Source organism: Eubalaena glacialis, chromosome 15 (genome assembly GCF_028564815.1).
Source record: "Eubalaena glacialis isolate mEubGla1 chromosome 15, mEubGla1.1.hap2.+ XY, whole genome shotgun sequence".
Classification (NCBI taxonomy): Eukaryota; Metazoa; Chordata; class Mammalia; order Artiodactyla; family Balaenidae; genus Eubalaena; species Eubalaena glacialis.
The window spans coordinates 10,819,627-10,963,805 of NC_083730.1; the positions used below are offsets into that span (position 1 = coordinate 10,819,627).

Consider the following 144,179-nt stretch of genomic DNA (forward strand, 5'->3'; position numbering starts at 1 on the left):
GTCTCTGTTGCAACTACTCAACTCTGCCCTTAGAGCATGAAAACAGCCACAGACAATTTAGACAATATGTAAACAAATGAGAATGATTGTGTTTCAATAAAACTTTTTTTGTTTATAAAAACAGAAAGCTGGGTGTATTTGGCAATTGGCTTCTTAGTTTGCAGATCCTGATGTGGAGAAAGATTGTCCTTTAATTAATATTAAAACACTACTAGTTTCCAGTGACTAATTTTCATTAATTTAAATATATGCCACTTAAACAGGATTTTTCTTTATATAGATATATGCAAAATCTTTCATAAAATGCAGAAATGTCTTAGAGGTACCATTATATTTCAGGGAACTTAAACAATAGTCAGCACATCCCGTACAGTACAGCTCAGTCTGCAAACAGCTGTTATGTTCTAAAATTCTCTCATGATCAGCTCTTGATTAAATAACACGTATTTCGCATCTCATCACATAGTCAGTGGAGGTTAACATTCCTCTCTTCCAAAGTGATTTTATTGGATTTTCTTTTTTTTTTAATTTCATTTTGTTAAGCATCTTGCTTTATGCTTAAAAATGATGTGTGCTTTATTTACATTTTCAAGAGATGGTTGGTCAGAGTCTTATTTGTCTTTATGTAACTATAACCTTGAACACAATGTCTTGCAAAAGGAAAAATGATGGATGACTGATAGGTAGACAGATGGATAGATAGATAGCTGAAGAGCCAGGGGTCAGAGGGATAATTCTACCTTTCTGGGGTTGTACTTCTGAATTCCATTATTATAAATTGTTTATGTATTAACAGTTACTAAAATACATTTTTTATAGAATGGGACTTTTGTTATTTATGTATTATTCAATGTCAATTTCCTCTATCATGGGGTTTGTGTAGTTTAACCAAACAAAATTATTCCTTAGATGCAGAGCTCCAGAGTAAGTTCTGCCCACAGAAAATAAAAAAATAACAAAACAAAACAGAAAATAAAAGAAGAAAATATAGATATATGAACAGATACATTTTAATTAGAGCAAATCAATGGCTACTGCAACTAGACTTCAAAAGGTAAATCTTCTAAGACCATACAAAATGTTGCCATATTCAATAGAATGGTTATCAATGGCTACTGCAAGTAGACTTCAAAAGGTAAATCTTCTAAGACCATACAAAATGTTACCATATTCAATAGAATGTTTCTTTACTAGGAGCCAAGTTTTCTGAGTTTAACAAAACATGATTTTGCCATTGTTTGAAATATATGGATTAACTAGTGTTTTATTGTCATTTTTATCATTATTCATTTTATTTTATCTTCTATTTATCATTGTGATATATGCTCACAATTTAAAAAAAAAAGAAAATACATTATATTGGACCATTAGAAAAGAATACCATCTAAAAGTCATTCACAGAAAATATTATTTTTATTTTCAGCTTTTTAAAAAGCTATTTTACATACATGTCTATAGTGAATACTGTTGATTGCCAACTAGATTCAACAATCTAACCTTGATTTGGTGACATTAATCTATTTACCAGGTAGTTCTTACTCCCAGGTGCAGGAATGGCTTAATGGTTCTAAGCTTTTCTCTTTGGCATAATTTGTTCAGATATGGACAAATGATTGTATTAGTCAATAAGGTAAAAGTGGAGTGTTTGGGACACTCTTGGGGAAAAAATTACTTACTCTTAAGCACCAGAGGAGAGCAAACAGACCTAGAAAACTGATTGCAGTGTGAAACCACTGGATCCAACTAACCCTAAGCCTACTTCATTTTTCTATGTATGTTCCACATTTCTCCAAGGTTTAATCCTTTTTTTAAACTTTAATTTGTATTGTTGTTTCTATGGCAGCCAAAAGAATCCTAATGGATAGTGTGACATACAGTTAATACATTTTTCAATTATTTCTATCTTAATACATTATGAGTCTTTCCAAAACCGTTCATGAATATAATTTTATTATAATACTAATATATTATTATAATAAATAATAAATAATAGTATGCTCCAGGACTGTGATGATCAGGTTGTAGACCTTAAATTCTACCATCCAGACCACAGCTGATTAGAGCCTTTATATCTAATTAAAGTCACCTTGATCATCTCTGCTGTGAGGGAGGTAGACCTAAACTTTCTGAATGAAGTTTTATCTCAAGGGATGGGTCAGAACTTGAATAACATTTGGCTTTTGTCCTCTGCCTGCTGTTAGATCTGAACTTCATTAGCTGGTCCAGTCTGCAGCTAGTCAATGGATTTACATTCCTTAATTATCTTCTTTTAAAAAAGAAACTGATGGCTCATCAGAGCATTGATGAATTGTAACATTTTAACTTAAATCTCTATTTAGATTGACTCAATTCAATCCTGGCTTGAATGCTTCTAAAACTTCATGCTCTTTTCATCAGCCTGCTGGCAGATGACATTTGTAGAATTCCCCCAGATTGCATGTGAAAGCTGACAATTGTTTACAAGAATGTTTCTGGGTAGTTATGAAACAGCGTCTGTGTCACAGGAATTGTCCACCCTCCCTTACGTTTGTTCTATGGTGTGGAGACCTCCAATAACCCGTAGTGTAATGGCTTTGGCTCTCCTGTGGATAGTGCTGTACTTAATTCTGAGACTCTCCATTCTTATACAGTCATGTTCCGTGCGCTACTTCTTTCCCCTCCCACTCCAGAAAAAGACTTTTCTCCTGATATGAAGAAAATGCACTAGAAGTAATCCCTAAGCCTATTTGATGACTAAGCTTATTTGAGCTTATTTGAGTCCCATCAGTCCAGCCAAGTCTACATTCTTGGTTTTGGCATACCTGTAGAGACTTGCTGGATTCCAGCCTATCTGTCCCCCAGGGAGGACAAGCATTTTTTCGTAATTTATATACTTTGTGCTATATTAAAATCAAATCTAGTTGGTCACTTTACATAGGTGTTTTATGACAGATCTTCCCTTAATGAAATCAAAAATTGCTGTTAATGGTATTCTACATAAAATATATAGTTTCAAACTGTACCTTCTTTAGAAAGTTTAATACTGTCTCAGTGGATTTTCTACAGTCCTGATTGTCCTTTTAGTGGTATTATAACCATCGGTGTAGAAAATGCTGATCCACACTTGTTCTCTTTTGCCTTAAGATAAGCCCTCAGGACATCTTGTGGAACCAGGCTATCAGGTTGAAAAAGTGTAATTGCAGTTCAGAGTGGATCTGGATACTGTATCAAGGCAGGAAACAATACCCCATAAAATGTCATAGTCTTACCCGAACACTAGAACATGGATGAATCTAGAGGACATTATGCAAGTGAAATGAGGCATTCACAGAAGGATATATTGCATGAGTCCACCTATACGAGGTGTCTTAATTTGTCCAATTCAGAAGCAGAGGGTAGAATGGCAGTTGATGGGGCCTGGGGGCAGGTGGAAATGGGGAGCCGTTGTTCAATGGGTATGAAGTTTCCGTTATACGAGATGAGGAAGTTCTAGAGATCTGCTGTACAATGTTGTGCTGCTAGTTTACAAGACTGTACTGTGCACTTTACAGTTTGTCAAGAGGGTAACTCTCATGTTAAGTGTTCTTACCACAGTTAAAATTAAGAAAATAGCTCGTGGGGAAAAACTTACTTAACTTATTCTTGTTTGGTTTTGCCGCATGGTACAGAGGTATCTAACATTTATTTATTTAGCAAATGGTAACAAATGAAATTTTGTTTTTATGAATTGAAAAATGGAGTAAGCATGAATCAGACGTCACGTAATCTATTTAGTTCTCACTAACGTTGGTTGTAATCTTTTTCCTACTTTCCTTCCACTGTTATGATAAAAAATACAATGAACATGTATATACTCCTGATATTGCAGGACTCAAGTATATTTCTGAAATTTGAAGCTGTCGCCTCACAATAATTGCATATGTAAACCATAAAAATATTAAATTTTATATACATCAATCATAGTGTTAGACACTGTTCACATTTTTTTAACCTCTCTCTGATTTGGTTAAAAGATGATTTTTAACTAAAAACAGCTTGAGTAAACAGTATGGAGTATAATATTATGTATTTCATAATAAATAACAATAACTATAAAAAATTCTAATTATAAATTTAATACAATAACTATATTTAGGTAATGCATAAACCAAGGAAAAGAAGAGGATTATAATTTAGACATTGCCCTCTCTTTCTGTATTTTACTTTATTCCTGAACAGAAAGACTGAATCAAGGAGCAGCCAGAAGGCATAGACTCACAGTTAAAAAGCTTTTCTCTTTGTAGTAACTTCTGTGCCCGTTTTAAATTGATCATTTGTTTCATCAGCTAATCCCCAAGTAGAGGGCATGTCCTTTCCACTTGCAGAGTTCTCTTACATAAGTTGAATTCCCTCCTTATCACCTCAAGCCAATAAGTACTTTATTTTCTTTTTGGTTGTTGTTAGGAAAAAGGGCGAAAAAAATCAGCTCATGCTTCTTGCTGGAGCTGTCTGCATTTTAATCCCAGACTATGAACGGACATCAGAGTGCCCTTATGATATTTTGCACAAAGGCTCAGTGTTCATGGCTCTACTCAGAGAACCCAAAATAGCATTCAGTAAGCAGTGACATACTGAGGGTCTTGGTACTAAAAGCACAAGCGTCTGTAACTCAGAGCAATGTGGCACATATAAGGTTTGATGAGAAGCCTGTGAAACAAAATCGGGACAAACTCTCCTACTATTCCTCATGTGTTTCATGTGAATTTTGAATTTGTTTCTGCAGAGCTTATTGAACTTGAAGATACACAGGTAAGAATGTGATAATCAGGCATGTATTGATTATATAAATTAACTTAATGAAAATAGGGCCAAAAAGTACTTGAAAAACTCTGCTAATTTGCACTTCATAAGGAAAAATTTCTAAAAATTTTAAAACTTGACATGTGCATTGAACATTCTCTAAAACAAAAATCAATTTGCCATCTCTACAATTCAGATTGAGGAAAATAAAAGTTGCTTATATCTAGAAAATTTAAAACAAGTTTCTTGGGAGGAATGTAGCATTACTGCATCTTTTTCTTTCTCCAGGATTTTGTTTCTTAAGTTTTTTTGTATTTACCTCTCTACTATCAGATGCTATGAGCAATAAAGTTATCAACCTTAAAGATATGAGAAAAATATTTATTTATAGAGTAAATATTTTTAAAATAATAAATTATTTATTTCTTAGTAAATGATATTCAGTATGGAGCTTTTCACGTATCTGAATAAAACTATATGTTTCTCTGAGGGACAATCTATTATTAAAGTTGACATATAATTATTTTATTTTCTTCCTCTTTGCCGGGTTTTTTTGGCTATCAAACTTTCTATTGACTTTCAAAATTTCTTAGAGTGAAAAAGCTTAAGTAATTAAGAATGTTACAAAAATACTACTAAAAAAAGTAAACTATTGAGCATATTATGAATACAAACACATATTAATTTGTAATATATTATATCTATTACATGTACACATATTAATTTGTAATCTATTATATCTATTACATGAAATAAGAAGGCTAATTCATCAAATATGAAATACACAAAACTATAAATTAAGCAATGCAAACTGTGAAAGGCATTTATTATTGTTTCAATTCTAATTCATTACAAATAATTTTAATTGGGTTACTAATTTTAATAAAATATTTCAAGGCAAATTTGCCAAAGGGATTTAGTAAATCAGTAACTAGAATATGAAATAACACCTGAAGAGGTTAACAACAAAGATACATAAATAGAATGGCAAATTTTTCTTTAGATTATATAAATTTATAGTTTAGCTCTATAAGTTTATTTTTTAATTAATATACCTGGAGAGAAAGCATTATTTATTTAAAATATTTGCAACTTTATATAATTATATAATATATAAAAATTTATATATTAATATATATTTATATTTTGGATGTATTTGCAATATGAAGTAATGTAATAAAATAATATACATTTATATAATATTGTTTATTTCAAATTCTAAATACTTTAAATGTCTAAATATCACTAGCATGCAAATATATATACTTATAATTTTTAATTTGAAAATATTTAAATTTCAATATAATCTGAACATTTCTGTTTACCAAATTTTGTAACCAGTAAAAATATTTCCAAAAAGGAATAAACATTACAAAATTAGAAGTCTAGAATTATTTAATCGTTTAAAATAGCCAGTTTGTGAAATCTAGAAATCATTTGACCTCTTATTCTTTGTATGTGTTTTCTACTTTACCAAACAGTGTTTAACAATGACTGAAATGAATCAGATTATTCTGTAAATTATATCTTCCTTCTACGTTTTCAATTTTTTTTTTTTTTTGGCTGCACTGCATGGCATGTGGGATCTTAGTTCCCCCACCAGGGATCGAACCCATATCCCCTGCAGTGGAAGCACAGAGTCTTAACCACCGGACCTCCAGGGAAGGACTATGGTTTCAATTTTAGTATTTTCTTTACTTGTGCCCTTTTATGCTTAAACACACACACGCTTTCACACAATTTGTAGAAGTCTTAAAGCATATATTACCTAAGTATGTTTTTTTTTTTTTTTTTGAGATACGAATGTGTATTTTTTTCTCAGTTTATGTCCCTATTCAAATTTTTTTTTTTTAAAGGAAAGCCCTTTAATTAATTTATTTATTTATTTTTTATTTTTAGCTGTGTTGGGTCTTCGTTTCTGTGCAAGGGCTTCCTCTAGTTGTGGCAAGTGGGGGCCACTCTTCATCGCGGTGCGCGGGCCTCTCACTATCGCGGCCTCTCTTGTTGGGAGCACAGGCTCCAGACGCGCGGGTTCAGTAGTTGTGGCTCACGGGCCTAGTTGCTCCGCGGCATGTGGGATCTTCCCAGACCAGGGCTCGAACCCGTGTCCCCTGCAGTAGCAGGCAGATTCTCAACCACTGCGCCACCAGGGAAGCCCCCTAAGTATATTTTTGTTTTATTTTGTTTCCCCCTTTGAAATATTTTTAAGGTACTTATCTCCAGGAAATTTTAAAAAATAATTCAATTAAATTATCATAAGTTGAAGATGTTTTAAAATGATGTGCACAAATTCCTCCCATGCATTCTTAAGAAACCTGACCCATCTTTCAGAAATATGTCATAATGTAGTACATATAATTTGATAAATAATAATCAGTAACTAAATATAAATTGGTAGTAAATTTTTTGCCAGTCATGCTCTTAACATGTACCCTTTAAATATTATGTTATATTTAAAGTGTTATAGTATAGTATTTAACATGTTATTGAGTACTAATGCAATAGGAATAAATGTATTACACAGTTTAAAAGAACATATTGATCTTTTCATATACCTTTATTTAGATTGGGATTTATTGCTACTGACCTAATATTTGAGAAAAATGCTGATGAATATGGGAAAATGGAACTTTTATATTTTGTTGTCATGATGACTTTCTTTGATAACCATGATCTTCGAATACCTGTATCTTCACTTTGGCATAACAGATGAAGGATGAAGCATAAACAAATAGGGAACTTAATAAAGCATATGAATCCTTTCTTTCTTGCCGTGCTGGTGACAGCTCACAAATTTGAGAAATGAATGAGTTACTTTTTCCATAGTGACCAGAAACATGTTTGACCCTTTTTCTAAAGACCTATACCACTAGAGAGTTTTGTTGCCACCACTCAATTAAAAGGATTCAGCTAAAATGCTCTAAAACCCACCTTTTCACAACTTACAGCAAATCAATTTCTTTTTGAAATGTTGCATGCCCTCTTGAATATTCTGATGTGATTCAGTAAGACAATTCTTGTCTCACATTAAAAACGCCTCTAGAATTAGTAAAGTAGAAATGTTTTTGTCAGAAATTTGTCGCATTAATTAGTACTCAATAAAAGACATTCAGAATCATCAAAAAATGTCTTAAAGCAAAACATAATTTTTCAGGGACTCTGCTTTGGCATATGAAGTCAAATTTGAAATGTTATTATAGAACAGTGACTTATCAACATACAATATCAGTACATTTACATTTTATCTGTTCCTTCCTTCTAAGAACTTACATGATAAATGAATTTTGTAAACTAGCAGGATAATATATTAAAGTGGGAGTAATTTTGGCACATTAGTTATGGCTAAAAATAACCTAGATAATTTTCTCTAAGTGCAAAATTTAGAAATGTCGTTCCTGTGGAAATGAGAAAATTATATATAAATCATGGGAACGGAAAATGCCACCATTTTTCTGCCTTTAAATTGGATTAAAGCTAAATTGTTTTTGAGAGTTTGCCATCTTTTATTTTTAAAAATCTCAAGTGGAGTATCTATGACCTCCTTTTATAAAAAAATTTATTTTATTGAAGTATAGTTGATTTACAATGTTGCATTAATTTCTACTGTACAGCAAAGTGATTCACTCTTTTTCATATTATTTTCCTTTATGGTTTATCACAGGATATTGAATATAGTTCTCTGTGCTATACAGTAGGACCTTGTTGTTTAGCCATTCTCTATATAATAGTTTGCATCTGCTAATCCCAAATTCCCAATCCATCCCTCCCCCACCAATCCTCCCCCTTGGCAACAAGTCTGCTCTCTATATCTTTGAGTCTGTTTCTGTTTTGTAGATAAGTTCATTTGTGTCATATTTTAGATGCCACATATAAGTGATATCATATGGTATTTGTATGACCTCCTTTGATAAAGAGATAATACCACCAAATTCAGACACAGATATAAAATATAACTAGAACACTAAAAAAGATAAAAAGAAAAAGATAGGGATGAATCTTCTGTTTGAAATTTTAATGGTATTTTTTGTCATTAAGCAAATACTTCTTGACAGTTCTTGGAGTTGCTCTTGAATTAGTAAAGCAAAATATAACTCTTTCCCCAAAGTGTTAGATGAAAAATAAAAGGGCCACACTGTAATTTTTTAATTGGATGTAAATCCCCTTCTTCTAATTTGGACTTTTGTCTTGGGGCTTTTTAAAACATCGGTTTCTCTTTGGTTATTTTCTGTCCTTAACCAATGTCTACTGACTATGCCAATTCTATAGACATATCAGAATTTGACTCCAAATTTATTGGTTAATAATAAATAAGCATATGTGTTTCTATACATGCATACACATATATACATATACACACATATGTGTGTCTATATATTTATCTATGGTCAAATTTTAAATTTACATATATACTCATTTAATAATTTTAAGCCCACACAAATTATTTGTTAAAATACTGTGCCATGTTAGAGTGTAGATTTAATAAAGTCACTTATATGAAATTTAAACTGGTTTTTTAAATTAAAGTATAGTTTCTGTGCAATATTACGTAAGTTACAGGTGTACAATATAGCGATTCACAGCTTTTAAAGGTTATACTCCATTTATAGTTATTATGAAATATTGGCTATATTCTCCATGTTGTACAATAAATCCTTAGAGCTTATTTTATGCCTAACAGTTTGTACCTTTTAATCTCCTGCCCCTATATTTTCCCTCCCCCCTTCCCTCTCCCCAGTGGTAACTACTAGTTTGTTCTCTATATCTGTGAGTCTGCTTCTTTTTTGTTAATTTCCCTAGTTGTGTATATTTTTTAGGTTTCACATATAAGTGATATCATACAGTAATTGTCTTTCTCTGCCTGACTTATTTCACTTAGCATAATGTCCTCCAAGTCCATCCATGTTGCTGCAAATTTAAATTGTTTTAAAGGTATGAAACAGTGCTGTCATTGTGTGTGTATACATGTGTGCATATATGTATATTACATATATACATAGGAATTTTTTTAAACCAACTTTTAAAACACACAGTTCTTAACTCATAAGAATAATTTTCATGAGGTATGTGACATTGTATTATAATGATACCACTAAGCTTTTGTTTTGTAGGGAAAAAAGGACAAGCAATACATGTTTAAGGCTATATGTATATAAGTTAAACATTACAAATCTTAGTAAGATATTAATTAGCTTCTTTCTACATATTACAAAACAAAATAATTATAAGGGTTGCCAGATTTTTTTAAAAATTAGGTAAGGAGTTATTTCATGTGAGAACATCATCCCTTCCCACAGAATATATGAACTCTTCCTACCCGTTGACAAGTTGGAGTGTCTCATATTCCACATAACTTAAAGTTTTAGGAAAAACAGAGACATTTATTCCCTCAATAATTCAGTCATTCAGCTTCTACATTAAGATTATACTGAATGAGGGACTTCCCTGGCAGTCCAGTGGTTAAGACTGTGCCTTCCAATGCAGGGGGTGTGGGTTCAATCCCTGGTTGGGGAGCTAAGATCCCACATGTCTTGCAGCCAAAAAACCAAAACAGAAGCAATATTGTAACAAATTCAATAAAGACTTTAAAAATGGTCCACATAAAAAAATCTTAAAAAAAAAAAGTTATATTGAATGCTTCTACATTTAGCACTAAAAGAAAGCATCTTTATCCTCCCTGGTATCAATTACAAAGGAATAAAAAATTTAAGTAAGATATCCTATCTTACTTTTTAACTCAATGTTGTGTCTCAAATGAGCTATATTCATGATGATTTTCCTTCCTTAAGTCTATGTATTTTTAACCCATCCCATCTCTTGGAGGTACATTTACTGTTTTATATATTTTAAAACATCTATTACTTATCTCGAAGGAGTGTTTGTTTTAAAATATTTTGTACTAATTCTCACTTCCTTTAAAAACATGTCCTTTGAAATGTACGTTCCATATTAGGACCCAAAATTTCTTATAATTTTAATCCAACTTTTTGTGAGTAAATATTGTAATAGTAAGCTCTTTATAAACTTTTTTTTTTCAGTTTTGAAGTTGATTTGAGTAAGTATTAACTTAACACATGGAATATTCTGAGAGATTATTTGAAGTTCCTGAATTTATTTTTTAACTCTAAAGTCATAGCGAAGCATAGAGAAACAGTGGTAATTACATTATTATTATTTACTTATGTATTATCATTCTTAATAATAAACAGAATTTATTGAGTGGTTACTTTGGTGCTTGGTTTACTTTTTTCTTTGCAGCATCTTTGCTTATTATTGCTCATTTAATTGTCCTACAAATGGGCTGTCAAACACTGTAATTTCTATCTTAAAAAATTCTTCATTAACTCTAAGCCCCCTAGGGCAGAGACATATCTGTGCTTTCCCTCTATTTGCAACTACTCTGAGAGACGCATCTACTCTTGGGACTCAATTCTTGACCTTTAGTCACTCTTCAATCCACTCTTTTCTAATTCTTGAGAATCACTTGTAAAACTTCTCTTGAGCTATTCATCAAGATGCACCAGTTTTTGTTTTTAATTAATGAATGGTATAAGAAATAAAATCTGGATACTTAGGGTGCATATTAGTGCTGGTGATAGATAAATTTTTGCTGATATTGTTATGGTCTCTTTTAGTGGCACTTTAGGAAAGATATCTATTTTTCATGCTCATTTGTTAATACCGATTTTTCTAATTAAATACAACTCACTATCAAACTCTACTTTCCTGATAGCATATAGTTTTTCTACTACAAAACTATGCACTGTCATTGTCATAATTCTGTCCAACCTCTTTAAACCTTTGACTGAGTGTAGATGTCAAAAATTACTCAACTAGCTTCAACAATTAGGTTTCCAAATTTTTTACACAATAAACAAATGCATTGCACCAGAATTTTCTAAATGTCAGTTTATTCCTGTAGGATAGAGTTTCAGGTCTGAGTTTAGTAGATTAAATGGTCTGAAATCTTTAACACTCCTGAAAGATATTTTCTAATTTCAAAATATCATTCCAATTTATTTTGCTGGTATGAGAAGCAACTAATAACAAGAAATTGTGTATTAGGAATTTAGGTTGTAAGAGATTAGTGCATATCTCTGAAAGACTTAAGAGGTAGAATTGACCATAGACGAAGCCTGAATATATATGAGAGGTAAAGTGAAGAAAACATTAAAGGGGAATTTTTATTCACCTGAGAGTTTCTGAGTGGAACCTGGTTTCATTCAGTGAAAGAAACAACATAGTGATGCTGTGGAATGGGGGATAAAAGAAAATTATTTCTGTGTGAGACATGGACATTGAAATGCCTCTTGGAAAATAGGTTTGTAGATCAGGAAAGTGATATATATGGACTATTGAGATTGCTTTGTGATGCTTCAGGATATAAATATTAATTGAAGCTGTAAAACCAGGAGATAAACATGAATCGAATGAACAAAAAATTCCTTAAGAATGGAACTCCATAATTTAAGAAATAGGACAGTAAAATGAAATAGAGATTCCTCAGACAAAAGAGAACCACAAACGTGTATGGAGTTTTGCAAACCAAAAAAGGGAGATTTTTGAAAAGGATGTGTGGTTATGGTGCAGGCAACAATGTGCCATGCCACTGTGAAGTTAATTTTAGAAAAATAAATAAAAGTATTTATTAAATTTATAGAAAGAAATAAAGGGGATCCCTTTTGACCTCAATGGATTGGTTGCATTGTACAGTAGTATTGGCAGAAAAAGCCAGACTGCATTTTTCTGTAGACTGAATGAGAGACTGTGAAGACAGTAGATGGACATTTATCCTGTAATAGTATTTCCCCTCCATTTTCTTTGAGATTTACTTGTGGATGCTGTGCCTTTTGAATTAACCCTCTAACTTCCTGATCTTTTCTATCTAAGTTTCTAGGTCTGTGCATTGTTATTCTACTTCCTAAGAGATTTTCTCAAATTTATCTTTTAACCACCCTCCACCTTTTAAAAAACTAGTCATTAAATTGGACTTCACTAGATTTTTTTTGGCAATGACTCAGGTGATTGATTTAGATATCCCCAACTATCATTACAGCTTTGTACTTGAGGATATATGTTTCTTTATTAAACAAAGTTGATAGGCAAGTAGATAGATTTCAGTTTACAAGTTCATGGAATCAACTTTTCTAAATCTATATTTAGATGTGACAATGGCACTATAAGGTGATGGTTTTAGCCTTCTGATTCTATCTCTAAAGTGTCTTAGTTCTTGTCACTATTTATAGTACGTTTCTACTTCAAAACCTGACTTTTCACATAATAGAAACTGCATACATTAGCTTTGGGTGTATAAACATGAAATCATTTGTATACAGTTTGCAGCAAACATTTCCTATTTTTTCTTGCCCTGTCTTGAAAGGAGTTCTTTCCTCTATGATTTAAACAACATTAATGTTGACAGTTACTCCTTTGATTTTTTATTCCTGTGGTAATGGGGACTTACTAGTGATTCTCTTATGCACCCTAAGGATGGATTAATTAGAGGGTTACAAAGAAATCTGTGATGTTACAAAGAGGGTTACAAAGAAATCTATTATGCCATGTTTATGGCATAATAATAACTACTTTTATTGCACATTTAATATGTTCCAGGTGCAGTTCCAGTTCTTTTTAAATGACTTATCTCAACATACATAGAAGTCAGGTACGTTATCTCATTTTGCAATTGGAGAAACTCAATCTGAGAGTATTTAAGCACCCTGATTAGTACCATGCAACTCTTGTATCTATATATGTACAAATCTTTACATTTTATACAGATTTTCCTTAATAGTTAGCATTAATTTAATATTAAATGAAGACTTAAATAAGTAATATAATTAAGAAAAAGAACCAGATGGATATTATATGGTTTATTTGATTTAATTCTTTACTTCATGTCATACCTTTATCTACTAGTATGTATTCTCAACCTTTATTATTTATAATAACCATCCATTCTAGATATAATTTGGCAACCAGAAAGTTACTACTACATGATCAGGGTTTTACGGTAAAAGTCAGTCTGAGAACCAGAGCAGTTTATTCTCTTGAAGAGAAGGGAAGCAGGATAAAGTGGGGGCTGTGGATTTGGAACATCCAACATGGCCATGTGGTGCTCCTCTACCTTGCAGAACAGTCTCCAAATAGGTGTTTATGTAACATAGGGCATACACAAGACCATCAACTGAGCTGTGGGAAAATATAAGACATTCTATTTGTATTGATGTTTTATCTCATTCTCTTGCATTTCAATTTTCAGTGTGATTTATAAAATATCTATATAGTGGTAAAAGTTGTAGAAGTAAGTGATTAGTATATAAATATACAACAAATATTGGAGTCCACCTTCAGCATTTTTTTCTGATAGGAGTATAAAATATGAAAGTTCAGAAACCACTGTTCTAAAAATAAACCTTGGCCAATATCTGCACACTTATTTCATTTCCAAAATAGCATCCATATTCCAGAATCCTGCAACCACATTGGTTAAATGTACCCACTCAGAGAGAAACAAGCTCTCTGGATTTAACTCCAATCCCACCAATTATTACATGGCTAAGCAAAGCTAGTTAACCTACCTATGTTCATTGTCTGCATTTATAAAATAGCAACGTTAAAAGAAAATATACCATAGAATTGTTGTAAGACAAATTAATTAAAGAATGGCATACTCTTTGTATAGTTATAATCATGGACTAAGCCCTCAATACTTGTTAGACAAGATGATGATGATGATGATGATGATAATGATAATGATAATGATGATGGTAGTGTCCTCAGGCTGTTTGCCTTAGAATCACCTATAGTGCTTGTTAAAAATACCTAACTGGTGAATCAGAAGCTATGGAGTGGAAAATCTACATTTATCCAGAGTAGAATAAGATGTGTAAATCATTTCCCACAAATAGAGGGATGGAACTAACCAAGTTACTGTTTACTTTATACATTTAAGGATCAAGGATTCTCTTCATGCATAGTAAAAATTTTAAAGTAGAAAAAATGTAATCAGCTCCAACATAAAATAATAACAGTATTGTCATGTGTTCAGAGTTTAAACTAATAATTATTACTACTATTGTCAAAAAGGTGTTTTTGCTGAAATGCTTTTAATATTTCACCCAGTTCCTCTGAATCTGATACTATATGATTCTGTGATACTATTTTATGAATTTTTAAATTTTGCATTGATTCTATACACACACACACACACACAGACACACACACACAAGCAAAATACAGGGTATATGACTTTAAACTTTTTTTTAATTCACTATGATTTGGGCCTTTAAAAAAATCATTTTTATATTATGCCTTTTTCAATAACAGAATCATATTTTCCACACCATTTAGCAGTGGTGCTTACTAAGTATTGCTTTTGATGGTAGAATAAATTTATAGATATTGTAGTTGTAAAGAAGATGTACTGAAAACAATTGATAATTGGAGAAAGGAACACTTTTTGGATATATTTGACTAGGCTTTATTGAGCTAATAATACAACATCAGCAAAAATTGTCAAATAGAGTACAACTGTGTCTTTATTTACAATACTATAATAAGAAGTGGCTAAAAAGATTTTCAACAAGTGAAAACCAAAATAATATCTTTATAATGGAAATTGAGGACAAAATAAATAACTGTAACAAATTCTTCGGAGAGTAGAATATATTGTTCAAAAGAAGAAAAATATTTTTTTCCTTTGTCTTGTCTTTATAGTGATATATATGTTCAATTCGACAGATACTATTTATGTGATGAAAATAATTAACTGATAATGTTTTATAATCATGCAAAACAATGTTTTAGGTGAAAAATGCCTAAAACAATAACTTTGCATGATTCTAAGATTGTGGAATTTTTGACTCAAAATATATGTTAACTGATAGTTTTGTAAAACTGCTATGATTTATTTCATGGTTCATGAAATCTTCAAAAGTGTACCTTATTCATCAATTGTTGTTTAAAATTTTTACTTTTCTAAATTTGTCTTTTAGTTTTTCTTAGCATTGAAAATCATTCTTTGTTAGTTATATACTATCTGAAAGCTCTGAATTCATTAAGATTAGATAATAAAGGAAACCTGGAATATATGTTATATTTTCTAATCAATATTTCAGTGGTTTATCTGCATGAATTACACTTTAGTTTTCACCCTGTATAAATTCCATACACACATGCAGACACACACACACACACACACACACACACACACACAGAGCTGGAGCCTGGAAATAAACACAATGTTCTATTTGTTTAGACACAATTTGTGTGTGTGTGTGCATAATGCAACTTTGATTAGTTCTAGCCATAAAAATGAAAAATCAATTAAAGCCAATGAATTGCAAAGAGAGTGTCTACTTGGGACCAATTAACAAGTCCACTCTCAAACAAGCTAAGATAGTGATCCAAATCATGAGAGTTCCTCAATTTATATAGATAAGATATTCCAATACCAAACCGGGACTGTCTAGAGAAGAAATAGTAGAATAATTTTGCATATGATATTACCTGGAAAATATCATATGCTGTATATCCTATATGTTATATATATTTTAATGTATATTCTATATACAATATTTATACTACATCATATTGTCATGTATAATATTTTATATAATACATATTTACATTACATATTGCTTTCTATATATATTGTATATATAGACATATATATACAAAGTTGTTTGTATATATTAGCAATGCAAGAATGCCTCAATATTACTGAATCTATTTATTCTGCGAATTATCAGATCAGACTAAAAGAAAGAAACCATGTGGTAATCTCAATTCATAATCTCAATTTTAAAAAGATGCATATTCATAACAAAATTTCTTTGAAAAGTAGAAATGGAAAGTAACTTATTTAGCCTACTAAGATATATACAACAAACTCGACAATATATAGCCACTTAATGTTTAAGCACTAACAGCTTTCCCATGTGAAGATGGGGAAAAAAGTGAGAATTTTGGAATTTTGTGTCTGTGTGTACGCATGCATGTTACATACTTTAAAATTATTTGTTATTTGGCATTGTTGAAATAGACGAGCCTTTGTCTGCTGCCCATTGCATCCTGTGTGGCCCTAATTTTTAAAATTTTCCTCTCCTGCACTCAACTTAAGCATGTGGTTGCAGCCTCGGGGATTGAAATTGGAAGTGGAAATCTATAGGACTGAACATACAAGTGTCCATTCATAATAATTCTACTCATTCTTCTTGAACCAAATAAGCTGAATTGAATCCATCAGTAAGGTAATCATTAGGAGGTTATGATTCAGGAGTTGGGTTAGTGCTCAGAGGAAGTGTGGTTAGAAAGGAAGAAATAGAATTATTATTACTCATACAGAATAAAAGAACAATGAAAACTAATAGGAGTTCAAAAAATATGCTAGATTCAAAAGAAGAAAAATATCATCAGTCAAAAAAGTTTAATTGTTAAATTGATGTAATCTAAATGGCAAAAGAAACTCTAAAGTATTAAGGAATGACTATCATATAAATGGTCAAAGTCATAATGGAAAAATATAAAACAAAAACCATATTGAAATATTTTTTAAAAACCTGAATAAATGATGAGATGCTTAAAAATGGAGAAAATATTCAACATGGTAAAGATAGAGACAAACTTTTCCTTAATGAATCTATAAAATCAAGAAAATTTCAACCACATATTCAGATTTTTTCATATAACTTTAATTTTAAAATGTATACAAAATGCTAAAGAACCATTTGAAGAAAAAAAAATACTAGTACTAGTAGATCTAGATAGATATAATATAGTAATACATATAAATATAATATTTAAAACAGTGTCATTAGTCTACACAGAAAAGAGAGCCTTTAACTTAGTCCATAACAAATGTGACATTATAAATTTATTAGGAAATTATGGGTTATCCAAAATAATGTTCTGAGAATTACCATTTATATGATCAAAGGTAAAGTTGATTCCTTAACTCAAATAAAACAAAAATAAAAATTTCCATGTGAATTAATGAAAAGTACTAAGTGTGAGACACAAAACAGGAAATTTTTTCAGAAACATAGAGTAGAAAATGTTTATAATGTTTGAGTAGGAAAGGATTTATTTAAAATAGCATAGAAATGACAACTGATAAGGAAAAACCTGATAATTTAGACTCTTTTAAAAATTCTAAAATTTTCTGCATGAGAAAAGGCACCATAAAGAAAGTGAAAAACATCCCTAAACTGGAAGAAATTTTAAATGTATGTGCCTAACCAGCAATTTAAAAAATTTTTTTAGCTTCTGTAAATAATGCCTAAAAATCAGTTAGAAGAAAACGAACAATTAAAAATTAGCAAAAATAAATGAGGTCGGGACTTCCCTGCATGGCGCAGTGGTTAAGAATCCACCTGCCAAAGCAGGGGACACAGGCTCAAGGCCTGGTCTGGGAAGATCCCCCATGCTGCGGAGCAACTAAGCCCTTGCGCCACAACTACTGAGCCTGCACTCTAGAGCCCGCGAGCCACAACTACTGAAGCCCGTGTGCCTAGAGCCCGTGCTCTAGAACAAGAGAAGCCACCGCAGTGAGAAGCACGCACACCACAACAAAGAGTAGCCCCCGCTCGCCGCAACTAGAGAAAGCCCACGTGCAGCAACGAAGACCCAACACAGCCGAAAATAAATTTTAAAAATAAATAAATAAATAAATAAATGAGGTCATTCACGGAGGGAAAAAAAGGACTTAATGGTAATTATTATGAAAAAAATGTTTAGTTTCACTAATTAGGGATATAGAAATTAAATTTTAAAATCATAACATTTAACTTCCTAATTCACGTGTTAACAATATTGCATGATATTTATAATTACATATCAATAATGATATTGGCAAACTAGAACACTTAGACATTACTAGCTGAAATAGACCTACACATAATTGGGAAATGCATTTGAAAATACCTGGTGAATAAAAATTTTAAATGACCTTATAATTCATAAGTTTAACTTCTTGGTGTTTTTTGTTTGGAGAAATTCACGAACATGGATGCAAGGAAACAGGTACAAAGCATTTTATTAAACACTGATGGTAAATGAATGAAGAGAAAAAAACTCACAGCTCCCTCAGTATGCAATGGATATATAATTGAGATTTCTTCATATATCAATATAATCCAAATCAGTTGAAATTAATGGACTAGGTCTACATATATCAATATAGATAGGTCTAAGTCATTGATTCAATATTCAATAGCAAAGCTCTACATAATATATTATTCATGCATATTTTTGAACGCTGAATATATTTTATTTGTAAACATCTATAGAGTAGGTTTTTTTAATCTATAGAAATAAATCTCTTCATATTCAAGATAATAGTTATCATTTTGATGGAAAGGGAGGAAGATACATGTGGTTTGAAGATTCAGGTATATCTATGATTTTTTAACTATTTAAAATAACAAAATATAATAAAAGGTTAATATTTGAAAAGTTTTATAACACTCAATGTGCTTAAGTAAAAATACTTATCAAAGTAGACTAATAAGTAATCACTGCATTTTGGATGGAATTCCAATTGTTTTTAATATGTTTCTCTGTGTGTATATTTATATATATAAAATGTTTAATTACATATAAGCACTTTAATTACATATAAACATTATATATAACATAAACAATAAATTATATACACATTGTTTTCAACAATAAAACAAAATATATACATTGTTTCTGTGTGTGTGTGTGTATAACAAATTGTTCATATTGATTGAGTGTTGGGACTTGATATAAAATATATATTTGAGAATAGTTCATGTATTTGTGCACTTGCTTTTTGAAAATTTTAGACCTGCCACTACTATTTTATGTATGTGTGAATGTAGACTTACCTTTAGATGTATATTTCTTTTGGTATATACTACTCTCAATTACCTTTCATCTTTCTAATCATACATAAAGTAAAATCAATAGTAAAGCATTTCTTTATTTACAGTAAAAATTTAACATCTACTTTTCTTTTTTCCAACTATTAAGTGCTGTTGTTTTAAATGTTAAATAACACTACAGACTAAAAACAGCTAACATAAAAATATTTTATGCTTGCCACCTCAAGTCATGGGAATGCTACCAGATTGAATGTCTATCTATCTATATTCAAGCATAACTCCAAACAAAAAAATTAATACCTTAACTAATTACCTGAGAAAGAAAAGAAATAGGTTATGCCCCTCAGAGGGGGGAAAAAAAGGATTAAAATCGGTTATTTTCCAGGAAATTCATTATCCCAGCTAACCTTAATTTTAAAAGTTGTTCATTATAACTCTGATGAAATGAAGATTTCTTTCAAGTTTTTATTTTTAGTGTCATATCCAAAACTGATTTTAGTATTTCATAGATTGTTGACATGCATGTAAAATATCCTGGTATTAAATGCTTGAGAAATATACCCAAAATTGAATGTACCCAACAAATGGGGAAATCACAAAGAAAAATAAAACTCAAGATAAAAGATTTTAACCATTTGCTTTAAAAATACTGCAGAAATGGCAGAAGAAATAATTCAGTACCTAATATTGTGGAGAAAATATCCCAGAAAAATCAGGACTGGATTGAACTAGAGAAACCAAGACTTGACATATACACAAGAAAAAGTTAACTGAATTATATAGGCTACGGAGATTTGTAGCCTATTAACCTATGCTTCATATCTTAACTTGAAAATACTTAACTTGGGCAGCTGTTTGAAATAATGTTTTTGAAATTAATATGCAAATGTACTTGTCCTTGGGCACATCATATTTCTCCCCAACTCTGACGCTATTCGACTTCTTGTATTCTTTCAGGTTAGGCATTTTTATCTCTTCTATTACTCTGACAAGTCTTTATTCCAGCTATTATCTATAGCTGGGCTTTGTGATCCCCTTTCTCTCATTAGTTTATATAAGCTCACTTTGATCTTTCTTCTTTTTTTAAGTGGAAGTTAATAATTAGTATCTCCTTGAATTACAAGGAAGATTAACAGGAAAATACATGGAGGACCTACTATGGTGTCAAGAATAAATTTGGTGATTTTATCAGGGTGCTAAGCTATGAACCAAGTTCTCAGCAACCTCATACCACAAACACTTAAGAGTCAGTGAGGATGCAGTCCCTCAGTGACTCAAGCTTGATTGAGACTCCACCATCTCATAACTACAGCATCTGGTTGCCTAAAAAAAGAAAGATAAAGACAAAAGAATTATTCACAGGTCTTTTACTGCTTCTGTTCTGAAAAAATAGGCATATAACTTTTACTTATATTTCATTAACAAAATTAATCTCATAACCCTGCCCAGTTGTAGTAGGGTTATTGGTAAACCATGATATGTCTACCACGGTGGTCGAAAGATTTTAGTTCCTTTTTTACTCTCTTATTTCATATCCCAGTCACAGTCATTTCAGCTTACTAATTATCCAGAAGTTAGAGATAGTTAAAGAAATCCTACAGAATTAAAGCTAGGCTTTTCTTAGAGCAGTGGGGTGGAAGGGAAGATACCATGATAACAATTACAGGTTTTGCTGAGTCTGGAATCACCAAATGCCCACTTGGAATCTTCGCCTGTAATTTTTGCAGGTATCTCAACCTCAGTATTTCCAAACCTACCTTTGACATCCCCTACACAGGAAATCTCTCTTGAAATCCCATTAGCCATCAAGTTTTGTCAATTCCGTTTCCATATTATTCATTGCTGCTCTTACTCATATTATCCCTTTCTGGGCACCGTAATTAATCTGAGTGCTGGGATGCAGTGGAACCTTCAAGTGGGCAATAAACTGTCACAATAGATGGGAGAAACAGAACAACCATTTCAAAGTCCTGGAATTGCAGATGCTTTTTTAGCACTGATTAGAGAATTCAAATTATTTCATTGAAAACTAACATCATATTAACTAATGTTTAAAATAAAAATAAGTACAAATGAAATATGAAGGTAGACATTGAGATGGGAAATGTAGGTGTTACAGAGTCCCCAAGATATTTCAGCTAGACCGGTTCGAGAACTTAACATTTTTCTATTGTTAATATCCTTGCTTCTGCATTTAAGTAAGTAGAGAAGGTTTTAAATAGATTCACACAAATATAGAGTACCTCTTTTTGAAATGAATGTTGAGGCAGGGTCTACAACATAAAAAAAGTAAACTTCAAGGTGCAGTCCATAACCTTCCCCCAACCACCTATGTTACTACTCTATAAAGAATTATAAAGATGCTTATGGAATAAGGGGGACTGTTAAGAGGCATTCATTTTCTTTTCTTTCACAAATAATTAGTCAAATTAAAATAGAAAAAGGAACATAATCTCTAACTACTTCCTCTGTGATAATATTACCACTCACAGCCCCAAGAGCCTCATTTTACTATCAGTTTCACACTGAGGTTTTATAAAATTTGCTTTCTTCAAACATTGAGATCCCAATATAAGAAGTTAGACATGCTTCTTTAAATTGATAAAGAGAAACATTTTATCTTATTTTTTAAGTAGTGTTTTAGAAACGATGATTTTCAGAATTTTTTTTTTTGAGCTTTGGAACTTCCTGATCATTGCAAAATGTGTCTTTTGATATATTATTTTGGCCAAGCCTACTCAATGGTTTTCTGAAGACAAAGACATTATATTAATTGCCATCTGCTTTTCTCTATGAGAAGCTGGCTTAGTTGAGCCTAGTTTCAGCCTTCCACAAGCCTTTCAGAATACATTACATTTTTATAAGTTTTCACAGATGGAATAATTATCTGTATGTAACCAAGAAGAGGTCATAGAAAAGACAGTTTCTAATTAGATTCAGTTACAAACTGTGTAAGTGCATAGATTATAATATTTTTCATCCCTTAAGTCATAATTAGTCTTCTTTGAAAACATAATTGTTTTGAGTCACACTGGGATCATTTTCAGCCTATATATGTCCATGCAATATCACATATTTCTTCAAGCATGACAATGTTTATTTGTCATAGTCACTTAGCATGCTTGGAAAAAATATAATGACATTCAAATCCTTTGAAAATACATGCAGAACACATACATTAGGGACAATGTATCCTACACTATGTTTGCAATAGTCATATATAAAATTTTTATATGTGCATGAAGTTTGCAGAAATCACAATAGCTGACTACTTCAAAGTTTAGAAATAAAGAAATCATTAGATCTTTACTACTCAGGTATAGGTAACTATTCTTATAGAGCTAGTTTAAAATACTTACATAACACATATAGCACAGGGAACTCTGCTCAATATTATGTAACAACCTAAATGGGAAAATAATTTGAAATATATATATATATGTATAACTGAATCACTTTGCTGTACACCTGAAATTATCACATTGTTAATCAACTATACTCCAATATAAAATAAAAAGTTTAAAAAAAGAATAAAATTTTAATGTCATGGAAAAAAATTTTTTTAATAAAATAAATAAATAAAATACATAGCACATACTATGTGTCAGATAATATTCTGGGTACATCAACTCATATAATCAAGATAACAACCTGAAGGGATAGGCCCCATTATCATCCTCATTTTTCATGTGACAAAACTGAGGCACCCAGAGGTTAAGCCAATTGCCCAAAGTCACACAACTATTGGTTGGTAGGGCTGGTCTAGTAATAGTCATCCTTGCCCCACAGGTGGCGCTCTTCACTCCGTCAAGCAGCCTTTAGAACATTTCATTTCAACATATTTGGGAGAATAACCTCAGTCAGGAAATAGTAAACTCTTGTTCTTCATTACGGTGCTACATAACCTTAATCTATGTAAAATAGTTATGTAATTCATTATAAAACTCTGTGTATATATGTATTAATGAAATAAATATTAAAACTAAAAAATAGAAATACATATTAATTTTACTCCATTTATAATTCCTCAATTCACAGATGATTTCTATCTGCATTTGAGGGCATAGTCTTCCAGGCTTTCTTCTCTGAATTTGTCTACACTTATTGTCAAATTAATGGAATCATTTTCTGTGTATTTAATTTCTTTCTTTCACCTAACAAAGTGTTGCAGCATATTTCTGTTTCATTAAATGACTTTACAGCACAACATTTACAGCAACATAATGGCTGAATAACATTATGTTAACATGAATTTTGAAATTTGTTTTTATTCAATTGTTTCTTTGTCAACTCTGAGAGCAATTTTGTATATCTTCTCCAAATGATATATAGGGTATTCAGTGATTTTCCAGTGTTTTAAAATTATACAATGATAGAAAAATATAGACAAATACATATGAGTTTACCTCCAGAAATAATATATTAGAATACCTTTTGAGGTGTTAGAATTAAAGCACTGTTTTATATGTCCATGTTATATATTTTCACAAGAACATTAAAAGAAAAAGATTTCAAAAAAAGAAAGTATTTTCACAGCAGTCACACAAGAAAATAAGTGTGAGAAATAGCCTATGGACATGCAATGGCTAAATTAAAATAAGATTACAAAAATAGTAAAGACATAATTAAGTTCTATACATATTAATTGCATTGGCAACATGTAGTGAGGAATATAGTCCAAAAGGAGTTTAGGCAAATCTTCAGCACAGAAGCATACCAAGATTTAGCCTTGAAATTATAAGAATAAATCATATTTTGGTAGCTTGTGGAAGGGCAATAAAAGGTAGGATACGAGACTTTTAAAAATGAGATTTTGCCAGTGTGTATTTCATCAACTGGAATCTGTCTCTTCTCATTCTAGAATATTTTGCATGGTCAGGTTCAATCTTGTCAACACATAGCACTCCAAATATGGGGCTCATTAATCCACAGCCCTCCCCACTACTCCAGAACAGAGTTCACAACAGCCAGACCAGGAATGGAATGACTCCATATTTTAGGACACTACACACATAGTGAATGGGGAAGGCTGTAAGTTCAAAGAGGGCTTAGGAGATTCTTATACAGGTGTTCTGACACTATATTGCTTCATGTGTGGCATACACTTTTAATTCCACAATAAATATTCAAAATGTAAGTCTAATGAGAGTTTATAAATGGGACAAAGAAAAGGTCTTTAACATTCTAAATCTATTAATAAAGAACTAGCACATGGTTAATTATAATTTTTGGTTCAAAAATTGTCTTTCTTCCTTCTCACATATCTGCAAGCTATATCCACTCATTTCTTGTTATATTCTTATTAGCAGTTCTGAGAAAGCCATTTAAAAGCCTTTATTTATAATGTCACTCTAAGAGACTGCCAAGTTTCCCTTGATTTTTGAGATCACAAATAGGATTAAGTTTCTATATTTATCCCATCCACATTTCCCCAGCTCCAACTTTTATCTCCCCACACACAGCCACCAAATCCATCATTCTGACTTATTCTTTCCCTTTTTTTTTTTGTGACCCCAAGAATCTTTAGAGTAAGAGGGAAAATGATGGTCCCAAAGGCGATAATAGAAAACATTTTATTATGTCTAGTTTCAAGACTGGTCCAAATGTTAAATTGCAATTTATAGATCTTTATTCAACTTCAATAACGTGAACTATCAGTGACAGATGTCATGCACGGTGTTAGATATCTCTGCATTTTCTTTCTTCCATTCAGTAAAGCACAGTGTATATTGTACACTCCATGCCCTTAAAATTAGATTTCCAGTCCTACCTCTATTTGGTACTATGCAGGTCACTTAAAATTTCTGAAGACATTTCTTCATATGTGAATGTAAAGTATTACATGAAATATACTTTTCTATACTAAAATCATGTGATTCTACTTGGATATAATATGTTGATGCTTACAGTAATGTTATTCAAATATTATTATAATTTTATTATGTAATATTGTGTTAGTATCAATGCCATTTTATTTTTATACATCATGTATTTTGAAATATACTATACTCTACATTTTATTTAATATTTACGAATATGCCTAGATACTGGCAGTGATATGATATCCAAACACACTAACATGAGACACAGTGTTAGCACATTTTTTTCATATTGAAATATTATGCAGATTCATATCCACGTATTCACCTGACTGGAAAATATAACCAAGATTGCAGATGTAGGTCAGAAATGTCACTGGCTATTTCTCTAGGGCCCATTTCAGACATACTAACTGATAACAGTTTTCCTTATTAGCCTGAACTCAGCCCTGGATATTTCTCAGTCTGGCACTGCTGACAGCTGTCAACACTCTTCAATCAGAAGTGGACTATTATTTGAAACGTTTTTCCCTTCCCCTGAAATGTATGACCATTACAGAATATTTGGAATATACAAGAGTGTAAACGAAGTCACAATAGTTCATCATTCGGGCATGCTTACTGCCACCGTTTCATTCCTCTATTTTTATATTGAGGTTCAAATGAAAGGGTATTCATATCTGTTTTGTTATGATATAGGAATATGAAATAGTGATAGTTTAACTTTTAAATATTTCAATCATACACTTAAACTGAAAAAAAATAACGTATGGTAGAAAAATCACCCAGGTTTAATGAATATTATGATTTGACACCTTTAGATTGCTTTAGAGGGAGGAAAATGTGACAGACGCCTCTAAACGTTAAACCAGTTTCTCTTTCTCCTATCATGTTAATTACCATAATAAATTTTGTGTGTTGTTTTTCTTTTCCTAGGCTTATTTTACAAAATCAATTTATGAGAATAGCCTCATATGGCATCATCTTACAACTTTGAAACATTTTTATCTTGTATCATATGGTGCCCTAATTTGAACTTTTTTTTAATACATTTTTTCTAGTTAATCCAATTGATATTTGCCTCTAAGTGGACAAATTTTTCTAGGTGTAAAGCAGTAAAAAAGAAGCTCTTAGTTTATAGATTAAGCTAACTTCTAAATATACTAAATTTGGACAAATTATCTCCACAATGATTGTCCCAATTTTCAACTTCATTAACATTGTGTAGGAGTTCTATTTTCTGTATATTTTCATCAATGGCTGGTACTAAAATATTTAATAATTTTGGTCCATCATAGTGATTTAAAAAATGCAAAATAAATCATTTTTATTTTTGTTGTTGTTGAATATATATGTTTTGGTTTTTTTTCTTAAAGATTTATTGATTGATTGATTGCTATGTTGGGTCTTCGTTTCTGTGCTAGGGCTTTCTGTAGTTGCGACAAGCGGGGGCCACTCTTCATCCTGGTGCGCGGGCCTCTCACTATTGTGGCCTCTCTTGTTGCGGAGCACAGGCTCCAGACGCACAGGCTCGGTAGTTGTGGCTCACGGGCCTAGTTGCTCCGCGGCATGTGGGATCTTCCCAGACCAGGGCGCGAACCCGTGTCCCCTGCATTAGCAGGCAGATTCTCAACCACTGCGCCACCAGGGAAGCCCCAATATATATGTTTTAAACACAAGTGAAGAATAAAAAAATAGCTGTGCAAATACTTATTAGCCAATTTCAAGGATATTAATTACCAGTATGACCACAAAGAAACTTTTATAACTAACAAAATTAACAATATTTTCTCTTTATCATCTAATAACCAACTTATATTAAATATTACAGATTCATAAAAATGTAAAGATAAAAATAGGCTTATACAAATCAAGATCTAGATAATGTCTCCATTTTACACTTGTTCTTGTGTCTTAAACATCTTTTAATCTACTATAATATCTTCTTTAAAACCCCTCACTTTTTTTCTCAAACTACTGACATGAAGAAACTATATCAGTTTTTTGATAGACAAATGCTATTTAAAATTCATTGTGTATACGATCTCACACATAGTGTGATAAATGCAGACTCAGTGTCAGTATATCTGGAGTAGCTCCAGATTCAGCATTTTTAATAAGATGCTGCTGTTCCACAGATCACAAGGTGGGTAGAAAATCCATAGAAAGGTTAACAATTTGGATTTGTTTGGTTATTTTGGTTTCATTTTTTGGACATATTTTTACTTCTGTAAGACCATCATCACAATCAAGATAATGAACATAGCCATCACCCCCAAATTTTCTCTTGTGACCCTTGGTAATACCTTCTTCCTATTCCTCTCCATCTCTAATCTCTCTCAAGAACTTATCTGTTTTCTGTCACTGTAATAGTTTTGAATTTTCTAGAATTATATATAAATGGAAACATGCAATCTGAATTATTTTTTGTCAAGCTTCTTTCACTCAGCATAACTATTGGAGATGTTACTTTGTGTATCAATAGTTCATTTCTTTTTACTACTGAGCATTATTACACCACATGGACATACCACACTTTGTTAATACATTAACTTGTTGGTGGGTATTTGATTTGTATCCAGTTTTGGCTATTATAAATAAAGTTGCTTTAAACATTCTTGTAAACGTCTTTGTATGGACAAATAGTTTTATTTCTCGGGGGCAAATATCTGAGAACAGAATGACTGGATCATACGGTCAGCGTATGTTTAAGTTTTTAAGAAACTGCGCATCTGTTTTCTACAATGGTTGTGCCGGGTTCCATTCCCACCAGCAGTGCATGAAAAGAAACTATATTCCATTTGGTGCAGCAATCTATAGTCAATTATTTTATGTTGATTGATGGTACTTTTAACATTTTTTATACGTCAGTGATTTTTTTTGTCCTATTGGCGTTTCAATAGAGGAGACCAGTGTTACCTACTCCACGATTATAACTGTCTACTTCTCCTTAGCGCTGTTGATATTTGTTTCATGTATTCTAAAGCTCTGGTATTAACTTCAGTCACATAGGACTGTTAGGCCTTTTTGATTAATTTACTTTTTTATCTTTATAAATGCACTTGTTATGTCAGGTAATAGTTCTTGTTTTGAGGTCTTGTTTCTGAGATATTAATACAGCATTTCAGCTAACTTACGATTATTATTTTATGGTATATCTTTTCTCATCCTTGTCCTTACAACCTATCTGTGTATTTATAATTAAATTATTTTTTTAGTACATAGTTGGGTTAAGTTTTTAAATCCAAAACTGACAAACAGTGAATATTATTTGTTGTGTTTTATTAATCTCTTTTTAATGCAATGATTCATTTGGTTAAATTTGCTATACACTCTTGAGTTCACTTCTTTCCCCTTATTCTCCTGTTTATTATTGTACTAATAAAAGGTAATTTTTAGAATCTTATTTTCCCTTTCTTAGTCACTTAATATGGCCCTTTGTTTGTTTTCAGTGATTACTCTAGTGATTTTGATGTGCATCCTTCACTTCTCACAGCAGTCTACTTGAATAATTGCTATATCACTTTATCTATAATGTAAGAAGTTGACCACCAGATAGTTTAATTTCCCACATCCCGTTATTTGCGCCATTATATTCTACATGTTATATATCCCGTAATATTGTTATTAATTTATAAATAGTAAATTATTTTCAAAATATTAATAAAAACAAAAATAGCCTTTTATATTTATCTATATATTTAATATTGCCTTCTAATTTCATTACTTTATGTTGGTTCATATGTCCTTCATTCTGAAGAGTTTCTACTTAATATTTTTATAGTGCAATTGTGCTATTGATTAATTCTTCTAATTTGCTTTATATTACTCTTGTTTTGAAGGATATGTAATTACATGTTAAAAGTTTTTGTCTCAGAACTTTATGTATGTCATTCTATTGCCATCAGTCTTACATTATTTCTGATGAACATTTAATGGATATTCTTATTATTTCCCTTTTTTCTCTGGTGAGTTTTTAATATTTTCTCTTTATATTTTATTTTTAGTAATTTTACAATAACATGATTTTTGTTTGTTTTGTTTTATTCTTGCTTAGTGTTTGTTGAGTGTCTTTTTGGGTGGGATATTGTTCTGCACATTTGAAAAACCATTGGCCACTATTATTTTCTCTTCTTTCTTTTTGGGACTTCAGTTATATATATATGTTATACTATTTGAGATTGTCCCATAATTATTGAAATTCTCTCTATTTTTAAAAATTATTTTTTCTACTGTTGATGTTATCTTTCTACTTTAATTTGAATCATTTCCATAAAACAATCTTTAAACCAATGACATTTTCTTCTGTAATGTTCAATCTTTTGATAAAACCATTTTGGATTTCAGATATTATATCATTCAATTCTAGGAGTTTCATTCTTTGAGTTTTTCTTTTTCTGCTGTGTTTCATCATATGGTCACTGAAATATTTGATTTAGACAATTGTCATCAATAACTAGTAAAACTTTAAAAGAAAGGGTGACTAGGAAATTCATAATAAATGATTCAAATGACAGTACATGAATCTACTAATGAATCTTAGGAACAAGAACAACAACTTCAGGACAGGAAACAAAATGTGACAAAACTAAGTATTTTGTGCCTCCAGATATCCTGGAATATGAAATATACAGCATCAGCTATGAGTATTGTTGACAAATATTTAAAATTGCATCTAATCAAGACTCTACTAATTTAAAGGGAATAAAGAACTATATTAAACCACACTATGGGCATGCAGTCAGAAAAATCCATAATGTGGGAAACTCTATAGGATCAATGACCTTGTTTGGTCAAGACATAAATGGAAAGAAAAATTAAATTTAGAGTCATGAATCTTGTGGATTAACTGAGACTTAACGAGTGTCTCAACAAACTGCGTTGTGGACATAGCTGAATCCTGACTCAAAGATGTTTAAAGAATTTTAATTTGCGCATTGGTTGGATATTTGATTATATTGAAGACTTACTCTTAATTTTTAGTATTCAATTTTTATCTTTAAAAAGGTCATATAGCATTTGTGCCCAAGTGTGTTTGTGTGCATGTGTGTGTGTGTAATGAATGGTTAAAATGATAACGACATTTGAAATTTGTTTTAATATCAGGAAGTGGATATGTATATAGATTAAACAAGACTGACCATGTTTTGATAATTTTGAACCTAAGTAATGGTATATAGGTGTTCATTATACTATTCTCTCTCTGTTTAGATGTATGAAGATACCGTAATATAAAGTTAACATAGATGTTATTTACCCAACATTTTAAGCATAATTCATATCACTGTTAGTGATAGTTTTACAAATGTATACAAAATATCTTCTCATGAAGAAAACTGTACTTGTTTCAAATGTTTTCATTATTCACTAGCTATCAAAATATATATTTTAGCTATTTCTAAGCAACAGACATAAGAATTTCAAATATTTAACATAAGGGTGAAATTCATCTTTAATTTTCACCTCAGCTGAATTACTTCATGACTTTCATTAAGTAAACTTATAACAAAGAATACATCTGCTTGAAGGAATTGCAGAGGGCCCACAGGATCCCCATTTATGACAATGTGTTCTTTCTTAATTAGGTGTTTTTAACAACTCTTCCTAACAAGAGCCAAAGACCTAAAAAAACCTGTCAGGGACAATCAAAAATATGTGGAGAAAATTCAAAACAAGGTCATATGAAAAACTCCTAACAGAAAGAAATTCTATGACTTTTCTGCTGATTATGGTATTGTAGATTGGACAAAATTATTTTTCTTCATTAATCCCAAACAAATAAATCCAATTTGGTTATACGGAGGCGCTATATAGATGTGGAAATTGCAAAGTTATTCAGTTTCATATAAGAGTGAGAATTACCAATCATTTCATGGAGAGCTGGTATGATCAGTATCAGGTAAATGGAAAATTTTAAATGGAAAAGTCAGTAGCTTGAGTTTTTTGTCTTAATATTTAAATACTAAAAGATACCTTTCATCTACATTTTACGTATTATAAACATTCAGCCATTTTACCCAAGCACTGTAATTTTTCATTTATTATTTTAAAATGGCTTTATTTCTTTGTGAAGATGAAAAACATTCTTTCATGTCTTTTGCAATATAAAAATAACAGGATTTCTATTCACATGATCTTTTATAACATCAGTATAAATCAGTGTAAATGTTTAAATCCCCCAGGTTTTAAGCTGAATTTTCATTTTGTCTATTTAATTAGCTGTGTAAAATACCATAACGTGGGAAACTGGATGACAAAGCGTATCTATTGAAAAAGAGGAAAAATGTCACATTTTTCCCTGGCTTGATGGTTGATTTAATTGGATAGTTTGAATTTTACTGAGATAGAAAGGAAGAAGTAAGCAGGTTAAATTTTTAAAAATATCTCAGTGTCAGTTATCAATCAAGGAGATTGCTAGAGCAACTTTTCAACCTTCAGGCAAATTTATGACTACAGTGACTGAGCAGAAATTTGTAATTGTACCACTCAAATTATTGCTGAGTTACAAAACATAATTAAGTAGCTTAACTGGAAGATGAGTATATATTTCTGTTCCATTTTTACAGATGCAAAAGTTGTATCCTGTCTTTAACAATTATGTGAGAAAATGTTATTTTTTAAATGTCGAGAATTTTGTTTTGTTTTTTGTTCTCTAGGAATATGAAAGATACCTAAGAGTTAAAAATATTACAAGGGACCATAAGATTTTTGTTTACAACATACTGTTCCTCTGAAGAGTACCAGTTGGAATCAAGATCAGAATGAATTGCTGCTTATTGCTGCCTTTTACGTTGGGAATTCCTCTCCTATTGCCTTGCCTTATAGCAACAGAAAACTCTAAAACAGAGGAAGTTAAGCACCCAGCGGGATCTCATTTGAGAGTGAGGCGGGGCTGGATGTGGAACCAGTTTTTTGTACCAGAAGAAATGAATAAGACTAGACATCACATTGGCCAGGTACTGATTTTCTGAAAGTGCTACAGGAAATAACCTTGTAAATCTGATCGAAAGAGTGAAGGAGGCTTTGGTATTTGATGAATTCTCCGTTTTTCTTAGTGGAACCATTAGAAAGCTTCAAACACCAGCATAACTGATTGTTATATTTGCAAGCACCTAAAATAGTCGCAAAAACTTGAAGAAGAGGGAAAGCTCTGGTTTTTAAATTTCACTTTAACCTCATACAAAATTGCAGCATTTATCAACATCTGGAAATGTGATGGTGTTATTTTTGGTAATGGATCAAAGCCACCGCATGGAGAACAGTAATGTTTACCAACGGTATTTAGCCTGATTTTCCATTATGCTAAGTAGGTGTTGATTTACCCCTCATTAATTTTTAATGAAGCAGATTAATACCAAATCCTTTTACAGTTATGTAGCTTCAAGAGCCTACACACTTCATTTGATTAGTGAAGTTGAAGTAAAACAAATAATTATTTCATTTTCTTATAAGAATACATTTTAAGAAAATTTCCTTAACGAGACAAAACATTTCCTATTTATGTTTTTGGGTTTTATTATTATTTGATTTTCTTCAAACAGAGGTAGTTATAATATCATGTCCTTCTCTGTAAGGCTCTTTCTCTGGATGAATGAACTGAAATAAGTTTAACCACTAATTAACTGACACTAAAATTTAATTGGGCCCAAAGGGTGAAGCACTCAAAATTTATTAACTCTCTTTTTCTAGCCCTTTTAGGAGAGCTGCAGTGTTAGTGTGTTGTCTGGATTCCATGAGTTCATCTGTCCCATCAGCCAAATATATGAGTACATTCAACCAAAGGCTTAGATTAGGGTTTTAGGCAAACAGATTTCAATCGTGTGTGTGTGTGTGTGTGTGTGTATGCACACGCATGCGCGCGTGCCTGCCTGCTATAAGTAATATTTCTCATCACATTTTATTTTCTAAGATGACTCCAGGTAAAGCACAGGCAGAACAGTGTGAGGTCCGTTGTTAAGTGTCTGCTAGTTACCTGAGTCTCTAGCCATATTTACAGTGGACTCCACAGACCCCCATAGGCTCTCCCACCACTGAATAAGGAGACATGCTACTATTGGCAGGCAAATGTTAGTGGTAAGGCTCTACAGGGAAGTGCATCAATGCAGTCAGAACAGGGACCAGTCACTGAATAACTCACATTTTCTGCTCCCTACACATATCTCCCATTTCCTCCTTTCATATAGCGGTTTGTTTTGCTTCTTTTTCATTCTGTAAAAATATTTATGAAAATATTCTAACAGATATTTTTTCCTCTAAACAACCTCGTTAAGCTTAAACCACATATAGGTAACTGGTTTAAAAGAGGGTAATAATGAATACTTACATGCTTGTAATAACAGAGCTGGTAAAAATAAAATGTAGTTGATGTGTCCAAAATAACTTTCTTTTTGATCTGTTTGTTAAAAGAGATTAAATTTGGAAAGCACAATTAGGTGAAAATTTAGTCATATTGATTTGCCAAATTGATAGTAACTTTGTAATTGAAGAAAATTTTTGGATGGAAATACAGAAAATTTGATAACACTAGAATCCACGAAATTGAAATGTGTTTAACTTATGCATTTTGTGACAAGAGGAAGATGTTCAATTTTTTTTTAATTAAATATGGGTCCTTAAAAAGATCAAGCTCACTGATCTATGAAAATTAACATGAATATACTTGAAATACATTTATTCATGACTGAATTTGACTTGTCTTCATTCTAACATTCAAATTTTCAAACTACATTGAAATAATATTTGGAAACCAGGGGCTATGCATTGCTTTCATTTGGTATACTTATTGGAGAATACATTTGTTTTCCACAATTTCTTATCACTGGAGCATGGGGATTTCACTTTTACGAGTAATGAAGGACTTTCAAATTTTAAAAGCTGTAACTCTTTTATTATCTCCAATTTGGTTCTTTCATTGTAGAGCAGTGATGTTCAACACATTATTAAAATTATTAAAATTAGTTGTTTTAGATATCTTTAGATATTCTCGACAATCACATAGAAAAATTTATTAATTAGTCCAGAATAAAATATTGTACTTTGAGCTATCAGAAAAATTATGAAATTAAGGTTGTATTTTTTGTCTAACTTTGTAAATTTTCAGAGAAGCTCTTACTTTGAAGAAGGGTATATTCATAAATGGTGAATCAAGAAAACCATGGATTCATAATAATTAAGAGATTATTCTCTAATGCTTCCTTTCTTTATGTAAAAATAGGTTAGATATGAAAAATCATACAATGTTACCTATATCATGACATCTTTTTTATATATAAAATTCAAAATTCCGTTCACACTATGAATAATGAACAAATTTACTTTGCTCTTAAATAAATAAATTAGTGAGGACAAAAGAAGTACATTTGAGAACTGAGTGACCTATGTTGGAAAGGAAGAGTTAGAGCTAATTTGGCTAAAACTCAGGGACTAAAAGACCATGTTACATACCGGTTTGCAGGGGAGGATCTGAGATCAAACAGGCCTTTTGGTGTAAATCATAATTCTACCCCAAAACCATGTGACGCTGTGAAAGTTTTTAAAATTTTCAGTCTCACTTTTCTTCTCTATTGAAAGAATTTATTATATCAATAATGTGTATTTTACAGTGAATGCTTGAGGATTAATTGAGAAAACTAATATAAAGCAATTTGTAGATTTTATGGATGATTGAGATTATTATCATCTTCTCAACATGCTCCCTAATTTTCTTACTAATATTTCCATGTTTTCTATGTGTTTTTAGCCTAGAGATAGAACATCACTGTTTAAATTTATTTTAGATCATTATCTCTCTGTCTCTCGGCCCCAATCTAATATAAATATTTGAGAGTATGGTTTTAGTGACTAAAAATGTAATCATATAGAGTAAACACGAACCAACTTTTTTGTGCATAATGTATAAAAGGGGCTTTGTTTTTCAATCATTGTAGTTTCTAATTGGAATCATCTGTTTAGAGTAATGAAATTTGTATAGCGCTTTACGTTGAAAATTCAAAGACTTCTCTGCCTGGTGGTAGATTTTAATCTTAAACTTAACATTTTACCTCACTTAATATAATATGGGAATTATATGGAATTCTTAACTTAGGGAATAATTAACAGACATGAAGATGCAATGATTAAAATTTGTCTTAACATGTTTGGAAAATAAATTATCTCTCTTTGCACTTGCAGCTAAGATCTGATTTAGACAATGGGAACAACTCTTTCCAGTACAAGCTTTTGGGAGCTGGAGCTGGAAGTATTTTTGTCATTGATGAAAGAACAGGTGACATATATGCTGTACAGAAGCTTGATAGAGAGGAACGGTCCCTCTACACTCTAAGAGCCCAGGTAATAGACATCACTACTGGAAGGGCTATGGAACCTGAGTCTGAGTTTGTCATCAGAGTGTCGGATATCAATGACAATGAACCAAAATTCCTAGATGAACCTTATGAGGCCATTGTACCAGAGATGTCTCCAGAAGGTATTGCATATTAATTTACATCAAAGATGTACCTATTAACAATGAAAACAGATTTAAAATTTCGAGCATATGTTTTGGAAGTGAATTATTTACCGTTCTACACGGGTACCTCCTTCTGCAAATGTGTTAAGTAAAATATTTGAAAAATTAGACTAATGATTAAAATCTTGTAAATAATCATACTATATATTAATAAGTAATTTGTCTTGTTAAAGTATAATTTCAGTCTTCAATAGAAAGAAAAGTTTATTTGAGTATACATAAAATTCTTTAGCTTGTTCACTTATTGGTTTCTTCAATAAAAGAATTTACTTTCCAAAACAAACTCTTCTTTTGTATCTCAAAAAATACATAAGATCATCCTGAAAGAGTCACACATAAAAATAGGAGAAACCAATTTATAAGATTAGAATCCTAGATGCATCCAAACAACAGAACATGAAAACTAAAAACAAAACAAGATGGTTGAAGACCTCTGTTTAGCCATATCCATTTTTAAGTTCTTTTCAAACCCAATGTCACTTTAATAAATATTTTAAATATAATACTTGTAGAAGAGAATGCTTTCCATGAGATGTAATAATTGACTGCCTTGGAAATCAGACATGTCTTTCCAATAGGGGGAAAATTATGGTATGGTTATACAAAATTTGTCCACTCATTCTTTGTCAGAAAAGTTTAATAATACAACAGATAGTAAAATTTAATTCACAAAATTTACTTAAGTATGGTAAACGTCAATGTGATTTAATAATTGTCATTTTTAAATTATGCTAATGTGCTTTAAAACTGCCTTACCTAAACATTTGATTCATTAGCCAGGAAGTCTAAAAATGTATATTCCATTATATATTTTCCTGATTCTTCATTTTTTTTAACATTCCAGGTAACAATTTAAAGACCTATTTCTACATGTATTCAGAACATAGGTTTTTAACAACAGCCTAAACAAATTTAGCTGTGTAGCATGTATCAAGACCAACTGTCCTTAGATATAATTGACACATTAATATTGTCCTATTTGATAGCTAGGCAGTGATATATTTCTTCTTTTTTTAAATAAATTTATTTATTTATTTATTTTTGGCTGCACTGGGTCTTCTTTGCTGTGCACAGGCTTTCTCTAGCTGTGACAAGCGGGGACCATTCTTCATTGGGGTGCGCAGGTTTCTCATTGTGGTGGCTTTTCTTGTTGCGGAGCATGGGCTGTAGGCGCACGGGCTTCAGTAGTTGTGGCACACAGCCTCAGTAGTTGTGGCTCGTGGGCTCTAGAGCACAGGCTCAGTAGTTGTGGCACACGGGCTTAGTTGCTCCATGGCATGTGGGATCTTCCCGGACCAGGGCTTGAACCCGTGTCCCCTGCATTGGCAGGCGATTCTTAACCACTGCGCCACAGGGAAGCCCGGCAGTGATATTTCTTTTTCCTCTTTCCATTCTTCTCCTCCTCCTCCTTTCTCTCCTCCTCTTCCTCCTTCTTCTTCAACTAGCATATGTTATGGTCCTCACATGTTCTAGGAACTTTTTGTAAGACTGGGGATTCAGTTGTAAAGGAAATATATGAAGTAATGGCTAGTATGGGACTTATATTTTAGTTATAGCACACGAACAGTAAGTAACTATTTTAAATAAGCCAGGTAATATTTGACATTGTATGTTATTAAAGTGTTAAGTATGGGTAAAGTATGATGATGATTAATTGACTGGAGGAAGCGGGGACATTTAGGAGGTGACATTTGAAGGAAATGATACAAAGAGGCCAGCCATGCCATGTTCTGGGAAAAAAAATTTCCATTGCAGGGTGAGGAGAATTGCATATATCAATATTGGAGTTATTGGCATATTGCTGGCATGGAGGGCATGACAAAGGATGAGATCCCCTTGGTAGGGAATTTAGGTAGAGAAAAGGCAAACATACAGGGTGACCGAACTGTTAGAACTTAGTTGACTGCTGAATTAGAATCAATGAGATTGGTCAGTCATGTAAGAAAAGAAAGACACGAGGAGAGACGTTGCACAAGAAGAGATCCTGCAACTGTGTGGAAGCTGCTTTGAGATTGAATAAAATCAATGTGATTTTTTTTTCTCAAGCATTTGGTACAAGTTTACATGCTGCATCACCTATATAAAATAAGTTTTTGCAATATGATATGTCTGATAAAGTGGGCATAGTCAAATATCGTCTTAAATTTATTTTTATAAAGTCCTTTGCAAAAACTAGCTTTAAGATTCTAGAAAGCTATCTAGAAAGACACAACTGATTTAAATTTTGCATGTTTGAAGAAAATCTCTCAAGGGTAATATAGGCAAACAATATCAACTATCAATGTAATGGATAGAATGCAGAATTGATATATTACAACATATTATGTTGTAAGTTTATTATAGGGACAAGTAAACTGAGAAATTACTTTTATTAAAATCTGATTCTGAGACAATGATTTTTTAGAATTAAACTTTTGTTCACTTAACAGGGTAGATACCAACTGATTTGAGAGATCTTCAGACTGCAAGAGTCCAGTCATTGGTTCTTTGCATTTCCAAATAGTTTGGCCATCTGTGATCAAGCTAAGCTGACTCAACTCAGAGACTCACAATGACCTTTGGATCCTTCAGTCACCAAGAGAAGGCTTTTCCCACTCTCTGGTCCACATTCCTTGCTAATTCAATTTCATGAATCCCGTCAATTTAAATTTTTAAGAGTTGCCATCAGTTACTCAATTCTAATTACAGGATGGTGTCTTAAGGTGGAATAATAGGAGTTAAGGGTGAGAGGATTCAGTATACATATATTCGTTCTGGGTTATTGGCCCTTCCCTTTACACATAATCATTGTGATCATTTTGCTTTGTCACCGGTGTTCTAATGTAGGGCAATCAGATTTCCAGTTCTACCTATGACGGCCCTACTAAACCCTATTTTTTTTTTTTTCTGGCATCTTGTCCTAGAAGCATTTGTCCCTGATTTTTTATTTTTTTTAAATTTTATTAGTACCTGCATTACAACAAGCCAGATATAATTTGGTAGACATCTACTTTTTTTACTTGCAGCTTCTTTCATGGTGTGTGAGAAAAAGTGTGTGAGACATGTGGGCAGTGAATAAAGTTGTTTTAAGACATGGTTAAATCTGAAAGAGGGCTAGTTATAACCCAGTACACTATAAGATAAAACACAGTTAAGCTAAGAAACCTATTAAATAATGTAAATACATATGAAGAATATCCTTCTGATGATATATTTCAGTTTAAAATAGTCTGCATAAGATATCTTTCATTAATGTACATATAGACCATTTATCCTTTAGAAATACATTTATTTCTAATCTAATTTAGAGAGAATTTAATTTTTATCCATTAATGTAATAAACCCAACTTTGTCAGTTTTAGTGAGAGCACAGTAAAATGAATAAAGAGAGACTAAACAGGTTAGATTACATATGTGACATGTACCATGCTTCATACATTGATCGAGTAAGTAATGCACATTAAAGATGATACTCAACAACTAAGTGTCTGTTGCCTATATTTAACTGGTAACACAAGGAAGGGGGGACTGTGAAACAATTATTGATTATTTCCATGAAAGACACATTATTGGCCTCATAGTGATTTTGTCAACTTTGTATGCACTATAGTATAGCATACCTAACTGCGAGTGAATGCACAATTCCTCTTACACCTGACAAGTCCTCATGGAAAACATAAATATACAAAATATTATCAAATATTTTTGTATTTCTTAATTGCTTTGATGTTTATTTATTATTACTATTTATTTACGTTTGACTATTTTTTGAAGATTTCTACAGTATTTAAATTACTGATTAGGAAAGTATACACGCTTACTTCTCTCTATTGACTTTTTTAGAAAAACCATTTAGAAAATATTTAGAGGGTTTAAAGTTGCTTAATCTGTATTTAATGAATTGTCAATAAAACTGAAACAGGAAAAAAGGAAAGACTGAAACAACTGAAGAAAATAAAATCAGATAATCAGAGTGATGTAAGAATTGAACATTACTAAAGTCCTTCTGAATTTTATAGACGACATTTACAAATTATGAGTAAGAATAAAGCAAGACTTTATGCAATGAATTTTTGGAAATTCTGCTGCATATTTGTATCATCTTAATTTATTTTACATTTCTTTTTTCCGTGGTTAGTTTACAGTAAGATTCACAGACACATGATTTCACACACACACATGCACGCACACACACACTCACTCACAAACATAAAAGGTGAATCACTGGTTAGTCATCAATGGTTCATCATCAAGCACTGTTTGAAACATTGAAACATTGTAGAATTATGCCAGTTCTGTAGGATTGCTACTTTTAATTTAAAAGTGCAGTGAGTCTTATAAGGGAGAACAATAATTATTTTCCTAGAAATTGAACTCCCTAACAAATTCACATAAGAGAGTTATTCTGAATATTTATAATATCATATTTTTATCCACTAAATTTTCTGAGTTTGACTTTTTTGGATTTATCCCACATGCAAAGAAATTATTTTTTGTGACATTAATATATTACATTAAGTTTTCCGTTTAGTAGAGAAAAAGGTCATGACATATTAGGACATTGAAGAGGTATGTTTTGGTTAGAAGTAAATGAAGCGTCGATTAAAATGTGCTTTAAAATAAACTGAACTGGGAAAAACAACCTAACTCCATAGCTCTTGTATCTAGAAATGAAGTAAGGGGTGGTCTATGAGTCAGTGCATTTTCTTGGTCTTCCTGATTCTCATTTGTACAGTACTAAGTTAAGAAATCTAAAGTCTTAATACTAAGAATTTCTCTTGGTCAACAACTAACAGTACAATGATTTTGACTATTGTTCCTGAAGCCAAATACAGGTGGTCTAGTTCTGCAAACTAGAGACAGGAAACGCTTATAGAAATAAATGAAATGGAGACATCATGAGGAAATATAGGGGGAGGAAATATAGGGGAAGGAAATGGATGAGTGCATAGAAGCGTAGTTAAAAGAACAAGACTTGCCTATTACAAACTGATAGAAATGGTCTCTAAGAAGCCAATTGGAATAATTCTTTACGATTCCTACAGGGATGTATCTATCTATTCATTTATTTAGTATTTGTATTATTGTGATATAATTGACATATAATATTGTGTAAGTTTAAGGTGTACAATGTGCTGATTTCATACATTTATATATTGCAATGTGGTTACCACTATAGCCTTAGCTATCATTTCCATCATGTCATATGATTATCATTTCCGTGGTGAAAACATTTCAGATCTAGTCTCTTAGCAACTTTGAAGTATATAATACAGTATTGCTGACTATAATCACTATAAGGTCCATAAACTCCCCAGAACTTATTCATATTCTAACTGTAAGTTTGTACCCTTTGACAAACATCCCAATTCCCCTACAACCCAGACCCTGGTAACCAGCAATCCACTGTCTCTGTAAGTTCTGCTTTTTTTTTTTAGATTCCTCATATAATTCATTGCATACTCTGCCTTTGACTTAGCATAATGCCCTCAAGGTCCATCCATGTTGTCTCAAATGACAGGAATGTATTTAAAACACCTGAAACTAATGAGTGTCTACATGTTGAGTGGAGAACAGTATAAAACAAGTGTTAAATAACTAACATAACAATTCTAAAACAAAACAGCAAATACTATCAATACATACAATTGAGGACCACAGTAAAAGTTTCAACATTTTTATTACTGAAGCATAGAATGGCTTCATATTAGAATGTGTCAGTTTATAAAATTAGATTGTAATGAAAAACTTCATAATGCTAATTTCACATAAAATCACAAGCCTATTTGATTTAGTGCCATTTGTGTTGCCATTCTTATTGACATAGAACATAGTGTTTCAAAAGATGTGGATTTCCAACAAGACCCATAATGCTAGATTCCATATTTACGTAAAAATAATTTACAAGCTCATTAAAGAAATATTTTTAATTTGACCATTAATTTTAAGCATACAAATACTTATTTCCCATGAGTTTTATTGATTGTTACTGAATTTTAATGAGAATACTTACCTTATCAATCTGGTAGATTTTGTTTTGCACTTAAAAAAAATTCTTTAAAGAAAGTAAGCATTTTACAGAAGGGGATGAAGCCAGCCAAATAATTATGCTCATCTTCAGCTTGACACTATGTCGAGATCATTTCAATAATCTTTATGAATATTTTACTAATATTCTGTAATTCTTTGAGGTACAGGTCACAACATAGTTTTTTGAAGGAAACTGTTTCTAATTTCCCTTTGATTCCTCTGCTAATAACACCTCTTTAAATGATCCTTAATTATGTATTGTAATGGGTTGTTTAATAGTTATATTTCATTAGATCATGGATTCACATATTTAAAACTCTATACGGTATCTGGAAATTAGGGTTGTTTTGTATAAGGTTATATTTTCTTGTCTATACAGCAAGATACTTGTTTTATAATTCAGAACAGAGAGGACTAGTCTTTTATTGCATATCATCATCTTGCTTGCTAAAGAAAGAATACCTTACAGAACTGGAATCCGTTTTTCAAAAAGACCATAGGCTTAATTTCTTGTAACTATGTATTTTCTCTTCAGGAACATTTGTCATCCAGGTGACAGCAAGTGATGCTGATGATCCTTCAAGTGGCAATCACGCTCGTCTCCTGTACAGCTTACGACAAGGCCAACCATATTTCTCCATTGAACCAACAACAGGTATTCCTGGAAGAAACGAAGTGCAAATCAACATGATTCTAAGGCAAACGTCAGAGCAAAAGTTCTCTGCCTACAAACATGTTGTAAAGTAGACCTGATGTTTCAATAAATAAGTGGGTTGTAATGTTTTTTAATTAAATTTTAAAAATTTAATTATTTTTAATCCTTTAGCTGGTTTTTCTAAGGTTGGGAGATTGGATTTTTCACACCCATACCACAAATGATTTGTGTCTGGGATATAAAACATACTTAAGGATTATTACAAATTAATTACAGAACTACAGACAACCCAATTTAAATATATGGGGAAAAGACATTTACAAGCAATTGACAAAAAATTGACAAACAAAAAGCCTGCAAGCATATTAAAATTGCTCAACCTCCTTAGTCATCATGGAAATGCAAATTAAAATCACAGAGTTCTACCTGTACACCCAGCCAGAATGAGATTAAGCTGAGTTTATGGCTGGGTGTAGGAACTTAAAAAAAAATAGTTCTGTATTTTATGTCTTTTTGATTCACATGAATACAACATTTGCTTTTTCTGTCCTTCTCCAATTTCTGTTAATCAATTGAATACTTTATAAAATAAATTTAAAAATTGCTCTTATTTATTTACATCTATTAAACAGTTAAGAATTATGTGACATTGATTCATTTAACAAATATTGATTGCTTTGGTCACTACAAAGATTAAACCCATATAAATGAGCTTATAGTCTCTAAAGTTGAGAAAAAAAAAAATACCTGACTAACCAACCAAGAATGTGGCAAGTTCCAAAAGCAATAAAATTCTGTTAGTGTTAATGAGACAAATATTATTTCCATCTTGATGACATGAAAAGCTTTAAAAAATTAAAGCATGTGTTGGGTCTTTAAGCATTTGTTATTGATTCATTCATTTAGCAAGTATTAAATAGGTCAGCCTTTATCAATCAAGTTTCTTTTGAGAATCAGATTCTGAAAAGTATGATTTGAGTGACTATATTCTTAATTCTCCCCAGGATAATACCTAGTTTCTATTATTCTGAATGTACAGGTTAAAGTTATTTTAATACATGCAATGGATGCCTTAAGACATTAGGTTTTAATTCCCTTACACAATTTTGGTTGAGAAGGGTTGAATATGCAACAGGCATTGTACAGTATACTAGGTTTACAGCAGGACACCATTGCAACATTAAAAAAATAACAATAAAAGGAAAGCAACAGGGACTCTTTTCTCTTGGAACTTACAAATAAATATTAAACATTTGCGTATTAATAAATACATACATTAAGTTTGTGAATATTATGACGTGAAATAAACAAGGTTCAATAGAAGAAAGTAAGCATTCCTTCATAGTGTGTGGCCAAGGCAGAATACACTGAAACCAGAAGGCTGAGCTGAGCACGTGACCAAGGTGAGGAGAGCATGGAAGGCATTCTAGGTTATGGGAAGAATGTATAGGAAATTCCTGAGAAAGGAGAGTGTTTAAGCTCGTAGACTAACTAGACACCAGTGTGAAAAAGCACAGAGGAGGAGAATAGAAAATGGGCTATCTGTGTAGTAGATGTGTGCTGGGTGACACTGGATCTTCACGACCATTTTGAGCACTGTCTTTTCCTCCAGCGCTCACTGACTTCTTAAACATATTGAGCAAATTAGCTAAAGCAATTAATTGCATTAATGGAGGAGAAGTAGAGCCGGCAGCAAGACAGTTGGAAGCCAAAGCACAGAAGTGGTAAGTTTTCGAGGGTGTAAGAGGATCTGGGAATATACATCCTTTATCCATTCTGAAGGTAAGAAGACGTGTTGAAAATAAAGTCAGCAAAGTTAATTGAAGCCTCCATACATGGGAAGTGAAGGCCTCTGTGTTTGTCTCACTCACTGACTAATCTCTACACCTTTGGCTATATAATTCCAAAACTCTAATACTATTCTCCTTTGCTAATAGGAAACACAATTCTCTGTTGAGTCACACCCAGGGAGATATTAGGAGCATCTGTTTCATATACTCCATGGTTTCCATACTGATTCATATAATAGAGTATAATTGTGAAACGCTTCAGTCCACAATTAACATCTCATCATAATGTGGTCCAATTTGTCCTCCTTTGATTTTTCTACAGGTATCACGATTTTTTAATTAATACTTTTTCCCCAGACATATTTGAAGATTAGCCATTCTCCTTCTTATATTTGTATTATGTGTTCCCCAAATCTTTAGGATTACAGCCCTTCTATTCACCACCTTAAATTTTTCCTAGGTTTTTTTTTTCAGTGATGGTTAACTTTTTACTAAATAATTTTATAGAAAGTGGACACTTATTACAACATTTCCATGGTCCAATATGGATATGAATATCTCTGTTGGTGGATTATGAATAACTGTGAGTCAAAAATCAGCTCTTCTTCATATATTATGACTCAAAATAGATTTAACATCACAGGTGCACAATATTTTTGCATAAATTTGGTATTATAGTTTTACATGTATCCATAATAAACTAACTTCTAAGTTTAGGGGAAAAGTTAATTGTAGAGCCCTAATATTATGTTAGAGAAGAAAGCAGAAAATAAGTTGAGGTAAAAATAAGACATTCTTCTTCTCTCCCTGTGGTTTATCTTAACATAGTATTTTATTAAGATTCCACTACTATTAGTATTGTGATGACCACTCTAAACTTTAGGCAGAGGTGGTGATTGACTTATTATTGTTGTATTTTTCTCTCCAGGGCAGCATCTAGCACATTGTAGTGGTTCAAAATGTGTCAAAAGAATGATTTTATGTTTGAATTCTTAAGAAATTAACTAGGAAGATGCCATGGTTAATAATGAAATAATAATTATAGTTTAATCTGTCTTTAAAGGAGTCATAAGAATATCTTCTAAAATGGATAGAGAACTGCAAGATGAGTATTGGGTGATTATTCAAGCCAAAGACATGATTGGTCTGCCTGGAGCACTGTCTGCAACAACAAGTGTATTAATCAAACTTTCTGATGTTAATGACAATAAGCCTATATTTAAAGACAGTAAGTAAAAAGGATTCTAATAAATAATTTTTGAAAGTATGGGAAATAGCGCAAACTAAGTCTTGATGTAGCAAAGTGTTTAAAGCATCTGCTTTCAGATTTAGGGTAGTGTCACTCTTTCCTCCAGATGAACTTGTTGGCAATTTTTAATTTGTACAATCAAATAAACGGTTCTTTTAATTTTCCCACAACGAAAGAGACACGGTAGCACGGTTAAACTGTTACTTCCTGAAAACAGCAAAATATTACCAACTTTAAAGTAACATTTCTCCCACTTAAAAAAAGGAAAATCTCACAAAGCAGTCTGTGGAATGACTTGCTATATGCTAAGGAAGTCAAGAATCCCTTTAAAGAAAAATTATACTGAACATGCTCCTTTTTTTAATTCTAAAAAGATTTATTCTTTAGGATATTAACACGTGATTATTTTGTACATTTTAGCATAAATGACAAATGATATATGAATGACTAGTTCTTTGGAAGTTTAATGCAAGTTACTTCTGAAAAGTAAAGAGAAAAAAACTTATTTATTTATATTTATATCTATGTATTTCAAATGTAACTGCCATTATTTTCTTGTGACCAAAACAATGGGGTCATCTGACTTCATCTTTCTCTCTCTTTTTCCTTTTTTTAAAATTTATTTTATTGAGATATAGTTGATTTACAATGTTGTGTTAATTTCTACTGTACAGCAAAGTGATTGAGTTATACATATATATGATTCTTTTTGATATTCTTTTCCTTTATGGTTTATCAGAGGATATTGAATATAGTTCCCTGTACTATTCAGTAGGACATTGTTGTTTATCCATTCTGTATATAATAGTTTGCATCAGCTAGCCTCAAACTCCCAGTCCATCCCTCCCCCAACCCCATCCTCCTGACAACCACAAGTCTGTTCTCTATGTCTCTGAGTCTGTTTCTGTTTCATAGATAAGTTCATTTGTGTCACATTTTAAATTCCACATATAAGTGATATCATATGGTATTTGTCTTTCTCTTTCTGACTTACTTCACTTAGTATGATAATCTCTAGGATCATCCATGTTGCTGCAAATGGCATTATTTCATTCTTTTTTTACGGTTGCATAATATTCCATATCTTTCTTTTCCATTTCCACTAATGGAATGGAATTAATGCAATCCAGGCTCAGATTCTCAAAGTCGAACTGTTACCCTTAGAACTCAACTATTTGTTTTTGGACTCTACCGTCTTTAATTCATACTTATATTGGGTTGGCCAAAAAGTTCGTTCAGGTTTTTTGGTAACATCTTACAGAAAAACGCAAACGAACCTTTTGGCCAACTCAATATTTATTGGTTATTTTAGGTATCAGAGAATGCTTGAGTGAAATTGAAAAACTCTTTTTATTAAATTTAATTTGGCACAGTGGAAGGATACAATAAAAATAAACCTATGAATATTGAGAAAGTATGCATATGAATAGAAATCTGGAAATTTATGTACTGGTGAAAGGACTTCCTAAGATATATTTGAGAGAAAATAATAGATACTCAAAAAGATATGAGGGAAATGTTCAGATTGCAAAACAATAAAGGGAGAGCGAGAGCAAGAGAGAGAGGTATTTAGAACAAGTAATTGGTGAAAAGGGTGGGTATGGTTTTTCCGACAGCCCATAATAAAAGGAGGGTGCTATATTTGGGAGTTTTTTACGTTAATTATCTGTGCAAAATATCCTGAATTTTGTTTCTAAAGGTTTATACCGCTTGACTGTCTCTGAATCTGCATCTGTTGGGATGTCGATTGGAAAAATCATGGCATATGATAATGACATAGGAGAGAATGCAGAAATGGATTACAGCATAGAAGATGATTCAAAAACGTTCGATGTCATTACTAATAATGAGACCCAAGAAGGAATAATTATATTAAAAAAGGTAGATGCATTAAAATTATTTGTTTTGCATAATAATGCAAAATCAAATCAGAAATACATATATATTTTGTGTAACCAGTTAGTTTTTGCTTTGTTAAGTAATTAAAATAAGACCCTGTGATTTAGTTTAGGGAGCAAAAGAAAAGATATATTATATGTGCTTTTATAAAAAATTCTAAGATATTTCATTTTATAGAATATTAACATATATGATTATTGCCTACATTTTAGTATTAATTACAAACAATAATATACAAACAGCTAATTATTTATCAGTTTTATGCACGATACTTCTGAAAAAATAAAGAAAAAAGCTCAGTTATTTATATTTTATATCTATATATTTCAAATATAATTGATGAGAGAGTTAATTATTACCGAGGTCTTTTGAATTATATTGTAGTTTTTTTAAAAGATTTTAATATACAGGAGAAACTTTTTGAAATTATCTTAAATAACAGGAAATTAATTCTCAACTCCATAAGACATTTATACTCAGAAAAGTATACTTTTAATCCTAAAAAAAAATATAATTATTAGCCAAAAACATTTTATAATAGACATAAATAACAAAATACACATAGGGATTTGCTACGCAACTACTTAATGATAATATCAGAGGGATCCAAGAACATAAATAGTAAAACCTAACTGGAAAGCAACTGAGACTTAATTTAACAGCAAAAACATTTTTTTTCCTAAGTAATTCCTCGGGTCACTGATACCAGTTTTTTGTGTACACTGCATTTCTTTGCAGAAAGTAGACTTTGAGCACCAGAACCACTATCGTATTAGAGCAAAAGTTAAAAACCACCGAGTTGATGAGCAGCTCAGGAAATACCATACTGAAGCTTCCACCACTTTCATCAAGATCCAGGTGGAAGATGTTGATGAACCTCCTGTTTTCCTCCTCCCGTATTACATATTTGAAATCTTTGAAGGAAGCCCGTACGGATCATTTGTAGGCACCGTTTCTGCCACAGATCCAGACCAGAGGAAATCTCCTATCAGGTATGTCTGGAAGGCCAGCTTTGCATTAGTAAATGAGGGAACACAGATTAGCTTGAAAATAAAATTCCATATAAATGTAACAGGGATATATCTAGATCTGTATTTCTCTCTAAGGTACTTATAAAATTTGCAACAGTTTAAACAAGTTGAAACAGGAAGCCTTACTATTGGTTAAGATGCAGTGAAATAAGCACTTGAAAACATGTGCAAGAAAGAGGCAATCACGAACTAAAATTAGATGCAGTCAACTCTCTATTAATTGGGGTAAGAAGGTGAGGGAAAAGAAACCCTTGGTTATGCCAAATCAGAGCAGAAACAAAGCTGATCACAATGTGGTTCCTCTAAACACTGTTTAATTAAAATGATATTCAAAAATTAACTAAGCTTTTATAGGGTACCGCTAAAGGAGTAAAAATGAAGTCCAATCAATTAGAAATAAATTTCTGTGTTGCAATTAAACAATACTTACCATCTATTAAATTAGTCTGTTATATTCAGGTAGTATATTTTCTTTCTGTTTTTTTGTATTCGCATCATAGTTCTGGTTTAAAGTAAAAGTAAAACCTGTTACATGTTTCCTTCCACCACCTTCCCTTGCTCATCCATTTTCCATACTTTACAGTCCAGGGACTTACACAAACTTCCATATATTTATAAAGGTGCTGGGTACTGCTTTGCTCTTTGGAAGGGCTACTGACACAAAGAAGAGCTTCTTTAAATTTCTGAGAGAGACGATGCTCCCACTTTTCCACTGTAATTCCTAATCATAAAATGCTGCCTTCTAATATGTAGATATAGTTCTGATTTATTAGCAGTAAATTTAATAATGAATATAAGTATATATGTAGTATATATATGTGTGTGTATATACAAGTGAGTAAATTAATTGTTTAGATTTTAAAGAGTATATTAACCTGTTTGTTTTTCTGACAATACTAAATAAAGAATACATAATTTTAAAAAATGCTTTCATGATTAAAGCTTTCATTATATTATTCTTTATAATAATAAAATTGTAGAAACAATTTAAATATCTAGTCTCAGTGGTGTAAATAAGGCAATGAATGATGAATGCTTTCTAATGATGCTTATGAACATAAAGACATGGCATGATTCTTTAAAAATAATACAAAATCATTAGAGTTGTATGTTTACTACAAGTAAAATATTATGTAAAATAAATGAGAAAAATAAGTGAGCACACCCAAATATTAACAGAGGTTGTGTTTTTTTGTTTTTTGTTTTTTTTAAATTAAATTTAATTTTTTTTTTAAACAGCAGGTCCTTATCAGTCATCAATTTTATACACATCAGTGTATACATGTCAATCCCAATCGCCCAATTCATCAAACCACCACCCCCACCCCCCCGCAGCTTTCCCCCCTTGGTGTCCATACGTTTGTTCTCTACATCTGTGTCTCAATTTCTGCCCTGCAAACCGGTTCATCTGTACCATTTTTCTAGGTTCCACATACATGCGTTAATATACGTTATTTGTTTTTCTCTTTCTGACTTACTTCACTCTGTATGACAGTCTCTAGATCCATCCACGTCTCTACAAATGACCCAGTTTTGTTCCTTTTTATGGATGAGTAATATTCCATTGTATATATGCACCACATCTTCTTTATCCATTCATCTGTCGATGGGCATTTAGGTTGCTTCCATGACCTGGCTATTGTAAATAGTGCTGCAATGAACATTGGGGTGCATGTGTCTTTTTGAATTATGGTTTTCTCTGGGTATATGCCCAGTAGTGGGATTGCTAGGTCATATGGTAATTCTATTTTTAGTTTTTTAAGGAACCTCCTTCCTGTTCTCCATAGTGGCTGTATCAATTTACGTTCCCACCAACACTGCAAGAGGGTTCCCTTTTCTCCACACCCTCTCCAGCATTTGTTGTTTGTAGATTTTCTTTTTTAATAAATTTATTTATTATTTATTTATTTATTTTTGGCTGCATTGGGTCTTCGTTTCTGTGCGAGGGCTTTCTCTAGTTGTGGCAAGTGGGGGCCACTCTTCATCGCGGTGCGCGGGCCTTTCACTATCGCCGCCTCTCTTGTTGCGAGGCACAGGCTCCAGACGCGCAGGCTCAGTAGTTGTGGCTCACAGGCTTAGTTACTCCGCGGCATGTGGGATCTTCCCAGACCAGGGCTCAAACCCGTGTTCCCTGCATTGGCAGGCAGATTCTCAACCACTGCGCCACCAGGGAAGCCCTGTTGTTTGTAGATTTTCTGATGATGCCCATTCTAACTGGTGTGAGGTGATACCTCATTGTAGTTTTGATTTGCATTTCTCTAATAATTAGTGAGGTTGAGCAGCTTTTCATGTGCTTCTTGGCCATCTGTATGTCTTCTTTGGAGAAATGTCTATTTAGGTCTTCTGCCCATTTTTGGAATGGGTTGTTTGTTTTTTTAATATTGAGCTGAATGAGCTGTTTATATATTTTGGAGATTAATCCTTTCTCCGTTGATTCATTTGCAAATATTTTCTCCCATTCTGAGGGTTGTCTTTTCGTCTTGTTTATGGTTTCCTTTGCTTTGCAAAAGCTTTAAAGTTTCATTACGTACCATTTGTTTATTTTTGTTTTTATTTCCATTACACTAGGAGGTGGATCAAAAAAGATCTTGCTGTGATTTATGTCAAAGAATGTTCTTCCTATGTTTTCCTCTAAGAGTTTTATACTGTCTGGTCTTACATTTAGGTCTCTAATCCATTTTGAGTTTATTTTTCTGTATGGTGTTAGGGAGTGTTCTAGTTTCATTCTTTTACATGTAGCTGTCCAGTTTTCCTAGCACCACTTATTGAAGAGACCGTCTTTTCTCCAGTGTATTTCCTTGCCTCCTTTGTCATACATTAGTTGACCATAGTTGTGTGGGTATATCTCTGGGCTTTCTATCTTGTTCCATTGATCTATGTTTCTGTTTTTGTGCCAGTACCATATTGTCTTGATTACTGTAGCTTTGTAGTATAGTCTGAAGTCAGGGAGTCTGATTCCTCCAGCTCCGTTTTCTTCCCTCAAGACTGCTTTGGCTATTCGGGGTCTTTTGTGTCTCCATACAAATTTTAAGATTTTTTGTTCTAGTTCCATAAAAAATGCCATTGGTAATTTGATAGGGATAGCATTGAATCTGTAGATTGCTTTTGGTAGTATAGTCATTTTCACAATATTGATTCTTCCAATCCAAGAACATGATATATCTCTCCATCTGTTGGTATCATCTTTAATTTCTTTCATCAGTGTCTTATAGTTTTCTTCATACAGGTCTTTTGTCTCCCTAGGTGGGTTTATTCCTAGGTATTTTATTCTTTTTGTTGCAATGGTAAATGGGAGTGTTTCCTTAATTTCTCTTTCAGATTTTTCATCATTAGTGTGTAGGAATGCAAGAGATTTCTGTGCATTAATTTTGTATCCTGCAACTTTACCAAATTCATTGATTAGCTCTAGTAGTTTTCTGGTGGCATCTTTAGGATTCTCTATGTATAGTATCATGGCATGTGCAAACAGTGACAGTTTTACTTCTTCTTTTCCGATTTGTATTCCTTTTATTTCTTTTTCTTCTCTGATTGCCATCGCTAGGACTTCCAAAACTATGTTGAATAATAGTGGTGAGAGTGGACATCCTTGTCTTGTTCCTGATCTTAGAGGAAATGGTTTCAGTTTTTCACCATTGAGAATGAAGTTTGCTGTGGGTTTGTCATATATGGCCTTTATTATGTTGAGGTAGGTTCCCTCTATGCCCACTTTCTGGAGAGTTTTTGTCATGAATGGGTGTTGAATTTTGTCAAAAGCTTTTTCTGCATCTATTGAGATGATCATATGGTTTTTATTCTTCAATTTGTTATTATGGTTTATCACATTGATTGATTTACGTACATTGAAGAATCCTTGCATCCCTGGGATAAATCACACTTGATCATGGTGTATGATCCTTTTAATGTGTTGTTGGATTCTGTTTGCTAGTATTTTGTTGAGGATTTTTGCATCTATATTCATCAGTGATATTGGTCTGTAATTTTCTTTTTTTGTAGTATCTTTGTCTAGTTTTGGTATCAGGGTGATGGTGGCCTCATAGAATGAGTTTGGGATTGTTCCTTCCTCCGCAATTGTTTGGAAGAGTTTGAGAAGGATGGGTGGGTTAGCTCTTCTCTAAATGTTTGATAGAATTCACCTGTGAAGCCATCTGGTCCTGGACTTTTGTTTGTTGGAAGATTTTTAATCACAGTTTCAATTTCATTACTTGTGATTGGTCTGTTCATATTTTCTATTTCTTCCTGGTTCAGTCTTGGAAGGTTATACCTTTCTAAGAATTTGTCTATTTCTTCCAGGTTGTCCATTTTATTGGCATAGAGTTGCTTGTAGTAGTCTCTTAAGATGCTTTGTATTTCTGCGGTGCCTGTTGTAACTTCTCCTTTTTCATTTCTAAGTTTATTGATTTGAGTCCTCTCCCTCTTTTTCTTGATGAGTCTGGCTAATGGTTTATCAATTTTGTTTATCTTCTCAAAGAAGCAGCTTTTAGTTTTATTGATCTTTGCTATTGTTTTCTTTGTTTCTTTGTTTCATTTATTTCTGCTCTGATCTTTATGATTTCTGTCCTTCTGCTACTTTGGGTTTTGTTTGTTCTTCTTTCTCTAGTTCCTTTAGGTGTAAGGTTAGATTGTTTACTTGAGATTTTTCTTGTTTCTTTAGGTAAGCTTGTATAGCTATAAACTTCCCTCTTAGAACTGCTTTTGCTGCATCCCATAGGTTTTGGATCGTTGTGTTTTCATTGTCATTTGTCTCTAGGTATTTTTTGATTTCCTCTTTGATTTCTTCAGTGATCTCTTGGTTATTTAGTAACGTATTGTTTTGCCTCCATTTTTTTGTGTGTTTTTTACATTTTTTTCCTGTAATTCATTTCTAATCTCATAGCATTGTGGTCAGAAAATATGCTTGATATGATTTCAATTTTCTTAAATTTACTGTGGCTTGATTTGTGACCCAAGATGTGATCTATCCTGGAGAATGTTCTGTGCGCACTTGAGAAGAAACTGTAATCTACTGTTTTTGGATGGAATGTCCTATAATTATCAATTAAATCTATCTGGTCTATTGTATCATTTAAAGCTTCTGTTTCCTTATTTATTTTCATTTTGGATGATCTGTCCATTGGTGTAAGTGAGGTGTTAAAGTCCCCCACTATTATTGTGTTACTGTCGATTTCCTCTTTTATAGCTGTTAGCAGCTGCCTTATGTATTGAGGTGCTCCTATGTTGGGTGCATAAATATTTACAATTGTTATATCTTCTTCTTGGATTGATCGCTTGATCATTATATAGTGTCCTTCCTTGTCTCTTGTAACATTCTTTATTTTAAAGTCTATTTTATCTGATATGAGTATTGGTACGCCAGCTTTCTTTTGTTTTTGTTTTTTTTCTATATAATCAAGTTTATTTATTTATTTATTTATTTATTTATTTATTTATTTAACATCTTTATTGGAGTATAATTGCTTTACAATGGGGTGTCAGCCTCTGCTGTATAATAAAGTGAATCAGTCACACATATACATATGTCCCCATATCTCTTCCCTCTTGCACCTCCCTCCCTCCCACACTCCCTATCCCACCCCTCTAGGTGGTCACAAAGGACCGAGGTGATCTCCCTGTGCTATGCAGCTGCCTCCCACTAGCTATCTATTTTACGTTTGGTAGTGTATATATGTCCATGCCACTCTCTCACTTTGTCCCAGCTTACCCTTCCCCCTCCCCGTATCCTCAAGTCGATTCTCTAGTAGGTCTGCATCTTTATTCCCATCTTTACCCTAGGTTCTTCTGACCATTTTTTTTCTTTTTTCTTTTTTTTTAGATTCCATATATATGTGTTAGCATACGGTATTTGTTTTTCTCTTTCTGACTTACTTCACTCTGTATGACAGTCTCTAGGTCCATCCACCTCACTAGAAATAACTCAGTTTCGTTCCTTTTTATGGCTGAGTAATATTCCATTGTATATATGTGCCACATCTTCTTTATCCATTCATCTGTTGATAGACACTTAGGTTACTTCCAGGTCCTGGCTATTGTAAATAGTCCTGCAATGGACATTTGGGTACATGACTCTTTTTGAATTACGGTTTTCTCAGGGTATATGCTCAGTAGTGGGATTGATGGATCATATGTTAGTTCTATTTTTAGTTTTTTAAACAACCTCCATATTGTTCTCCATAGTGGATGTATCAATTTACATTCCCACCAACAGTGCAAGAGTGTTCCCTTTTTTCCACACCCTCTCCAGCATTTATTGTTTCTAGATTTTTTGATGATGGCCATTCCAACCGGTATGAGAGGATATCTCATTGTAGGTTTGATTTGCATTTCTCTAATAATTAATGATGTTGAGCATCCTTTCATGTGTTTGTTGGCATTCTGTATATCTTCATTGGAGAAATGTCTATTTAGGTCTTCTGCTCATTTTTGGATTGGGTTGTTTGTTTTTTTGACATTGAGCTGCATGAGTTGCTTGTGTGTTTTGGAGATTAGTCCTTTGTCAGTTGCTTCATTTGCAAATATTTTCTCCCATTCTGAGTGTTTTCTTTTTGTCTTCTTTATGGTTTCTTTTGCTGTGCAAAAGCTTTTAAATTTCATTAGGTCCCATTTGTTTATTTGTGTTTTTATTTCCGTCTCTCTAGGAGGTGGGTCAAAAAGGATCTTGCTGTGATTTATGTCATAGAGTGTTCTGCCTATGTTTTCCTCTAAGAGTTTGATGGTGTCTGCCTTACATTTAGGTCTTTAATCCATTTGGAGTTTATTTTTGTGTATGGTGTTAGGGAGTGTTGTAATTTCATTCATGTAGCTGTCTAGTTTTCCCAGCACCACTTATTGAAGAGGCTGTCTTTTCTCCACTGTATATTCTTGCCTCCTTTATCAAAGATAAGGTGACCATATTTGCATGGGTTTATCTCTGGGCTTTCTATCCTGTTCCTTTGATCTATATCTCTGTTTTTGTGCCAGTCCCATACTGTCTTGATAACTCTAGCTTTGTAGTATAGTCTGAAGTCAAGGAGCCTGATTCCTCCAGCTCTGTTTTTCTTCTTCAAGATTGCTTTGGCTATTCGGGGTCTTTTGTGTTTCCATACAAATTTTGAAAATTTTTGTTCTAGTTCTGTGAAAAATGCCAGTGGTAGTTTGATAGGGATTGCATTGAATCTGTAGATTGCTTTGGGTAGTAGAGTCATTTTCACAATGTTGATTCTTCCAATCCAAGAACATGATATATCTCTCCATCTATTTGTATCATCTTTAATTTCTTTCATCAGTGTCTTATAATTTTCTGCATACAGGTCTTTTGTCTCCTTAGGTAGGTTTATTCCTAGATATTTCATTCTTTTTGTTGCAGTGGTAAATGGGAGTGTTTTCTTAATTTCACTTTCAGATTTTTCATCATTAGTATATAGGAATGCAAGAGATTTCTGTGCATTAATTTTGTATCCTGCTACTTTACCAAATTCATTGATTACATCTAGTAGTTTACTGGTAGCATCTTTAGGATTCTCTATGTCTAGTATCATGTCATCTGCCAACAGTGACAGCTTTACTTCTTCTTTTCCGCTTTAGATTCCTTTTATTTCTTTTTCTTCTCTGATTGCTGTGGCTAAAACTTCCAAAACTATGTTGAGTAATAGTGATAAGAGTGGGCAACCTTGTCTTGTTCCTGATCTTAGTGGAAATGGTTTCAGTTTTTCACTATTGAGGACGTTGTTGGCTGTGGGATTATCATGTATGGCCTTTATTATGTTGAGGAAAGTTCCCTCTATGCCTACTTTCTGGAGGGTTTTTATCATAAATGGGTGTTGAATTTTGTCGAAAGCTTTCTCTGCATCTATTCAGATGTTCATATTGTTTTTCTCCTTCAGTTTGTTAATATGGTGTATCACGTTGATTGATTTGCGTTTATTGAAGAATCCTTGCATTTCTGGGATAAACCCCACTTGATCATAGTGTATGATCCTTTTAATGTGCTGTTAGATTCTGTTTTCTAGTATTTTGTTGACGATTTTTGCATCATTGTTCATCAGTGATATTGGCCTGTAGTTTTCTTTCTTTGTGACATCTTTGTCTGGTTTTGTTATCAGAGTGATGGTGGCCTCATAGAATGATTTTGGGAGTGTTCCTCCCTCTGCTATATTTTGGAAGAGTTTCAGAAGGATAGGTGTTAGCTCTTCTCTAAGTGTTTGATAGAATTCGCCTGTGAAGCCATCTGGTCCTGGGCTTTTGTTTGTTGGAAGATTTTAATCACAGTTTCAATTTCATTACTTGTGATTGGTCTGTTCATATTTTCTATTTCTTCCTGGCTCAGTCTTGGAAGGCTGTGCATTTCTAAGAATTTGTCCATTTCTTCCAGGTTGTCCATTTTATTGGCATATAGTTGCTTGTAGTGATCTCTCGTGATCCTTTGTACTTTTGCAGTGTCAGTTGTTTTTTCCCCCTTTTCATTTCTAATTCTATTGATTTGAGTCTTCTCCCTTTTTTTCTTGATAAGTCTGGCTAATGGTTTATCAATTTTTTTTTTATCTTCTCAAAGAACCAGCTTTTAGTTTTATTGATCTTTGCTATTGTTTCCTTCATTTCTTTTTCATTTGTTTCTGATCTGCTCTTTATGATTTCTTTCCTTCTGCTAACTAACTTTGGGGTTTTTTTGTTCTTCTTTCTCTAATTGCTTTAGGTGTAAGGTTAGGTTGTTTATTTGAGATGTTTCTTGTTTCTTAAGGTAGAATTGTATTGCTATAAACTTCCCTCTTAGAACTGCTTTTGCTGCATCCCATAGGTTTTGGGTCGTTGTGTTTTCATTGTCATTTGTTTCTAGGTATTTTTTGATTTTCTTTTGATTTGTTCAGTGATCTTTTGGTTATTAAGTAGTGTGTTGTTTAGCCTCCATGTGTTTGTATTTCTTACAGATTTTTTCCTGTAATTGATATGTAGTCTCATAGCGTTGTGGTCAGAAAAGATACTTGATATGATATCAATTTTCTTAAATTTACCAAGGGTTGATTTGTGACCCAAGATATGATCTATCCTGGAGAATCTTCCACGAGCACTTGAGAAGAATGTGTATTCTGTTGTTTTTGGATGGAATGTCGTATAAATATCAATTAAGTCCATGTTGTTTAATATATCATTTAAAGCTTGTGTCCTTATTCATTTTCATTTTGGATGATCTGTCCATTGGTGAAAGTGGGGTGTTAAAGTCCCCTACTATGATTGTGTTACTGACAATGTCCCCTTTTATGGCTGTTAATATTTGCCTTATATATTGAGGTGCCCCTATGTAGGGTGCATAAATATTTACAGTTTTTATATCTTCTTCTTGTGTTGCTCCATTGATCATTATGTAGTGTCCTTCTTTGTCTCTTGTAATAGTCTTTGTTTTAAAGTCTATTTTGTCTGATATGAGAATTGCTACTCCAGTTTTCTTTTGACTTCCATTTGCATGGAATATCTTTTTCCATCCCCTCACTTTCAGTCTGTATGTGTCCCTAGGTCTGAAGTGGGTCTCTTGTAGACAGCATATATACAGCTCTTGTTTTTGTATCCATTCAGCCAGTCTGTGTCCTTTGTTTGGAGCATTTAATCCATTTACATTTAAAGTAATTATCGATATGTATATTCCTATTACCATTTTCTTAATTGTTTTGGGTTTGTTATTGTAGGTCTTTTCCTTCTCTTGTGTTTCCTGCCTAGAGAAGTTCCTTTAGCATTTGTTGTAAAGCTGGTTTGGTGGTGCTGAATTCTCTTGGCTTTTGATGTCTGGAAAGCTTTTAATTTCTCCATCAAATCTGAATGAGATCCTTGCTGGGTAGAGTAATATTGGTTGTAGATTTTTCTCCTTCGTCACTTTAAATATGTCCTGCCACTCCCTTCTGGCTTGCAGAGTTTCTCCTGAAAGATCAGCTGTTAACCTTATGGGGATTCCCTTATATGTTTTTTGTTGTTTTTCCCTTGATGCTTTTAATATTTTTTCTTTGTATTTAATTTTTGATAGTTTGATTAGTATGTGTCTTGGTATGTTTCTCCTTGGATTTATCCTGTATGAGACTCTCTGTGATCCCTTGACTTGATTAACTATTTCCTTTCCCATATTAGGGAAGTTTTTAACTATAATCTCTTCAAATATTTTCTCAGTCCCTTTCTTTTTCTCTTCTTCTTCTGGGACCCCTATAATTCAAATATTGGTGTGTTTAATGTAGTCCCAAATGTCTCTGAGACTGTCCTCAGTTCTTTTCATTCTTTTTTCTTTATTCTGCTCTGCAGTAGTTATTTCCAATATTTTATCTTCCTGGTCACTTATCCGTTCTTCTGCCTCAGTTATTCTGCTCTTGATCCCTTCTAGAGAATTTTTAATTTCATTTATTGTGTTGTTCATCACTGTTTGTTTGCTCTTTAGTTCTTCTAAGTCCTTCTTAAACGTTTCTTGTATTTTCTCCATTCTGTTTCCGAGATTTTGCATCATCTTTACTATCATTATTCTGAATTCTTTTTCAGGTAGACTGCCTATTCCTTTTCATTTTTTAGGTCTGGTGGGTTTTTGCCTTGCTCCTTCATCTGCTGTTTCTTTCTCTGTCTTCTCATTTTGCTTAACTTACTGTTTGGGGTCTCCTTGTCGCAGGCTGCAGGTTCGTAGATTCCATTGCTTTTGGTGTCTGTCCCCAGTGGCTAAAGTTTGTTCAGTGGTTTGTGTAGGCTTCCTGGTGGAGGGGACTAGTGCCTGTGTTCTGCTGGATGAGGCTGGATCTTGTGTTTCTGGTGGGCAGGTCCACGTCTGGTGGTGTGTTTTGGGGTGTCTGTGGCCTTATTATGATTTTAGGCAGCCTCTGTGCTAATGGATGGGGTTGTGTTCCTGTCTTGCTAGTTGTTTGGCATAGGGTGTCCTGCACTGTAGCTTGCTGGTCGTTGAGTTGAGCTGGGTCTAGACGTTGAGATGGAGATCTCTCGGGGAGCTTTTGCCGTTTGATATTATGTGGAGCTGGGACGTCCTTTGTGGACCAGTGTCCTGAACTTGGCTCTCCCACCTCAGTGGCACAGCCCTGACACCTGGCTGGAGCACCAAGAGCCTGTCCTCCACAAAGCTCAGAATAAAAGAGAGGAAAAAAAGAAAGAAAAAAGAAGGTATAACAAAATTAAGTAAAATAAAATAAAGTTATTAAAATAAAAAATAAAAAATAATTATTAAGAAAAAAATTTTTAAGTAATAAAAAAAAAAAACAGATAACGGACAGACAGAACCCTATAACAAATGGTAAAAGCAAAGCTATACAGACAAAATCACATACAGAAGCATACACGTACACACTCACAAAAAGAGAAAGAGGGAAAAAATATATATACATCTTTGCTCCCAAAGTCCACCTCCTCAATTTGGGATGATTCATTGTCTATTCAGGTATTCCACAGATGCAGGGTACATCAAGTTGATTGTGGAGATTTAATCCGCTGCTCCTGAGGCTGCTGGGAGAGATTTCCCTTTCTCTTCTTTGTTCGCACAGCTCCCAGGGTTCAGCTTTGGATTTGGCCCCGCCTCTGCATGTAGGTCGCCTGAGGGCGTCTGTTCTTCACTCAGACAGGACGGGGTTAAAGGAGCAGCTGCTTCGGGGGCTTTGGCTCACTCAGGCCAGGGGGAGGGAGGGGTACGGATGCGGGGCGAGCCTGCGGCAGCAGAGGCCGGAGCGACGTTGCACCAGCCTGAGGCGCGCCGTGCATTCTCCCGGGGAAGTTGTCCCTGGATCACGGGACCCTGGCAGTGGCGGGCTGCACAGGCTCCCGGGAGGGGAGGTGTGGACAGTGACCTGTGCTCACACACAGGCTTCTTGGTGGCGGCAGCAGCAGCCTTAGTGTCTCATACCCGTCTCTGGGGTCTGCGCTGTTAGCCGCGGCTCGCGCCCGTCTCTGGAGCTCCTTTAAGCGGCGCTCTGAATCCCCTCTCCTTGCGCACCCCGAAACAATGGTCTCTTGCCTCTTCGGCAGGTCCAGACTTTTTCCCGGATCCCTCCAGGGTAGCTGTGGTGCACTAGCCCCTTCAGGCTGTGTTCACGCCGCCAACCCCAGTCCTCTCCCTGGGATCCGACCTCCAAAGCCCGAGCCTCAGCTCCCAGCCCCCACCCGCCCTGGCGGAGGAGCAGACAAGCCTCTCAGGCTGGTGAGTGCTGGTCGGCACCGATCCTCTGTGCAGGAATCTCTCTGCTTTGCCCTCCACACCCCTGTGGCTGCGCTCTCCTCCATGGCTCCGAAGCTCCCGCCTCCGCCACCCGCAGTCTCCGCCCGCGAAGGGGCTTCTTAGTGTGTGGACACCTTTCCTCCTTCACAGCTCCCTCCCACTGGTGCGGGTCCCATCCCTATTCTTTTTCCTCTGTTTTTTCTTTTTTCTTTTGCCCTACCCAGGTACGTGGGGAGCTTCTTGCCTTTTGGGAGGTCTGAGGTCTTCTGCCAGCGTTCAGTAGGTGTTCTGTAGGAGTTGTTCCACTTGTAGATGTATTTCTGATGTATTTGTGGGGAGGAAGGTGACCTCCGGGTCTTACTCTTCTGCCATCTTGAAGCTCCTCCCCCCAGCTGTTTTTGATTTCCATTTGCATGGAATATCTTTTTCCATCCCCTCACTTTCAGTCTGTATGTGTCCTTAGTTCTGAAGTGGTTCTCTTGTAGACAGCATATATATGGGTCTTGTTTCTGTATCCATTCAGCAAGCCTGCGTCTTTTGGTTGGAGCATTTAATCCATTCACGTTTAAGGTAATTATCGATATGTATGTTCCTATGACCATTATCTTAATTGTTTTGGGTTTGCTTTTGTAGGTCCTTTTCTTCTCTTGTGTTTCCCACTTAGAGAAGTTCCATTAGCATTTGTTGTAGAGCTGGTTTTGTGATGCTGAATTCTCTTAGCTTTTGCTTGTCTGTAAAGCTTTTGATTTCTCCATCGAATCTGAATGAGATCCTTGCTGGGTAGAGTAATCTTGGCTGTAGGTTCTTCCCTTTCATCACTTTAAGTATATCATGCCACTCCCTTCTGGCTTGTACAGTTTCTGCTGAGAAATCAGCTGTTAACCTTATGGGAGTTCCCTTGTATGTTACTTGTCGTTTTTCCCTTGCTGCTTTCAATAATTTTTCTTTGTCTTTAATTTTTGCCAGTTTGATTACTATGTGTCTCGGTGTGTTTCTCTTTGTGTTTATCCTGTGTGGGACTCTCTGTGCTTCCTGGACTTGGGTGGCTATTTTCTTTCCAATGTTAGGGAAGTCTTTGGCTATAATCTCTTCAAATATTTTCTCTGGTCCTTTCTCTCTCTCTTCTCCTTCTGGGACCCCTATAATGCTAATGTTGTTGCGTTTAATGTTGTCCCAGAGGTCTCTTAGTCTGTCTTCATTTCTTTTCATTATTTTTTCTTTATTCTGTTCTGCAGCAGTGACTTCCACCTTTCTGTCTTCCAGGTCACTTATCTGTTTTTCTGCCTCAGTTATTCTGCTCTTGATTCCTTCTAGTGTAGTTTTCATTTCAGTTATTGTATTGTTCATCTCTGTTTGTTTGTTCTTTAATTCTTCTAGGTCTTTGTTAAACATTTCTTGCATTTTCCTGATCTTTGCCTCCATTCTTTTTCTGAGGTCCTGGATCATCTTCACTATCATTATTCTGAATTCTTTTTCTGGAAGTTTGCCTATCTCCACTTCATTTAGTTGTTTTTCTGGGGTTTTATCTTGTTCCTTCATCTGGTACATAGCCCTCTGCCTTTTCATCTTGTCTGTCTTTCTGTGAATGTGGTTTATTTCCACAGGCTGCAGGATTGTAGTTCTTCTTGCTTCTGCTGTCTGCCCTCTGGTGGATGAGGCTATCTAAGAGGATTGTGCAGGTTTCCTGATGGGAGGGACTGGTGGTGGGTAGAGCTGACTGTTGCTCTCCAGAGTTTGTGTTTTATAGTATCACTACTGGTGGTTACTTATTTTTTTCTACCAAAAATATTTTAGCTAATAATTTCATCTTTATACTGAAATTAATTACTTTTATTTTTTTAAATGTCAACTACGTCAACTTTATTTATTTATTTAAATTTAAAAAAATTTTTTTGCCCGCACCACTTGGCTTGTGGGATCTTAGTTCCCGATTAGGGATTGAACCCAGGCCCTCTGCAGTGAGAGTATGGAGTCCTAACCACTGGACCACCAGGGAATACCCACGAAATTAATTACTCTTAAAAACAGTTTGTGAGAGCCTACAAAAAGAATATCTTTCAATGTCTCTTATGGACGTTCATTTAGAGTGCCTTTTAAATAATATTATGTTTAAATAATAGGTTCACAGATTTCTTTCCATGTGGTATAGTTTGATGTAGCAAATGTTCAAAATATATCATGAAAACAAAATAAAATGTATATTAAAAAAGCCACAAGAACACATTTCAGGTTTCCCCTTTTTTTTGGAAGCAAGAGATCCAGAAAATACTAAATAATTTCAATTTGAGTTTTAATTTGACAATATCTCTTCCTTAATACTCACCCCATGGCAAGATATATAGAAAGCAAAGGGAATGATAATGCAGTATATTTTCCCCTCAGGGATGTTCCATTGCTTGGGAAAAAGAGATTAACACATAAGCAGGGTAAAGTATACCTACTTCCAATAACTTATATTACTCAGCTTTTCCTCCTGAATATCATCTGGTGTTTCTGTGAAGCATAGACATTCCCAGGCTCATTTTCAGCAAGTCTTGGGTAGGATAAATCAACTGGTTTAACAAAATATTCTTGTCATTGTCAAGAGCAGAAAAACTTCAGAAGTAAGTTTGCCTTGGTATAAATTATTATAATAAGCTATATGGTGACTGTTTAAGAAAACTGGGGGCAGGTATGAAGGACGAACGCAATATCTACACCTGAAAGTGAGATGATAGAGTTGCTTTAAGGAGCCTAATGTGCTGGGAATTAGAGCTTAGAAGCTGTCTGTAATAAAAACTCCATCATACAATTATGAGAAACTTCACAAGAAATTTTCCTTATGATTTTCATTTTATCCCCATTCTCTGTATTACCATATTGTTTAGATTCCAGATATAGGGCATACACTCTTTTGCCACTGCTGTGGATGATTCATTCTTTGGACATTATTAAATTTTCCTTTTTAACTAAACCTATAGTCAAATTTTATAATATTTTATAAATATGAAAAAGAATATAGTCTTTTCTGTTAGAAAAAGAAGAGCAAGTTAAATTCAAGCAAGCAAAAAAAAAAGGAAAAAAAGAAGAAAGTAAAAAACATTAGAGCAGGAGCAGTGAAATTGAAAATAGAGAAATACAGTGAAATGAAAAGCTGATTCTTCCAAAACACTGGTACAAGTGATCAATCTAACCAGACAACCAAGAGAGAAAGAACAGAATAGACAAAAATTGCCATTATCAGAAATGAAAGAGGGCACATAACTATTGAACCCATAGATATTAAACAATATTATAAGGAAATACTATGAACAACTCTATGCCTATGAATTCAGACCAATTCCTTGAAATATTCCTTGAAAGAAACTACCAATATTCACATAAAAAGACAAATAATCTGAGTAATCAGGTTTGTGAGAAACAGCCCAGCTCAGGAGCCTGAAGCAGGTTTGTATTTAGTTCAAGAATGACAGGGATATCTTTCACCAGTAGAAGAGGCTGTCTTTAAACATCTTTCACCTGTGCATTAAAAAAGTACTTTAAAATTCTTGAAAGATCTGGTGGAGTTGCACCTACTTGGGAACCTCTAGGCTTTGTATATGGGCTTGGCTATTATGTGCCTCAGTTTTTCTTCTGGGAAGTGGGAATAGTAGAGGCGTACGAAGATTAAGAACCCGATATAAACGCATCCTTATATGTATGGAAGAATCATTTGTTTCTATCATTCTGTCAAGAGCTCTTAGCAGTGGGAAAACATTACATAGCCACATTCTATTCACTCAGCATTTTTAGAGGAATAAAGAGTCTTTAAAAAAGGAACTGTGAAGCACACCAAAGATTAAAACTTTATATTTTAAGTTTTTTAGTTGAAGCTCTTTCTAATATGTATGACACACTTCTTTCCTTTCTTAAATGGTGTGTATTCACTATTATTTAAAATGTTACTGATGACTCAGGGTCATAATTTTTAAAAACTTTTATAAGGAAATAATCTCAAACTTTTGGTTGGTTTTTTTTGGAATGGTGTATTATAGAAACAGGATATTCTGTACCCTTACTACAAAATATTAAACTACTGTTTCGTTTTGTCAACAAATCTAAGTAGGAAATGTGACCACTTGTGGATATGTAAGCAAATTGCTTATAAAGGTTTAAAAATGAGTAGAGCTAAAACTGAATTCTTTTAAAGCTTAATTCTTTGTAGTTTCTGTTTTAATTTTCCCCTCAACACCAACCTACAAATTAGTGTGATATTTTTAGAGAACTGTCAATTCAAGATTAAAATATTCTCATCTTTTGCCACATAATTATGGCAAACCTCATTGATGTCTTATCAAAATCTTTAGGACTATATATATGCAATGAGAAGGCATCACTGAACCCTAGTTATTACTCTTCTTTAATTTTTATTATTAATCATTTGCAAGCAGATAAGACATGCTGAGTACTTCAAAGTCTTCTTTCATTGTGGAATTTGAGATTATTTTCTGGGCTTTTGCCTGAGAGAATTTTATTATCTGGCTTCTTTCCATGCATGATCTAATAATAGCACATTACACCTACTATCCTTACTTCCTCGCTTTTAGGAGATATGTGTATATACTTATATATGTATATATGTATACACACACATATATAAAAATATGTAATAAATATATACTTTATTTTTATTAGATATTATCTAATTATTTCCTTTAAACAAACAAAAACAAACATTTCTCATATGTCAGCAATCAAGTAATTATAATATGATGCACAGATTTAGAAAGTAACTATGTGGTGTAGCAAGGAGACTCAGCAGCCTAAACTGAGAATTTGTTTTACATTGCTTCAAAGGAAAAAAAAAGGTTCACAAGCTCTAATTTTTACCCCCATTTATTTGTACTTCTCTTCATTTTGCAAAAGACATTTAGCCATTTCTTTTTAACCAAGTCATTCACTTATGAAAATTCTCTTCTCGGAATGAGAATGAGTGACATATGTCTAGATTTCACACGTGTCAGTTGAAATCTAGAACTGTTTTAGGTTTTTTTTTTTTTTTCTGTCTCCATTGAGTTGAATCTTAAATGTAGAATGTACCTTTCTGAAAATTGTTCAGCATTGCATTAGCTGTGTAGAGTGTGGATCTGATAATATCTTATTGCTTAAAAAGAGTGTTATACACTCTTTAAAGAGTATTATATGGGGAAAATAATAAAATTAAGGAATTATTTGTGTGTGTGCAGGTACTCTATTACCAGAAGCAAAGTGCTCAGTATTGATGACAATGGTACAGTCTTCACAACTAACCCTCTTGATCGAGAGATTAGTGCTTGGTATAACCTAAGTGTTACAGCCACAGAAAAATGTAAGTACTCATTTGGGAACCATATATTGGTTCCCCATATTTTTTAAACCATTCAGTAATCTCTAAACATAGAGACAAAAGCTAAAGTGTTGCTGAAATTAGAATTAAATGGTATTTTATATGTCAATTCATACATGTGTATTTAATTTATCATTTTAAATTCAAAATGTCTGTGCATTCCTACTACAGCTTATTTATATACTTACCACTAAATATCTTCATTTTTATTATGGCAATAAATAATGTTTAATGCAAGAAATAAATCATGGAAAATTCAGAAAAACACAAGAAATAAACAAAAAAACCCTTGAAATTCTAAGAACTTTTAATTATATAATTATATGTTCTTACCATATTTTTCATGAATGCATTTTTAAATCAATTTTTAAAAATTGAATATAAATTTTGTAAGTTTTTTCAAACTGGGCATATAAAATATTGCCCAGTAAAATGTGTTCAAATTAAACTCATTGTGTCAGCAGTGCTGATAGTCACATCTTTAATAATCAGTAGTGACCAGTTTTTTTTTCACAGATAGGCAGATGATTCCATTTTCAGGTTGCAAAACATAGATAAAATCATCCCAGTTTACCACTTAGAGTGTGTCTTCAGAATTCTCAATCAGAATTAGGTCAACCATATTCATTCAGGCTCAAAAGAATAGATAGAACACAATGGAAAGGATTATCAAAATCTTCCCTATTACTTAGTCAATGGTTTTAACATAGTACAGTAAAGGATTCAATTTGTGAGTTTTCAATGTTTTAGATTGCATCCTTTCAAAACTGACTTTGCGTAGAATTTTATTAACCCTGTTTACTTTCTTGGCTTGTTCTCTGAAAGTCTTTGAACATATATCTTACTCCTCACCTTATTGAGCAGTAGACTGATGAGACGGTGGGGTAGAAAGCATCTCTTGCATATTTTTTGTCGTACATTGAATAGCTCTTTGGAAACTGCAGAAGGACTGGGTCTGGGTTTTGAATTTTCTGTTTAACTAAACGATAAATGATGGGGAGCAAATGTTGCAGGGGAGTAAATGCCTGCTGCACAGAAGAAACGCCAAGGCTTTTGGTGTCAGAAAACACAAAGATGTTTGTCTAAAAGCAAGAAACTTTTATTCATTGGATATTTCTGAGAACAAATTACTTATATCATTACTTACAAGACTGCTGAGAAAAGATTTCAAATCAGTTCAAAGGAAGACTGGACATCTTTGAAAAATGTGTTTCTACGTAAAGTAGCCTTCAACTATTAAAAGAGCATGTTTTAATGAATGTATGTAAATAATTAGCCACTGAAATCTTATTTTATATATAAGGGGACTTTTTTGTAAGACTATATCATTAACTTCTGTTAAATTAGAAGTACTACAATTTAAGTTATTAAAAAGCAGAGTCTTTAAAATGTGCTATTTGTATTGTTAGACACAAATATTGTATTAAAACAAAATTTATAAATAAAAGAAAATTAAAAATATGGTTAAAGAAAAAATGCCTGTGAAAGGCAAAATGAATATAAACTGGATATATTTATATTACATGGAATTTATTACTGAGAAGTTAATCACTGTTCTAGAAATAAGTGATTAGAAATATTATCAAGTATAGCAATTACACAATTCATGCTGATATGCTTCTGGTGCTATAAAATCAGTTTCCTCAAAATAAAAAAATTCTTTTAGATAAAGAGAGATTTGATATTCCCATTGTTATTTTTATCATTAAGTAGAAAAATTACAGGATGGGGAATAAAATTCCAAAATAAAATATAATTAGATAAATATTCTCAAAAACCCACAAAGTTAATTATCATTTAACTCATCTTTGAAGATATATTTTTGAAAATGTTTGTTTCATTTTAAGGGAAACTGCTTAGAAAGAACTTATGTGACACTGAGTAACCAATTTTCATGTATTTTTTCCTCTGTCTCTTGATTCATTTTTAATCCACATTATTAAACTCATTTTAGAACAATTTTGGAGAAAATAATTGTAAGTGCCAATTTCTCATTACCATAATATTGATATCAAAAATAATTGTTTGACCATTTAAGTCACTTAAGACATAGTAATATAAACACACCACCTAAAGAGTGGAAAACAAGGCTTCACATAAAATTATTACAAAAAGTACTTGCTGCATGTGTTAACTACCTGGAAGCTTGTGACATAACAATTATGCTGATTACAGGAAAGAGATGTTCCATTTTCACATTTGTTTTCCCAGCAAACGAAATTCACTGTGCTTAGTCTTTTTCCTGGAAAGCATCCCAAATTAAGCACCAAGCTATTTATCAGCATGCCAACTAAGTGAATAAAACGACTAACTACTTTAAAATAAAGCTGTGAAGATATGTGTATGCTTTTTATAATCATGCCAAAGGTTTAATTTGAACTTAATTTTAAATAGATTTTTCAGAAAAACAGATAAAAATCTTAAATGAATTTTTTACTAATTTTCCTTAAATTTATTTGTAACTGATACACTTTTTCCATTTTACTTACTTAAGCAGAAAGTTGTTCTATAGTGATATATATTTAAACCATAAAAAATGTTAGACTTAAGTTTTGAATAATTTCATCTTGAAATAGCTAGAAATATCTTTTCATATTTAATGTTTCTTAATCAATTTTATCCTGAATGTAACACAATAGAGAAGAGTCTCAAAATCATAATTCTTAATGGTTTATGTATTTTCTAAAGGCCATGGGTTTCTTTTGTATGCAATAAAACTTGCAAATTTTAATTTTAATTAATTGAAAGCTACAATTTCTATCATAATTGCCACTGTTATTTATTAGTTAAAAACTATTACAACCAAAAATTTTATCCCAACCTGGAAAACCTCTTCACGAGGTGAAATAGAGAGAAACAGTTTTATAATTAAAAATCATTAAACCAGAATTTGATGTGCATCACAGTAAATTGATAAGAAATTGCCAAATCAGAAAGAAATCTCAGCGTTTTACATAGCCGAGCAGATATAACCCACTGCAGACATGTTCTGAAGATAAACCATTACTGGCCTTAAAGTAGGAGAACCTCACATCACCCTGTGCCACGCACTTTATCCTAAATTCACTAGGTAGTTGGAGTGACCATCTGTGTTTGTCTGCTAACTGAAACCTAAACTTTTATGCGTTTATGACAAGAGGTAGTTTTGCATCTTAGGGTCAAGGCCTTTGCTGAAGTTAGGCTCCTACCCTCCCACAGAAACTGGGATAAAAAAGTGCTATCTTCGTTGGTGGTTTTATTTCAAGGAACTGGCTCCCAGGACTGGAGAAAGACAGGCCTGGGTTGTAAAGTTGGCAAGAGGTTTATCTCAATTTTAAAAGGTTTACGTACATTTAAAAGAGATAGAAAAAATAGTTTACAAGCTTTTCTAAAGTAAATGCTCTAAGAAGAGGAAGGAAGGAAAGACTTTTCCCTAATTTTCAACAGGGAGAGTTAAGCCTTTTTTTTTTTTTTAATTTGTATTTGCCCTTACGAATTACAATTGCAAATATAATGCTTTGTGATTAAAAAAAAAAAAAAGCATGTAAGATTATAAATAAAAACACTGAGACAAACAAAAGAAACTCCCTCTCCCCACTCTTCAATGTATGTACCTTCCCACAGCTTTTTAAAATAAAAAAGAAAGATTTAAAATAATGATATACAAATATACAATACCTTATGCTGCAAATTGTTTTTTAGCACTTCACAAAACATCCTGTATATCACTTCTGGTTAGTACATAAATAAAATAATAGTATTTAATGTTCATTGCTTGTTTATATGTTAAGTGATCTTCTAAATGTTTCATATGTATTAATTCATTTAATCTTTATAACAGCTCTATAAGCTAGTTACTAGTATCATTTCCATTTTACAGAAAACCAACTGAGACAAACAGTGGTAAGCATTTTTCTCAAATTGAGAACCAAGATTAAAATACATTTTTAAAGTTCATGATATTACTACATGTGTTACATTGATGCATGCATTTTTAATAAGCATGCACAATTTCACAGTTTGGTGGTAATTTATTTCCCCAATCCCTTTTGGGTTATTTCCAGTTGTTTGGTTCGGATGCAAACAATTCTGGAATAAATAAATTGGATAACATACTCTTATATATTGGTGCCTTGGACTGTAGCATAGGTTTCCCAAACTAATGACTGGTTCAAAGATATGTGTAGTTTAACTTTTACTATCCATTGCCAGATTAGGTTCTAGAAGAGGCTAACATCCCACTATTTTTCATCCTTCCACCATCACTGGCTCTGTGTTTCATATTTAACACATGGACTAAATCATCATTCTCCTCATTTCTGGTGAGCGAGCGCCTTTGTGAAAGTTATGATAGAGCAACACGTCTCAACTGCAGGCATTTTTGCCTCCTAGTACATTTGACCATGTCTGAAGACAATTTAGATCATCACAATTAGAGTGGAGGGTGCTACTGGCATTCAGTTAGTAGAGGCCAGGGATAATACAAATATGTTCAATAGTTCCTGGATTTAAAAGCAAAAGTGTTCATGTACCTGACTATCTCCTTAACTTTTACTACTTTTCCTCATCAGCTCCTACAGCCCATGGCAGATACAAGGCACTGGATTAATATTAGTTGAGCTGAATGTGTTGAGAACATTTTTTCTAGGCTGTATTGTTGATAAATAGATGAATTATGTAGCTATCCTGTCCTCAGCTTTTATTCAAGTAAAATAAAAATGTACCACGTAGCCGCTAATGCAATTTTCATGACGATTTTTTTCCCCTCAAGACAGCATTAGCATTCTTTGTTTTCATTCTGTTTATTCAATTTGCAGACAGTATAGAACAGATTTCTGCAGTCCCTGTGTATGTGCAAGTTCTCAATATCAATGATCATGCTCCTGAGTTCTCCGAATACTATGAGACTTACGTTTGTGAAAATGCAGTCTCTGGTCAGGTAAGAATCCATAATAAATTGCCGACGTCGAAACATTGCCTTGTATTATATAGAATAACTTTTGCTATGTATTCCTCCCACTTTGAAATGATAAAAATAAGCGTTATTTAGCTATATTAATTCCATGCTTTAATGCTGTAAATTCTGTATAATTTAAATTTCTTTCTTTTAAAAAAATATGTAAACTTCACATTTTCTACTTCCAAATTCCTCAAATGTTTGAAAAATCTGCTAACACTCAGGATTCAAGAGTAAATCCTTTGTACTTTGTCAATTCAATAAAGAAAAATTATTTTTTGTGATTCCATAGAATAAATAATTTTAATTAACTTTTATTTTTCCATTCATCATGAAGATAAAGATAAAATGATATATAAAATATATCAGACATCAACACAAATAAAACTCAATTTCAAATGAATTACTATGTATGTAAAGACTTATGAGAGCATACTCATTTTGAAATAAATTATCATTACTTCACAATTTTTTTCACACGTTTTCTCATGTGGAGCTTACCTTTTTTCATTTGTAAAATGAAGAGTTTAAATTAGATTCTTCTTTGAGTGTCTCAGTTCCGGTACACAATAACTTTATGTTTTTTTAGGTATCCTATTAAATGTCATAAAACATTTTAAAAACTTATAAACTAGTTTTCAGAATACCGAATGAGTATATATACTATAAAATCAATTATTCTAAGTAGGCTTGAATTTATCAATAAAACTAGTTGGAGACAATTTGGATTTTACAAAAGTGAAAATTATAATTTTCTACCAATAAACAGTAGTAGTCAACATTATGCTTTATTTTCAATTTCCTAATATGGTAAAAATGTAGGCATATCTTAAGAAATAAATATACCTTAATTGTTATGAATTATTCAGCCGTAAAATATTGGAAATCATCAATGGGTCTTAAAATGTCTTGTGAAATTTATTCAGCTAAGTTTATGCTAGAATACATTTTATTCTGGAAAGAATTCTCAAATCTTGCCTATAAGTATTGCCTAAATATTTTTGAAAATAATAAAAAATGATTATAAATATACAAATGAATTTAAACTTAAAATATCTATTGTAAATGGATTTGTACCCAGGGTTTTTGATAAAATGAAAAGTGAACATAAAACTTTCAGAGACTCTCCACAATGCAGCACACTGTCCTCTAGATCCAAAAGCAAACTGATTTAGAAACCTGTGAACATACAATATAGGATAGAAAGATTCAAAAACAGAATGCAAGTGAACTGAGACCCATCGCTTCTATAGACACTGGGCTTAGACATCTCTTTAAACTTGGTGTTACAATTAGATCTGTGCTTAAAAATTTGATATATCTAAGTTTCTCAAGCATTTCAAACATACCTGGTTACTTGGACACATCAACAAATAGGCACCTTTTTAAAAAATCACTTAAATAATTCATGTAAATCTAATAAATGATACTTTAAACGTAGTAAATCAGTTTCCTTAAAAGTCACATAATTTGGGGAATAATCAATTTATCTTACAATTTTCTAAACTATACATATTCACATATATCAGGTAAATTATATTTTTACAATTATTATAAGTAGTACTATATTTTATAGTTATGTCAAATTTAAAGTATAAAACTAGTGTGGTATGTTGTTTTACATACTTTATGTAAATATGAATGTATTCAGAGTACCCCACTGATGGGACAATGTAGACTCAAACTTAAAAAAAATAGGCTTAATTTACTTCATACACTATACATTTCTTTCTGTAAATGTCCTGGGTGGTATTCCACTTACCCAACAAAATTGCATGTTCAGTGGTCTTGACCAGGCTGAGTCGGGCAGAAGATTTGGGAATGCAACATGATTTACACAATAAAAGACTTAGACCAGAGCTCTAGCCCATGGTGATAAATGCTTCTAGAATAATGCTACCTATGTCCAATGACTACACTGGACCTTTTATCCTAACTCCTCAATTGTCGTTTATAATAACAATCATAATTTTAAATGTTTATAATAACCTTTTGCAACTTTTGTGTCATGTGGCAAGATGGAGATATTCATTCCTAGTAGGAGCTAGCTCCCTTCACTATTGCATTAGAATCCATTCATGTCTTTACTGACTCAGTGGACCTTTCATTCTTTTCACAGACCCTGACTCTTAAGCAAGAACTCAGAAGTCAGTACATTTATTATATAGCGGAATAATCACCTTTTTTGAGAAATGAGTGTTTGTTTTTTCTACTCACTGCTCACTGACAGTGAAAGCATGATCATAAGAGTCTTTGGACATTAGGTACAGAGGAAATAATAGCAGAGGGCAGAGCAGATGAAATTTCCTACAGCACAGTTTTCTGACTTCAATGTTAAAAAAACCTTCAATGGTTTTTCCAAAACCAGCACATAAAAGTGCAAAACTCCCTGGCCTCGTATTTAACACTGTCTTTGATTTGGTCACAATTTTATCTACCTTGATTTAAAAAAAAAAAAAAAAAATCTTGTTCATACTCTGAACTGCTTGTTTTTTAAAACATAGATAACACTTTCTACTTTGTAGTTTTGTTCATACCAACTCTCCTTTCTGAAATGTCTTTATCTAATTCTGTTTAAATTTTAACTATATTGCAAAACTGAACTCAAATTTACCATAAGTAATCTAACCAATTTTAAACAAATAATGTTTACAATGTCCCACACATGATTCTAGCAAACACTATAGCATTAACCCATTTAATTCTCAAGAAATATATGAGGAAAATATATTACATGCCTCATTTTCCAGGTGAAGAAACTGAGTCCCAGAGAAGTTACTTCCTAAGAAAAAACGGAGAGATGTTTTATCCTAAGTGCTGGCATCAGAATCCATACATTTTACCATCATATTTTGCTCCCTATCTATACCTAGTTTGAATAGATCTTATACATTTGTCAAACAAGTTGTCTCTAGTTTTGCATGTTTTCTAGATTATATTTGTGATAAATGAGCGAGTTTATTTTGATATTCTTGATAATAATAATTAGTTGAATAAATGAACAGAGCATGAAGACTATGTTTCTCGAAACAATGATAGGGTATTTTTCTCTACAGTTCTCTGTAGATATACATTTGAATTTATTAGCCTATATGTGATATTTAAAACCTTGAGTGTGATAAGATCCCTTGAGGAGAGAGAGTAGACAGAGAAAAGACTAAGTCTAAAGACTGAGACCCAGATACTCCGTAGTAAGTATTGGGAGTTGTAAGGAGCAAACCAGGAGAGTGTGGGACCCTAGAAACCAAATAAAGAAAGTGCTCCAAGGAGGAGGGAGTTATTACCTTTTTTATTTACTGCTTACAGGTCAGGTAAAAGCAGAAAAGAAAAGGTCCATTTGAATTCAACAATTTGGGACTTACTAGAATATTTGTAGGTAAGAAAGTATATGATGTCACCCAGGAAGAAAATATAAAGTGAGAATATGAAACATAGGGCATATGAGAATATGAAACATAGGGCAGAGCCTTTGGGAACAGCAATATTTAAGGATTTGGTAAAGGAAGAGAAGCCTGCAAAAGATACTAAGTAGGTGTGACCAGTGAGGTAAAAAGGAAACAAAAAGATTTTTGACGTGGACATGCATAGAGGTGATAGTTTTTGAAGGAAGAAGTGTCAATAGCCTCCATTCCCACTACTTCAGGGGAAAAAACAGCTCTCACAGTTCACCATTTGGTCATTTACTTTAAAAAAAAATGTATTTTATAAACAATTCACAGCTACATAAAGAGACAGTGCAAAACAACTTTATTAAAATGTGGCAAACCAAAATTGCACCGGACGCTTGTTAAGGATGCCAAGGAAGATGTTATTCAAGATTATTACAAAAGGTTGAGACTATTGCAGTAGGGGAGAGAGAACTTAAATCCATTGAAACCAAAAGCAGGAGAGTTTTTAAGCACTGGTGTGAGCTAGTGAAAACGTCCTGGAGGGCACGTCAGCGGAGAGGTTGGTCAATGGGATTAGACCATCTACGTTTGCTGATTGACTCTTGTAGAAGTTAGGCTCCCGATCTCGCATAGAGACTGGGAGATAGGGGCCCTGTCTTTCTTGATGATTACATTTCAGAGGAATGGTTTCCAGGTCCTTGAGAAAGACCATCCGGCATTATAAAATGGGAAAAGGCCGGGAGAAGATTTATCTCTATTCCAAAGGGGCAGAGAAAGAATTTGTGATTAGAAATTTTCTAGTGTAATTGTTCTAAGAAAATGTACATCAGGAGTCTCTAGTCAGAAAGAAATTTGTCTGAAACTGAGTCAAGCTGAGGGGAATGTTATGGCCCTCCTGATCAAATGTTAATAAAATGCAAACATGGCAAATACATATTTGTCAATATATAATACTTTGAGAAGTTTTAAAAAATCTTTTACAGCTCATATTTTTGTTGGAGAATGGCTATCTTCTTTGTTCCATGATTGCAGAGCATTTAATCTTTAGATTTATAAAGAGGAAATAGCATAATCAATCTACTTAAAAAGAAATATTCTACTGCATCCTTTTCCTTCCAGTTACATTTGGATACATTCTGTCTTCACCAATTTTCAGGATAAATCAAATAGATTTTGCTGCAAACATTTTATAATAGATGAAAAAACACTGTCACATTTATTTTTAGCAAAACAGAACAGCCCAGATTCTCATTAAAAACTATTCTGTAGCAAAACAGAACAGCCCAGATTCTCATTAAAAAATATTCTGTAAGGAAGTCCTTCCTATTGAATGACTAAAAGGATGATTACTATATTTTCTCTTTATCCTTAGAATCATATTGTTCGCTCATTGATTCTTGATTTTGAGAATATTCATGTGTTCTATCTTCATCTGAGGACTCACAGTCTAAAGCTTTGCTTACATGATCAATTTCACCATCTTCTTGAGTCTATAGTGCTGGTTTCTGCTTTTGGTATTCATCTTCTAATTCACCTAAGAACTGTGAAATATCTTCCTCTGTCAATTTTATTTTCTTTGTCATTATGGATGTAAAATTTTGAATTTGAATTTTCTACTGTTTTTAATGAAAAACAACATCAGACTAAAAAGATAGTGTATCATTGCTTTTACATCTTTTTTGAAAGATGATGCAATACTTTGAGCAATACATTTAAAAAGAAGAGAATGATGCAATGGGAAAATTTATTTTATTGTTGCATCAACCTTCTAGACCATTCATCATACAAGTTTTATATAAGTTTTAAAAAGCACATTGAGAAAACTTTATCAGTAATGATGAAATTTGTAGGATGATGAAATAGGCATAAAAAATCATATCACTAAGTTCTTATAATGTATCCTAGATTTATAAAAGTATCCAGTGTGACCATTCAGTAATTGAAGATAGGGTTAATTTATTTATTTAAAGATAAATTGATATTTCTTTATTATTTGGACACTTCTAAGAATTAAAAAAAAATGAAATACCAATGTTCAGAAATAAGTATAACTGCTCGAAAAGTAACTCAAATACTAATTTTTGGTGCAATGAACTCTAAAACTATACTGAGAGTTAAACTCTGCTGTGGAAGAAAAATGTCCATTGGATGCAGTGGCATAGAGTTCTCTTGTGACTTGCTAAGAGTTTAAATGTAAACCAACATTGAAAATCTATGAAATTCTATATTTTTATAATTTTACAGATGTGTATATTATGCTTCAAAAAGTTTAGGTAACTTTTTCAACATCATATAGCTTGTAAGTGATTAAGCAGGAATTATCATTTGTATCTATCTCTAAGTATGATGCTAATTTTAACTATGCCCTGCTAATCATAAAGACTAGCTATCCTTAGATTACTTGCTCAATCCAAAGAGAAATAGGAAAAAGGTTTTTCTCTTTCTGTACTCATAAGTAATTACGTTTACAATTTTAAGGACAAAAATTAAAATAAGGTCAATACAACTGATCCTCACCTCCTTCCCGGAATGTGTACTGCTCAAATTCAGAATAAGTCACATTGATCAGCCCTATATTACAATCAGTTTCCTTTAAGGAGGAAGGCCAGAAATCATCAAATAGTTCTTAGAGGGCTCATAGATGTCACTATCAAACCTAGGAGTTTTCCCCAGGTCTATATGTACCTGAAAGAATGGTACATAGCATGGCTACCTATAATGTTCTTCCACTCAAATTCAAATGGATTCCAAAAATTCCCACTGGCAATGCTACATACACTATGATTTATGAATTGAAATCAATTCAATGGACGGACGATTTGAGTTCTGCCAATATATGCAACGTTACCATACGTACCTTCTTCCTAGCACATGGCAATGACCTTATTTTAATAACATGGAAAAAGAAAAAATAATATGGGCATTAGGGCTATCATGGCTCCTAGATTGTCATGGTTTCCCCCATGTTTCCTCAGATGTTACATGTGGAATCAGACTAACTTAGACTCAAATTTCTGGTCTGAAATTTACTAGGTAGGTTTCCTTCAAGTACAATTAAAACAAAGCACCAAATATTAATACATACCTCCCGGAGTACCAGTACAAACTTTCAAAAGTGCTGTTAATTTCTTACTCATTCCTAAAAGTTTGATAGTAATGTGTGAACGTTAAAACAATGGATTAAGCTCTCAAAAAATATTTGCTTTAAAAGATAATAAAGCATATCTTGTGTAACTGAATGGTTTTTATGTAGAAACCATAATTATTTTAAGTTTTATATCTATATAAATAAGTTTCATAAAAATATTACAAAGGGTAGTAAAAGTTACTTGTTTATCATAATCTTGACAACAAAACCAAATGGTGCTGATAAGTGAAATATTGTTAAGAGTGTTCTGTTTAAAATTTTTCAGAGGAGATTTTTTTTTATTATAAATAATCAATAAAATAAGGAAGTGGCTACACCATCAAAACACAAAATGAGAACTATACATGTCGCATAGTGTAAATTCTGGCTTAAGCCAAGAGAAGATGAAGAAACAACATATACTCCCCCAGTTGGCAAACAGGAAATTTGGGTGGTGAAAGCAGAGAGGAAAGAATCTCACCTTTTCGACTGCAGATGAGAAAGGGAATGTAATGAGAAAGAGGAACCTTTTGCGATACACCTCTCAGCCTGAGGTTCCCCAAAGTTAATTGCTAAAAGAAGAATGAAGAATAAAATATAGAGAATATGTAATTTAGAAAATATTGGAGTAAGAAACATAAAACTTCTTAATAGTAAAATCTGAGGGGAGACTTTGTGCCAAGGACAATAGACTTGGTGTGAATTTGTTTATACTAAGAATCCCAAAGTGAAGTTCACTCTTTTTTCTCCCACACATTCTCCTTCCCCACACCATACACAAAGAGAAGTCCTCTTTGATGTTCAAAAAACCTAGAGCCATTCTAGTTTAAAAAATAAATATATGTGCACTTGCATAGGTACACATACATACACTCAAGTAAAAACAAAAGAAAAGAATGTAAGCAATCTACATCACAGATTTATGAATGGGCAGTGTTAAGAAAAATAGATCTTCAGAATTTGTATCCGTTTCTGTGTACTTTAGACACGACCTATTAGTGTTTGATTGCTTTCATCATTTTTGGTACAGCAATATGTTCTAGGCTCTGCCGCTTACCAATTTATTGCTTCCTAGCTGCACATTCATCCTTCACTACCTGCTTAAAAAGAACCGGCACTGTGAAACTATGATAATGGATTGGCCCATTAGAGCATCTTTTGTTGTGAGTGCAAGGTTGAGTCTTGTCAATAAAGGGCACTGAATGCACATTGCAGGAGGAAAAGGGCTCCTCTTCCTGGTTCTATGTGTGTAGCATTTTTGCTTTTCCCTTTCTCATGCTGCACGGTTGACCAGCTAACTGGATGTGTGGAAATATATGTATTGCTTTGCCTAGCCACAAGCACAGTTCCCAAAGTCCTAAATGTACATTCCCTTGGCGACTGTAGGACTCCAGCCCAGGCCAGAGGAGGTCTTACATCCCTGCCAGTGTCGTCACTGTGTGCTCCAGGCCTTGCACCTGCAGTGGTCTCCCAATTCCCTCTGCATTTCCAACCACCAGCCCACTTGTACCCTGGAGGATTATCCATGTTTGCCTGGAGAACGTGGACTGGTTCTAGCCCAGTGAATTCCTTTGCCCTGCGTGCAAGATGCCACAACCACACCTCCTCCAAGGACAACTGAAGCTTGTCTCCCTTCCACATTTGTCTGTCCTTAGATGATTTCACTGAGCCCCAGAGTACCCTTTGGAGTTCTCATTACATCTTTATAGTTACTCCCCTATTATAGCATAATAACTCTTTATATTAAACTTCCGTCATTTTAATTACTGTCTCTCTCAATTGGAACCAGACTGATACATAGGCTCATTTTATATTTCCTGTTCAAGATCTCAAATCAGTGATTTTTCCAAGATTCTGTGATATTTTTAGTGGAGAATTATAGAAAATGTAGATGCAATATCAGTAAATAAAATTGGGATATCTGTCCATGTAAACCAAGGAAAACCCTGCTCTCTCTTTCTCTTACCCTACTATATTAGCTCTCTTCTTCTCTCTCTCTCGTATTTTTAATAATATTGACGACCACTGTAAGGGAAACTCCATCTCATTTTGTTATTTCTTTACAAGTTTCTTTATTTTCTTCAGTTATGTACAATTAATATATTTTAGAGAAAGATAAGTATGATAATTTTCAGAGGTCCTCTTTAATTAGAACATTTATAAATATTTAGAGGTAAAAAATTTTTTCTCAAATTGCAAAAGATAATCCCACTTATATTTCAGCACTAGTTGGGATAGTTCTGCCATAAATGTGTGTACATATATACATATACAGCTATGGCAAATAATGTGGGCTTTTTGACCAAAATACTTCATCTAAATGTCTAATAGAGACTTGAATCCTAGGACTAGTTACAAGACTCTCTATTCTTAAATGTAATAGAATTAATATGAAAACTATTATAAGGTGATGATACCCAAAAGATAAAAAATCAATTTTACATATCACACACTCTCAGAAACTTAAAAGACAAAGGATGAAGAAGCAAATTCTATTTAAAAAATAAAATGATGGAAAACAGTGTCAAATTTAGTAAATGTTTTCCATTACAAGTAAATATATTCACAAATCCTATACATTTTTGGTATATCAATAAATTTTAATTAAAAATAAAGGCAAAAGATAGAGGGAAAATAATTATTTGCAAAAGCTGAAAAAAAAAGTGCTTCTGTTATTAACATATAAGAGGGCATGCTGATTGATAAGAAATCATCTTATTAAAAGCTGGTTCCTTGATACTGATGTAGTAACTGACTTTTGGAAATACTATGAATAAATTTGCCAATAAATAAGTATCCAGGTACTTTGTATCCATTACAGATGACATGTTAATGATTTGTCAATGTGAATGTTTTCCCTAGAATATAGTGGTCCTATTGAAGTTTATCCAAATCATTTTCTATAATATGTATTACTATAAATTAATCTATTTTTCATTTTTATCAAAACCACATTCTACTGTATAGTCTTTTATAATAGAATCTACTAATATTCATAGGAAGTGAACATTTTTAATAAATTGATTTATAGAAAACATGTTTGTAAATTACTTATGACTATAGAAATACCAAGTGAGTATATAAAAATGAGTATAAAATATAATTTAAGCATATAGATAATTTTACTTAATTTAGGAAAAACAAACAAAATAAAAGATGTTTTGGAATACCAATTACCTAATAAATCAGCTTAAAACCAACAAAAGAAAGGCAGTCTTTCTAATTAGCTCCTAGATTATTAGAACAACCAGACCAATGAGTCTTGAAGTAGCACAATTTGAAACAATTAGATTCCAGAACAATCCGTGTCATCCTATAAAAGCAACATTTTCCCTTACCTTTATTTTGACATCAAGATTATCAAATTTTTAAAACTTGGGTTCAAAAATGATTAGGGAAAAATGCTTTGAATTGTGGAACTTGTTTTTTAAAGCTTATACTGTGACTATGTGTATAAGAATTCATGAGATTTTCCATGAGCTTTGCTGGTTCGTTTTTTACAGTGCAGATCTATGAATAAGTAGGAAGGGCAAAAGTATCGCATTTTAAAATTATTAAAATTTTTCCAAACGAATTTCAACAAATATATCTATATCTTAAAACCATGTTCTATTATATATACAATATTTTCTTGATTATTTCAAATTGAGATTTGATTGTTTTACAAACATTGGTAATTTGTTAATGATGAATTTATTTTGAGATACTGAAGATTGCTTAACTGTGCTAGAACATCAGAAAACTAAACAACGAGCCATTTTCTTTCCAGCTAATTATCATTCTTGGCATCAAAGTGACCACAGAGTCAAAAAAAAAAAAAAGTATTTATTAACTCAGGCTTCTCTAGTTTTTTTTTTTTTTTCTTTTGAGTGGCATTGTCTACTACACTTTTAATTTAGTCTTAAGCAATACATGTACACAGCTTTCCAATGATAACTGTGTGTATTTGTGTAAATTTGATGGATTTGCTTCTCTTAGCATTTGAGAAAAAATGGAAAGGATAGCAAAATAATTTTTCTTCCCTTTATTCTCTACCTGTTGTCCTTTGTTTTTTATTTGTTCTATCTTGTTTTGTTTCATGTTTTTGAGAGACAAAGTGGTCCTTTAGAGAGGATTGCAATGAACGTTTGTTTTCTAGTGTTAATTTGGGGCATGGTATGGACTGATTGGTATTTTTTATAGTCTAAAAATCAGTTATGTAATTCAAATATGTTTCCCCTCCTGTGGGAATGAAACATCAAAAACGACAGTTAAGCAGCAATAATAGAAAGATTGCCTGGCGTAATAGCAAGAGAACTTGACTAAACTCATCCACACTAACTGAATTAAACGATAATCTAACCATGCTGAAAACCGGTCTCCTCATATGAAAAAGAATGATACAACTTGCTCTACAAAAGGGTTTAGTAAAGATAAAATACTTTAAAAATACTATTAAATGAGAAAATTGGTAAAATTGAACTTTATTCAAAGTAATTTTGTAAATACTAACAGCAACAAACAGTTAAGAGTAGTGTCATACATTACAAGTTCTTAACATGGGGCCCATACCCTTCTAAAGAGATTCTGATGAGCTATGAGTCGTCTTTGTGCACTGGATAGTGCATAGAAACAACACTGTCACTGTGTATGCAGATGAGGGTGGAAGCAGGTTAATGTCTCTCATTCAATGCTTAAAAGAAACCATTACTTATAAAATAAAAATTGAAAGTTACAAAAACCAATATAAACATATTATTGATGTTGGTTTTTTTTTTTTTAATAAATTTATTTATTTCTTTTTGGCTGCGTTGGGTCTTCGTTGCTGTGTGCAGGCTTTCTCTAGCTGCAGCAAGCGAGGGCTACTCTTCCTTGAGTGGGCTTCTCATTGTGGTGGCTTCTCTTGCTGCGGAGCATGGGCTCTAGGCGTGCGGGCTTCAGTAGTTGTGGCACATGGGCTCAGTAGTTGTGGCTCGCAGGCTCTAGAGCGCAGGCTCAGTAGTTGTGGTGCACGGGCTTAGTTGCTCCACGGCATGTGGGATCTTCCCGGACCAGGGCTCAAACCCGTGTCCCCTGCATTGGCAGGTGGATTCTTAACCACTGCGCCACCAGGGAAGCCCTGGTTTTTTTTTTATTGGAGTTTTTCTGGTCAGATTCTTGATTTATTTTGATTGGTTTGAAACAGATTAAGTTTTTTTAAATCTCTGGAGCAATAATTCAATAAATTGCATTTGTCATTTTTCTTTCTGTAAGTTAATATTTGTTTACCAAATTATTTTATTTCAAAACTATTGTTTGAAAGGCAATGAAATGATACCTTTGAGTATGCAAATCAAGAAAAAGAAAGGATAGTTAGAGAAACAGGAGTAAAAATTAAATCCCTATTTTATAATATGATATTTGTGTGTTCTAATAATTTGAAAATCTGGATGATATGAACAGTATTGGGGAGAAGATACACAAATACATATAAATTCTCAAGTCTTTTCAACAAATTTTGCTGTTGCAAATGGGTATTCATAGGGAGGAAATGGAAAACTCCACCTTAACCTCACACCTTATACAAAGATTATTTCAAAATGTATCATATATTTAAATGTCAACCTAAAGCAACAAAACTTTTAGAGGCAGAGGAGAAAATATTCTCTTCTATGGCTAGGCAAAGAGTTCCTAAATATGTCACCAAAAGCCCAATCCATAAGAGAAAACATATTCAGTATTTTTAGGAGAATAACAAAACAATATTTTTAAACCTATTAATATTTTCCTTAGATATAGTGATATAATATACACATAATGTAAAAATATGTGTAAACTTTTCATTTGATGCTAAGAAGTCCTTTGACAAAAACTTAAATTTTGGATTACAAATAAAATGAGTCAAAATGCACACATAAATAGTAAGAATGAAATAACGTACTCAAATCAATAGTCAAAATCTCACTTAATACTGAAACACACATGGTAGCATAATTTAAAACAGTAATGAGAAAGGAATTCCTGCTTTCCACGCTATCAATGCATAGTGTTCTGAAGCTTAGGTCCACACAATAATATATAAAATACATACAAAACAGAGTTACTGAAAAGAAGAAAATTTATTTGAGAAGATAAGATTATCGAGTAAAATACTGACAGATAAATATGATAGAATTTTAAATTTTCTTAAATCCACATTTAAAAATATTTTAAAAAGAGGAGAGGTTGCTATCCAACAGGCATAAGGTTTCCGTTAAGCTGGGTGAATAAGCTCTAGAAATCTGCGTGCGACGTTGTCTCTATAGTTAACGATACTTAAAAATGTGTTAAGAGGGTCGATCTCATGTTAAGTGCTCTTATCACAATTAAAGTTTTTAGTAAGTCAAAGAGAAACTGATGAAATTAATTTTAATGTTTATTTGACACAATATATACAGAATATTGTGATTTTCACATGTAATGAATTAAAAATCAAAAGGGAAATATTTTATATGTTTTCTCATACTATGAAAATCACTCCCATCCCATTTCCCACAGGCTCAAACAGCTGGACAAAATGACAAGTTAAAAGGTCTCCTATATCTATCTGCTTTGGGTAGATAATAACATTCATTATAGAAAATCAAAATACCAGAATAGCTACACTGTATTCTGGAGGAAATCAGACATTTCCTTAATGACCTATGTGGGTAAACAGAAGTTTTATTTCTGTTCTTAATGTGTAAATGGCCAGGATGGGGAGGAGAAGAAGGAGAAAATTTTTCATTGGTTTGCAAAATATGAATATAATAAATGAGCTGACATTAGGGCAATTTGTCTTTTCTGTTTGGTGTAAATAGTTATTTTTCAAATTAATGATTCCCATTATCTTGACTTATACCAAATCTCTTTTCCAGAAGTAAAGTGTAATAGCAGTGATTTTTAGATTCTTTCATACCAGTACACTGTCTAATGTAAAGACATTTACATTGTCCCCATGTAAAAGTATTCTTTTGCCTAAATTTCTGTGATCCCACAGTATGATCCCTGGTTTCTTCATCTTCCTTTCTCTCTTGTGTCCTATACTTTTCATTTTTTTCAGACTCACTCTTCCTGCTATCCTTCACAAATATGTCTTAAATACAGTTCATATTCTAGTGACTTCTAGATCTTTATGCCAGTTCTTTCTCTTGTATTTTAAGCTATATGTCCAACTAATTAGAGAAAATACTTACTCAAGTGTCCTATGGTTACACCAGATTTGTTCCCAAGCCCACCTTTTTTTTAGTGTCCCCAGCAAAATTACTACAATTCACCAAGTCGTGCAAGAAAGACAAATGGATATTATCGTTAATTCTTTCTAGGCTTTTATTCTTTATATCCAATCAGTCATTAAGTTCAGTTGATTCCATCTCCTAAATTTTTCTGTAATCTGTCAATCTTACTCTATCCCCACTCTTACTAAGCTCACAAGGGCCTAACAACACTTGCGCAGTGAACCTTAGTTCTGCTGAGGGGCGTTCCTGTAAAATCAAATGTTGAATTATCCGATCTCACAGCCGACATGCAGAGATATACTACGGTTGTTCATTAGTTATCGTTAGGTAAGCCTGTAGGCACGTAAACCGCTTCTATGACGGTCAGTTTTAAGTTTTGCGGCAATGGTCAGAAGAATATATTGTGTGCCTTCTTAGAAATGATAAAAAGACCTTACTTTGGTGACATCGACATACCCTTAGAGAAAATTGGGGACCTGGGAAACTGTATCTCCGTCTGGAAGCATGTTGTACCATCTTCAGTTTATGCAAACACTTCAGTAATTTATATGTACTTTCTCATTTAAAATAACTTACATCCTGTCACTGATTGTTGCTGTCTTTTTGTATAGCACATCCAGGAGTTTTGTTTACCAACCGGTTGCTCCCAAGCTTGCTAACTAGGTTTTCTATTTTCATACCCACACTAAGGACGTCCATAGAATGAGCCTTTTAAAATGCAAAACTTCCCCCAGTAATTTGGGATTCTAAATAAAAATAATTTTGTCTTTCCCAGTTTAAAACTTGTGAGTGGCCATTGGTGTGAAGTCTAAACTCTGTAAAATGCCCTCCTTAAATAAATGTTCGTGTGGCCACCGATCATCTCTGAAGTAAAATCTAATTTCAGTTTAGATGCCAGGTCCTCTGACCCCAAAAGTTTAAGTATTATGTACTTTAGGTATTTTATTACATGCTTTTATTCTGTACTTTAGGTATTAGGTCCTTACTCAACACTCTAAGTTTGCAGTTCTGCTTCTACCTCTATTCCAGTAGAATGTAAACAGTGGTGAGAGAGACACTCTTGACCCCAGCCACCATGGGACACCCAGACCTGAGATGACGTGGCATGTGCCAAGTGTCAATGAAATATTTGTTAAATGGATACATTTGGGATATTAATTAGATATTTTCATAATTTAATTTTAAATGTATATATGATGATTTTATGTGAACTTATAAAGAATGATTAAAAATTAATTTGTCAAAGGAAAATAAAAAATAAATATATTGAGATAAAAATCTAATAATGTATCATTTTTAACAGAATATGGGTAGATTTCTACAAGTTAATGGCAAAACATTGCAATATCTATAGCTTTTAAATACATCGAATAAAATTTTGTGAAAACTTATTTTTTTGAAACAGAGTAGCTCTGCCTCTGTCTAGGGCCAAAATATTAGAATATCATGAACATCTCAACATTTTTCCCCTAAAAACATTCTAAACAAAGAAAGAAAACAGACTACAGACTCAATTTTCTTGTGGCTCTATTATTTTATTAATTAGCACTTTGACCTTTTGAACAGGTGTTCCACAACCTTTTTGAATTCTATAGATTTATTTTGTCAAACAGATCTGATTTGGAATCTGATTTGGAAGTACTATAAGAAGTGATTGTCTTGTTCATATTTGTTGACAACAATTTCTTGACAGGAGGAAGAATTTGCATTTATAGCTTGATATAAGGAACAAATACCTAGAATAACTAGATAAGCAAGCAATTTCTATAAGATTTTTAAAAATCCTTCCACATATTCATTTACTGCCACTCCTTTTTGTTTAATATAGCTTGCATTGAGAGAAATTATTTATTAAGCACATTTCAAGGAATTAATAATTTACATCAATTGATGCTTAGTACCTGTGTATTGATTTATAGTTTATAATTCAATTTATAGTTCATAATAATTCAAAAATGTGTTCCTCAACTAACCTTGGAAGTAGGTTTCACTGATATCTGCCATTAGAGGTAAGGAAACAGACTCAATTGAGTTGTTCGCTCCAAATCACAGTATATAACACTTGCTTATTGACTAGCTTTCAAAAAATTGCATGTTTAACAAAGGCCATACCTATAGTTTGTGGAGAAATGAGTATTGGACTGATTTTTAAAATCAGGCTGTTTAATCTGGGAATGACATTTTAGTAAGCTGGTCCATGGGTGCCTCTTTAAAAAAAAAAAAGCCATAATGAAAGGTAATTAATAGAAGGAAAATGATTGTATGTCTTCCTTGATTATCTTTAAATATCTTACAATTTTATTTGTCAATTATATCCAAATAAAGTTGAAAAAAGGCTCTGGGGGGCACATATACTACTCATATTTCACACCAGCTGTTGCATCAGCTTACATTCAAATTCTGACCCAGCAATTTTACCTACCTAAGATATATAACTGACTTGAAGCTTAATATAAGAAAATATAAAGTTGGGACAATGATAAGGTTTATTCCACAAGATTGTTGCAAAGATCAGCTATGGTAATATATAGAACAAACCCCGGCCAATAGGTAAGTTCTCAGTGAAATGTGGTTATTGTTAGGTTCTCTGTGCTTACAAAATATATTCCCATTGTAGACTTCAAAGTAGTATAGACAGGAAATCACATGTATTGTGTCAGAGGGAAATTGGACAAAATTCTGCCCAGAGAGCAAAGAGAAATGAAAAAGCTACAGTTTCAGAATTTGTCGTAACACAGCTGTTCTTTGTATGAGCTTTGCATTTTGATTTCTTTGCTTCTCTCATAAATGTATAAGGCCAGAGATAGGCTCCAGGTAAGTAGATATAAGTATATAGTTTAGAAATCTAACCAATGCAACAAATAGGGATTTTTCTTAGAATTTTATTTGAAAATTAAAATGAAAAACTTTCCATTGTTACATTAAAATGAAAAATCAATATCCTCACTCAAGACTTGAGGGTATATTAATGTTGACCCCTTTTTAGAGATTTGCATTTTCAAGAAAAATATACGTGTTCAAGGTTGGTTCAATAGAATTAATGATACCCACTATGTGACTGATTCTATTATGTCAGTGGGTTCCTATTTTTGTAAAGTGGTGGAACCCAATAAAACATATGGAAACCCGGTTTACAAAGCAATTTATAAGTGGAGGTATGTTCATTGAAAAGGGCCAGAGAAACCTGTACATATTCCATTTACCTATACATATGTATAGGGTAGTTTGGTTTTAAAAGTATCTAAAAATATATACAAAGTCAAAATCTCTCTAGTGTTCTTGGACCTTCATACAGGAAAGGAAAACATTTTCAACATTTAGTCAGAGGCATGTGTCTAAAACAGAAAGTCAGGTAGTAAGATAAATTATTCATTGTCTAAAAATCAATGCTGCATATGCCAACAAGATAAAATGTGATTTTTTTTACAATTTGCTATCAATCTTAATTGAGCAAATATATATATAACGAGATTACTCACAGTATTCAGGACACCATCCTATGTAAATCCCAACAAGACAATGTTTTCCTGAAGAAAACACATAAAAATGTGTACTGCTTATATGACAAGCACTTTGACAAGCTAAGACATTGAATCCTAAAAATGAATCCTAAAATTTAAGTATTAGTATCTCCATTTTTTTAAAAAAATGTTATTGGAGTATAGTTGATTTACAATGTTGTGTTAGTTTCAGGTGTACAACAAAGTGAATCGTCTGGCGGTCCAGTGGTTAAGAATCCGTGCTTCCAGTGCAGGGGGCACAGGTTCGATCCCTGGTTAGGGAACTAAGATCCCACATGCAAGCCGTGCGATGCGGCCAAAAAAATTAAAAAGTTAAAAAAAAAAAAAAAAGTATCTCCAGTTTTCAAGCTTAGAAAATTAAGTAGTAAAGACAGAATTCAGAGTATCAGACTTCCAAGCCCTTGCCCTTCGCCCTGGCTATACAAAATCTTATAATAACCCCAAATAAAATCATTATCCTCATACGATGCACATTTATTATTGTAGGCATGGATTGAATAAAAATGTTTTCTTTTATTAGATTATTTAATTAACACTACATGATTTTGATTTAATTAGGAATGTGTTATGAGGGAAAAGATAAATCAATGTAGAGAAATAATGTACAAATTGCATTAGTTTCACAAGGTTCTTCATGCATGTGGGGAGATACCCTTTGAAGTGTAACATTATAAATTATGGGTCTGTCATCTTGTAACTAAGGATATTTTTGTTTGACACATTGTTAAAAGCACTTTAATTCTAGAAAATTCAAAACAATAACTTCTATAGTCAATTTACTTTAATTTCCAGAATTAATCACAATCTCATTATTTGATCTTGACAGCACATCTCTTTTTTGACAATAATTAACTACTTGACTGACACTTTCATGTCTTGAAAGCAAAGAACTAATTGTGATTTGTTCATAGTTGCATTATTTCACTTTTTTATGATCTGAGATAGAGGGATTTATTTGACGTGGAACACTTTTCCTATAATCTTTGTGGGTCAGGGAAATCATGTACATTGCCCCTAAGCTTTAAATGCATTACTTCCTCAAATCAATTTAAAAACTCATTACTTTAGCAAATACTCTAGTAAGACAATAAGCTTACCACAGTTATGCTGTCAATATAAGCAGGAAATATATAACTTCAGCAAATCATAATGGTTGGTATTCAGATAAGAAAGGGAGAAGGAAAAAAGGAAGGAAGGGAGAAATCCAGGCAGGAAGGATGGGAGGATGTTTTCTAACGAGCTTAGCTTATGGAAATCTTCTCATCTGTTAACAAGAGTTTATTTATTATGTAATATTAAAATGTTCTTTTGAAAGGAGCAAGTAAACATATTTTTAACCTGAAAAAATATTTTCATATTCTCCACCAGTTTGAGATATCCTCTGCAATATCCATAAAGATTTTGGTAAAGCAATTTTAATAAAAGCTAATAATAATTTAAAATAATAATAAGAATATAATAATGATAATGATAATTTTTCTGAATAATAATATAAAAAAAATCCCTATTTTTTTCTAGGTGATTCAGACCATCAGTGCAGTGGATAGAGATGAATCCATAGAAGATCACCACTTTTACTTTAATGTATCTGTAGGAGAAAATAACTCAAGTTTTACAATCATAGATAATCAAGGTAATGCCATTCACTCATAATAGCTTTCTATCCATTCTTCTTCGAGAATCTTGTTTAATTTTAAGGAAATTTGTAGCATTACTTTTTATACTATACCTGCAATATGATAATGTTGAGAAATAAAGCAAGGAGTGGCAATGGAAATGGGAAACAAAACTCAAAGTAGTGTCCTGGAAATATCAGTCCCATTTCCCACTGGATTTCTTTAAATTAGAAGCACTTTTTCAAGTCATCATTGGCTATAGGCCCCCGTAAAGGTCTGAATGACCTTGCAAATATAATTGCAGTTCTGACACCATGGTTCCTTTCATGTCTTCACATAACTCAAACTTCAGCCTATGTCTGGGGAAGAAAATGATATATAATCATGTTAGCTTGATTGATTGAAAGATATTTGGAGTCATTAATTAGGAGCTATAAGTATTTGGAATTGGTTTAAGACTATTCTTTTCCCTTCAAAACGAAATGATTATATCAGCCTGAGAACAAAATGTTCTAAAGGATTTTGTACGGACGGACAGAATTCCTTTTCCTTCCACATAGAAGGGGAATAACTTTTTACAAAGCCACTCTGTTCTTTTTCCCTTCACTTCAGTAAAATATTTTTTTGTCGTTACATGGATTTCTATTCTAATTTTGCTTCGTATCTCAAAGATATGAAACACTGTAGGATTCATTACTCAAGCATCTATAACCAAACACCTGCAGCTGTCCTTCCTTACAACTGAGCTTAAGCTCCATATAAGGGGAGATCTGTTATGGGAGAATAAATGCAGACACATTCTTTCCCTTTTGCCTTTGTCAAATTCCCCAGTGAAGGAAACTCAAATAGATTTAGGATTTTAAAAAATGCAAATATCAATATAAGAAATAAGCTGTAGGTTAGATTTGTTTATGTAAATATAAAATAAGTTAGTGGGACAAAATAAATATATTGAAACATAAAGAGAATAATTGATTTGGTTTAATATTTGCAGTTACAAGTAATTTAATGAAATACATACCAAAAATATATAAACTCTCTCACCTCTTCAATCTGCCTAGTGAATAAAATCACAGGAGTTTTATAGACTTCAAGAGCATGACGGAGAATTAGTTTTTAAAAGGTGATTTGGGAAAAGTCATAAGTAGGCATACATTTCAAAAGACTTCCATTTGGGCTTCCCTGGTGGCGCAGTGGTTGAGAATCTGCCTGCCAATGCAGGGGACACGGGTTCGAGCCCTGGTCTGGGAAGATCCCACATGCCGCGGAGCGACTACGCCCGTGAGCCACAACTACTGAGCCTGCGCGTCTGGAGCCTGTGCTCCGCAACAAGAGAGGCCGCGACAGTGAGAGGCCCGCGCACCGCGATGAAGAGTGGCCCCCACTTGCCGCAACTAGAGAAAGCCCTCGCACAGAAACGGAGACCCAACACAGCCAAAAATAAATAAATAAATTTATTTTAAAAAAAAAAGACTTCCATTTATTTGCATTTGCCTATTTCAAAGCCTTCCATTTATATGTTTCCACTTATTTGTTTGTGTTTTCTAAAATTTGTTTGATTGCCACAGAAAATATTTCAGGGAATGCCAATACCAAAAAAACAAAGTCAAGTGGGGGGGCAACACTAGTACTGAGATACAATAAACTGCACTGGAAAAGACTGTTTAGAATATTTTGGGATTGAGGGAAAAGCAATTTCAAATGTGTTGAAGTATATATTGTTTATTTTTGTTAATTTTTTGAATGTTCTGTCTAGGTGAATTAATCAGTACTACCAAGGTTTAACGATTCTCTGAAATTTAAGCAGAAAATGGGTTAATAATGTCAAAGTGAAATGAAACATTCTAATAGAATCTTTTACACCAAGTAAAATTAATTCTTTTGTCTTATTAGTAAATACATTATTTGAGATCACTTGCTGTGATAGGGAGATGACTTGAAAATCTTGTGTATTTATAGTATCTGTGAAAATAATGAGTTTCTATTAGAAAAAGCACTGTCATGAGTATTTAACCCAAATGAAACTGATACTGTCATTATAAGTTTAATGCTAGTACCCCCTATTTACTATTGATATCTAATTAAAATGCTGTTTTCTTTTCTGTGTTCCACATGTACATTTCATATATTTATCAAAAAACATTTTGGAACTGATTCATATACTTTATCTAATTTTTAAATTGGGATTTAGGCAATGTCAAAATCAATAATGACTTTTTGAGTTGATCTCTTGTCTTTTTTTATCAGAAATTCGCTCTTCCCTATTTGAACTTATTTGATCTGCTGCCTCTAGTACATTTAACTGGTATGAATTTCTTTTGTATTATTGAAAAAATCATGCACATGGATTTTTGTTTTAGATAACACAGCTGTAATTTTGACTAATAGAACTGGTTTCAGCCTTCAAGAAGAGCCTGTCTTCTACGTATCCATCCTAATTGCTGACAATGGAATCCCATCACTTACAAGCACAAACACCCTTACCGTACACGTCTGTGCCTGTGGTGACACTGGTAGCACGCAGACCTGCAGTAATAAGGATCTTATGCTTTCCATGGGATTCAGGACAGAAGTCATAATTGCTATTCTGATATGCATTATGATAATATGTGGTAAGTTGTGTGAACTGAGCATATCTTCATTTATTGACAGTAACATGATAAATATAGAAAAGAGTTAATTCCATTATAATGGTATGTGTGGACTCGTGTGTGTGTCTGCATTTAATTGCCCTTCTTAATGTGTTACAATTCTAAAATCAAGTGGAGTGAATGAAAAATAGAGTGAACATGCACTTCAGGTTGAAAATCGATGATCCTTGAATTCTGACTATATGAGTACACCTGTGCACATCCTTTTAAGAGTGTTTTGGACACACACATTGCAACATATGTAGTAATATAAAAATTAGTAATAATAATGGTGAGATTCCATTGAGTGCTTATTATACTCCAGGAGACTGTCCTAAGTGCTTTACAGAAATTATGCAGTTTGATCCTCAGGATAACCTTAAGAAGTGGCAACTATTTATCACCTTCATTGTATAGATGAAGAAAGTGAAATTCCAAGAGGTATATGGTTTACAAAGGGTCATGCAGCTAGTAAATGAAGTGCTAAGATTACATAACCACAACACACCTCTATCCAACCTGATACTGCAGCTCACTGGAGCCTAGGAGCATTGAGGAAGTAAATGTTAAGGTGAAAAAATGTAAAAGAGAGGGTCTTACTTAAAGTGCTAAACACAGAAGAAATAGTAAAATAGCTCCACCTGTTTTTGTTTGTTTTTGTTGCTGCTGTTGTTTTCACGAGGAGATAAGTTATACTCATTTTACGGACGAGGCAAATGAGGCCCCACATGTTTTAGCCAGGCTTTCAAAACTACAAATCATGCATCTAGCATAACTTTTTCCCTTTCTTTAACATACCAGTATATATAATCTAAACCCTTCGCTTGCTTTCCCTCATAACTTCATATCAGAGCCAACACAACTTAACTGAGTGTTGACAGCAATGGTATCAGCCATGGGCTCTGGAATCCCAAACTCACTGCTCAAAGGGACATACAAAATGTTTCAGGATTTGCTTTGCCTTCACTCTTCTCGTCTTTCTCAAAGCTTTCCTCTTTTACCATTCAAAGTTACCCTTCATTTCTACCTAGCTTCAGTTTTTTAAAATTATTTTTAATGATCTTTGATCATAAAACTGAATTTAGAGCTACGTAGCTAGATATCAGAAGCAAGAAGTAGTAAAAACAGTATAATGTTTGCAGGATGCAAGTACTAAATTATTCACTGGTACAGAACTAAACCTAGTCCCGAAACCCTGCAAGTAAAAACCAACGGCAGCCTCACAGTCAAGGGCACAAGTAATACTGAGAAGGTGGGAAATCAGGGTAAACCAGCAGTCAGCAGTTTCCTGTGAAAGTTTCATGAATACGCTCTTCAATTTTCATAGATTGAAAAATTATTTATTAGATCCCTTTCTATTTCAACCATATATCTCTGCTGTATTAAAGTACAGTGCCTGGATTCAAACACAATGGCCTTATTTCAAGAACACTATTTCAATTTCTTTAAATGTGAGATTTATATAAAATATTGCCTAATGTATTTCTCTTTGTGATAATATTAATAACATTACTTCCTGTTTGTTTCAATTCTTAAAGATGAAATGCTGAACAGCTACATAAGATCCAAGATTGTGTAAGGATTGGCTATCCATGAAACACACACAAACACACCCATATACACACGCACTTTTCTTGAAAATTTAAAAATTTAAAAAAGCATTCTGAAATTGTTCTATTTCTACACAATGCTAAAATTATCTTATATAATTGATCGATGTGGACATACCAGTGTTATGATTCAAAAACCTGATAGGTTTGGAATTTCTGAAATTAATATGGTATAACAAAGCACAGATTCTGAACCAACTTTCTGGTTTTGAATGCCAGCTTTTTGTTTCCTAGCTGTGTGACTCTGGGTATGTGATTTAATCTCTCTGCACTTCAGTTTCCTTATCTTTAATAGAGAATCATAATAAAATATGGGTATCATAACAAATCAATGAATAAATGTAAAGCTTTCAGAAAAATGACTGGTACATACTTTGTAGTCAATAAATATTAACTTAGAAAATAATTATGCCACAGAATTTGTCTCAATGGCGAAAATCAAATCAGTTCTGTGTGCTTAACTTCCACTAACATGGATCATTGGTCACTGAGATTGGCAGATGCATATAGATTGGAAAATGTTCCTTCATTCTGCTTTGTTCTATTTTCAATATATAAGAAAAATATAAAATTTTTAATCTTAAATTGATCATCATAAACAATTCACTATATTTTTATGATGTTTTTCTGCTTTAAACCATCAGCCAGAAAGATTGTTATACTTCCTTGTCATTCTCCAAGTCCCTTCAGTAAATTTTCAATAGCAAATATATCTTTTTGTCTTATAATCAGAAAATCGAAGCTTATGTCTTGAGCTTGTAACAGAAGCAAGAATGATATAGTTTATTATAAATAACAATATTTCACAATATCTTATATATTATGACATATAATATTTATTAAATAATACATTATATATTTATGTATAATATATAATATAAAATATTGTAACATACAATATTTAATAATGTGTTTAGTATAAATATATGATAACATACTAATGTATGCTATTTATTATATATTATATATTTAAAATATAATAGTGATATTATGGGTAATATGAAGCATATGTATTTATAATATATAATATTGTATTATATTTGTGTTAATTAATGTTCTTGTGTGCTCTCTTTGACAGGGTTTATTTTTTTGAACCTAGGTCTGAAACAACGAAGGAAACAGACTCTATTTCCTGAGAAAGGTGAAGATTTCAGAGAGAATATATTCAGATATGATGATGAAGGTGGCGGAGAGGAAGATACAGAGGCATTTGACATAGTGGAGCTGCAGGGCGGCGCGGTCATGCGGGAACGCAAGACTCGGAGAACCACCAGGGCAGAGATTCGGAGCCTGTACAGGCAGTCTTTGCAGGTTGGCCCAGATAGTGCCGTATTCAGGAAATTCATTCTAGAAAAGCTCGAAGAGGCTAACACTGATCCCGGTGCCCCTCCTTTTGACTCCCTCCAGACCTATGCTTTTGAGGGGACGGGGTCCTTAGCTGGATCCCTGAGCTCCTTAGGGTCAGCAGTCTTTGATCAGGATGAAAACTATGATTACCTTAATGAATTGGGACCTCGCTTTAAAAGATTAGCATGCATGTTTGGTTCTGCTATGCAGTCAAATAATTAGGGATTTTTTATTAATACATTTTTTTAAATGCTAATGTGTATTTGGGCAAACTGGTAGTCTCTTGGTAAAGAGTTGTATACTCCGGTTCTCTGGAAAAAGGAAAAGACCCAATTTATAATGTTTTGTGATATCCTTGGGGTAAGTATCCCATGGTTATTTCAAGCTACCCATACATGGTCACTGACTGCAGGTATGGGAAGTGAAGCTAACAATCAGCTCTCGGGTGCCAATGCAGGCCAGCTCTAGCGTGCCCCTGAAATACTCCTCTGACATGTTTTCAATACCATCCAATACAAATTCTCAAAATTTTTGAAAGTTTAATGTGAAAAGGGCCCTGAACTAGATTGTCTTAATATTATTTCATTTATCCATTTTTTAAATCTTACAAAGAAAGAGTGAAGAGTTTATGTGTGTTAAGCTCCTGATGCTCTACAGAGATAAACACCTATGAGAATCTCGGTGGTTATATCCATCTTTTAAAAACGATTTCTTTTCTATGAATAAGCAAGCTTCTGACTGAGAGTCTATGATTCATTCTAGTTTGATATTTTAAAAATGTCATCAAGACCACATTTTAAAACTGATTTCAAATTTAGACAGATGCTTGGTATCTGTTAATTACTCAAAGATATAGTGTAAATTTGTATTCTCTTTGATATTACAGCTTTATATAAAAAAAGGGGCATAGACTTTGTTTAGGAGATTTTCATATGTTATTTTCTTATGTATCCAAAATACATCTTTATCATGTCACAATACTATGACAAAACACATATCAACATTTACTCAACATTAAATTTGAACTTTAAGAAAATGGTAGAAAGTGTGAAAAGTTTTTAATTTTAGTTTTAGTTTTTGATTTTTAATTTTATTGCTACTAAAAATAATAGAAATACATGAAAAGAGTACTGGATTCAAACTGGAGTTAATATTCATCCTAAATGTTATGATCAGCTGCCCTGCTCTTACCATGCATAAAATAAAACATGATAAAAGTCTCAGCATTTCCTTTTTTATTAAGAGATTAGACTATAACTGATTCTTCTGTGTCATTTTTTTTATTATGGAATATAAAATTAGGTGCAATAGTTACTTTTATTGTAACATTATGAAGGAAGTATGCTAAGCTGCTGGACATAAAGCTTTAAGGTAACATTAGATAGTAAGATAATAAAACACTTTAATTTTAATCAACCTTATAAGAAAGATTCTTATTATTCTATCCAAATCAAAGTGGAATTCAAAATTCACAGGTTGAACAGAAAGAAAGTAGTGAATACTATGTCCTCAAAATAGCTTTATGTTTTCATTTTTTATTAATAGCATGTGAAACTGAGCTGAACCAAATTGACCATATATGTTCTAATCAAGTATTTCAAATAATTTTGAGCTAAAGTTGGAGTAGTTGAATGGCTACAATATTTTTTTCTCTGTACTTTAAGACAGTACCATCCATACCATGTAATAGAAGAGAATTTTTTCATCAGTATCAATCAGGTACCATTATGTCAGCAACAGAGATATCACCATTTTACAAAAGCCTGAGAAAATCAGACTTGAAATACAACAATTTAGGAAGATATTAAATGTAGTAGAGAGGACATAAGCTGTAGTAAATCCTTGTATATTCATATCATCATTTACTTAGGGAAAAGTAAGAACAGTAAACAAAAGAAAATTTAAAAAGTGTAAAAACTTCCAAGTAAAAAAATGTATGGGTTGAGAGAACATTTATATTCCTATCATATTGACATAAAAATTGAAAGAGTATAGTTAGGGAAATTTTCGTGAATTATTCCATGAATGGCTGTACCCTGTATTTAGAAAATAGTGCTATATAATCTTGGTTGAAGAACTGGAATGTATGATAAACAGCAGATGAAGCAATCCATGGAAAATAGATTAGAAAAAAAGAAATAGGGTCTTCTGAGGCTTGCAGTTAGTTCAGTCATGAATGAAAGCCTTATAAACAACTTATCAACTTGGATGAACACCTTATAAAAATGCAGTAGCTGCATCACTAAGTTTAGTGTTTGAGTCCAGTGGCACTAAGCAGATGTGTTAAAATAAATTCTGGTTTAGTTAATGATAGGATTGTCAATCATAGGGTACATAGGAAAGGAGATTCAGGGCTGGATACCTATTTGCTAGTCTAGAAAGTGTCCTTTTAAACTATATCAAGAAAATACTATCTGATTCTAGTAGAGAAGTTGCAATTTTCTAGAAGTTATACTTGGTAATATTTCAATAACTATTTTAACCTTTTTTTCTAGTCACACAGCTGTTGCAAGAACACAGCTGTATCCTAAGCTAAAGACATGACATTAAGGTCTCATTTTCATAAATTTTAATAAAGGTAAATCAATGCGAGGATATTTATGAAATAGCACAGCTTCACATTAATACCTGCACTACTTAAATAGCACCCTTCATTAACTTACAGGTTTATGTGTAAGTCTTAAATTACTAGTTGTTGAAACAGGAAAATATTGAAATCCTTTATAGGGATCAGAAAATGTTAGCAATAATAGTTGTTCACTAAGCACATAGCTTGAGCCTATCAGATCTGAGTTTGAATTAGTTCACTTTTCTTTAAATAACTGGGTGAACTTTATCGAACTAATCTTTCCGTATCTGAGGTTGTGATCGGTAAAACGAGGTCCAATCTACCTATTTCACACGATTGTTGTGAAGAATAAGTAAAACAGGAAGCACACGTAGTACTAGACAAAACGCAAGAGTTCAATAAATAACAGCCCAACATCGTAACAGCTGACATTATTCTGCTGGAATGCACAGATCCCTTTCTTTTCTAGCACTGAGTGATCCCAAGGGCTTCACAGCGCATTTGAAATATAAATCAGTTTTCTGACCTGACATACAAGGTCATATATTATGCTGTGTCTGCTTATCTCTGTGTGCTCTGACCTCTTCTAATGCCATGCTCTAGGCCTGAAGCAATCTTCCTCCAAACATTTCTATTTTTCATTCCCTCACTTCATTCAAGTCCGTGATCAATTGCAACTTCCTCAGAAAGGCCTAAAGGACCACTCTCTGCCACTGTGTCCCTTGCTCTGCCTTTCTTTGCATCAAATCACTCAGCTACATTGTAGCAAGTACATTATATATATGTTACTTGTTATTGCCTTTATCCTTTATTAGAATGTAAACCCTAATTGGGCAAGGGGTTGTCTGACTTTTTCATTTGTTCTTGTCTAAAATTGTTTCTAGCACATGGTATGTGACCAATAAATATTCCTTAAATGAATGTAATAATGAATCCCAATCTATTTTACTTGGTCCTGTATAGAAGCCATATTGACATTGTTGAATATTAATGTGAAATTAATGTATTTTTCAAACCAGGTTAGCACTGGGTAGTTCTGGGTTACAATAAGATTTTTCAAAATCTTTCTAGAAATTATATGAATTTGTTATTTTAACTTGTTTGTACTTATTGATATCATTTCCTGTTGTGGGGAAAGGTAATAATGTTATACTGTTTAGTCAAAACACGTCCTTTGATGATTGCTGAAGTTCTCATATGAATAAGTTCCCATGAAGTGTGATGAATAGGAAGACATTTGCGATGCATGAGAATTCTATGCTTCACATTTTAGAATACAATTTGGTAACAAATGCATTGTTAAGCTCACAGGGCTACACAAAACCTACAAGGTAGCTTCATGTTCTTTTATACGATATAAATAGGCATTAGATATCAAGTACATTAGAAGCTGGAAATAAATGTAGAAGAGGATTATGTGGCTTTTACGTATCCAATTACGTCTATCTTATATATCTATGTACCCCTCCAACCATCCTTCCATCCACATATCCATCTATCAACTATCTCCTTTCTACTATCTATCCCCTCTTCCAGGAAACTGTAATTTCACGATTACATTAGAGACTAGCATCTCAATCACAAATTAGATCCTTGAGACATGTTAGTATTTCTTGCTGTCTTTTTTTGCTAGAGAGCTCTAAGGATGGGAAGCTGCCTGATATGAAATGGCAGGGAAACAGAGAGGGCTAAAACTGGGCAAAATGCAGTTCCTAGCCTTTGGCAAGGCAAAACTGCATGAATTTCCCATAGGTTAAGTGGTTCCAGGTGTAGAAATTTTGCACAGAATGTAGAAGCTGAAAGGGAGCTTAAATCAGTCATCCAAAGACTGTGTCACACAGACTAAGGAAAAACAGGGACCTCTGGTCCGTAAAATGTCTCCAAATACCCAATGCATGAGCTCCAGAATAGAATGCCAGCAGTCAGATGCCTGCCATCACACAGGACTTTGGCTGTGAAATTATGATAGAGCCAGCCTTGATTACATGCCCTTTATCTCTCATCTTTCCATCCCCACCCAGAAACCAGAGGTCCAGATGCAGCAGAGTAAGTGGAACAGGGAGAGAGACAACCACCTTGGCCAAAGTGGGCATAAGAAAGATCAAGGCAAATGTTTCTTAAAAACTGAATAAAATGAAACATTTTCATGATGTTTCTTTCAAGTTACAAACTAATCGATAAAGTGGATACATTAACATATCAAATCAATTTGGCATTTCATATAGTTTGAATAATTTAAAATTCACCTTACTAGTAGAAAACATTAGCAAAATACAAAAAAAGTAAATATAATTTATAGTTTTCTTAGGACATTTGAAAGCCTGTTAAAATAGTTTACACAAGTTTATTTCATGCTATTTCTTTGTGCTTATTCATTTTAATATTTAAAATGTGATATGTTCTTTTGGCTTCTGCAGTGCTAAGTGGTTTATCTCAGCTGGAAATAAGGCTGGACATGGAAACGACCGTATATTCATGATTACATAGAGGTACAAATCTATAGAATATTTTGTCCTAGGAAAGGGAATAGAGATGATATATGGGATTCATCTGTACAATAGGGATATTAAGGATATATAACTCATCATACTATTGGAGGAATTAACTGAAATAATACATATAAATAATTAACTGGGCTTAATGTATAGCAAACATGACATTTTTACCTGTTGTGCTTCTTAAAATAATAATTATTATAATTATATTAAGTTTAACTTTAGGAATGCTCATAGACTCATCTCCTTACTCTCGAAATATTATGGCCAAAAAGAAAATGAAGTGAAAATGGGCAAAGATGGCTAAAAGGTACAAACTTCCAGTTATAAAATAAATAAATCCTGGGGATGTAATGTACAGTATGCTGACTATGGTTAATAATACAAAAAAAAAAAGGAGAGAAGAAAATGAATTAATTCAGGACAATAATTAGCTTGCTGTTACTTCCTGCCTGCCCACCTTCACCCTTCCAGGGTAATGTGCCGTTATTACCAAAGGAAAAAATTAATTGCTCAAGTTATACATTATGTATGAGGTGTTCTGATTGAAAGTCGCTCCTCTGTGACATTTATTTGGAAAAAGACCTGCTAAGTTAAGTAGTAACAACATTTGCCGGCAACTTTTTCTAGGTATATATATATTTTAGAAACAAAAACTATCAAAAAAGAAAGGGTTGGTTTTGCTCACTTTTGTAACTAATGGAGAAATGAAGTTATTTCTATGCTTTATTAGAGCTACATGGAAAACGTGAAGTAAACATGCTAATGGCTCCAAGAGAAAGCTTTCATACCAGTTGTAATATCTAAGGTCTTATACCCACAGTTCTAATTTTATGTTAAGAATTTAAAATTAAATTACAAAGCAGATTGTTCTCATCAACTCTGAAAGTGCAAAATGAAAAGCTGCACTTTGGCTTCTATCTACATTCCCCTGTCCTTTCTCATTTTAAAAACAAAAAATTAAGGACCCATTGCCATATGTTCTCTGATGAGTACATTTTTATCATCTCCTTTTCTTCTATCCAATCTTAGGGCTCAGGCAACTTCTAGGCAATTATCCAGCTCATACTGCCACCTCAGTTTTCAGAAACTCCTTTCTTATCCCAGATGACCTCCGCATTATTCTTCTGCAGAGCTAATTAACTAATTTTAACTCTCTTTAAAACTTAAAACATACCTGCACATGACAAATTCAACTTACATAGAATTTCATCTGATCAACTGAAAATGTTTTAAGTTTTAGCGATTATATAAATAAAATTAGAAGTTGATAAATCATATGGTATATTTATTCATACTACCTTACCATTATCACACATTGTTAAAATAATTTGTCCCAATAACATAGTTTTTAAGAGCAAATATTTCTCCCACTTTATAAAATAGTCTACAGTCATGTTACTTTATTTTTTTATATAAATGCTTGAAAATGAAGTCTGTACCAAAGGACATACTAGCAAAAAGTGTGAACTGTGAAAATCCTATGTATTTCTCACACTTGTGTTCACTCGTCCTCCATAAGTAAATAACAAACATCAAAGATTTTATCCACTAGAATCATCTACTGAGCATCTCCAAGTTGAGTACTGCATAATGAACCCTGATTGGAATCCTAACAAATGCTATATCTGCATCCTCGCTTGAAAAATTATGGTGAGGAACAAGTGGAGGTGGAGTGAGAGACTGTGACCAGGGTGACAGCTGGCGCTAAGGTGAGATTCGGTGTTGAGTTCAGCTCCCCTCTGTGCTTTGCAAAGGAGTCACTGCCTCTTACTGGTCTTCGTTCAGTTACGCTACTGGCCCCAAACAGGAAAGTATTAATGATGAGATTTGTATTCTTTCAAATGTTTCTGAATATGTCAAACAAAGCTGTTCCTTTACGTAGACATAGAGAATGGACTTGAGGACACGCGGAGGGGGAAGGGTAAGCTGGGACGAAGTGAGAGAGTGGCATGGACATATATACACTACCAAATGTAAAATAGATAGCTAGTGGGAAGCAGCTGCATAGCACAGGAAGATCAGTTCGGTGCTTTGTGTCCACCTAGAGGGGTGGGATAGGGAGGGTGGGAGGGAGATGCAAGAGGGAGGAGATATGGGGTTATATGTATATACATAGCTGGTTCACTTTGTTATACAGCAGAAACTAACACACCATTGTAAAGCAATCATACTCCAATAAAGATGTTAAAAAAGAAAATAAATAAAGCTGTTCCTTTAAATCTCTCTCACTCTTTTTTTTTCTTTTTTTTTTTTAATGCAGTTGCATTTCCAGGTGTTATTCTAAGTGTTGTTTTAAGTGTTATTTAAATCTCTGTTATAAGAGAAAGGTACTGATGTTACTTCTAGCATACTAATAAGGAAACTGGGACAAAGAAAGACTGAGCAATTTGCCTGAAGTAATATATATAATAAGTGGTGATAATGTAAACCCAGGCAAGTTAGTCCTAGATTCCAGGCTTTCACCCATCATACCATATTGGCTCCTAATTTGCATCACCTCCTTAGGTTATTAATGTAGGGGCTTTATTCATTTGGTTACCAATGATTTTTTTTTGTTACTTTAGACGTTATGGTAGCATATAAATTATATATACATATAGATAGGATAAAGAGTTGATTAGTATTCTTTTTTCAAAACATACTGAGCCATTTTTATATTATTACTGAAACTGTTTCTATCAAAATTAAATGTTGAACATTTTACTTTTCCCATTATTATTACATACCTTTCCTTATTGCTAGTAATCAACCATAGAAATGACACCCTCAAAACATATTTGAGAACAGAAAGAAGATTGATTATTTAAGGATACTCTTAAATTATTGTTATATTAGATGATAATGGCATAAAAATCCAGTATATTAATTTACTTAATATGACTTATATTTTTCCCTCTCCTTAGTAATAATCCCCCCATAAAGGGAATAAAATAAATACTTGTGTATATGTTGTCATGAATAGCAAATAAATAATGAGCAAAAGAAAGAAAGAAGATTCGGCAAGAATATGAAAAAACCACTAAATTCACATTGGGAATTCAGAGCAACTCCATTCATTTACATTGCTTTTGTCACGTCCCCCTGCTTCTTTGCTGTTTTTTTTTTTCTGTTTGAGCATTTTCTGTATCTTAGAATGTGCTTGATTTATTTTTCATAATTTAATCCTCAATCAGAGACAAGGATTAGCTATTTTTAAGCAATGACTTTTGAGATTCATAGAAACAGAGAACTGAACACCAAGACTCACAGGATTGTTGAATTATTCTGATGTGGTTGGGTAGCACAAAGTAAGCTTTCGTAAATAAACACACATGATTCCCTGATGTATTTTTCAGCAATGATCTGTGCCTTAGGAACAAAAGCATGACAATAAGTCTGACATGTTCCTTTAGCTTTCCTCTACTGACATCAGAGTTCATGGTCTGAATCATATTAAAGAATGTAGTACTCCTTGAATAAAGGAGACAGCAACTGACCAAGAGACCACCTGAAATACCAAGATAATAGCCACCATCACTACTGAGCACCAGGTCATCTATTGATTTCACCAGCACACATCCTCTTCACTCAGGATAAAAACAAAATAGAAGTTTCTATTTCGTCCAGAGCAATGTGTGATTGTATATTGGGCTATATGGTCATCATATAAAATTAACACACTGGGAAGCATATCAATCAACTGATTTTTTGCACATCTGAATTGTAATTGTTTTTATTTTTGATCTTTCTACATACATACTCAAATATGGTCTTCATTTATCTATTTATCTATCTATCTATTTATTTATTTATTTATTTTTGGCTGCACTGGGTCTTTGTTGCTGCGCACGGGCTTTCTCTAGTCGTGGCAAGCAGGGGCTACTCTTCGTTGCGGTGCACGGGCTTCTCATTGGGGTGGCTTCTGTTGTTGTGGAGCATGGGCTCTAGGTGTGCGGGCTTCAGTAGTTGTGGCACGTGGGCTCCGTAGTTGTGGCTAGTGGGCTTAGTTGCTCCGCGGCATGTGGGATCTTCCCAGACCAGGGCTCAAACCCGTGTCCCCTGCATTAGCAGGTGGATTCTTAACCACTGTGCTACCGGGGAAGCCCTCTGGTCTTAATTTTTAAGGTGGTCAACATAGAATGATACAAGTCAATTTAATTTGACTTTAAAAATGTCAAGTTTTTAACTTGAAATTCTTTGTTTAAAATTGTCTTCTGATCAACTTTAGGGCCCAAAACCATGCAAATCTTTAACATAATAAACCTGGAAAGGATGAAAACAAGAAAGAGAGCGAGTAACTCAGGAGCCACATACGTAGAGCCATTTGCAAAGGAAATGTATTCAAGTGACTATTTTCCATGCTCTCTTTCTACTCTCCATGTGGGAAGAATGTAACCTAAAATCCTTCCTCTTAATATTTTTAGAGTAAATATTAAAACATGGTGGGCAGTTATTAGCATTGAATCATTACTGTGTTCCTAACCAAGTAATTAAAATGCCTTGTTTCTATTGATGAAATGAAGCTTGACTCTGATCTGGGAAAGGCAAGGTAGACAAGACACCCATATAATCTGCCCCGGCAGGGGGTGCATTCTACCCATTTTTACTTAGATAGAAGACTATGGGCCCTTCTGTATTTTGTGTCAAAGCAAATATTACCATTGACAGCTCAGAGTAAGAGAATATAACTGAGTATGTATTCTTTTTTCTAATTAAATTGGTTGCACAAAGCTTGTGGAACCTTGCGATTTGAACTCAAATGCCTTGTGGGGGCAGAGCTATTCATTTCTAATCTGACTCTTGTTTTGCCACACGCCTTACACTTCCAAAAGCCAAATGCTACTTTTTTGTGGCATGTATGCTAATCTCTGCGCAAGGTTTCAGCCCATATTTTCCCTTCCCTAATCACTCCCATTGATTTTCATACTGTATATAACATTAAGTTAATGTTAATTCCATTATGACCTCTAATTGCTTTTCTGAAAGGATACTTAAATGTATTAAATATGTTAAACATGGCAACTTTTCCACTGAGAGACTGGGAATCTCAACAACATCACACCTTTATAAAGCAATTCAAGATGCCTCTCTTCTTCCAGACAGTTCCCTTATTCAAGCAGAAATTATCTGAGATGTGGCTTTTACAATTAGCTTTTGACTTAAGACATTGCCCCAGATGAGCGAGGATCAGAATAACAGTGAATTTTTAAATATCATACCTATACTGCTTTACATTAGTAATAAAAGAGTCAAGCAATTTGGTTTGGAATACTCAAGTATTTAGTAGATATTCTTTGGGGAAATATAATGTGTAGTTAACACTGTTAATCTTTTCAAAAGTTAAACTTCATACAGTTAAACCACTGTTAAACTACTTGTAAGACACAATGTCCTTAAAGTGTCCTTCAACTACTAAAAGTAGCAAGAAAAGTTGAAAATGCAAATTTTAGAAGATATTTTGTTACTTAAGCAATTATTTTCTTCAAAAGATCCATTTGAATAATACTATTAAATATCTTTAAAATGTGATAGCTACGTGATCCTATATTGTTGTATTTTTTAAGATGATTTGGTTCTAGTTTACTAAGTACCTATAGAGTTGTGCAATGAAAAATACCATTATGTATATATAACAACTCATAGTAACATATATCATAAGAGGCAGAAGTCACACCATAAGATAGTGAGAATCCATTCTGCTATGTTCTCATCCCTGGTTCTTTCTAAGGACATGTAGCATATTTATTATTTATTCAATTTTCCCTTTTAAACCCCAATCAATAAATACTTACTGAGCACCGATTACATGGCAAGCACTTTAGTGTATGCTGAGAAAATCAAAGAGAATACTACAAAGTCTCTTAATACCAAAAATATACTCTAAATGAGAGACGGGTGTGCAACAATACATTTCTCATAATCCCAAGGCTAGCAGTGCCCAGTAGGGGATAGGGCAGAGAGGTGTGGTGAGAAAACACTCCATAAGCTGGTGATATTTGAGCTGGGTTTGAAGAAGATTGATAAGGAGATGGTTGTTCACGTGATTTTTGTGGATACAATACTGTACCTCATACACATTTACCTACCACACAGTGGAATTTCTTTAGATGTTAGACAGAACCTTCTGGTGACACCCTGTTTAGCTTGCAGGGACATAAGAATTACCTCAAAGCTAGACTTGCCCCAAATATACAAGTAGTGAATGCCAGTTTTGGTGCAAATGCAGACAGCTAGGTAGAGGGCATAACCATGCATAGAGAAACTCTTAGGGGTGCCATTCATTTGCAATCAATGTTGCAATAGGATTTGACTCATGAGGCAACTCTGGCCACAAATGTCTCTCTCTCAAGGAAATTGTGAATATACTTTATTTTTCAAACAATTCTAGATTTATGTTTGTTATGTTGCATTTTAGATTTACATTTGTGTTGATAGTACAGACTTCCCATATACCACATACCCAGTCTCCCCAGTATCAACATTCCACATTAGTATAGTACACTTATTACAGTTAATGAACCAATAATGATATATTATTATTAAATAAAGTCCACAATTTATTAAAATTCCCTTAGATATTAACTAATGTCTCTTTTGTTCCAGGGTCCTTTTCAGGATACAACACACTTTGTTTTCACTGCTCCTTAGGTTCCTCTTGGCTGTGACAGTTTCTCAGGCTTTCACTGTTTCTGATGAACCTGACTGTTTTGAATATCTCTGGTCAGGAATTTTGTTGAACATCCCTCTAATTTAATTTGACTAATGTCTTCCTAGTGTTTCGACTGGGGTTGTGTGTTTTGGGGGGAAGATCACTGAGGTGCCATGTTATTCATACCAAATCAAGGGTACATACTTTCCATACGATTTGCTGCTGCTGTTGTTGACTTTGCCTGGTTGGGGCAGTGTCTGTCACTTTTCTCCATAGTTAAGTTACTCTTTTTTCTCCCTTTTCATACTATATTTTTTGGACGGAAGTGCCTATGTACAGCCCACATCTAGGACATGGGGAATTATGCTTCCCCTCATTGAGGGCAGAGTAAGTGCATACTTTTAGAGATTCTTATGCATGGGAGAGAGGTCTTTATTCACTCAGTTATTTATATCAGTATATACTCATGGATATTTACTTTATATTTTGGGTTATAATCCAATATTACTTTATTTTGTTGCTCAAATTGTTCCAGCTTTGGCCATTTGGAGTTCTTATATTTGGATTTTGTGTCATTTTGACACACCCCCGCCCCCATGACTCTGTGTATGTGTATATGTCTGTGCATAGTACTTTCTGGCACAATAAGATGTTCTAGGTTTATTTTGTATATTTCCTGCTTCACTCCCAGAAGAAGCCATTTCTCCAGTGAGCTCTGGGAGCTTCTACTTGTGAATGATGTTAGAAACCAAGATTTGGGCAATAAGAGTGTTTATTGCTACTGGGGTATTGGTTTTTCTTGTTTTTTTTCCTCCTTTTAGGCTCTCAGCTGTAAGAACAGGGAAATATACATGTGTTTACTGTCATGTGTAGATACACATATCTTAATCATATCATAAATATTTCCATATGCAACATCTGCATCTGTATTAAGCAAAATATGAGCTTATACTTATGTTTCCAACACTAATCCATTAGCTAATGGGTCATTCTAGCCTTCTACACTTGCTTATATCTAGACTATGCTCCAACAGTGAGAAACCTGGTTTCTAATATCTGCCATCCATTCACTTAATTATTCAATTCTAATATACATCTATAGCAGTATCAGAATTGTTAACAAGTACCCCTTTGGGATGAAACTTTGTATGTATCTATTCAGCTGTGTTTAGATGGAGTATTCTATAAATGTCAATTCGATTGAATGACAATGTTGGTCAGGTAATTATATTATTACTGATTTTCTGCCTGCTTGAACTTTCAGTTACTGAAAGAGGGTGTTGAAGTGTCAAACTAAGAATGGATTTGTTTATTTATCCTTTAGTTCTTTAAGTTTTTGCCTCATATGTTGGTGCTCTTTTGTTAGATGCATACACATTAAGGACTGTTATCTGTTATATTTTCATGGAGAATTGACTATATCTATTCCTATCTCTATGTCTATGTCTATAATCTATATAATATCCCTCTTTATACCTGATGCTTTTCTCTGTCCTGAAGTCCACTTTTTCTGAAATTTATATACAGATTCAGGTTTTTTTTAAATTAATATTTACATGGTACATTTTTCTCATCCCTTTACTTTTAACTTTTTTGAATCTTTACATTTAGAGTGCATTTCATATACCCAACACATAGTGGGTTATTTTTATATCCACTCTTACAATCTCTTTTTTTGATGATTATACCATTCATATTTAAACTGATTACATGTATACATCTTCAAATTCGCCTCGTGTCCTTCTGTTTGTCTCCTTACATGGAGTCCTTGGGTTGCAGTTATTTCATTTATAATCCACTCTTACTTACTGGAGCTCTGATGAGGCGGTAATAATGTGGGGGGGAGGGGAAGCATTCTATAACATTATGATTAAATCTCAGCTTATGATTAATCTCTCTCAGTGGCCCTCTGTCCCAGTGCTGTGACCTTCACAAGTATTTCTCTCTTCCCCCAACCGCTTAAGTGAGGCAGAAAGGTAGTGGGAGCTGGACTTAGATAAATGCCCTTGTCTCTAGCTGGGTATGTCTCTGGAAAGGTCTTTTTCCCTGGAGGGTAGGCCACGGCAATAACCCTCTTCTGCAGGTCTACCAAGAATATTCTGGGCATATTTTCACAAAGATTATTTTTCTTTCCCCACTGCCAGAAACACAAGGAACCTTTCTTTATTACCTTCTCTTTCCTTCCTTCTTTCTTTTCTTCTTCCCTCCTTTCTCCCTTCTCCATTTTCTTTCCTGTTTGTTTTGGGGGACCTCGGGGCTCTTTTTCATAAAAACTGCTGGAATTCCAGAGGGGAAATCCACCAAAGACCACAGCTTTCAGGAGTTTCTCACCCTCGCTAGTCCACACTCAGTCCCCAGCAATTTGTTCAAACTACCAGTTAATGGGCCCAGGAGCTGAGACTGACTGGATTCACCTGTCTTTCCAAATTTCAGCGCGGCAGTTTGCCTTCCAATAATAAGCTGCAATATCAGTTATCTGACGGGTTTAAGAAAAGTCAGTGAATTTCAGTTTGTTCAGTTTTTGCTGTAAGAAGGGGGGTGACATCTTCCAAGCTCTTTAAGACTACGCCCGCCAGTCTCTGTCCCTGGAGTTTATCTCAGCAGCCGCTGACCCTCAGACCAACGCCTTAAGGTTAGCAAATTGGCTTCTTTCATATAAAGTTTGGGTGCTTTTCAAAGGGCTGCTTCTGTGCTGGGCCCTGGGGTAAGCCTTTTAGGAGCGGTTTCTCAGTTCGCTGCCGGGTATTGTGGTCGCGAGCCTCGAGCCATGTTGGTTTTCAAAGTTGGATGTTTTGGGGGTTCATCTTTCAGGTGTCTCAGTGGGTACCCAGCCAGCTGAACAAGTCGGGGTGCTCAGTGTGGAGTTAAAACCATTCGCTTCTCTGGCAGAAGCTACGGTTTTGAATTCCCTCTTTGTTGTGGGTTGCGTTCTCCCTACTGTTTTGTTGTAATTTGAATTTGTTTGTGGCCCTTGTGAATTCCAGGCAGTGGTCAGCAAATCCTTCGTTAAAGGCTCAGATAGTAAATAATTTAGCCTTGCCGTGCATATAGTCTTTATTGCAACTTTTCAGTGTTTGATTTTTATAGTATAAAGCAGCCACAGACGATACATAAATTAATGGCACGGCTATGTTCCAGTAAAACATTATTTGTAAAATCAGGCAGCAGGCTCACAGGCCATAGTTTTCTAACCCTTGTTTTAAGGTATTCTTTGGAAATCCAATACACTTACAGCTATATGTTAGTACTTTAGTGCTTTAAATAATGATTGTTTTTTCAGTGTCCTAAGAGTTAAACAACCTGGTGTGGAATTTGCCTGGATTATGAAGAGCAGGCTTTATGTAGATTCTGTCAGATATCAGCAAGTAATTAAAATTTCCTACTTCAGTTTATTCATGTGAAAAATCAAATACAGTAATATCTCTATGAGAGAGGAGGCTAGAATTGAGGAAAACAAATTAAGTGGTCATAACTTCCCTATGTCTATTACAGTTCTTTGTAGGAATTCACTAAACACACCTGCTTTATTTACTTGGCCTGTTTTTGAAGGTCAAATTAGAAAATGTATCTGAAAATATGTAGTAAATGATATGATACTTGATACTTAAGAGTTATTGTAATTACAAATAGTAAACATACTCTGTTCTTTATAGCCAGGTAAATATTATCTAAGCTTCTAATTGGACATATTCCAGTGATTGATACACTATCCAATCAATTAACCAATTGAACAGCAATTACTTTTTTATCCCTGGTTCTTTGATACCTTAAAGGAGATGCTTCTGTGGCACAGGTTTTGTCGTTGGGCTCTGCTTTAACCTGCATGGTTCAAAGAAGATTGTATGACTTTGAAATAACCTAGATTTTCAGCATATGACTCTACAATTCATTCATAACTTCTCCCAGTGCAGCCATTTCTTTGAATGGACACTTTTCCCAAAGTGATTATCATATACAGTACTTCTTATAAGATACAGATCTTGTTTAAGTAGTGGCCATCCCTGTCATTTCTTTAAAGCAAAAACCTGTAGATTATTTTTTTCTTATATAATTTAACAGAGAAGTGGGTTTAATGCTTTACTTAAGAATTATGGAAACTTCTCTAAAACATGAATTTATCAGAATGGAACTACAGTATCTTTATGGGCATTTTATTCTGAAACATAGTCCAATGTGGATCAGCCTTCTTGATTTCAAAATTAATACAAGTGGAGCATATTCTGAAATAGTTTTAAAGCACTCTCTCCATCCACATTCACTTCTTGAGAAACTTGTAAATGCATAGAGAAGTATGTTTAGAAAAGGAATTAAATGCAAGTCACTTCATTTGCAAAGTCCCAGAGTGACACTTTACAGGACATAGGAAGATGGAGTGGTCACTTATCTTTTTATCTCTAGTTAGCTTAGATTTAAAAATTCTTATCTGATACTTCTTTCTGAATTGATCCTAATTTGTCATGACAAAAAGTTATCTCTTTAATAATCACAGGGCATAGTACAGAGCTGACGGCTTAATAGGTCATCAATGAAATAATAAATTAGGCTCTTAAGATAGGTATAAGTTATCCTTCCTTACAAAATTTACTTATCCAAAAAGGCAAATAGTTAAAGCTGGGCTGGGAGAGACGATTGCTGTTTTGGGATCATAGATGCTTCCTATTTCAAGTTAATAAGAATTAAATGAAATGCCACAGCCTGCATGCTGCTGTGCATCTATATTGCATGAATTTACACCAACTTCATTTTTATATATTCTTATATCAAACATGGGAAAAAGTACCAAGCAGTTGAAAGATCTCCTGTGACTTCTTATAAGTTAAAGATTTGGATTTGATAAATGTCAAAATAAACTTAGGTAGTAGACTGGCTAAAATCACAAAGCAAGGAGAATTTTCAACAGTATACAATTTATTCTTTCAATCTCTCAGCTTTATTGAATCTGATAATATGATAAAATATCTTCTAGTTTTTAATTGAAGTCTTGGACAAACATTTTGAAAGCTTAAATTTCAACGTTGATCTACAAAAGATTATTAGTATTGTACCTTAAGGTATCAATTCTGGTGAGATACGCTCATTAACATGTATACGTCTTCTAAAAACACTATTACAGATTTTGCATTATTCAGAGGTATCAGTAAAATATCATAAGAAACACTTTCAAGTTTGTTGTTAAAATACAGATGCATTATTTTCTGACTCTATATCCTAATCTTGTAATTGCAAAGCATAATTTATAGGACTGAGTATGTGCCTGTTGAAGCTTGATTATTATCACTCTAGGTAAGTCAAAAAGTAATTGAAGGAATTAAATGCATAAGAATTATTGGAAGATTTGATTTACAAAAGTCTAGGAGAACCTTTCCTAGGAAAGGTTTTAGGAAATCAAAGAGTAATCAAACTAGCAGGAAAATGCCAATGATCACAGATGCCTATAGCACAGGACAGTAAATTTGCAGGAAAAAAATATTAAAGCCTGAGGAGTTGCAATATATTACTCCCTCAGAAGCCCATGTGTCCTGCCCACCACGACTGGAATAATTGCTTTTAGTTTTCTCTTTCACTTTCCAGATCTCACAAACTACATCTTATCAGTAGAGTTGAAACCGAAATAAAGCAGACTGGGAGGGAGGTTCAGCCCATTTCTCCCATCAGGCACAGTTTGGCCAGAATCAGACAGAAAACTAGAAACCTCTCTTTCCCACAGATAGGTATTTAATACAATAAATGATATCCTTAAAATTCTGTTAGAATACTGGAGAAGTCAAGGCCTGGAAAGTTATTACTAACTGTTAATTTCAGTCTTAGATTTTAGAAGATCAGTTTTGCAGAAATACAAGGAAACTTTAGACAATAATAGGAACTGCCTATAACAGCAGACAGGGAAATTTTCAGGGGAGTACGGGGAGAGCCACATAACTTCATGTCTGCCAAAGCACAGGCTTATGCCTGAAACCATTGCAGGAGAAACAATGGTTTCTGCTTCTTTTCTGCCTTCCAAACTGGCTTTGATTTTTTTCTTTTCAAAGTTTCTCATTGGTAAACCTCAACCAGAAATTTGCTTTCAATGTTTCCTATCCATAATTCAGCAAGGACCGGAAGATGATGGGCATGATTGTTAGTTGAAATATGTTGATTTCCCCATTTCTTACTCACCCACATCCAAACCCTCATCAAGTTCTGTTGATTCTATTGAATACTTGTTATACAGATCTCAAATGTATTCACTTATCTCCACGTTTACTCTTATCCTCCTGTTACATGCCATCATTCTTTCTCACCGGGACTATTGCAACAATTCTTAACTGGTCTGTAAATACTTCTTTTTTTTCTTTTTTTTAAAAAATTAATTAATTTATTTATTTTAAATTTTACACTTTATTTATTTATTTTTGGCTGTGTTGGGTCTTCGTTTCTGTGCGAGGGCTTTCTCTAATTGCGGCAAGTGGGGGCCACTCTTCATCGCGGTGCGCGGGCCTCTCACCATCGCGGCCTCTCCTGCGGTCCTCTTCATCGCGCAGGCTCAGCAATTGTGGCTCACGGGCCTAGTTGCTCCGCGGCATGTGGGATCCTCCCAGACCAGGCTCGAACCCGTGTCCCCTGCATTGGCAGGCAGATTCTCAACCACTGCACCACCAGGGAAGCCCTGTAAATACTTCTAATAAGAATTCATCTACATCAAATTTGCTCAGCTGGCAGAGTCATTGTTCTAAAATGTTTATTGCATTATGTCACACCACTACTTAAACTAGTTCATGTCTTACTTTGCATTTAAAATAAAATCAAACTCTTTAAAATAGTGCCAGTAATAATAACTAATATTTATTATATATTTACCACGTGCCATATTTGCTATGTGATAGTGACAAGACAGATGTATTGTTTTTTTTTTAAGTAATTTTTAAAAATAAATTTATTTATTTTATTTTTGGCTGCATTAGGTCTTCCTTGCTGTGCGCGGGCTTTCTCTAGTTGAGAAGAGCAAGGGTTACTCTTCATTGTGGTGCGCGGGGTTCTCATTGAGGTGGCTTATTTTGTTGAGGAGCACAGGCTCTAGGTGCGCCGGCTTCTGTAGTTGTGGTGTGTGGGCTCAGTAGTTGTGGTGCGCAGGCTCTAGGGCGCAGCCTCAGTAGTTGTGGCGCACGGGCTTAGTTGCTCCGCGGCGTATGGGATCTTCCCGGACCAGGGCTCGAACCCGTGTGCCCTGAATTGGCAGGTGGATTCTTAACCACTGCGCCACCAGGGAAGCCCCAGATGTATTGTTGAGCATGAGAAATGAGGCTAGTTTGGACTGAGATGTCATATAAGTGTAAAATACACATAGCTTTTCAAAGGCAATGTGAAAACAAAGAATATATAATATCATTAATAATATTATATTGATTTCATGTTGAAATACTATAGTGAATGTGTTGGGTTAAGTGAAATATGGTATTAAAATCAACATAACAACCTGTTTATTTTTACTTTTTAAAATGTAGCTACTAGAAAATTAAGTTTGCATGTTTATCCTTCATTTCTTCCTTGCAATGTACTTGTATTGGCAAGTGCTGGACCAACGTGTCCCCAGAAATGTTAGTTCAGTTAGGTTCTTTCTTTGCATTCAATTCTCCTAAGTTCAGACATTTGCTGGAGGTGGTTTCCCCAGTGGTCCACAACCCAGTGTAACCTGTGACTCTAAAGAGTCTGTATACGGCCTCAAAAACTACTTTTTCTTTTCTTTTTTTTAATTTAATTTTTCTAGAGAGTGTCGTTCGTATGTTTTCACATCAAAGGTTAACTACCTCCAATCAACTGAAGTCTCATGGTCAAAAATAACTTGATGTTAAAGTGTATTATATTCATTCCATGTCAATAAGGGATATAAATATATGTTCTCCACTCAGAACATATATTTTAATTATTATTATTCTTTTAAACCAGATTTTGTAACTACTACCTTTCTATTTCTTGGTAATTTTTAGGTAAATAATTTTTTCTAAATTTTTAAAATAAAAATGTATTCACTCATTCGCACTAGAAGCACATTTCTGGGGCTTTATCTGAAAGAGGTAAATGTACAGTATAAAAAGATATGAACGTATATAAAGGATATATGTTGAGATTATTTCCAGATTTTATGCATTGCTATATTCTCCATTCTACCCATGTGGTATGACACTGTACCGCTGAGTAACTTGTCATTATTTGTTCCACTACACACATTCATCACAGTCAATACATACTCATTAAAATATGTACAGTATGGATGTGCAATTTTTTATTCCACATGTCTTTTGTTTTTCCTTGCTGTCCCTGATGATTAATTTTGTGTATCACCTTGACTAAGCTATGTTGATCAATAGTTTTGTCAAAGACTAGACTAAGATGTTGCTGTGAAGATATTTTTCAGATGTGATTAACATTTAAATCAGTAGAGTCTGAGTAAAGCAGATTACCTTCAGTGACATGGGTCAAACTCATCCAATCAGTTGAAGGTCTTAAGGGCAAAGATTGAGGTTACCCAGAGAAGGGATCTGGACTCAAGTTTTCAACATCAACTGTGACCTGAATTTCTAGCCTGCCAGACTGTCCTACAGATTTTCGTCTTGTCAAAGCCCAAGTTCCTTAAAATATCTATTTGTCATCTATCTATCTATCTATCTATCTATCTATCTATCTATCTATCTATCTATCTATCTATCTATCTAAACTATCATCTCCTATTGGTTCTATTTCTCGGGTGAACCTTGACTAATACAATGTTCTTTGTAATTTCAAATGTACTTCTTAGTTCCTTGAGGTGGGGCATGATGAAAAATTATGGAATAAAAGCAGAGCTAGCTCATGAAAGATTTATGTTATATTGAAAACTTTGGGGCAGTTTTTCTAGAGTTGCAGTAAGGTACGATGAAAGAATTTTCATAATCATATTTAGCTTTTAGAACTATCATTTCAACTGTAATATAGGAAATGTGCTGCCTTTTTATAGGTAGATATCTGGAAATGAGTTAGTTTGAGAATCTCTTAGGAAAGAGTTGATGGTGTTCATCACAGGAAGGCTGTATGGTGGTTTCAGAAAACAGGATGTCTAAATACCCTTTTTTAAACTTAGGAAACAAGTATTTATGGTGACAGGATTCAAGGTATGATCCTGAGAGTGGGTGGGTAAAGGGGAGAGGATGAATCATCTGTATTAAGATTTTAGATATCAATAATGAAGGTAAGATCTGGGTAGAGAGAAAAATGGATAAATGGGGGATAATGACCAGAAAATTGGTATACAACACTGACAGAAAGAGTGAGAGGTACACAAAGCAATTTTCTACTCTACAAATGAACCTGGTATAAGGGTAGTGTGAGAGATAATAAGCAGCCTACTTTATAGGGGACACTCAGGCAGAAGTCAGATATCAATGATAGGAAGGGAGAGGAAAGCATTTCTTAACACTTTGATAACAGAGTTGATTCTTCTATGAAACAGAGATTAAAAGGAGACTGTGGACTCTATTGATGTTTCAGATATTCCACATCTTGGGTCATCATCATGGATAGCATGGATGTGAATTTTGAAATTGGTGCTGAATAAATGTTGGGTAAATGAATAAATACATGAACTTACTTCCACACATTTATCTCTTTTAATCTAATAATTTAGATTTATTCCTTTTAATCTAAAATTTCATGAAGTGGTCTCACTGATACTTGAAAATTCCTTCTATATTTTATTAAGCATTACTGTTTTACACATAACTGAAAGCATTTGAAAACAGCCTGACTCTGGAAACCCTCTAAAAGTGGTACCCAGTTCGTACAGCAGCAATATTGGATATTCATATTTAAATTGGGATTTCGATTTGAAGTTCGAATTTTATCACAAGCATGAAAGGAAGATTAATGAAAATTTCCTGAATTATTTAGCAGGGTTCAAGGATTCTTCATACCCTGATATAGTATGGATACTCAAATGATTTACAATAGTAAATAGTTGCTCATGTTTGCAGCGAAATGGAAAAATGCCTCAGTTAAAACATGGAGTTGATCTTTATAATTTCTCACATTCAAACCCTTTATGCATGAGAATCGCAATTTTAATTATATAAAATGAACTCCATAAAATACAAAGTGAACATATTTCTTAATTTCAATAAGAAGCATTATAACATGATGGAAATTAAAATTACTTTCTAAGGAACACTCTCGCGCCTCATAGGCTGAGTATGAAACCAGCTGAGCTATTTCCAGCTTGAGCAGGTCTGAGCCTCTCTGTGGCTTGTTTTCTCATAGGTAGGATGGAACTAATAATAAACCTACAACCATTTAGTGACAATGTATGTTAAGCAATTCAAACAGTTCCTGGGAAAAATAGTGTTTTATGAGCATTAGTTATTTGATGTAGTTTTGAAAATGAATTATGCTTAAATTCACCTATATTATTACCTTATCTGTATATGTTATTTGATTGCTGTGCGTAAGAAACTATACACCACAGATTTATTCAATGATGGTGTTTATTTCATAAACCTGATCAGATTAATTTAATCTAAATAAAAATGGAGAGTAAGAACTTGAAAGCACACTGTTTTCCCTTTTAATTTTAATTTTTTTATTTGAAATATAGTTGATTTACTATATCATATTAGTTTCAGTTGTATAGCATAGTAATTCAGTATTTTTACAGATTATACTCCATTCAAAGTTATTACAAGATAATGGCTATAATTCCCTGTGCTAACAATTTATCCTTGTTGCTTACCTATTTTATACATAGTAGTTTGTATCTCTTAACTCCATACCCCTAACTTGCCCCTTCCTGCTTCCCTCTCCCCACTGTTAGCCACTAGTTTGTTTTCTCTCTCTGTGAGTGTGTTTCCATTTTGCTATATACATTCGTTTGTTTTATTTTTTAGATTCCACAAAGAAGTGATATCATACAGTGTCTGTCTTTCTCCGATTTATCTTACTAAGCATAATATTCTCTAGGTATATCCACATTGCTGCGAATGGCAGAATTTCATTGAAAGAGTACTCAGTTTTAATCATCTGTAATACTTACCAAAATATGTAAACCCCCCACTAAAACTAATGAGTCACTTTTCTACTGAAAATAATATTGAGTGAGAGATGTGCAAATAAACAGGAGATAAAATATTAGTATTTCATTTTTTAGATCCTAAAGCTATTTCTTTCAGTTATATAAAATATGCAATGTACAACTTTCTTAAGAACTTAGGCTTATAGAAAAGTCATCAAATAAAGACAACAAAGATCAATTTTTTTAAAAAAGTTGTATTTACCATCTATTTTATATAAAAATTTAATTGAGCTCTGCTCTGAAAATAATGTCTAGATAAGCACAAATCCCATTCCTCTGTGATAAATTTTGGTAGTGTTATTCAAGTATTTCTAATAAAAACTAGTAAATAATTCATGGTACAAACACTGCCAACTTGTAATAATTGTTCTTTTTCTCAAATTTATTTACCAAGATGCTGAAATTTTGAAAAGTTTTAACTGTACCAAAAATAAATTCAAGAAACAACAATATTAATAATCATCTCTCTTCTAATTGTGAAAAACAGAGCCAAAACATTGTCACCAGGACCAACGTGTGAAGTTTGAATTTGGAATTTTTCAGTAGTGGGGTAGTAATGGGCCAAATACCATCATGTTAAAACTTTGAAGGCAAGTGAATTAATAAAACCCGATACCACATGATTTGCTGAAAGGAACATAAAGCCAATTAGGTGGGATGGAAGTACAGTTTTTTCATGCGTAGGCCCTTCAGATATAAGGAGCCATTATCAGCTAGCATGTGTAAGTTTTCTCATATCAAGCTTTCTCTTCTGCAAAATAAGCAATTCTCACTCTCCAATCATTTTTCACATACTGGTGTTAGATAGCCCTCTCTGACTCTCCATAAATGAACTACAGTCCTCTTTTTCTAAGGTGTATTGTACAAAGCTAAACATATAACACATGTGTAATCTCACATGTGTGGAAAGAAAATTAGCAACAGCTTCATTCCAATACAAAGATGTGAATGAAGACAAAGATTATTTTAGTTTTTGTGAGTGAGCTCTTCTTATCAATTTCCTTTGAGCAGTGCATCAAGTAAAAGCACTATATTCTATTATTATTGTCAGCACACCTAAGAAACATGCCACACAGGGTGATAATTAGAGGGTGTTTGAGCCATTCCTATTAATGTTCTTAATTTATTAAACATAAACCTTTTCTTATCATTTTGATCAATATATTTTTTTAATCCCTCCAGACATCTTGTCCTCTGGAAATGTACAAAGTTGCCTTTTTTCAAGTAGATTTTACATTAAAGTTAAAATGGAAGACAGTCATTGTAAAACTGTCTTTATTTGCAAATAGCATAATAGTTTATGTAGAAAATTCCATGAAATCTACCAAAAAGCTACTGGAACTAATAAGTTTGATAAAGACTGAATAGGAGATCAGTATACAAAAATCAACTATATTCTGTATATATATAGGAATAAAAAGCAGAAATTGATATTAAAATAAAGTGATGTATAATATTATAAAAAACATAAAACAGGAAGAATTCTGACAAGAGTGAACACTTGCACACTGAAAAGTACAAATAGTGCTGAGAAAAATTAAAGATGACCTGTATAATTTAAAGAGATATACCTTGTTAATGGGTCAAAAGATCAATAATATTAAGGTGTCATGTAAACAACAATTAAAATTAGATATACAATGGTATCTTCATCTGTTCAGGCTTCTGTAACAAAATGCTATAGACTGTGTGGCTTACAAAGGACAGAGATGTATTTTTCACAGTTCTGGAGGCTGGGAAGCCCAAGATAAAGGGGCCAGCAGATCCGATGTCTGGTGAAAGCCACCTTTCTTAGATAGCCATCTTCTTACGAGACTAGCTTCCTGCGGCCACTTTTATACAAGCAATAACTCCAGTCATGAGGGCTCCACCCTCATGACCTCATCACCCCCCAAAGGCCCCACCTCCATGTACTACTGCACTGGGGATTAGAATTTCAATGCATGAATTTTGGGGGGACACAAACATTTAGTCGATATCAACTGGCAATGTATACCATGTTTTCGATCTTGTATCCAGGAGCCAAATTGTCTTTCCATTATTTACTAATAAAATACAATATATATATATTAATAAAATAAAATACATTTTAATTTTGATACAAGTTAGTGATATAAAAATGTGTGGCTACCAAAATCTTTAAAAAACATCAATAGAATTTGGAATTCTGTACTTTGAAGACAAGTTCATTGCATCAACTGTTGTTTTGTGCTTTCATGGTCCATTATTTATTGACTTGATGACGATGATGAATTTTTAGGTATTAGTATGTTTGGTAAATCTTGAAAGGCTTGATCTCATATTATTACATAATCTAAGAAGAGAATATACTTTCAATCTGACATGGTGGTTCCTTCCTTTCTTCCTTCCTCTCTCCCTCCCCCCTCCTCCCTCCCTCCTTCCTTCCTCCCTCCCTCCTTCCTCCCTCCCTCCCTTCCTTCCTTTATCCTTCCTTCCTAATATTGTATACAACTTTCTCTCTCTTTGAAAAAAATGTTACTCTTCATCCTGGAAGAGTAACACCATGATTTGTGTTTGTCTGTGGTTCGTTCATATTGTTAAAGCCTTTAAAGAAAAATCTTCTTAAACAGTACTAAGGAAGTACACCATATACTGATAGCCAGGGAGTAGGTGGTGGCATCCTCCAAATAGAACATTTTTTTCCTCTGAAATGTTACAAATAGAGATCATGATGTGAGAAATGGGATTAGCCATCTGCAGAATTTAGCATTTGGAGGGACAGTTATCAATATTCCAATTATGTTTAGGGCTAAAATTGATTATAAATGAGCATTTAAATTAACATAATAATTCCTTTAAATCATAACCTTTCAGAAATAATGATGTTTTTAAAAAGGTTGGTGTCATTTTGGGTAGAGTCCAGAAATTATTAGGAAATAATAAAAGGAAATAGTTTCTTCATGTTCGTTGTTGTTGTTGCTTGTATTCTAAATGCATAATTAAGCCTTAGTTTAGAAAGACAATCCATAATATCACTGTTACATGAAAATATCCTTTGGGGGTCTCATTTTTTTTGTTCTAAGTTTTTTTCTCATTAAGCATAATTCTTGTCTATACTTTCATCTCCATGATGGATTTGCTTCCAGGAGATAGTACAATGAGTTTAAACCAGAAAAATCTCTCATTCTAAATTAATAAATTAATCTTCTTTGAAATAAATTGATATCTTGGGATTTTGGTTCAATAAGTCGGTCCCCTGGGTTCCTTAACACCATCTAACTTGGTAAAATAGAATAAATGAAACTGTGTACGTGTGGATCACACTTGATTTGGGCTTACCACAGTAAATGTAGTTCCAATTTTTAAAATCTGCATAAGGACCACATTTTTCTCCATGTTTTGATATCCCTTTGGTTTCAATGATATGCAGTGTACACTGAGGAAATTTGAGAGTTTTCCTTTTCTCTCTCTGTTTCATATTTCTTCATTCTTCATCTTCCTGACTTCGTACTTGAACTTTTTATCTTCCTCAGAATTAAGCTGATTCTGTGTTTTGTTTTTGTGTGTGTGTGTGTTGCTATTTTCTGATAATCTATATAAGGGAAAACATTTATGAAGTTTTACTTTTCTTCTCAAGCAGGGTGATTGCATTCCAACAGCCTAAACAAAGTCTATGTTTGCCTTTGGTAGTGACAAAAAGGCTTCCCGATTTCTGCAGGTCATGAAACAGACATTTCAATTTATTAGCTCATGGTATACAAAGGTGAAATAACAGTACTTTATGTACACTTGGTTAATTTCTTTCACCCAAAATTCTAATGCCAGTTTCCCTGATTCTTAGTTCAATATTTATATCCCTCTGTTTTCTCTCATATTATCTTCTCTCCTCCAAATTAACAAAAATCTTTGGCTAATTGCAAGAAAATTACCAATTACTAATACAAGTTCCTCAGCACACCTACTTGATTGCATCCCACATGCTAAACAAATGGAAAGCTGAAGAAATGTTTATATATTAATAAAAAATTGTATAATTTTTAGTCACGGAGTTTATTGTTTGGAAGCAAAGTTTAACATTATTCAGCAGAATAAATACTTCAAATGATATGATCTACATTGACTTACACAGTTTTACATTCCCTCAAATTATAATATTAATTACAGAAAGAGCATATTTTGCCTCTTGAAGATTCAGCTTTTACACCTCTTCTCATAAAATGACTGGAAAAAAAAACTTTAAAATATTATCTTAAAACAAGGCAAGCCATTTTCAATGTATTTGAGAACTGCCAGGCAATTACATTAAGTTTATTTAGTTAGTATATGTCCAGAACACCATACCAATGTTTCTTTGAACAGTCTACATATGACGCAGAGAAAATTGACAATATTGGGAGTAGCAGGTGATCAGTGTAGCATAAATATTTTAGGCTTTGTTTTGCTCTGCTATTTTTTTTGCTTTGATAATGTGTTTGGATTGAGCTAAATTTTACATTATGATATTTGTATGTGTGAATAATAGAATATGACTGGAGAAACAAATAGTTTTGAAAGAAACCTCTTCTTCAGGCAGGTAATATCATCCAGGTTGTATTTGAAATGTCACCCTATATTTTCTAGCAGTTTTCTGCTTTTCTATCCACATTCATGATTTCCCTTTTATGTTTTTCTCTTTTAGTGTTGAACACCTCAAGGATGTAGGCAAAAAGATAGATAATACTATAAACATGTTCTTTTCAAAAGCCTATGATCACTTCATGTAGAATCACTGAACTAAGTATATGGATTTACCTCCCTTGCCTCAGAGAATCCCCCTAAAATGACAGTACTGGGATTTTTAAGAGGTGATTCCACAAAAAAATGGAGAATATAAATGAAGAAAACAACAAAGTACAAAAGCTGGAGAGCAAATGTAAAGGTGATAACTGACTTAACAGACGCAAGAAAGAAGAATCGTAAACTAATGGTGGAGAACTCAAGATGCTCCCTGATTTCCCTGACAAAATTCTCAAAATGCTTAGGAATTAGTGGCTTCAGGTTTCCCTAAATGTGAGCTGAAAGTGTGGCATAAATCAGGGATAAGGTGAATATCTATAAGAGAAGTGTCCATTCTGCACCCTGAACCCACTTCTCTGTACCCTATCTGAAGATTAGCAGGGTTTTTCTTGCAGAATGAACAAACAGTATCTCTGGATTGGAGGCTGCCAGGACTGAATGAGAGCAATGTTGCCATACTGCACAGAAGGCAGTGAGTGGGTATCTGTCAGGGCACAGCCTACATGTGTGAAGTCTGTGTACCCTGCAGAAGAGAAAAGGAATGGCTGAGATCAGGGGATTTGCTATGGTCCGAATGTTTGTGTTCTCCCAAAAGTCTTGTGTTGAAATCCTAAGCCCTGAGGTGATGTTACTTGAAGGTGGAGCTTTTGGGAGATGATTAGGTCATGAGGGTAGTGCCCTCATGAATGGGATTAGTGCCCTTTATAAAGGAGACCAGAGAGCTTGCTTGCCCTTCCACCACACGGCACTGTCTACAAACCAAGAATCGGTCCTCACCCGACACCACGCTGAATCTGCTGGCATCATGATCTTGGACTTCCCAGTCTCTAGAACTATAAGAAATAAATGTTGTGTATAAACCACCTAGTTTGTGGTAGCTTTTTATAGCAGTTTTTATAGCATTTTTCCAAAGCAGACTAAGACAAGATTCTATACCCTACCCCTTCACCCATAGGGCTCTGTCTGCATAGACGTGGTGTCCTATTTTCAATTCATAAAATATGCAGTATAATGTTGTTATATTACTGAAAACCACATACTAAATGTTGAGACCTGATATTCTCATTCCCCACTTTCCCTCCAAAACAAATGCTGAGACCCAGATTTATAAATCCAGGTAAAAGAGTGAAAGGTTTTTCTCAAGGCATGCTTTCTATTAAAAAAAAAAAAAAAACAGACAAAAAGCATTGTTTCCTTAAAAATACACACATCTATCATCTGGGTAAAAATAAGACATAAGTAATCAACAATTGTTTAAACACAGTCTCACAATGTTAATACTGTTCATACTGGACCTTTACATGGACCCGAATTAACAGTGTACCACAGCGTTTGGTTTATTAACTGCTCTAGTTTCATTCTACGGATTTTGTAGAATTTTCCTGCTCTCACAACACTTATGCATGCATGGTATCGTGGAGACTAACAAAAAAAGTCTGATGGAAATCAGAGTTGTAGCATTAATAATTTTTATTATAGTGCTGTCTTAGCTCATTCGAGCTGCTATAGCAAAATACCACAGACTGAGTAGCTTATAAACAACAGAAATTTATTTCTCACAGTTCTGGAGCCTGAATGTCCCAGGTCAGGATGCCAGCATGGTTGGCTGAGGGGCCTCTCCCAGGTGACAAACTTCTAATTGTGTCCTCACATGGTAGAAAGGGCTCCAGAGCTTGGTGGGATCTCTCTCTTTTTAATAATTTTATTTCTATTTATATGCAATTTTCAAGCTTTATTGAGATATAATTGACATATAACACTGTGTAAGTTTAATGTGTACAATGTGTTGATTTGATACACTTATATATTGCAATATGATTACCTCTGTAGTGTTACCTAACACCGCCATCATGTCACATAACGCCATTTCTTTTTTGTGGTGAGAACCTTTAAGATCTACTCTCTTAGCAGCTTTCGAGAATATAAAACTGTATGGTCAACTATATTCACAATGTTGTGAATTAAATCCTCAGAACTTTATCATCTTATAGCTGCAAGTTTGTACCCATTGACCAATAAGATTCTGACTCTTGAGTTTATAATATAAAGAGGTAATAACCATATGTCACATCATACTATTTTATTGCTTCTTTTTACAATTAATAGAAGTTTGATTATTTTTTTAACCCTTCTGGGCTTGTTTCCATTTTTGTTGAACAGGGAGAATTATATTACCTATCTCATGTGACTGTTGGGAGGATTAAATAAGATGATGGAAATAAAGCATGTAGAACAGTGCCTGGCACAGAGCAACTGCCCAGCACGTGAATGAACGCCTTGCCCACTGGTGAGAGCTGGGTTACAGTGACATTTAGAATCAGGAAAGTGAAGGCTGGAATCCCACACCCACTACTTGCTAGCTTGTCATCTGCGACAAAATCCTTTAAACCATCTGAACCTCAATTTTTTCATTTGTAAAACTGATATTATCTCAGGTATTTGTTGAAGAAGTTCAGTTTTTTAAAATATACTTTTGTATGCATGGAAATGACTATTATTTTTAAGTTCTATAAATAGAATGTATCATATTAAAGGATTTCTTAATCTATACAATCATTGAATTTCAAAAATGTAATTAGTCATAATGTATTATCTTTAATATTCTGTGGGATTGCTTGATAATAATTTTTATTGATATTCTTAAGTGATATTGACCTAGAGTATTGTTTTATTATTTACATTAATTACACTTCAGTATGCCCCCATACAAATTGGAAAATGTCCTTTCTTTTCTATTCTCTGAAACAGCTTAGGTATGATTTTATTCTCTGATCTTTAAAGATTTGGTAAAATTCCCCTCAGAAAAAAAGTACAATTCTTGGGCATTTTACTGGGACGTTCCTTTAAATTGTTTACACTCTGTATCTTCTGGTTGCAGTTTTTCTATACCATATTTTCTCCAAAGCATACATTTCATCTGGGTTTCCAGATTTATATAGAGAGATATATTTTGTTTCTCCTTTTTTAAATGTCTTTGTTCTGTGAGTTTCTCTTGCCCTTTCTTAATTTGATATTTGTATACTTTTGATATTAGCTAATCTAATACCCTTGTTGAGTATTAGATCAGCTGGGATGTGTCCAGTTTGTTCATCTGTATTTTAATTTTTAAAATAATTATTTTCAGCATAAAGGTAATTATTCCATATTGTAATTGTTATTTCATTTTTTCCAAATCATTTCATTCACTTTTTATGGTGCTTTATATTTTTGTGAATTAATGACATATGCAAATATTTTACATTTTTAAATTTCTAAATACTTATCCTTAATATTTGCCAACTTCTCCAGTTCAAAAAATTCAGAAATTATAAAAATTGTCCAAGATAAATTATTATAGATAATTCAATATATTTTTAAGCAATTATTAGAAGTTATGAAAAATAGTGATAAAAATAAGTAATTTTATCAATAAGCATATCAAAGAACATGTTTATTATAAAATTTGTGATCTCTCCTTATTCATTCATATAGTCAGCCATTCAAAAATGTTTATTGAGGACTTACCCATTACCTTATATTGTTTTTATAATTTTAAAAAACCTGGCAGAATGACAATATTCATTAAAAAATCAGTTTTACAGCACTCTCTGAGGCATTACTCAGTATGCAGCCAAACTCATCTTCTCTAATATGTTTTTACACAAAAATTGATTTATGGTTAAATTTCCATTATCATTTTGAAGTAAATTTTGCTAGGCACAAAAAATCTGAGACCTGGACCTCAGGTTGCTTTGAAAGAGTATTCATACTCTTAATCTTGAATTAAAAATATATATATATTACATTATTCCACAAAAGAATGTAAGAATGTTGTTCAACTTTTTAAAAAAGATTTTTTAAATTAATTTATTTATTTTTGGCTGCGTTGGGTCTTCATTGTTGTCCGCGGGCTTCCTCTAGTTGCGGTGAGCGGGGGCTATTCTTCGTTGCAGCGCACGGATTTTTCATTGCAGTGGCTTCTCTTGTTGCGGAGCATGGGCCCTAGGTGCGTGGGCTCAGTAGTTGTGGCACGCGAGCTCAGTAGTTGTGGCTCACAGGCTCTAGAGCGCAGGCTCAGTAGTTGTGGCACAGGGGCTTAGTTGTTCTGCGTCATGTGGGATCTTCCCGGACCAGGGCTTGAACCCGTGTCCCCTGCATTGGCAGGCGGATTCTCAACCACTGTGCCACCAGGGAAGTCCCTTGACTTTTTATCAAGTATTTCTTTGAAACAGTCTCAACATATTTCAACAGAGTGAGTTATTTTCTTGAGAATGAACATTTTTTTTCTTTCTTCTTTTCCTTTTTTATTTCCTTTGGTGAGATAGAAACAAATAATAAAATGGCAGACTTAATCTTTACATATCATGGAACTCACTACACCGTAAATAAAGTGCATCAGTGGAACCATGCACATGCAATTCACTGGTCCACCTGGCTTGACAAGAGGGATAGAATAGCCTTTTGAAGATTCTCAGTGTCAGCTAAGTGGTAATACCTTGTGGGGCTAAAGATATACTCATCAAGATTCTGTATATGATCTTAACCAGTGTCCAAATATGTTGCTGTTTTTGCCACAGCCAGGATTTATAAGTTCAGGAATCAACAGTGGAAATGGGAGTGGCTGACTCACATTGATGCCTAGTGATCCATTAGCAAAACGTTTGCTTCCTAGCCGCATGACCTTAGGCTGTCCTGGTTTAGAGACTTCCAAAGGCAGCATTGCTTCCTTCAAGAGACAAAATGTTTCCACTGGTGAGAAGTTACTACTGCCACTGTCCACTTTGACCTCCTTATGCCTCTAAATTAAGCAAAGAAGGGGGTTAATGTACTGGGTGGGATACTGATCTTGATTATCAAGGGGAAATTGGGCTGCCTAGAAACTTTAATCACTATTACACCTAGCAAAGCAAAGTTTCACAAAAACAGAACAAAATGAATAATGATGGTTTAGTTTATTTAAGTTACATTTACATTGATTAATAGCAGTAGAAAAGTAAACCTACAATAAATAAAAGATAAAATGAAATATCTTAGCCATGACTTTCTGCAGTCCTGAGTGTGAGAAAGCACCAACATTTCATACATAATTTCATAAATGAATCCATACCTCTAGGCTGTTTTGAATTTGTCAGTAATTATTTATTTTTTCCTAAACCAAAGTGTTATATGTATTATGGTACAAATCTTTATAACAAAGAAATGCATATTATGCATATTAATGTCTATTAATACTCATGTATATTAATCCTGGATATTCCATTAAATATAATCATGAATTAATTATAACTTATCATGGGGCTAGGATCTCATAATCAAAATTAATTGCTTAGCATATTGTCCTGACCCCTGTGAGGCGCATAAATTTGTTTAAAATATTGTGCAAATGCACATCCCACTCTGCTTAAACACATCCACAGAGGTGAGAATAAGCCCCTTTCAGAGAAATTTTAGTCTATCTTTTTTCTGTAGTTGTTTATAGAACATTATCATCTTGATGCAGAGTCCTCCTCACCATATTTTCTATCCATTACTTTTACTTCTCTCATCTGTGGTTTTATTCTATACATCTAATTCCTCTTATGAGAGTGCCCTTTTGATAATTTAAAGAAAATCTTCATGGCTCTTTCTCCCACCCCCCCACCATTTTTCTCTTCAACAGGCAAAGTTCATTTCACATACATAAACATTTGTTTTCCTCACAATCCTGTTCATACTCTTTGGGACACATTCGATGTTAGATTGTCATTTATTTCAAGTCTAATGTTCAGATTGCAACCTAAAATTCCAAGAATGAACTAATTCTTATCTCTCTCTCATATATATTATATATATAAAATGTATATTTTATATTTTATGTATATATATATGCATATATGTATTATATACACATTTCATACTGAGAATCTGAGACCTGGAGAGGTTCATGACATGATCAAAATTCACATGCCTGCTAAGTGGTAGAACTGGGACTCAGGGAGAATTGTGGATTGACAGATTACAGTATTGATTCCTATCCAAGTTTTCCTCACTGGACATATCATTTCTACCCTGAAATTGTGAGACAGATGAGTTGTAAGACAGCACTTACCTCTCCTGGCCATGAGTCCAGTCGTGAGGTCAAATCTCTGCTGGTATGACTAGCAAGCTGTGTACAAAATGGCCTGTGCACCAAAGCAACCTTGGTAAATCAAAGTAACATGCAGTAATTAATCATTAGAGACTTTGAGAGCATGTTTGTGAGTGGCCCATGAGTTTATGGAATAGCAGGAAATAAGAAATTAAGTCTGGATAAACTAAAATGTGTTATGGATAGAGAGACTCTTCTTTGGTTTAGAATTTAAGTGCTTTTCTATAACACCAGAAACCAATGATCCTGGAAACTTGCAAATGTGATGGCTCACCTGAAATAAAAATGTAAAAAGAAAAAATCCCTTTGCAGGGTGTGGAGAAAATGATCAAATAACTCAAAATGTGTAAGAGAACCCACAGGATGACTTTGTTTCTTGAGAAAGCCAAAGAGCTGTCTGTTCACTGGGCTCATAAGAATTTTTCTGGTGAAATGCACACTGCTTTTGTTGTTTAGGTCAGCATGACTCATTTCTGTAAGCCACAGCTGATAGTAGAGATAATGTTGTGAAACTAGGCTCCCTATTTTCAACAGGCATGATAAAATTCTAAAATAGATGTCAAGTTGTATCACTTAACCTTTAGAGAAAAGGTGGATATAATTACTATAAAGATGGAATGGTAATCAGAAGTTAATAAATTTGGTGTTCTAAGGCGTAGAATAGATGAAAATGTTTCAAGGAATTAAAGATATTTCCTTGAGAACCACTACATAAATATTTTACTTGCTTGAAAAGCTTATATCTGTTTTGATTGCCTACTGCAGTATAACAGAGTTACTGCCATTCCAATATTGAAATTAAATCTACAATGAAGACAGAAGAGCAAATCTGATAGAGAAAATAAACACATTTGATGGAATTGCTCAGTATTATTATAACAGTGTAGATCACTACTTGCAGAGATATGGTGTGAATATTATTATACAGTTTATGAAAAATTGTCTGAAGGAATTTAGTGATGCATGCATGGGGTGTGTAAGCTTAACTGCTGAGGAAAAATGTATCAAGGAGATAAGGAAAGTAAAGCCTACAGATAAACATAACATATGCATCAACATAATTTTTCCAGAGTGAAAGGGCAACCCATAAAATGGGGGAAAATATCTGCAAATCATAAATCTGTAAAGGAGTTAATATCAGAAACATATAAAGACCTCCTACATCTTAATAACACATGCAAAAGAACAAACTCAATTTAAAAAAGAGAGAAAGGACTTGAATAGACATTTCTCCAAAGAAAATATATATATGGCTAATAAACATAGGAAAAGATGCTCAACATCACTAATAATTAGGGAAATGCAAATCAAAACCACAATGAGATACCACCTCACATTCATAAGTATGACTACTATCAAAAAATAGGAAATAAGAAGTGTTGGCAAGGATGTGGAGAAATGGGAAATTTTGTACACTGTTGATGGGAATGTAAATGGTGCAGCTGCTATGAAAAACAGTATGGCAGTTCCTCAAAAAATTAAATATAGAATAACCATATGATATAGCAATTTCACTTCTGGGTATATACCCAAAAGAATTGAAAACAGCCTCTTAAAGAGATATTTGGTACACCCATGTTATTGCAACATTATTTACAGTAGCCAAAAGGGGGAAGTAACCCAAGTATCTATTGATGGATGAATGGATAAACAAAATGTGCAATATGCATACAATTGAATATTGTTCAACCTTAAAAAAGGAGTAAATTCTGACATGTGCTATAGGATGGATTAACCCTAAGGACATTATGCTAAGTGAAATATGCCAGTCACAAAAGAACAAATACTGTATGATTCCACTTACATGAAGTACCTAGAGTAATCAAATTCATAGAAACGGAAAGTAGAATAATGGTTGGCAAGGGCTGGGAGTAGGAGGGAATTAGGAGTATTTTAGAATAGGTACAGAGTTTCAGTTTTGCAAGATAACAAGACTTCTATAGATAGATGATGGTAATGGTAACACAGCAATGTGAATGTACTTAGTGCTGTTGAACTCTACACTTAAAAAAAAATGGTTAATGGTAATTTTTATGTATTTTACTACAACTTTTAAAAAAGATGATAAGTAAAAAGTGATTTATTATTAGACCTAATTTATGTTTGGCTCCTATTTTAAAGATTAGATTTAAATATCTATATTATATTAAGAATAAATATGGGTTTTTAGGTTACCTCATGAACTAATAGAGACATTCTTATGCATAGTGAGTCACCCAGTCAATATACAATTATGTACACACATACATGCATAGACACAAGCATATATACATATATAAATACCCGTGTGTATTTATGTATGTAAATACATTCATATACATGTTGTGCATACAATAAATAGTCATGTAGTTCAGACATAACTTCACTTGTTATTTCAGATATTAATTGGCTAGATACAATTACCTAACTATTTAGATATAAATGAATATATATGTTTAATTTTTTAGCTCAACATATATATGTGTTGAGCTGTGGTTTGCACCTTTCCATATCAAAACTTAGCAAGAATTTGGAACCACCACTCAAGAGACACTATAAATGGTTCTGACAGGAACAGGTAACCACTAAGAATATTTTCAGCCAATACTGATGTCATATGTACGATAGCTGTGGATGCCATGGTGCATTATCGAGATTTCTTCTTTAAGACTAGAGCATTGGTTCTTCTAGGAGCTGAAAGCAGTGGCATCTCAAGCTCTTAGCCAAATCACTCTGTGGAAATTTCTCTCAGCCTTGTCTAAGCTCAGGCCCCCTTCTTGGAGCAGCCTGCGGCCAATGACTAGTCAATGTAGGGAATATAAGTGGTCACCCACTTTGCCTTTAGGTGGGACAGTTCTGAAGGGCTATCCCAGTTCTAGAAGATGTTGTGGGATCATCTGAAGTCTTTGCTGCAACTTCTGGGTTTTTCAATAATTTCTCTTCTCCTACTTCCTTCACTTCCCCACAGGCCTTCATCACAAAGGAACTTTCCAGTAAACTTCCTGCGCATGCCATCTCCAAGTCTTTTTCCTAGGGAGCCTACCCAAAAGAAAGGTCAATATCATGATCCTCTAGATGTTTCTGCTACCGTCTCCCCCAGCTTCCCAGTAGATTTTCATGAAGATATAGAAAATTAAAATACTAGAATGAACATTGGAAATTGATGAAATGTGAGAACATTGACCAAAGTCTGTGGGAAATTTTTATGAACTTCACTTTGAAGTGATTAATTGCAAGATACAGTCTCACAAAACATCAAGCAGAAGAGGCAATAGGAGTAGAAAGATGGACAGATAAGTCTTTAATTACAAACCACTGTCTTCTTAACTCCAACCCTAAGAAGAGGCAGATGGCCAGAAACTTAGCCAACTGACTGCATTAGAATTTTACAAGGAGGTTGTGTCATATTTTTTCATTTCAGTCACTTTCAGAGGAACTAATATTTCCAGTTATTTGAAAATCAAAGATGCCATTTGTTGCTGCATAAATACAGAGAAGTAGTAAGAAGGGAAGTGTGGTAATATAATGCATTATGGGCTATGAAGTCAATTTAAGATAGATATTGATGATACATGATGGATACAGGCTCATAAATTTCGATTCCATCAACTCATCAACACACAAATGATAACTAAAATTAAATATGTTACATCAGGTAAAATAATGATAAAAATATTTTAAGTATGTTTATGTTTATTATATTTCCAAATATTTTGCAGATGTGGAATGAACTGCATTTATTTCCACAAAGAGTTAGTATAGACACTCTGTAGCTGAGCCATGGACAATTTATTGAAAATCAAAGAGAAATGCTTTTTATAGTTGCTCCCATATAACTACATATTTTATGCTTTTACTTGCATTTTATTTATGTTGTTAACAGATGCTTGCAAATGTGGAGATCATTTGATACACTTGAAAAGGGCATTACTCCTCCATAGCTTTGGAGAATGGAAACTCTTGCAATAATGGATGTGGTACAGTAATACATCTTCACTCATTTTGGCTTTCTTAATATTGTCTCGTTGTAACTTAGAGAGTTAAAATTCAAGGCAAGAGTAAATAAAATCAAAATATCTTGTCAGTTTTGTTATATTAAATTTACTGATGGAGGCTGGTTACAAAAACATTTGCAATATGATTTTTGCTTATTTATTTGAATGATTTTACTTTCTCATTCAGCAAACCAAAAACTGTTTGTTGAGTGTCACCTAATTGAGGAGAGAATGCCTTCAGATGTTTATTGAAACATATTTATATTTTTAAGGAAATTCAGTTATTATCTGATTCTCTGAGCTACTTAGGAACATGTAGTAAAAATTAGGTAGTTGCAAACTGGACAAAGCCAGAAAATTGATGACATCTCTGTCTTGAGGAACAGTGTGTCTTTATGAAGAAAAGTTATAAAGGGGTTATTTACACCACTAAGACTAGAAAAATAACATAGAATGCTCCAAAAGCACCTCAGTGCCTGGTAACAATGTACACACAACCACTGTCTTTGTTGGGCATTTCCAAGACAGTCATTATGGAGTTCTTTTAATAAAAATTTAAAAGAATTTTAAAATAATTATTGTAAATAATTATAAAATTATATTTTAAATAATAATTATAAATAGTAATAATATTTTCCATACTATAAAGTTGACAACATAAACATGTACATTAAAATATGATTTTATGTGTCAGATTTCCTAAATAAATTTGTGGAGAATTTTTTGTTCCCCAAATGTTATATTTTATAATTGCATTTTTGATCGAGAATCTGGAATGAATCTGTAAAAATGACTATGTGTATATAATAGAACCAGAGTTGTAGCAACTTCTCTATAATTTTATAAGTCCCTTGATCTCTGGAATTATGATTTATCTTTACAATCTCCACAATATGATGTGTTTTTTAGGGAATCAATAAAATAAGCATGAATAAATTAATTATATATATATTTAATAAAACATGATGCTATTGGTTCATTTGAAGTTAATATACTAAGGTAAACTTATTTGTTCTTTTAAATAACAATGTATTCCTTTTATTATAATTAGTAAAGATATTTTTGAAATGATTTAAATATCATTTATCTTTCAAAAATTGTTGAGAAAGCTAACATTTAGGTTGATACAGTCTTTACCATGAAGTTCCCTTTTGGAGTAAAAGTATTTAAATCTTTACATTGGCTTTGATCTAGAATTTTAAGATTTTCACATAAGTTATAGATGTTGTTATCCTACCACAAATAGAATGCATAGATGCTATCTGTATGAAACACTCAGAATTTGACTTACTCTATGACACCTTCAAGTGACTGGGGATTTTTTATTTTTCTTTTTTTTGCGATAACATTTAAGTTCTACTCCCTTAGTAAATTTCAATTATATAATACTGTGTTATCAACTACAATCACCATATAATACATTAGATCCTCAGATCTTATTCATCTTGTAACTTAAAGTTTGTACCCTTTTACCAACCTCTCCTCATTTCCTCTATGACCCAACCTCTGGCAACCATTTTCCTACTTTTTGTTTCTATAAGTTCAACTTTTTTTTTTTTTTTAAGATTTCACATAAATGTGGTACTATGAGATATTTGTCTTTCTTTGTCTGGCTTATTTCACTTAGCATAATGTCCTTAAGCTCTATCCATCTTGTTCCAAATGGCAGGATTTCCCTCTTTTTTGATGGCTGAATAATATTCCATTGCACGTATATACTACCCTGTTCTTATCCATTTATCCATCGGTGGACACTTAGGTAGTTTGCATACCTTGTCTGTTGTGAATAACGCTGCAATAAACATGACAATGCCAGTATTTCTTAAAGATACTGATTTCATTTTCTTTGGATACATACCCAGAAGTAGAATTGTTGGATCATATGTTAGATATATTTTTAATCTTGAGGAAACTCCGTACTGTTTTCCATAGTGGTTGTTTCAATTTACATTCCCATGAACAGGGCAAAAGAGTCCCCTTTTCTCCACAACCTCATCAGCATTTGTTATCTCTTGGGTTTTTGATAATAACCATTCTGACTGGTGCAAGGTGATCTGACTGTGGTTTTGACTTTCATTGCCCTGATTACTGGTGTTGAACTAGATGTTTTGGAAGCCAGTCTCTCCAGTGGGAGTCTTAAAAGTTGGGGTCTAGGTGTGGGGTTCAAACCCTTTGCTTCTCAGGGAGAAGCTAGGTGTTGGGGGTCCCTCCCATTTGTATGGTGCCTTGCCAGCCCTGGGGTTTGTGTCTTGGCCTTTCCTACTCCTTTCTATGAGGTTTTTTAATTTTTTTCATCTGTAGGAGTGCCTCAGCCAGTTTCTGGATCTCTTTCAGAGGCAATTTTTCCTCCTGTAGTTACACATTCAGTGTGTTCGCGGGAGGAAGGACACTCGGGAGCCGTCTGTCACCATCTTGGGCAGCTCCTCCTGGTATATCTTAAAGTTACTTATTTAAATGGAACTTAAGAACTTCTAACCAAAAAATATAGATTTTCTTCAGAGGTCCAGAAACAGCAATATATGTTTCTTTGAAACAGCTGTCATATTCTCATGTGTTTTTTTTTTCCCTATAGGCTAATTAGTCATAGTTTGGCTATCATTCTGCATATGACATGGCAGTGAACTACTACTTCATCTGAGGCAGTCTTTAGTAAGTTGCTTTTAGTTGACAGATACCCTCTTTACACATATTCTTGTTTAAATTTAGTGTCAGAAACATGTGACAAAACGCTGGTGTCATGATCAAAGCACAGTTAATTGATGGTAGCATTTCCATCTTTTTAAGTAGTAAGAACATCTTAATTTTGCCTGGCCACATTTCTTCACGCCATAACCAAGGTGTTGAACATGTTCATAGTCTATTCCAGACCCGTGCTGCATCCTGAGTTTACAAGGCACACCCTGCCCTCTGGGAGTCACTGTTAGTTGAGGAGAACAGACTGAATACACAAGGGAATAACACCTGCATCACTTCATTTTGACGTGTTATCAAGCAATAATGTAATGAAATATTGTTAGGGTGTTCTATTTCCCCTCCTAAGAACTCCTAATAATACCTGAAATACCAAATGAGAACATTCGTTATAGTAAAAGTTAAGGAAATTAATGGGGTGGCAGAGACTGTTGGCTGTCTCTCAAAAATTCCTCACCCACCCCTTCATCATGAGCACACAGTTGGACGTCATTTCTCAGTCACTCTTTCACTTGTGTCTGACCACTTGGCAAGGGAATAGGATGTAGACAGAAGTGTTCTGTTTCTGACCAAGGGCTTTTAAGTCAGCAGCATACTAGCTTCACACATCCCTTTCCGTGTTGCCATCTGCAGCCTAGGCGTGGCTACCAGGTCTCCACCATGTAGATGGTGAGTAAGCCCTAGGAGAGTGTGGATAGAGCACATGGAAGGGTCCTAAGTCTGAATCATCAAATGAAGGAGAATTACACACAGACCTGGAACATCTGCCCTGAACCATCATGTGGGAGAGAAATACACTCTTAAGCCACTAACTTGTCTCGAGTATCTCATGTCATAGTTGGTTAATCAACAGAAAAATCACATTATATGATAAACAAACAGTAAATTATATGACATAATTATATGTCAAACAATAGTTTCATAAACTGGATTATGAGACCTAGGAGTGAAGTTAGTGTAAGATGAGAGGATTGATTAATCAGAAACATGCATCAAGCAGAGTTTCTCTAGCACACGGCCACAGTCCTTTATGCAAACTCGATCATATACTGATATTTGAATTTTGTAAATGGTCCAAAAATGTTCTATAGGAATACCATGGGTACTAAATCATGGGAGAGTTCCATTTATTCTCTAGTGAACAATGAAAACCAGAATTTTGTATGGAAACTGAAGTGAAAATATATAATATACACTTGTACATAAACTAAAATGAGCAGCCCTGACAGTCCTCAGTGGGAAGAGAAACATAAGACATGGATACCATTTAAATTCATATGAGGAAATACAAATACAAAACATTTTCTTAAGAAGTTTTTGATTATAACACAGGTTCATCCGTTACTTGTCAATATATCTTTTCATACTCCTCCCAAGAATATTCCTGTTAATGCTGTTTGAGGGATTGACTCCTAAAACCACCTTAAAGTGATTTTACTGTAATTGTTGCCTTTATCTCTCATGAGATTCAATTTCATGTTTCATCTGTTTCCCCAATTTCCTGTTGTTAAATAGAAAAATGTGTTCTGATCTTATAAAAAATGCATGGAAATTGACTTCACCAAATGGATAGTCTTTCAGGATATAATCCATCTATTAAGGAAAAAATTTAAAAAGCTAAAGATTTTAGTAACAATTTTGTAACTGCAGTGCCTTCAAATCACTTAGAAAAAAACTTAGTTGAATACATGTTTATTTTATATTCTAGATTCTGTTGTTTCCTATTTATATGCTGAAATAAGCTCTTTTGTATGTATTTTAACTGGTAAGTGGTCTACCAGGTAATTTCTTCTAAAATTTTAGGACTAATTATTAACACAATAATTCATAATAACAAATAATATAGATGGGGATGTACTTTTATTCCAGGCACACTCATAATCATTTAGCACTTAATACTCAAGTATCCCTGTCATAAATATGACAAAGAGTTTAAATAACTTATCAAATTCACAGTTATTAAAAGACAGAGTCAGAATTCAAAACCAAGCTATTTGCCTGCTGAGCCCATGGTTTAAACACTACCACAGGTAGTCTCCCCAGATCATACTGATTTAATACAAGACCATCATTTTACCCAAAAGGAAATTAAGGCTCAAATAAGAAATATAACTTATCTAAGAATGAACACCAATGAAATAATTGTTTCTTTCCTTCTTAGAGCATTTCAGTAGGTCTCAGTGTCGCATAATATGAATTTAAAAATTAAGTATACCTTTATTTAACAAAATATTTTAACAATAATAATTTTAATAAATAATTAACATCTGCTTAGTGAGATGCAGTGTAGGAATTGGGATTGAAGTATAAATACATCTAATATCAATATCTGCACTAAGGAGTGTATAGTTTACCATAAAATATGCAATGAGGTACGTAATAAGTAAAAAGGATTTAAAAAATAAAATCTAGGAATTCCCATTTACACAACGAGATCACAGGAAAGGATTCATTAATAAGATTGTTTCAACACCATAAGTGACTTGTGTCACTACACCACGTCTAGACTGTCACATACTTATCTGTTACTGAATGTTTTTATTTAGAAGTGACCAACTCCAGATTTGAATAGAATCAAGCAGAAAAAGTATCATTACCATGAAAAATTTTATGAAATTATTTGGTGTCTGTATAACATTTCTCTCTTCAATGTCTCTACTCTTACCCAGAAGTGCAGGAGACATCAGATCCAATGCCTAAACTGACATCTTGCGGGACATAAGTGTACAGTAAATAACTCCCTTGAAAGGGCCTCAATATCTACACATCATTCTCTTATAACCTGGCTTTTTAGAACATTTCACTTTCATTTAACAGGTGAACAGGTCAAAAGTTGCGATATTCTCAAGTTTTCCAAAATGCATGCCTCTAATTCTGATTGTTTACTTATCCAGTCCCTCCCCTCTGTAAAATAACTGCTATTATGGGTCCAGTGGAAAGACTCCACAGTGGATATTGCACTGGGGTTATGGTCAGCGCAGCAAAGTTAGTTGGCCTACCAGTTAATAACCCTTGGAGGACTTTTTACCCCCAGGGCTTGCAGCTTTATTTAGAATGTAGGGTTGATTTTTTTTTTTTTTTTTTTTAGCTTAGCCGTGTGTTCCCTTGCCAATTGCCAAAGCCACACAAACATTCACTCTCAGTATCCTGTTATATTTACTTTGATACGTTATGACAAAATATCTTGTTTTGAAATGTTATCTGAGACCAATATTGAAGCCACTATAGTTTTGAAGGTCGAAAATATGGTTCCTTTTAATGTTGAAAATACATATGTTCTTTTCCATCCATCATCAGGGCATTTTTTTTGTCTGCTTGTGCTTGCTAACCTCACCCTGCAAAAGCAGAAGCATCCTTACACACAATTTGGTTTGGCTGTTCAGACTGATGATGACACACACACCGAGAATGTGTAAAAGGTTATTGTGTACATAAATGAGGTCTCTGGGGAAGGCAGGGCAGGCCTCCAAAGCATGTCTGAGATGGCTTAAGAGCAAGAACACTGGCTGGGGTTTTATTATGATAAAGGGGAAGGGTTGGGATGAGGGTTCCCACAAGTAGGCAGGGACTTTCTATTTGAATTTCTTACCTAAAACAGAGAGGGGAGAACCCAGACTTGATCAGTTTGTCCAGCTGTGGGGTAGAAGGGAAGCAGGAGGGTGAGGCTTAACAAGTGGCAGCAGTCAAAGGTCAAAAAATGGAGTCAGACCCCTTATTCCATTTTTTAAATCACTTAAATGAATACAGAGAAATACTAGTACTCTTGATGATATCACCACCGAGAGATGTAAGAGTGTAAACAGCAAGGTGTTAAGATGGCACGCAGAGCTGTGTGTCTGGTAAGAAGGATTACCACTGGTAATAATGTATACAAGACGCCTGCAGGTCTCAGGTGCTTGGATACATGGGCTTGTCTCTGGCCAGGCCTCCCCCTACAGGACGACTTCAGGGAAGTCCATCCGAGCACCCCATGTCCCTGTCACACCACCTCTATTTTGACTAAAGATGAAACCCTGTGGAGAGGATAGAAAGAAGAACCCATAAAGTTAACATTGATCCCACCCATACATTCTCCCTGAGGCATCGTCACAATTGATCTCATCATGCCCTACAAATCATCTGACCTCAGTCATGGCAGAAGCCTAAGCCTATTGGGTCCATCATCATCAAATGACTTGTTCTGCGCATGTTGCTAGGCAACCCATCAGTGGGACCCGATCTCAGAGGCCTCTATATCCTCCAAAATCTTCCACCATTCTCTGTCAAACTCACAGTCTCTTATTTGCAAACTCTCCTTTATCTTTTCTTCTTATACCTTTCTCAGGGTGAGCGTCTATCCTTCTTCTCTTATTGAACCTAGCTATTTCCTGTGAATATTACTTCTCTCTTACAAACCAATCAAAAATAACTTTTAATTTTCCTCTATATCACGTTCGGTGCTCCACATACCATAGGAAGTAGGTAAAGGTCCGATGTGTTCATTGGTGGTGTTCCACGTGACTGTGTGGGCTCCCTGCTGCCACACACACGTGCACACATGACGTCTGTGCAATCTGCTATCCCTCCTAGAATGAATGATGTTTGCTGTACTAAAGTTGGCAATTTTTGTGTGTGGAAATTAGCTTGATATATTTTTTAACATCTTTATTGGAGTATAATTGCTTTACAATGGTGTGTTAGTTTCTGCTTTCTAACAAAGTGAATCAGCTATACATATACACACATCCCCATATCTCCTCCCTCTTGCGTATGCCTCCCACCCTTCCTATCCTGCACCTCTACATGGTCACAAAGCACGGAGGTGATCTCCCTGTACTATGTGGCTGCTTCCCACTAGCTATCGGTTTTACATTTGGTAGTGTATATATGTCCATGCCACTCTCTCACTTTGTCCCAGCTTACCCTTCCCCCTCCCCATGTCCTCAAGTCCATTCTCTACATCTGCGTCTTTCTTCCTGTCCTGCCTCTAGTATCTTCAGAAGCATTTTTTTTTTTTAGATTCCATATATATGTGTTAGCATACGTTATTTGTTTTTCTCTTTCTGACTTACTTCACTCTGTATGACAGACTCTAGGTCCATCCACCTCACTACAAATAACACAATTTCATTTTTTTATGGCTGAGTAATATTCCATTGTATGTATGTGCTACATCTTCTTCATCCGTTCATCTGTCAATGGACACTTAGGTTGCTTTCATGTCCTGGCTATTGTAGATAGAGCTGCAATGAACATTGTGGTACATGACTCTTTTTGAATTATGGTTTTCTCAGGGTATATGCCCAGTAGTGGGATTGCTGGGTCACATGGTAGTTCTATTTTTAGTTTTTTAAGGAACCTCCATACAGTTCTCCATAGTGGCTGTATCAATTTACATTCCCACCCACAGTGCAAGAGGGTTCCTTTTTCTCACACCTTCTCCAGCATTTATTGTTTGTAGATTTTTTGATGATGGCCATTCTGACTGGCGTGAGGTGATACCTCATTGTAGTTTTGATTTGCATTTCTCTAATGATTAGTGATATTGAGCATACTCTCATGTGTTTTATGGCTATCTGTATATCTTCTTTGGAGAAATGTCTTAGGTCTTCTGCCCATTTTTGGATTGGGTTGTTTGTTTTTTTGATATTGAGTTGCATGAGCTGCTTGTAAATTTTGGAGATTAATCCTTTGTCAGTTGCTTCATTTGCAAATATTTTCTCCCATTCTGAGGGTTGTCTTTTTGTCTTGTTTATGGTTTCCTTTGCTGTGCAAAAGCTTTTAAGTTTCATTAGGTCTCATTTGTTTATTTTTGTTTTTATTTCCATTTCTCTAAGAGGTGGGTTAAAAAGGATCTTGCTGTGATTTATGTCATTGAGTGTTCTGCCTATGTTTTCCTCTAAGAGTTTGATAGTGTCTGGCCTTACATTTAGGTCTTTAATCTATTTTGAGTTTACTTTTGTGTATGGTGTTAGGGAGTGTTCTAATTTCATTCTTTTACCTGTAGCTGTCCAGCTTTCACAGCACCACTTATTGAAGAGGCTGTCTTTTATCCATTGTATATTCTTGCCTCCTTTAGCAAAGATAAGGTGACCATATGTGTGTGAGTTTATCTCTGGGCTTTCTATCCTGTTCCATTGATCTATATTTCTGTTTTTGTGCCAGCACTGTACTGTCTTGATTACTAGAGCTTTGTAGTATAGTCTGAAGTCAGGGAGCCTGACTCCTCCAGCTCCAGTTTTCTTTCTGAAGATTACTTTGGTGATTCGGGTTCTTTTGTGTTTCCATACAAATTGTGAAACTTTTTGTTCTAGTTCTGTGAAAAATGCCATTGGTAGTTTGATAGGGATTGCTTTGAATCTGTAGATTGCTTTGGGTAGTAGAGTCATTTTCACAATGTTTTTTCTTCCAATGCAAGAACATGGTATATCTCTCCATCTGTTTGTATCATCTTTAATTTCTTTCATCAGTGTCTTATAGTTTTCTGCATACAGGTCTTTTGTCTCCTTAGGTACGTTTATTCCCAGGTATTTTATTCTCTTTGTTGCAATCGTAAATGGGAGTGTTTCCTTAATTTCTCTTTCAGATTTTTCATCATTAGTGTATAGGAGTGCAAGAGATTTCTGTGCATTAATTTTGTATCCTGCTACTTTAAAAAATTCATTGATTAGTTCTAGTAGTTTTCTGGTAGCATCTTTAGGATTCTCTATGTATAGTATCATGTCATCTGTCATTTCTTGTTTTCCGATTTGGATTCCTTTTACTTGTTTTTGTTCTCTGATTGCTGTGGCTAAAACTTCCAAAACTATGTTGAATAATAGTGGTGAGAGTGGACAACCTTGTCCTGTTCCTGATCTTAGAGGAAATGGTTTTAGTTTTTCACCATTGAGAACGATGTGGCTGTGGGTTTGTCATATATGGCCTTTATTATGTTGAGGTAAGTTCCCTCTATGCCTACTTTCTGGAGGGTTTTTATCATAAATGGGTGTTGAATTTTGCCAAAAGCTTTTTCTGCATCTATTGAGATGCTCATATGGTTTTCTCCTTCAGTTTGTTAATATGGTTTATCACATTGATTGATTTCCATATATTGAAGAATCCTTGCATTCCTGGGATAAACCCCACTTGATCATGGTGTATGATCCTTTTAATGTTCTGTTGGATTCTGTTTGCTAGTATTTTGTTGAGGAATTTTGCATCTATATTCATCAGGGATATTGACCTGTAGTTTTCTTTCTTTGTGACATCTTTGTCTGGTTTTGGTATCAGGGTGATGGTGGCCTCGTAGAATGAGTTTGGGAGTGTTCCTCTCTCGGCTATATTTTGGAAGAGTTTGAGAAGGATAGGTGTTAGCTCTTCTCTAAATGTGTGGTAGAGTTCACCTGTGATGCCATGTGGTCCTGGGCTTTTGTTTGTTGGAAGACTTTTAATCAGAGTCTCAATTTCAGTGCTTGTGATTGGTCTGTTTGTATTTTCTATTTCTTCCTGGTTCAGTCTCAGAAGGTTTTGCTTTTCTAGGAATTTGTCCATTTCTTCCAGGTTCTCCATTTTATTTGCATAGAGTTGCTTGTAGTAATCTCTCATGATCCTTTGTATTTCTGCAGTGTCAGTTGTTACTTCTTTTTCATTTCTAATTCTATTGATTTGAGTCTTCTCCCTTTTTTTCTTGATGAATCTGGCTAGTGGTTTATCAATTTTGTTTTTCTTCTCAAAGAACCAGCTTTTAGTTTTATTGATCTTTGCTATTGTTTCCTTCATTTCTTTTTCATTTATTTCTGATCTGATCTTTATTATTTCTTTCCTTCTGCTAACTCTGGGGTTTTTTTGTTCTTCTTTCTCTAATTGCTTTACTTGTAAGGTTAGGTTGTTTCTCTGAGTTGTTTCTTGTTTCTTGAGGTAGGATTGTATTGCTATAAACTTCTATTTTGTCTGATATGGAAATTGCTACACCAGCTTTTTTTTGAGTTCCATTTGCATGGAATATCTTTTTCCATCCCTGCACTTTCAGTCTGTATGTGTCCCTAGATCTGAAGTGGGTCTGTTGTAGACAGCATATATAGTGGTATTGTTTTTGTATCCATTCAGCCAGTCTATGTCTTTTGGTTGGAGCCTTTAATCCATTTACATTTAAGGTAGTTTTCAATATGTATGTTCCTATTACCATTTTCTTAATTGTTTTGGGTTTGTTATTGTAGGTCTTTTCCTTCTCTTGTGTTTCCTGCCTAGAGAAGTTCCTTTAGTATTTGTTGTAAAACTGGTTTGGTGGTGCTGAATTCTCTTCATTTTGTTTGTCTCTAAAGGTTTTAATTTCTCTGTCAAATCTGAATGAGATTCTTGCTGGGTAGAGTAATCTTCATTGTAAATTTTTCCCTTTCATCACTTTAAATATGTCCTGTCACTCCCTTCTGGCTTGCACAGTTTCTGGTGAAAGATCAGCTGTTAACCTTATGGGGGTTTCCTTGTATGTTATTT

At 33.6% G+C, this 144,179-nt stretch overlaps 1 protein-coding gene across 1 annotated transcript; it reads left to right on the forward strand.

Annotated features, from left to right (window-relative positions):
- The first annotated feature begins 32,187 nt into the window (after positions 1-32,187).
- Positions 32,188-95,673, forward strand: CDH19 (cadherin 19). The gene is made up of 11 exons (XM_061170025.1): positions 32,188-32,382; positions 35,597-35,891; positions 42,478-42,597; positions 45,451-45,615; positions 47,336-47,517; positions 48,274-48,527; positions 65,922-66,043; positions 70,858-70,979; positions 89,767-89,881; positions 92,225-92,476; positions 95,183-95,673. Exons 1-11 carry the CDS (start codon positions 32,188-32,190, stop codon positions 95,671-95,673), a joined length of 2,313 nt encoding a protein of 770 aa, XP_061026008.1.
- The last annotated feature ends 48,506 nt before the right edge of the window (positions 95,674-144,179 follow it).

What these genes read in the sequence shown, in the direction of transcription:
- CDH19 (XM_061170025.1), top strand. Translation starts at nt 32,188, where the DNA reads ATGAATTGCTGCTTATTGCTGCCTTTTACGTTGGGAATTCCTCTCCTA. An exon ending in ACCAGAGATGTCTCCAGAAG is followed by an intron (nt 35,892 to 42,477) that starts GTATTGCATATT and finishes TTTTCTCTTCAG; the next exon opens with GAACATTTGTCATCCAGGTG. An exon ending in CAGAGGAAATCTCCTATCAG is followed by an intron (nt 48,528 to 65,921) that starts GTATGTCTGGAA and finishes GTGTGTGTGCAG; the next exon opens with GTACTCTATTACCAGAAGCA.